Consider the following 135,917-nt stretch of genomic DNA (forward strand, 5'->3'; position numbering starts at 1 on the left):
AGCCCTCATTGTCATCTGTACGTCCTTCCAGACCCTGCTGAAGCTCCCAAACACACTGTATTCGCTAGTTTGGGGGGATTCTTTCCAGGGGGAGTTACACAGGCCTTTCCATCCCCACACACAGCAGGGTGGCGCCCTCAGGGAACTGCCTCCTGAGTTTCCTTCTGCCCTGGAGTTTGGCACCTGCTAGCCTCACTTTACATATCCGCCCACTGGCTCCATCGACTCAACTGCAAACCTCTCTCTCTCTACTTCTACTTCTACTTCTCTTACACCAAAGAGGCTCACCCTGGGTCCCTCCTTTCACTCCGCATCGGTGGCCGCAGCCTCCACCGGTGTCCACCTGCATCCTGTGCCATCAGTTCTCCATTTGCTCTGCAAGAAGACCTTTCCCTCGGTCTTTCCTCAAAGATGAGGCCACCTTCCCTGCACCCCCCCCCCCACCCTGCTGTCCCAGGCTGCCCAAGGCAGCTCCGCCCAGCCCTCCTGGGCGCACAGCAGCCGTGAGATTGCAACACGTGCACCTTTAGACCGCAAGTGCCACCTGGGCGAGGACTCTGCTGTTTGCCTTGGCTCCACCTTTTTATTAATTCCCTGTTGTCCTCATTTACGGCCCCATAAAACGACAGGAATAGAAAGAAAGAAAGAACCAACTGGCCGTTGGTGCTCCCAGAGCCCGGGAGAGGTGGGGAAGGGCTCTCCTTTCCAAGTTCAAGAGTGAAACCTCACCTTTCACCTATTTAAGGAGGAGCACCCAAGATCCCTTGCAAATCTTGAACGCTACCCCTCCAGGCCCCTTGTGCTTCTGAAAGGACTTCCTTGTGGGGGACTCAAATTCAGGACTCTCCACAGGCCCTGCCTCATCCCACCCCCACTGTCCAATTCCAGCCCCTGGGCACCTGCAACTATGCAGAGCTGCCCCAGACCTGCCATGACCTCCGCAGGCCCTGTGCTCCTTCCCTATGACCCCGCCCAGGCATCCAAACCACCTTTGCTGCCCTCCAAGGAAATCCCCCCATGGGGCCTCACCCACCTTGTCTGTAAGTGACGGACAGCCCAAGCTCTTTCCCAGGGCATCCTCCCCAGGGCCCCATACCCCGCCCTCTGCCTGCTCATGCCCTGCCCTCCCTCTGCAACTGCTGGGCACTCTGTGGGGCTGCAGAGGGAGGGGGATGGGGAAGTGGGGAGTAGCAGCGAGAGAATCAGGCTGCTCCGTAGGCCCCAGGCAGCCTCCCACGTTGCTGCCCCCACCAGCAGCCTGGTCCACGCCCTGACTTCCGGAAGGGGCTCTTCCTCAACCACAATGACGAAGGCACTGCCCTGGGCTGTGATGCTGATCTCCCAACAGCTCTGCCCCTTCCTCACTGCTGCCAGGATACCTGGGCAAGGCAACGCTGCAATCCTCCATGGCCTCAGCCACCCTAAAGGGGTCCCTGTTTTCTGTAGGATAAAGCACGTGGAGGCCGGCACTAAGACCTCAGCCTACCTCCTGGGTCTCCGAGTCTCCACCAAGGCTGACGCACCTGCTCTTCCTGCCGGCGTGTCCATGGTCTCCTTCCTTCCCTCGGAGCATATGGAACTAAGTAAGGGAGAATTCTGGTTTTAGAAAAGGGAGATACACTGAGTCTGATGGTGGAGCAAATGACGCAAAAGCAGAGCAGGAATGTATGAGCCAGAGTGGAGGAGGTTGCTGGGAAGATGGGGTCCAGGCCAGCAGGGGAGGAGGAGGTGGCCTCATAGGAGAGCAAGGACAGAGCAGTTGTGTGCAGGCAGGAGGAAGGTCAGACTGGCACAGATGGGTAGAGGCAGGAGTGCGTCACAGGATGGCTTCTAGTTCCTCAGTGAGATAAGAAGCTGAGAGAAGGGAAGAGGGTGTTGGATTTTGAGGAGAGAGGAGGTATTCAATAAAGGATGACCTCAGCTATAGATATATGCATCTCCAGGTGGATGCTTAGACAATGGCTAGGACACTGCTTGGAGTTGGTGTTGTAGCACAGTGGGTTAAGCCACTGTCTACAACACCAGAATCCTATATGAGCACCACTTCTAATCCAGCTCCCTGCTAATGCACCTGGGAAAACAGAGGAAGATGCCCATCTTGCTACCAAGATGGAGTTCTGGGCTCCTGGTTTCAGCCTGACCCAGTCTCTGCTGTTGGGTCATTTGAGAGTGAACCTACAGGTAGAAGATCTTTCTCTCTCTCTAACACTGCAAATAAATCTTTAAAAAAAAAAGACACTGTTTAGGATCTCCACATCGAACTATCTGAGTTCAATATCCAGCTCTGGCTTCCGATTCCAGCTTCCTCTCATGCATTCCCTCAACATAATCAAGGCAATGTATGACAAACCCACAGCTAGCATCAAACTGAATGCGGGGGGGGGGGGGGGGGCTGGTGCTGTGGCCTAGTGGGTAAGACCACCCCCTGCAGTGCAGGCATCCCATACGGGCTCAGGTTCGAGTCCCAGCTGCTCCACTACCTATCCAGCTCTCTGCTATGGCCTAGGAAAGCAGTAGAGGATGGCCCAAGTCCTTGGGCCCCTGCACCCACATGGGAAGACCCAGGGGAGGCTCCTGGCTCTTGGCTTTGGATTGGCTCACCTCTGGCTATAGCAGCCAATTGGGGAGTGAACCAGCAGATGGAAGACCTCTCCCTGTCTCTCTCTGCCTCTCCTTCTCTCTCTGCCTCTCCTTCTCTCTGGGTGTAACTCTGTCTTTCAAATAAATAAATAAATCTTTAAAAAAAAAAAACTGAATGGGAAAAAGCTGGAAACATCTCCACTAAGAACAGGAACCAGAGTTGTCTGCTCTTACCATTGCTATTCAATATAGTTCTAGAAGCTTTACCCAGATCCATTAGGCAAGAAAAAAAAAAATCAAGGGATACAAATTGGAAAGAGGGAAGTCAAATTACCCTTGTTTGCAGTTGACATGATCTCCAAATGTAGGGAAACCAAATCACTCCACTAAGAAACTATTGGAATGCATAAGAGAGTTTGGTAAAGTTGCAGAATATAAAATCAACACACAACAATCATTAGACTTTGTATACACAGAAAATGCCATGACTGAGAAAGAACTTGTAAGATCAGTACTATTAATAATAGCTACATAAAGACTTAAATACCTTGGAATAAATTTAACCAAGAATGTGAAAGATCTCTACAATGAAAATTACAAAACATTAAAGAAAGAAATAGAAGACATAAAAAATGAAAAAAAATCTTCCAAGTTTGTGGATTGAAAGAATTAATATCATCGGCCGGCACCATGGCTTAATAGGCTAATCCTCCGCCTTGCAGCGCCGGCACACCGGGTTCTAGTCCCTGTTGGGGCGCCGGATTCTGTCCCGGTTGCCCCTCTTCCAGGCCAGCTCTCTGCTGTGGCCCAGGAAGGCAGTGGAGGCTGGCCCAAGTCCTTGGGCCCTGCACCCGCGTGGGAGACCAGGAGAAGCACCTGGCTCCTGGCTTCGGATCAGCACGATGCGCTGGCCACAGCAGCCATTGGAGGGTGAACCAACAGCAAAAAGGAAGACCTTCCTCTCTGTCTCTCTCTCTCACTATCCACTCTGCCTGTCAAAAAAAAAAAAAAAAAAGAATTAATATCATCAAAGTGTCCATACTACCCAAGGTAATTTACAGATTCAATATGATCCCAATCAAAATACCAATAACATTCTATTCAAATCTAGAAAAAAAAGATGCTAAAATTCATATGGAAACACAAGAGACACTGAATAACTAAAGCAATTCTGAAGCAACAAAAGCAAAGTCAGAAGCATCACCATACAAGATTTCAAGACATACTATAGGGCAGTTATAATCGAAACAGCCAGGTCCTGACACAAAAATAGACATGCAGACTAACAGAACAGAATAAAAATCCTAGAAATTAATCCACACATCTACAATTAACTAATCTTTGATAAAAGAGCTAAAATAAATCCCTGGAGAAAGGCAAGTGTCTTCAACAAACTGTGTTAGGAAAATTGGATCTTCATGTACAGAAATATGAAATAAAACCCCTCTCTTCCACCTTATACAAAAATCAATTCTAAATGGAACAATGATCTAAATCAATTATCTGGGCTGGCGCCGCGGCTCACTAGGCTAATCCTCCACCTTGCAGCGCTGGCACACCAGGTTCTAGTCCTGGTCAGGGCACTGATCCTGTCCCGGTTGCTTCTCTTCCAGGCCAGCTCTCTGCTGTGGCCCGGGAGTGCAGTGGAGGATGGCCCAAGTGCTTGGGCCCTGCACCCCATGGGAGACCAGGAGAAGCACCTGGCTCCTGGCTTCGGATCAGTGCAGTGCGCCAGCCGCAGCAGCCATTGGGGGGGTGAACCAATGGAAAAGGAAGACCTTCCTCTCTGTCTCTCTCTCTCTCTCACTGTCCATTCTGCCTGTCAAAAGAAAAAAAAAGTATGTCATTGTAAAAGTTAAGAGAAGGCTGGCACCGCAGCTCACTAGGCTAATCCTCCACCTTGCAGCACCGGCATACCGGGTTCTAGTCCTGGTCGGGGCGCCGGATTCTATCCCGGTTGCCCCTCTTCCAGGCCAGCTCTCTGCTGTGGCCCGGAAAGGCAGCGGAGGATGGCCCAAGTGCTTGAGCCCTGCACCCCATGGGAGACCAGAAGAAGCACCTGGCTCCTGCCTTTGGATCAGCGCGGTACGCCAGCCGCAGAGCGCCGGCCGCGGCGGTCATTGGAGGGTGAACCAATGGCAAAGGAAGACCTTTCTCTCTGTCTCTCTCTCACTGTCCACTCTGCCTGTCAAAAAATAAAAAAAATAAATAAATAAAATAAGTTAAGAGAAAAATAAGAAAGGAAGGAGAAGGGAAGGTGTGAGGGAAGTATCATTATGCTCTTAAATCTGCATATATGAAATTTGTTCAGCTTATATAAATAAAAATTAAAATAAAAAATGTATAGAGCTATATCTGTCCACTTATTTTCTGATTTTCCCACTTATTTTCATTCTAACAAATGATCATATTAGAGACAAATCAGAATCAGTCTTGAAGAGAAAAAGCAAATTCTGACCCAAATATTACTCAAAGCGCCAGCCTCCTCCATGGGGGAAAAAAGTAAGTAGCTACAATAGCGCTCTCTCTCTCTCGCTCTCTCACTCTCCCCCACACACACTGTCCCCACACACACCAGAACACAAGACGTGGGTCCCAGGAGAGAGGGCCCAGGGCTGTAACCCTCCGCTCTCCCCACCAGCTGAGGCCTGCCTTCTTGGGAGCGCCCCATCCCTGGGTCTCCTGTCCATCCTTTATATTCTGTCCAGCTGACACCTATGGACGCTGCACCTGTCTAGAAATGTCCCACTCAGGAAGGCAAGAGGCCACACAATCTGGAAAAGCGCGGCCTTGAGTGAAAACATGAGGTTATGCTACTGAAATAAGGCTAGGCTGGCCAAGCAGAATGCAAATAAATGCCACCATGGCTCTCAGAGAGGACACTCGTGGGACATCCAGGTGGTCACTTCTGGTCACGCAGACTCAAGGCAGTCCATCTCTCTCCCCAAGCGAAGTTAATGTTCCAAGCCCTGGTTCCCTTCGATACCAAAAAGAACAGGTTCAAAGCTAAGAAAGATGACCCCAAAAGCACACAAAGGAAAAGAAAGAAAAGTAGATGAAATGTCAAAACCTGAGTGCACCCAAGGACACAATCAATAGAGCGAAAGCGTAGCCTCTGGAAGGGTGGAAGTGTTTGCAAACCATATAAACAGGAAGCCGAAGCCCAGGCTACACAAAGAACTGCTACAATTCAACAACAAGAGCAAACAACCGGAATGAAAAATGCACAAAGGTCTTGAATTGGCAGTTCCAGAAAAGGTGCACGGACGGCCAATGAGCCCTGAACAGAAGCTCAGCATCCCTAAGTGTCAGAGAAACCTGACTCGGAGCTAAGGACGGGAGAGGTGGACAAGCCCTTGTCATTCCCAAGTGGTTCACCTGGGGACACAGAGGCGTCTGTCTCAATGGAGTGTGAAGAACGACATTACACACTCCTGGGGGGGACATGGCTGGAAGTGGCGTGCAGGTTCCCATAGGGTGCTGAATTGGGTGACTAGGAGCCACCCCTGGGGGGTTTCCACTCTCAACAGCTCACTATGTGTACAGAAAAGCTGGGAACACCCAGAAGTAGTTGAAAAGGCAAATTCAAGGCCAATCATGCTCACCTCCAGCAGGAACGGACAGGGAGCGGTGCATTGCTGCCTTCCTGCAGCTCTGGGCATCAGGCACGTGTGGACCCTTCTCCCAAAGGCCAGTGCAGGTGCCCAGAGGGAGAAGGCACGGTTAAGATCTTAGCAGGCAGGGGCCACCACTGTGGGGCAGTGAATGAATTTTCCACCTGCGGTGCCGGCATTCCATATGGACACCAGTCTGAATCCCGGCTGCTCCACTTCCAATCCAGCTCCCTGCTAATGGCCTGGGAAAGCAGCAGAGAATGGTTCAAGTCCTTGGGCCCCTGCACCCGTGTGGGAGACCTAGAAGAAGCTCCTGGCTCCTGTGTTTGGATTGACCCAGCTCTGGCCATTGCAGCTATTTGGGGAGTCAATCAGCGGATGGAAGATTCTCATTCTCCCTCTCTCTCTTCCTCTCCCTATCCCCGCCCTGTTACATCTTTTCAAAAAGATCTCAGCAGGCAGGTGTGGGGCAGAGTCCCACTCGGCTCCGGGGGCTGTCGTCCACCTGGCTGATGAAGCCTCCATCTCAGTCAAGAAGCGGCCCCAACATTTCAGCATCTTCCCCGTGTCTCGTGGAAGCTGCTCTCGCTCCCGTGGCCTTCACCTTCCGGCTCTGCCCGCATCCGGTGGCTGAGCCCAGCACTTCCGGCTCCTGTGCCGCGTGAGCGCCGTCCGTACCGCCGTTCCCGCCGCAGTGCGCAGCCGCGTGCGAGGAGCAGCCACTCCTGTGGCGTGTGAGTCCCTTCGTCACCGCAGCCCTCACGCCTCACACCAGTGGACCCCGGTGCAGAACCCGCAATCCAGGGACTTCTCCTATCGGGCGAGCTCCTACCTATTCTTTTCCCCGGAGGCAGTCTAAACAAGGATCTTAAGAAAAAGACATTTATTGCCAAGACAATTGGAGATAAGAGAAGATCATCTGTCTGCCGAAATGACTTGGGGTGGGCCCCGGTTACCGTGTTGTCAGAGTGATTTTAGCGCAGGCCCTGGTAGACATTAGGCTATTACAAACTCCAGATAAGCCCTCTTTTTATAGGGCATGGAGGAGTAAAGGGGAGCCAGCGAGTTGCAGCCATCGTCGCCACTGGAGATAAGGGGAATATATATTTTGTTTAACCAAACCTGTCCGTTGGCTGGAGACGCCAATGAACTGGCATCCATCAGACCCCTTTCTGATTTACATGAATAGCTGATTCCCCCCGATAAGGAAAAGTGTAAGTCAACACTGCTCTGTTGTAATTGGGTGTTACCTGCCCAGATACCGGACTTTTTATCTGCAGATCCTTTTGCAGGCTCCCTTCAGCTTTATCTGCCTCTTAGGTGTGACCAAATTGTCCTGTGTGTGTGTGTGTGTGTGTGTGTGAAACTCCAAAGGTCCACTCATGAATATGTCCCGAAGAAAGGCCACAATAAAGAATGACTTGGAATCCAAGAGAGAGAGAGAGAGAGAGAAGCAGGAAAGTGATGGATCTATTTCATAATCCCCACACCCTCGCCCCTCCTGTCGTCTGCTCCCCAGGGCTCTCCTCTGCTCTCCATCAGCCAGAACGCCGGGAAGCCCAGCCCACGGCGGCCCTGATAAGACACCAAAACTGTGACAGATCAACCCACACCCCCGACTCAGTTTCCCCATCTAGGAGAGGGGTAATTATATCTACCAGCCCGTATCTATCATGAGGATAAATGGCCTGCATTACGCCAAGTGATCTTAAAACAGGAAGGCTGGTGGATTAAATACAGATTTACAAAGAATTATGTCCAAATGATGGTTATTTATGATGTGCTTCATGAAAATAATAGATGATAACCCCAGGGAGAACCTGCTTTCAATGACTCATTTTCCAGATGGAAAAAAAAAAAAAAAAAGATCCAAAAAAAGGAAAAAAAGGAACTTGCCAAGATAAACGCTCCCCATTCCTACCTCCCCTTTGCTCAAGCAGTTAGGTCAGGGCTCAAGAAAGAAGAATTTGTGCAGCAAATCGCTGGCCACTCCCAGTCGGCCCTTCCCGTCCTACAAAGTTCGACTTGGAGAGAAGACTTCGCAGCCTGGAGGAGCAGCTGCGATGGCGGTGATGGACGGCCAGCAAGGCTGCGGCGCGTGCACGGCCGGTGCTCTGTGACTGTCGCTGGGCCTCACCTGGCCGGACAGAGACTGAATTTCCAAAGGAATGAAAGGAACTGTGCCGGGGAGTGGGTTTTAATCTCGAATTTTGTTTCTGCCAGGACTGCTTTGCTCCTTGTCTATTAACAAACTATGCCGTTGTCTTCATAAAAGACTTTCTGACAGAAACACAGAAGCTTATAAAATGTAAAAGATATAACTACGCACCTGTTCTCGCGCCCCAAACTCCCAATCTCACTCTCCCAGGGCAACTACCTTACAATATAGAGAGTCTGTCCAGGCTGTCACGGGCACAAACCTGGATGTTTGTGTTTGTGTGGGGTTTTAAAAGACTGCTCTATTTATTTACCTGAAAGGCAGAGTGACAGAGACAGAGATTGAGAGAGAACTTCCTTCCACTGGCCCACTCCTCAAATGACCACAACAGCCAGAGTGGGCCAGGCCAAAACCAAGAACCAGGAACCACCTCAGGGTCTCCCATGTGGGTGGGAGGGGCCCGTGCACGTGAGCCATCATTTGCTGCCTTCCCAGGCACATTAACAGAGAGGTGGGTTGGGAGCAGAGTAGCCAAGACTGGAACTGGCACTGAGGCATAGAGAGCCAGGGTTGCAAGCGGCAGCTTAACCACCGCGCCCCAACACCCGTCCCTGTTTGCGTGTGCTTTTAAATTTAAAAAGGGCGGTGGTGGAAATGGTCAGTATCATTTTTCAACAAACAAGAACAAGCCGTGCTGTGACAACAAGCCTTCCAGGGAGGATGCACTGGGCACCATGGCGCTGGGTGAGCTGGGTGAGAACAGAGTTCGCTGGCCTGCCTGGGGGCAGACTTTACTCCCACAGAGACACTGACTCAGCCTGGCTCCTGGGGGCCAGCTCCTCCCCTTCTGCTCCGAGAGTGGCCAAGCACTCAGCCTCCACAGTGAGGTCAGAGGTCAGTTTGATGGAAGGAGGCTCTGAGAAACCATTGAGTCAGGGCGCGAGAGTGACTCGACAAGAGCAACTAATAAAGTGCGAAGTAGGGGCGTAGTAGATGGAGTGGGCTTTATGGCTGCCCAAATGAGGGTGCCGCACACACGCATGGAAAGGTGGAGCTAAAAGATATGTTTGGTGACTGAATGCTTCAAGATGCTGCCTGGGCCACCTGTGGGGTTGAGTCCCAGCTCTGCTCCTGACTCCAGCTTCCTACTAACGTGAACCCTGGGAGGCAGCAGGTGATGGCTCAAGCCCTGGGTTCCTGCCACCCGCACGGGAGATCTTTATTGAATCCCCAGATCTTGGCTTCCTCCTGCTGGCCCAGCCCTGGCTGTTTGGGGCATTTAGGGAGTGAATAAGCCATTAGCAGATCTCTCTCTCTCTCTCTCTGTCTCTCTCTCTCTTTCAAAGAAATTAAATAATAAATTAGTAATTTTTTACTTATTGACAGAATCAACCTTTTTTTAAAAGATAAGCATACCTTGGTACAAAAATGTTGAAATTCATGGATCCAGGGGGGTTTTCAAAAAGTTCATGGAAAATTCACATGAAAAACAAACTGCTATGGATTTCAAAGATTTTTGCACTGAAACAAACATTTTAATTCTGTTTTTCATGTGTTGTTACCTGGGTGGATAACATGCCTGGGAAATTCACTCTCCACAACTCCACAACTCCAAACACCCTATTTGTAAAACATGCATTCATTTTCATAATGGGACAGGAGACTTTCACAATGCAAGCAACCCTATGTAGTAAACTCCTCCCATCCACACGGCATCCTCATTAACACACACCCCACCCCTTGATCCCAAAGCACTCTCCAAAACTGTACTTGTCAGCTTTAGCAAATAAAAACACAAGATATTCAGTTAAATTTAAATTCAGACAAGTAACAAATCATTTTTATTAACCAGTTATTGTTTGTATGAAAGCTTATTTTTAAAGATTTTTTTATTTTTTATTTGACAGGCAGAGTTAGACAGTGAGAGAGAGACAACGAGAAAGTTCTTTCTTCCATTGGTTAACCCCCAAAATGGCCGCTATGGCCAGCGCTGTGCCGATCCGAAGCCAGGAGCCAGGTGCTTCCTCCTGGTCTCCCATGTGGGTGCAGGGCCCAAGCACTTGGGCCATCCTCCACTGCCTTCCTGGGCCACAGCACAGAGCTAGACTGGAAGAGGAGCAACAGGGACTAGAACTGGTGCCCATAAGCGTTGCCGGCGCCCAGGTGGAGGATTAACCAAGTGAGCCAGGGTACCAGCCTGAGATATTTATTTTTTAATGAGCTACCATATTGAACTATCTTACAAATTTGCTTAAAGGTCAGGTACAAAGAGAGAGAGTACATCAGTGAATCTAACTGAGATAATCTAATAAATGGATGATTTAATAACTTTAAAAAATAAATTTAATTTAAATTTAATAAATTTAAAACTGAAAAAGCAAAAGGATAGCTCTAGTATTGGAAAGGTGGAAACTTCCCAGATAGATATAACTCCTAGGTTATGGACAATCAAAAGGAAATGGTTGAAATTATTAACATTTCAACATCAGAAAGAGAGGCCCATGAGCATTGCTTCTGATTTCCTGTGAACTAAGAAGCCAGATTATTTTTTAAGCTTAGAAGAAAAAAAAAAGAGTAGCAAGACTTGCGCTTCTGGGGATTGTACCTTTTCTCCTGCTAAGCACATTTTAAAATCCAGGCATTACAAATAAAACAAGCAAAGGAAACTGAAAGGAGAAGAGAATAGACGAAGTAGGGGACTCAGCAGGGCAGAGCAATCATTCATTGGGTTTCTCTTTGCACTTATAAATCTATACTGGGTGAAAGAGAGGTTGGCAGGGCTGGTGCTGTGGTGTGGTGAGTGAAGCTGCCCCCTGCGGTGCCGGCATCACATGTGGGCACTGGATCAAGTCCGGCTGCTCCTCTACAGTCCAGCTCTCTGCTGTGGCTTGGGAAGGCAGTGGAAGATGGCCCAAGTCCTTGGGCCCCTGCACCCACATGGGAGACCCGGAAGAAACTCCTGGCTCCTGGCTTAGGATCGGCGCAGCTCTGGCCGTCACGTCCAATTGGGGAGTGAACCAGCGGATGGAAGATGTTTCTCTCTCTGCCTCTCTTCTCTGTGTGTAACTCTGGCTTTCAAATAAATAAATAAATCTTTAAAAAAAAAAAAAAACACAAGAGAGAGAAAGAAAGAAAGAGAGGCTGGCAACACAAAAACACAACAGTCAGAGAAAACCACAGTGCCCGCCCTCCCCAGCCAAGGCCAGGGGAAGGATCACCAGGCAAGGGAGTCCTGGGATCAGCATTGCCCTAGCTTAGCCAAACACCCCAGAAAACAACTGCCTGGCGAAGGCCCTGGACGTGCACCCTCGCCGAGCCACGGTGGGGCTCCTCGGCTCCCCCAACAGGTGGCGTCAGACGAGGCAGGTGAGCAGGTGGGACCTCGGCCTCATGATCTCCGGAGGCCCCTCCGCTGCACTGCCAGTGAAGACCACACAGGGAGCCTGGCCTCAGGGCAGTCACACAGGGCAGAGGAAGCTCAGCAGAGCCAGGACTTCCACCACGATGCCTTGGTAATGAGGCCCGCATCTCCCAGTGTCTCTGGGGCACAGGAAAAGCAGGAACAGGAGACCCCTGATGGTCTAAAATAGGATGGCATCATTAGAAGCAACCTGGCCCACCACCCACATCCAGCAGTCATGAGACAAAGCCCTCTCTTCCACGGCTCAAGTGGCAACAGAGAAGATTGAAATACAATCTAGAGTCCCGTAACGTAATATTGAAAATGTTGAGGTTTCAACTGAAAATCACTCATCATAGCAGGAATGAGGGAAAACTGAACTGGATTAGAACGAACAACCAACTGACACCATGGGTGCTACAATTCTCTGACAATGATGTTATAGCAGTCATCACACGAGGGCTTCAGCAGGGCTTATAAACACCTTTGAAACAAATGAAAAAGTAGCAACTTTTAGCAAGAAAAAAAAAAAAAACAAGGGCCAGCACTGTGGTGCAGTAGGTTAATCCGCCTGTGGTGCCGGCAGCCCATATGGGTGCCGGTTCTAGTCCCGGCTGCTCCACTTCCGATCTAACTCTCTGCTATGGCCTGGGAAAGCAGTAGAAGATGGCCCAAGTCCTTGGGCGCCTGCACCCGCATGGGAGACCCGAAGAAGCTCCTGGCTCCTGGCTTCGGATCAGCACAGCTCTGACTGTTGCTGCCAATTGGGGAGTGAACCAACAAAAGGAAGATCTCTCTCTCTGTCTCTCCCTCTCACTGTCTGTAACTCTACCTCTCAAATAAAATAAGTAAATCTTTAAAAGAAAAGGAAAGGAAAGAAAATAAGAGAAAAACCAAATGAAAACTGCAGAACTGAAAAACCCTCTGTCGTTTGAGTGCAAGCAATAGAATAGCAGGGACTGAAAAAGAAACAATGAACCTAAAAATAGAACATGAGGGGCCGGCGCTGTGGCACAGCAGATAAAGCTGCCACCTGCAGCGCCAGCATCCCTTGTGGGTGAGGTTCAAGTCCCTGCTGCTCCACTTCCAATCCAGCTCCCTGCTAATGGCCTGGGAAAAGCAGCAGAAGATGGTACAAATGGGTGGAACCCTGCTGTTCATGTGGGAGACCTGGAGGAGGTTCCTGGCTCCTGGCTTCAGTCTTGCCCAGCCTTGGCCTTTGTGGCTATCTGTGGGGTGAACCAGCAGATGGAAGATCTCTCTCTCTCTCTGTGTCTGTTCCTCTTCCTCTCTGTCTCCCTCTCCCTCTCTCTCTCTTTGTGTAACTCTGACTTTCAAATAAATAAATATTTTTTAAATTAGAAATTACTCAATTGGAACAACAGAGAGAAAATAGATTTAAAAAATGAATAGAAGAGGCCGGCGCCGTGGCTCAACAGGCTAATCCTCCGCCTTGCGGCGCCGGCACACCGGGTTCTAGTCCCAGTTGGGGCGCAGGATTCTGTCCCGGTTGCCCCTCTTCCAGGCCAGCTCTCTGCTCTGACCCGGGAGTGCAGTGGAGAATGGCCCAAGTGCTTGGGCCCTGCACCCCTTGGGAGACCAGGAGAAGCACCTGGCTCCTGCCTTCAGATCAGCGCAGTGCGCCGGCCACAGCGCGCCAGCCGTGGCGGCCATTGGCCATTGGAGGGTGAACCAATGGCAAAGGAAGACCTTTCTCTCTGTCTCTCTCACTGTCCACTCTGCCTGTCAAAAAAAAAAAAGAATAAAAGATACTATCTATGTGTTGCAAACTATAATGTCTAAGTGCTCCCAAAAGATGCACCATTCTTGGGTTCTTCTTCAAAGTTAATTTCCTCAAAAAAATATAAATTAAACCTCAGGAAGTTTAATTTATATTTTTTTGAGGAAAGTTTATTTTTATTGAATTAAAAAGGAAGGTTTACTTTTATTGAATTAAAAAGTACTTTATTTCCTTATTGTAGAAACAATCCTGTTGGTGTTCCTTCTACTCTTGAGTTTTTATAATTATAGTTGAAGCAACAATTACAACATTATCTCATATTCTCAATATATGTACAAGAAATATTTATGATAATTATACCACAAGTGGGATAGAGTAAAGGAATAGGAAGGTAATTAAGGTTTCTACACTTCAGTCAAACTGATAAAAATGTCGATATCAGTAGGCAGTGAACAGATAATGTTATATTGACATATATAAACACCCACTTAAAAATCACAAAGTGATATCATCAACTGCACTATAGAGAAAACAAAATGGAATTCCAAAAAATATTCAAGTAGTGCATAGGAAGGTTGAACAAAAGAGAATTAACAGATAGAAAAAAAATCACAACAAAAAAAAATTAAAGGACCAACTTATACCCTAACATCAAAAATTATATTCATTTTAAATTGTCTCAATGCAGCAATTAAAAATCAAGCTTGGCAGGGTGGATTAAAAGCCATGATTCAACTGTTTTCGGACTAGAAAAAATTCACTGCAAATATAATAATGTAGACAGCTTGAAAGTTAAAAAAATAAAGATATACCATGCAGATATCAATCAGAAGAAAGCAGAAATGACTGTAATAATATGACATAAAGTAAGGTTCAGAGAAAAGAAAATCACCAGGGGTAGAAAGGGACACAGCGTATTGATGAGAGGGACGCTCTGTCGGGATTTAGCAAACCCAAGTACATATGCACCAAACAACAAGACTCCAAAGTATGAACCAAAACTAAGTAGAACTACAGGGGATATAAATCAGCTACAATTATAGTTAGAGACGTCAACCCCCTTTTATCAGGAGTTGCTGGAACAACCAAACAGAAAATCAGCAGGCAAATAAAGGAGCTCAGGAACACCACCAAGCCACGCGGTGTAATCAGCGTTTCTCCAGCACTCCACCCAACAAAGCAGAATACACTTGCCTTTCACATGTCATGGAACCAAGATAGAGCATATCCTGGGCCCTAAGACAAATCTGAGAAATCGCAAGGTATTTAACAGAGTTAAAATCACACCATGTTTGTTCTCTGACCATAACACAATCAAACAAGAAATCAGCAGAAAAATAACTGAAAAATCTTAACAGACTTGGAAACTAAATGATATGCTTGTAAACAACTGCAGTTCAAAGAGGAAGTCTTGCGAAAAATAAAGATAATAAATTGGACCAAATAAAAATGAAAATACATGTAACAAAATTTAAGGGACACAGCTAAAGCAGTGCTGAGAAGGAAATTTATTAAACTAAATGCTTCTATCAGAAAATGGGAAAAGTTTCAAATCAACTATCTAAGTTTCTACCTCAAGAAACTAGAAAAATAAGAGCAAAGTAAGTTCAAAGCAAATGAAGAAATGAAATAATAAAGACAATGGCAAACATCAACGAAATTGAAAATAGAAAAATAATAGAGAAAAATCAATGAAGCAAAAAGCTGGCTCTTGGAAAAGATCAGTAAAATTAATAAAATTCCAGGAAAACTGAAATATAAAAAGAGACAGAAGACATAAATTACAAAAATTAAGGATGAAATGGGATATTACTGCAGAAACTACAGACATCGAAGGATAATAAAAAAGGTGCTGTGACAAACTCGACAACATAAGTTTGACAATTAAGGTGAAACAGAGCAATTTCTTAAAAGTACAAACTACCACAACTCACACGATATGAAAAAGACCAGCAGATAATGGCTCTGTAACCCTTAAGAAAAGTGAACTTGTCATTAAAACTCCCAAAAAAGAAATGTCCAGACCCACATGATTTCAGTGCAGAGTTCCACCAAATCTTTAAAGAAGAAATAATACCAATTCCACACAGTCTGTTCCCGAAAATACCAACAGGGGTAACATTTCCCAGTGCACTTTATGAAGCCAGTATTTCCCCTGATGCCAAACAAGACTGATAACAAAAAAGGACACTGCAGCCCAGCATCCCTCATTCATCCAAAGAAAAACCTTTTCAAAATGGTAGTAAGTAGCAGCGATACACCAAAGGCAGTACATACTATGATTAGCGAGATTTAGTCCAGAGACACAGAACTGGTTTGATCATTGGAAATCCATCAATGTGATGTCCCACAGTAATAGGCTAAAGAAAATAAATAATGTTATCAATTGAAACAGGAAAAAAAAAAAAAAAGCCTTTAACAAAAGTTGGCACCCTTTCATGATAAAAGCCCTCTGAAAACTGCCACAACTTGATGAAGAAATATCTGTGCCTAACATCATACTTAACAGTGAAAGGCTGAGTGCTTTCCCTGAAGATGGAGAATAAGACAAAGATTTCCACTCTCACTGGTCCTTTAAAAAAAAAAAAAAAGATTTATTTTATTTATTTGAAAGAGTTAGAGAGAGGTAGAGACAGAGAGAGAGGTCTTCCATCCACTGATTCACTCCCCGGTTGGCTGCAAAGGCCAGAGCTGCGCCTTTGAAGCCAGCTGCTTCAAAGCTCCAGGCTTCTCCTGAAGCCAGGAGCCAGGGGATTCTTCTGGGTCTCCCAGGTGGGTGCAGTGGCCCAAACACTTGGGCCATCCTCCACTGCTTTCCCAGGCCATAGCAGAGAGCTGGATTGGAAGTGGAGCAGCAGGGACTCCAACCCACTGCACCACAGCGCCAGCCCCCATCTCACTAGTTCTACTCAATATAGAACTAGAAGTGCAAGCTAGAACTTGAATCTAAAAAAAATAAAAATAAAAAGAATGCAAATCATAAAGAAAGAAATAAAACTGTGTTTATTTGGACATAACATGATCATCTACAAAAAACAACACTCCAAGAATTGATAAAGGAGATCAATAAGGTCTCAGGAAATAAGATCAACAAGCAAAAATAGATTTTTTGGGAATTCTATATATTAGCAATGAACATGTGAAAACTGAAATTTAATGTGTAATATTTATAACTGCTCAAAATTATTTCCTTCAATGTAAATCTAGCAAAGGGTGAATGGGACTTATAGAGTATACTTAGTTATCAAACACTAATGAAAGAAATTAGGGAAGATTTAGAGAAATGGAGAGGTATGTCATGTTCATGGATTGGAAGACTCAATATCCAAAGATGTCAGTTCTCCCCAAATTGATACATAGATGTGATCTCAGCAGGATTTTTTTTGCAGGTGCAGATAAGATTTTTTTTTAAGATTTATTTACTTACTTATTTTATTTGAAAGGCAGAGTGACAGGTGGGGAGAGAAACAGAGAAAGAAAGACCTTCCATGTGTTGGGTGACAGCCAGGCTGAATTCATGAGCCAGGAACTCCATCCAGGTCTCCCACACGGCTGGCAGGGACCCGAGTACTGAGACCATCATCTGCTGCTTTTCAAGTGCCTTAGCGGAGAACTATCAGAAGCAGACCTGGTCCCAGATCCTCCCTTATGGGATGCAGGCGTCCCGAGCAGTGCCTTAAGCCACTGTGCCACAATCCATGCTCTGACACAGAAGAGATTATTCTAAAATTTGTGTTGAAAGGCAAAAGAACTGGCCGGCGCCGTGGCTTAACAGGCTAATCCTCCGCCTTGCGGCGCCGGCACACCGGGTTCTAGTCCCGGTTAGGGCGCCGGATTCTATCCCGGTTGCCCCTCTTCCAGGCCAGCTCTCTGCTATGGCCCGGGAAGGCAGTGGAGGCTGGCCCAAGTGCTTGGGCCCTGCACCCGCATGGGAGACCAGGAGAAGCACCTGGCTCCTGGCTTCGGATCAGCGCGATGCGCCGGCCGCAGCGGCCATTGGAGGGTGAACCAACGGCAAAAAGGAAGACCTTCCTCTCTGTCTCTCTCTCTCACTATCCACTCTGCCAGAAAAAAAAAAAAAAAAAAAAAAAAGCAAAAGAACTAAACTAACCACGACAATTTTGAAAAGAAGAATAAAGTAGGGGTCTGGTACTGTGACCTAGTGGGTAAAGTCACTGCCTGCAGTGCAGGCATCCCATATGGGCACTTGTTCGGGTCCCAGCTGCTCCACTTCCAATCCCGCTCTCTGCTATGCAGAAGATGGCCCAAGTCCTTGGTCCCCTGCACCTGCGTGGGAGACCCAGAAGAAGCTCCTGGCTCCTGGCTTTAGATTGGCACAGCTCCGGCTATGGCGGCCAAATGGGGAGTGAACCAGTGGATGGAAGACCTCTCTCTATCTGCCTCTCCTTCTCTCTGTGTCACTCTGACTTTAAAATAAATCTTTTTAAAAAAAAAAGAATAAATTAAGATTGTATGGCTTTGGTGATAAGGCCTGCGCCACACTGATAGACACATTGGTACAGCGTATCCTATACTACACTTATTTGTATGAGTCAATCAGTCAACAGAATTATGGATTATTCTGTGTGGGTGGCCCTGTGTTAGTCAGTACTCTTTCAGTTGAAAATGTCCCAAAAAAGCCCTCAAATTAGCTTAACAAAAGCACAGTTGAATCTAGATGTTTGAACGTTTCAGCAGACTCCCTGAAGACACATACCCCACTGAATGTGAGAGCCCAATAGACAGATGACATTTTCATGATTGTTCTAGGCTGACAAATTGCAGGAAAATTATAATTGGATTTTCAAATTGGTCAAATTTGGGGAATTTGTTGCACCTCAGCCACAGGGAATGGATATCCCACAGAAACGAGGATCCTGCAGTCACAGAAGAGATGGGAGGGGCCGTGTGCTTTCACTGGCCCTCCAAATAAATCCCTTCCACCCTTGAAGAGAAAATTGTCAGCCCATCCCCCACGCCTGCTGAGGATCTGAGGTTCTAAGGGGAGATAGGAGATTGCAGATATGCACCAACTGAACCTTGGGGCTGATCTGAGTAGGATGAGGTAAAGGGTTGCTACTGAGTTCTGGAACTGAGATCCCAAGGCACAGAGGGCTTGGGCTCAGATGAACCTGGTGCAGGGAGACATCCAGAAGCCAATTCAACGCAAGGAAAGTATGAAAACTATTTGTACCATCAAACACACAGAGTTGATGGGCGGATCCAATGAGATAACAGCTGCGAATGCTTTGTAAACTGCAAACTTCACTGCCGCACAGGTAGTTGTTGGTATCACTTAGCAAAGAGTTAAGCAAGGGAGGGCACCGAGGCACAGCTGGTTAAGTCACCAGCATCCCCTATGAGAAAGCCCATTGGCGCCCACCCCTCGGCTTCTGATCCAGCAACCTGCTCATGTGCCTCGGAGAGAACAGGTGATGCGCCAAGCACGTGGGTTCCCGTCACCCATGTGGGAGACCCAGATGGAGTTCTTGGCTCCTGGCTTCACACTGGCCCAGGCTTGACTGTTGCAGGCATTTGTGGAGTAAACCAATAGATGAAAGCTGGCTGTCTCTTTCTTGCTCACTCTCTGACTCTCTCTCTTCTTCTTTGTCTGTCCCTCTGCCTTTCAACTAAGTAAATAAATCTTAGGGGGAAAAAAAAAAAACAGTGCATGCAAACCATCCCAAACTTGAAGAATGCTGTGATAAGGAGGGCAGAGTCAGCCTGCACAGCAAGAATAACGTAAGATCTGAATTCAAGGGCTCTCCTGTAGGTGACAGGATAAGAGAGAACACACACACAGGGCCCTCAGCGCAGGGTCTGGTACCTGGGGGGTCCCACAAATGGCTGCCTTTAACAACGACAGCCCCGTTCACCAATGCTGATGTGAAAAAGCAGGAAGGCATGAGTGTGGCTCAGGGGTGTTATCTGCCCACAACCACCCCAGTGTGGAGTTGGGCTGACAAAACTCTGAGGCCCGCTCCAGGCAGCTTGCCTGGGATTTTACATAAGAAACTTTCAGTACATGGCTACCACGTCCAATCACATCGCAGCTCTGGGATGAAAATAGGCTGGATCGAGACACTGAGGAGAGCTGCAAAGCCCTGTAATATACTAAAAAACACTGAAGTCTACATATCCAAAGGGAGAGTGTTACATCATGTGAGTTATTTACCCGTTTAAAACAGACAAACAATAACAAAAGACAAACCACTGCAGCCCAGCAGAATGGAGCCGAGAGTGGAGGTCAGAACAGGGCAGAAGTGTGTTAAGTGAGTTCAATGTGGCCCTGGGTGCTGATTGTTTTCAAATTACTCACCTCTGCCCAGAGACCTGGGGTAATTCTAGAGTCCGGGTGCAAATAAAGTGTCATCCAGGCAGGAGTTAGTCCTAATCCCGGGAGACAGCCCAGCAACAATGAGAGGAGTTGTCCTAGCCCGTGTGGTCATGGCCACTAGGCCTTGCCAGGAGGCTGTTCCCTTGGGTGCAGGCCGGCACAGGAGGGCCAGAACAGGATCACTGGGCTGAGTGCAGGCGCCACTGATTGCTCGCAGCTGATAAGAGTAATTGCAGTAGTAGAAATAGTTCATTATTTTTTAGCATCAGGCATCACACTAAGAGATTCCCATGGTCATCTCATTTAAACTTGTCAGGAATCCTGTAAGAATTATTACAACCATTTTACAGATTTAAAAACTGAGGCTTAAAGCTGTTCATTAATTTGCTCACACCAGAGGGAGAAATACAATTTCCAGAGACTGTCTCTTAACCACCTGCTCGATGACAAATACCCTAAAGAAAGGGCAGCCCTCGGAAGAGAAGTCAGAATTCAAGAGCTGTTTGCTGAGGCAGAAGGGCAGGTGATAAAGAGACTGTCATCCTCTACTTTCTGCAGTACTTTTAATCTTAGCAATGAATATGTGACCTTTCATAGGAAAAGCTAATATAAAGTGTGTGCCTGGGGCTTGCGCTGTGGCATAGCAGGTAAGGCCACCATCTGCATAGCAGGTGTCCCATATGGGCACTGGTTCAAGTCCCGGCTACTCCACTTCCAATCCAGCTCCCTGCTAATGCACCTGGGAAAGCAGCAGCAGATGGCCCAAGTGCTTGGGCCCCTGACACCCACAAGGGAGACCTGGAAAAGGCTCCTGGCTCTTAGCTTTGGTCTGGCCCAAAGTCTCTGGCACGCTCTCTCTCTCTCTCTCTCTCTAATTCTGCCTTTCAGACAGAGAGGAAAACAGACAGCTGTTCCTTAAACAGTTTCTCTGGGACTCTCCTGTCATGGATTCTGAGTGGTGTTTGGAGTTCAGGATGTTAGTTACATCATCACCATCATTTCCCAGATGAACACAGGAGCACAAGAGAAACACAGGAGTAGCTGGCACCTTCATTCACTCTGAACCCCCCTCATGAACCCACCCTCCACCACTCTGGGCAATGAGGGGCCGCAGACTCCAGTTTTGCCCATGGGGAAGACTCATGCTGGCCAGGGCTGGCTCAACAGAGCTTTGAGATGGTGGAATCTTGGATTCCCCCAAATATATAAAGCTTCTGGAAAGTTTAAAACCACAGGGAACAAAAATAGGTTTTCTTCTACCTCACAAAAAGATTCAGAATTATAGAGAGAAATGAAAATACAGAAGTTTCATCAACATTCCAACGATCACTTTTATTTTGTAAATTTTGAAACACAAGCTGTGTTCTCTATGAGTTGCATTTTTTCCCCCTGGAGGCTGGTGGCCCTGACACCGTGAAGTCCCTGGACTCTGTGGACATATATAGAGGACTAAGGCAAAAATATGCCAGGTGCAAGCAAACACAGGTGCTCTTGTTACTGCACCATGATACAGGAATCTTCCACCCCAGTCTTTTTTTTTTTTTTTTTTTTTTTTGACAGGCAGAGTTAGACAGTGAGAGAGAGACAGAGAGAAAGGTCTTCCTTCCATTGGTTCGCCTCCCAAATGGCCTCTACAGCCAGCTCGCTATGCCGATCCGAAGCCAGGAGCCAGGTGCTTCCTCCTGGTCTCTCATGTGGGTGCAGGGCCCAAGGACCTGGACCATCCTCCACTGCCTTCCTGGGCCACAGCAGTGAGCTGAACTGGAAGAGGAGCAACCGGGACAGAGTCCAGCACCCCAGGCCAGCGCCGTGGCTTAACAGGCTAATCCTCCGCCTTGCGGCGCTGGCACACCGGGTTCTAGTCCCAGTCGGGGCGCCGGATTCTATCCCGGTTGCCCCTCTTCCAGGCCAGCGCCACAGGCAGAGGATTAGCCTATTGAGTGCGGTGCTGGCCTTTTAACACAAGGGTTAACTCTGCTCCCAGGCGGTCCTCAAGGAACTCCACGCTTCACCTTTCTCTTACTGAAAAACAATTTTCTTTTTAAAAAGTTTTGAGCAGACAGGGCAATATGCCCCAATCTTATTACCTATTTTAAAGAGTTGTTTTATTTATTTGACAGGCAGAGTGACAGAGAGAGAAGGAGGAGAGAGGAGAAGGAGGGAGAGATACAGAGATCTTCCATCTGCTGATTTGCTCGCCCAAATGACCATAGTGGCTGGGGCTGCGCCAGGCCAAAGCAGGGAGCCAGGAACTCTATTTGGTTCTCCCACGTGGGTGGCAGGGACTCAAGCACTTGGGCCATCTTCTGCTGCCTTCCCAAGCACACTAGCAGGGAGCTGGATCAGAAGCCAAGCAGCCGGGACTCCAACCAGTGCTTCAGTCTGGATGCCAGAGTCACAGGCAGTGGCTGTGCTGTAACAATGGCTCCAATCTGCCCGATTATAAGTGGATTAGTTGGTGTCACTGCTTTGTTATTTGCTATTTAGACAAGAGGATAAAGACCTCCTACCTAAAATTTAGGCCAAAAATCCAGTAGAAAACACTGGAAGTTACTCAGAAAACTAAACATAAAACAGTCCATATGATCCAACAATTTAACTTCTGGGGGGCTACCCCCTCAAAAATATTGAAAGGAACTAGAACAGATATTTGTACACCAATGTCCATAGCAGGATTCTCAATAGCCAATAGGTAGAAAAAAATCCAGTATCCACCAATAGATGGATGGATACACACAATGAGGTCTATACATACAATGGAATATTATTGAGCTATAAAAAGTGAAAATTCTGACACATACACAGCATGGATAAGCGCTGAGGACATTATGCTGAGTGAAATAAGCCATTCACAAGAGACAAACAGTGTGTGATGCCCCTTAGAGGAGCCCCAGAGGGCTCACATTCGCAGAGACAGAGAGCAGGCTGGAGGGTGCCAGGCGCTGGGGAGCTGGGGAGTGGGGAGTCAGCACCTAACAGGTGCAGAGTTTCTGTTGCGGAATATCAGAAAGTTCTGGCTATGAATGGCGTGGAGGCGGCGTAACAATGTGCGTGTACTCAACGCCACTGAGCGCTGCACTTGCATTTTGTGTTACATGCATTTTACAGCAACCAGCACAATAATAATCACTCCTTCAGAAGAACCTGCTCACAAAAAGGCTCTCCCCTGGTGGAGACAGTGAGGCCCCTCAGGACCAAGGCCTGGCCCCAGCTTCGCCTCTGTGCCGTGTGCTGTTCAGCTCACTCTTAAGGAATTTTAATGATCTGACACGACAGGGAGTTTTACACTAACATCTTCCCGTGGCATAGTTTCTACAAGTCATTTGGCAGGGAAAGAGTGTAAAGATAGATAACCACAATGGACACCTTATACATCACTTACAAAAATGTTCGTAACTAAAAATCCTTGGAAGGGAGAAAGCATGCATGTGTCTCTTGTGTTTCCCCCTTGTCTCCGGGGCCTTCTCTCCAGTTTTTTTCCCACCATCCATTTGCTCTCTGACATCTGGCAGTTCACTTACCTTTTGTGTTTCACATTCTTGCTCTACATTTGGAAAGGGATATATGAACTTGTCTGCTCTCGGCTTACCTTGCAGGAATTGTTGTCAGCATCCCAGGAGACTAGGAACAAGGAGCTCTGTTAAAATGCAGAGACCTAGTGTACATTGCTATTATTAAGAACTGCCTTTGGGGCCTGCACTGTGGCTCAACAGGCTAATCCTCCACCTTGCCGCGCCAGCACACCGGGTTCTAGTCCCGGTTGGGGCGCCGGATTCTGTCCCGGTTGCCCCTCTTCCAGGCCAGCTCTCTGCTATGGCCCGGGAGTGCAGTGGAGGATGGCCCAAGTCCTTGGGCCCTGCACCCCATGGGAGACCAGGAGAAGCACCTGGCTCCTGGCATCGGATCAGCACAATGCGCCGGCTGCAGCACGCCGGCCGTGGCGGCCATTGGAGGGTGAACCAACGGCAAAAGGAAGACCTTTCTATCTCTCTCTCTCACTCACTGTCCACTCTGCCTGTCAAAAGAAAAAAAAAAGAATTGCCTTTGGGAGATACTGACTCTGTAAAGGACACCTACCCTAAATAAAGCCTGGCATGACAGGAGAGAATTCCAGAGTACGTCTCTGTTGCCTGGTTCCCCAAATCACACCACTGCCACCATGCCCGTGCCTTTCTGTGTGCAGCAAGCTGTAGTGGCTGGCAGAGCTGCACATTCCTGGCACACAGAGAATGAGGACCTCATCACCAGAAGCATTCAAAAAGAAAGTAGGAGACTCCTGCTTTGGGCCAGAGATTAAAACTCTGAGGTTTCTCCCACTTCTAAAAATCCATTGGTCTCTTTATTGCTGGATTGAGGACCAATTGATCTGGGGCCTGTGTTGTGGCATAGCAGGTAAAGCTGCCACCTGGTATGCCAGCATCCTTTATGGGCACCAGTTCGAGTCCTGGCTGCACAACTTCTGATCCAGCTCCCTATTAATGGCCTGGGAAAAGCAGTGGAGGACAGCCCAAGTCCTTGGGCCCCTGCCGCCCAAGTGAGAAACCCTGAAGTGGCTCCTGGCTCCTGGCTTCAGCTCGACCTAGCCCCACCCATTGCAGTCATGTCTCTCTCTCTCTCTCTCTCTCTCTCTCTCTCTGTAACTCTGCCTATCAAATTAAATATTTTTTAAAAAATTTTTACAAAAAAAACACCTCTGTTATTTTTTGTTGTATACTAGGGGAGGACTTAACAGGGTTGTTATTATTTGTACCTCACACTCTCAGAGGGTGGTTGCATGACACAGCAAAGGCTGCAAAGTGTCCTCCCCAAGCAATCGGAAGGCAGCCTCAGTGGCTGAGAGAGAGGCTAGGCAGGGAAGAAGCCCACACTGTGACCAGGGCTTCCCCCTCCCCCCAAAGGATCATTCCTCAGGCTTGTTTTTCATGCATCTCGTGTCCTTCCGAGTGACCTTCCAGAAGCATCTCTGGAACCTTGTGAACACTGACTTAAAAAAAAAGTCTCCAGCCAGGGCCTCAGTCCCTAGCAGGGTTTCCTTCTGCTTCTACAAATAACCAAAAAAAAAAAAAAAAAAAAAAAAAAGGCTTGCTGAATTAATGAACCACTTCTCTTATCTATTCTTCCTGTTATCTAATTTCGAGAGGAAAGCTGGGAGCTCCAGGGAGCTGAGAGACGAAGCTCACAGCGTCTCCCTCCCACCCGACTGAGAACAGTCTGGAATCCCTGGGCCGAGGGGCGGAGGCTGGCCCTGAGAGTCTGCCTCCCACCAGGCCTGGAGGAGCCACGGGGACACCGCTCCCACCACTGGTGAGTCCCCTCCTGGTCTTCCTGGCGGCCCCTCTGCCAGGGGAGGCCAGGAGCAGCGGCGGGGCTGGGGGAACGGGAGGCCGAGGGGAGCGCGCTGACTCCCCGCTGGTGGGGAGAGGGAAAGGCCTGGCCAGGGTGCCACTGACCGCTGGCGGCTGGCTGGCGGCTGGCTGACAGAAGCAAGGACACCCTGCAGGCCAGCCACACAGCCAGGGCTTCCTGCCCGCACGGTCTTCCCCTGCTCCATCCTCCCTCTTTTTCCCTCTTACAGTGAGGAGGTGTTTTAATTTCTTAATTTCTGGGCTCAGCCTCCCACTCCAACAGTCAGAAATGGATGATCAGTCTTCAAGAAAAAATGGAAATAAACAGCACACCAGAGACCCAATGGGCCAGGGCAGGTGTCTCCACCCCTCGGCTTTTAGTCCCGGCACTGCCAGTCACCCTGATTTCTCCTGGGTCCCCTTAAGAGACTCCCCTGGAAAGCTCAGGTGAACCCTTCCTGATCCACATCAGCGCTAGCCCTGTGTAATTTCCGGGTCTGGAAGCCTCCATGGTGTTTCTGGTTGGCCTTGTTACTGGACCTCTTAGCCTTCAGGCCAGTTAAATTCTGTTTATTCCGGTGCCAGACTGGTGATGGGAAGAAGGGGGTGGAGGTGGGACTCAGGTGTCCCACAATTGGCGCATTTTTCCTCCCAGAGCCCACTGTGCGTTTTTGCAAGAGTTTGGTTGCAGACAATGGCAAGCCTTTGCGTTTTCATGCAAGGCAAGCATCCCTCTGCCTCCTATGAAGCTGAAGCTCAGGCAAATGGACTGTGGATCCTATTTGTAGCTGAGCAAGGGCTGCCATCAGAAGAGAAGGAAGAAGACAAGCTGAGGTGGGCTGGGTGGGGGGACAGCTTTGAGAAGACATGGTGGAAGATGAGGAGCTGGCTCCCCGTGCAGCGCTGCCTGACGACTGAGGCTCTCCTGCCATTGCAACCTCCCAGTTTCTCCCAGCCCCCCAACTGCCCAAAGGCTGAAAGCTGACAGTGAGCTGAGGAGGGCTGGCCTTGGGTAGGGTCTGGTATACAGGCTCAGTCCCGGGACACCTAGCTATCCACAGTCGCTTTCCCTTCGGGTGTCTCCCTCTCCAGAGGGCCGAATTCAAAAATGTCTCCAGAAGTCCACTCATTTTTTTTCCTTCTATTTCCCCTGCCCAACTTCCTGGCTTTCTTAGCCCTGGTAATTTTTCCTGCAGAGCAGGTAGTCTCCCTACACTTGCATTCTCCAAAATTAAGGGGGGGATTGGAAGATTTTTAGCTGGGAAAGTCAGGGACATGCCGACTGGAATGGAGGGAAAAATCTTACTGCTAACATCCTATGGTGGGCCATCGCAAACTGTTTTATTAAATGTAGCAGTAGTGGCAAATGTTAGGCGTCTGCTTAGCTTTATTTTCACAAATCAGCCTAGAGTCGAGGATATTTGAAGTCCCGCAGTATGAACTTTATTACATGGCCACGAATTTTCTCTGTTTTTTAACAATCTGTCCCTGAAGGCAATTGGCAATTTCGCACTCTCGGGGGTTCACTGGGGGGGGGGGGGGGGGGGGGGGCTTGCAGTCCGTTTTGTGCGGCGAATATTGAGGAAATGGTCCTAAACTGCTCTTTGTCCCTGTTCTGTTTCTCAAGCCCAATAAAATATCCATTTCAAATGGCTTTCTAATGCCTTGTTATATCTGCCAAGTGATTTACAGGACGGAAAATCACAGCGTGCATGTGTGAAGTCCAAGGATGTCTGAGGGCTGGACTCGGGGCCGGGGCGGCGCGGAGAAGGGGGAAATCCGAGCCACCCACCCCCGAGTGTCTAAACACAGCCCAAGGAGAGCTCCGGGAGGGGGCTACTGGGCTACTTCCACCTGCGTGATCCAGAACCGCGGTGGCTCTCCACGGCCGCGCGAACCCAGGGTCTCGGCTCAGAGCCGGGTTCGCGGAAAGGAGGCGGGGGCTGGGGGGAGTCTCCAAGAAAGCTGGAGAGGGGCTCCTGCCGCGCCACTGGGGAGGGCCGCTGCGCCGCGGGACGCCCCAGCCCCGCCTGATAACGCCCGAAGCCAAGCTAAGGTCAATAAACCTGGAGGCGTCAGGCTCCGGCCCAGGGGCGGGCGGCCCCGGGGCCGGCGGGGAGCCGGCCGCGCTGCGGGCTGTCGGCAGAATGAAAGGGCACCGGCGACGGCTGGGTCCGAATACCGACCCAGCCCGGGACCCGAGTGCCGGAGCCCAGGGGCGAGCAGCCCTAACCCGCCCGGAGTTTGGAGACCCGGAGGGAAATGGACGTTTTAAAGGGGCGAGGGTGGGGTTGGAAATGGAGACTCAAAAGCGACTCCTTCCCTTCAAAGAGGCAGATCTCTGGGCCCAGGACGAGGAGCAGGGAGGAGGGGGCTCTGTTTTTGTTTAACCGTCCTTGTCCCCTCTCCTCCGCTGCGCCCCGCGGCTAGCGAACTCCCCTGGCTTCGGGGTGCTGGGTGTTCCTCCCGCTGCCCGCATGAGGAGAAGGAAGAGACAGCGGGACAAGTTCATCCGTCCCTTGTCGCGCCGCCGGGGCCTCCCAGGGGACCTAGAGACCCTTGCTGCACGATCCCCCGAGGGAGCGCAGCCGGCGGGGGAGACCGGCAGCCGGGCCCGGGAACGGCGGCGCCTCCGCGTCGGATGCTCCGCGGCAGCCGCACGGCCGAGCCGTCGGGGCAAAGCCCAAGCGGCAGGCTCCAGGGTCGGCGCTGACCCGGCGACTGCTCGCTCTGGAGCCCGCGGGCAGATCTTGGCCTGTGAATTACGAGGCCCCTCCGAGGCGTTGCCACCTTCCCGCGTTCTTCCTCCCTCCCCGTCTCCTCCTGCCCCAGAGGCCGTGGACCTCCCTCGCCGTCCCCCAGATCCGCTCCCGACGAGGCCGAAGCTTGGCTGGCTTTGAACCGGTCTGGTGCCTGGCGGGCCGGTGTCGCGGCCGCGTTCTGCAGGGTCGCGGTTCTAAGTGGAACTGCGCTCCGGAAGCGCGGGTCTGGGGACTCAGACAACCCAGGCCGTAGGCAGCAGGGAGTGAGCCGCGGTTCCGCGCAGGACCTCCGGCCTGGGCATGGCGCGGGTCGGAACGCGTCTTGGGTCGCCCTTTCTGCGGGAGAGCCCTGTGGGAGCGCAGGGATGGCCGGAAGCCGCGAGAAGGAGGGCAGAGCGGCCGCCCGAGGCCGGAGAGCCCCTCTCCACGTGCCAGGGGACCGCTCGCCCCCACACCTGCCTCCACTCCCTGCGCGGCGGCGAGGCACGGAGCCAATTCCCGGCATAGGTCGAGGCTCACGGGTGTTTCACCGAAACGGTTATTGCATCCCCCGCCTCGGGCCATGGTTCAGCTCAGTGTCCCCCCTCCGCAGCGAGCCCCACACCCCGGCCACAAAGCGGGGGTCCCATCCTTTCTTTTTCCTGCCGGCTTGGGAGCGATGCTGACTGGCGTGAATGGCAACCAGGCTCGCAGGGTCAGCGGCCACGCACACCTGGCCCCAGCAGCCTCCTTCCCTGAGCTTGGTTGGAAGACCCTGCATTTCCGGCGCCGTCTCGCTGCGGGAGGTGCGGGCCCTGGAGGGAGAGGTGGGATGCGGTCTCCCCAGGAGCCCGCGGGTTCCCAGGCTGCGCTCTTCATCCTCATCTCGCGCCTCGAGCCCCGCACTGGACGAATCTCCAGCACGCATCCTCCCGGGTCTTACAAAACCTCCTTGCAGACCCTTCCCGTCCCACTTGTCGCTCAATGCGGGGTGAAAGCTGCAACCCTCGCGTAGAGGCAGGCACTAGGGGCCGGGTACCCGCATCCGGGGTGACCGCGTTCGAGGGGTCCAGGGAGACCCTCCAGGGAATGCTTGTTGTTTTTTCTTTGGATATTGAGCTGTGTTGTTTCTCCCACTTCCACCCCACCCGCCCTTCTCAAGGATTTTCTGGATTCGTTTAATTATCGTCTTGTTAACTTTCCTCCATATCTTTCTATCTCTATCTCTATTCCTTTTCTTTCTTAGCCAGAATCTTCTCCCCGTTCCTTTGTCCTTTCCCCATGTAATTTGCTGTTTGCCACCTGCATGTCTTTCTGCTTTGCCCTGCCTCTGACCAGCTGCAGCCTGGCTGGCAGCCTGGACGCACACACCTGTAACACTTCCTCTGCCCCTGGCTCCTCTTTTCCTACCCTAGCCTGAGGCCCTGGCTCTGACAATAAATTCACTTTTGTTCATTCGGGTGTACTACTTGTGCACAGTAGCGACTTCATAAAGTTGTCTTTTCCAATGAATCAGAAGCCTTCCTGTTGATAAACAAGCTCAATGTCTGCATATTAAAACTCCACAGTAGCTATTTTGTTTGTCTTTAAGGAAAAATGGACATCACACTATAATAACTTCCCAAGGGCTAGGCGAATGTCTAAGAAGATTGATTCGCTCAGAAATGTGATGCAGAATTTTTTAGCCTTATAGAAACGTAAAACTGAGCCAGATAATTTATCCTGCCACAGTATAAGCTTTCCACTAACTCCAAAGATTTAACAGGAAATTGATATGGTATAAACAGATAACTTTGCCTTGTTCACCAGCTAAGATTTTATTTGCTTTCTGTTAGATCAGAGTCATTCTATCACAGTAATGATAGAACAATTAGTCTCTCCTTGTAGATAAATAATGCTTCGGAGTACTTATTATTTGTTCTCTGTAGAACCTACTGTTAGATCTCACATGAAAATTTTATATAACAGTGCTGGTAAATGGTAGATGATTTTTGCTTTCAGAAAATGATTGGAGACAGAAAAAATAGTTGATAAAAATATAAGTTTTGCTCTTTAACAAACTTTAAAAAATATATATCGCCTTGAAAAAACACCAACGAAACTTTTAAGAGCCAAGATCAGGTGAAAACTTGACCATGGGGAATTTGGAAGGGAGGTCAGAAAGCTATGACTCCTTCACGATAACTCGGAAAATGACTAGCCTGCTGGGGGCATACAACAGTCCCTCCACCCCATCCCAGGAAGGGGACAGGCGTGTCTCAGTGTGTTCCTAGCTTCCCAAAAGTTAACAAGGAGAATCTAAGAATCATTGTCTGAGAACTACACTCGAACCCAGCCGTCGTCTCCCCCCACCCCCACCTGCTTCCTTAGATACTCTGGGCTCAGGAAAGGCTCTGGGAAGAGGCTGGAGGTGGAAATCACCTGGGTTCTCCCAGGTTTCTTGTACCGTCTGGGTTCCCCAGCCTACCAGAGGGGGTGCCCTGGGAAGCTCTCGGCTTGGTGACCACTGGGTTTGCTCCAGCTGCGATAACGGAAGGGCTTGCTATCTAATCTGGACAGCAGTATGACCAATCCATTAGAGCTCAGCATTTATCCGGGGTGGGGAGGAGGGAGCCACAGGGGCTGGCATGCCCTGCCGGGCCCTGGGAGGCGCTCAGCTGCCACAGTGCAGAGGAGTGTGTGTGTTTGGGGGGTGGGAGTGGGGGTGGTTAATGAAGCAGAGTTTTGTGTGCACTCAAACCTCACCAATGCCCATTATTCTCACTTCTGCTAGAAATTATAATTCCACCCATTGTCAGTGTAAGCAAGAGTTAGAATCCCTTAGGGCTGGAGGACTCACTCTATTTTTAAGAAGTTCAATGAGCTGTACACGGTCTCCTTCAAGCTCACCAGTCAAAGGGCGGTGTAAAATCCCACTTCCACCCGTATTCCTCCAGACTGGGGAGACTTAAATCCACCCACCCATTCTTTCATTCATTCATTCATTCAGCAAACATTTACAGAGCTTTACACCACGTCAGGCATTGTGCCTCGTGCTGACAGGTTAAATTATTTGCCCAAGATGAGGACTATGCTGGCGGCTGGGGCGGGACCCTAAATCAACTGTTCCAGCCCCAGGACGGCTCACTTCTTTCCCCCCAAGACATACAAATCAGAGACGCTGGGAGTGGGAAGGGCCCCAGAGGTTATCTGGTCCAGCCTTCCATTCAATGCAGGAATCTCCTCCCCAGCATGCCGGCGGCCCGGTCCCTGCCTCTGCTCTCTCCCAACTCTTGGAACCGCCAGCTGCTGTGTGGGCGTCCCATCTGAAAGTGCCCAGTGCAGGGGACGCCTCTCCCTGGGAGAAGCAGTGCCTCCTCCTTCTGCCGCTGGGACCCCTAGGTGTCCAGCTCGGCTCGGCTTGTATTCTCAGAGCGAGGGTCCTCTAATCTAGCTGTGTCACCCTTCCCCTGGGGATAGAGAGCCTAGGTTGCTGGATGCTAAGCCCCTTGGAACGTGGGGGGGGGGGGGGGCATTGGCCTTAGCTGGGCTGTCTGTAGGGAAAACTTGCTGTCCCGTCAGAGAAAACACCTGAGGCAGTAGTCAAAGAACTCTGGATTCCAGTTCCAGCACAAGCAGGGTGGCTTTCCTTCTGTTTGTGAGATGCACAAATGTGCGGGTCAATAGCTGAGGAGGTCGCCTTTTTCAAAGATGAACTTTCTCCTCATAAATAATCGGAGGCCACAGAAAGTGATTTCTGGACAATTAGTGCATGGCAAAGAACATTCTGGAAGCTTTTTACATTTGGTGAACTACTATGTGTGTGACATCCCTGGGTCAGTGTAACAGTTTACATCCAGTGTGAGAATGATGTGATTTGGATCCCATCTTCCTTACTTACTACTTGTGTTATCTTGGGAGAATTACTTAACTTTTCTGTGCTTCGATTTCTTACCCTTTAAAATCCTCATAATCCTTAGAGCAGATGGTTTTCCCAATCCCTAAAAGAATCTCCGCAGTTTAGTATACTCAGCTGGACATTGACGCTCCCCTCGTTTTAGTTTAGCTTTGAGCTCTTTGTTTCTTAGTTATAATTTCAAACTTCCTCAGAAAGGTGGACATTTTATAAACATATTTTAACGCTCTTACCCAAAACTGAGTGCTGGTGGTGGAGATGGAAATTTTGGGTGCAATCTTTCTGGAAGGCAATTGGCAACATTTACTCCAAATCCTAGAAACATTCACACCCTCAGACCCACTCTTCCAGTAACAGAAACTTACCTTAAGGAAATAATCAGATGTTTCTAAGACATCCAAATTTATGATTTGACATCAAGTATTTATTTATTGTACTAAAAACAGAAAACAATCTAAATTCTGAACAATAAGAGTTTACTTAAGTCCATCACATGGTCATTAAATTGTATTTTCTTGAACTATCTGATGACACGTGAAGGTCTCATAGTATATTATTTTTAATAAAAAGTCATTTGCGAAACACTCCAGACAGTGTAAGGTTTGTGTTTCACAGGGAGAGGTGAGAAGCCTAATGCCCTGGGGTCTCTTTCAGGGTGGTGTGGTTAAAGACGTATTTTGTTGTCTTTGTTAGACTTTTCTGGATTTCCAAATGAACCACACTGAGCTCATGTTTATTTAACAAAAGGAAATATTTTGAGAGGGGTGAGGAGGACTGGCAGGCTCCAGGGCAAGTCAGGCTTCCTGAGATCAGAGTGGTCCTTGGGCTTGTCCACTGCGGGGAACTCAGTCTGAGAGTCCCCAGAACTCTTCACCAAAGCCTGCACGGCCCGTTCCTGGTGAGAGAGGGCCACAGGGGTAGGAGTGGTTTTTCCACAAAGGGCTTTCTCTTTCCCTTTGATATTTTCACAGCCACCCAGATTGTCTCAGAATTTCACTGGCAACCTTGAGTGTTTCTGAAATTGAAAACAATAGTCTAAGCTCTTGTAACTTTTTCCCTCTTCTCACAACTCCCTTTGCTGGCAGGGGGATGCGCTGATGCGGTGGAGGGACCAGGCCAGGTGCAGAGGCCAGCTGCAAATGCAAGCTCAGGCAGCTCTAGGGCCAGGGAGAGGAAAGTCAGGCCTCCAGCAGGGCCAGAAGTGGGAGACAGCATCCGGCAGGCCAGCGAGGTAAAGCTCGGAACATGAATGAAGACCAAACGAATTCTGCAGCGATGATTAATGAGTGTCAGTGCCACTTTGGAACCAGAGTGTGTTCTCTTGCAGAGAAGCGAGCAGGAGGTTAGACTGGCTGTCTTCCTCCACTTCACAAGCAGAGCGTGGGGTGGTGTGCATGGGGGGGGGGGGGGGGAGAGGAAGGTAACCAAAAGAAGCAGAAACCCCATAAACTACAAGATCTTTGAAAAGAACGTGCATTGAGATTTTGTCTTAATGTAACACATCTCAGTGAGCAGAAGACAAAGCCAACATAGAGTTAAAGAGGAGTTTTGTTTTTGCTGATTAGCAAGTAAACATTTTAGTAGATTTATTTTGTTCTGCCTATAGTAGGAGATGTGGGCTGAATACACCACTCCATCATCTTTCTCTGAAGTGCACACTTTTTAACTTTGCAGTTGGCCTTGGTTGGTTGGTTGACCAGTTGTTGGTAAGGGAGTATGAATAGAAGTTTTGCAAATGCAGAATTTTAGATGACTGTAGACTGGAGCTGGCTCCACCTCAGCTCATCTCTGCCCTTCTCTGGCTACAAAGCAAGCAGGGCCCAGTTGGGAACCACAAGCATCTGCATAGCACATTTGCCACCAACCCCCCCACACCCCGGCACAACACAGTCATGGTAGCAGTGACTGTTTGAGGGGTCTCACATGGGTAAGTCCAAGACACCTTTGCCGACTAGATTCTCTGTGACCTAAATCCTCAAGAACAGCAGGTTTCTTGGCACCCATCTCTGAAGGAAATTCAAGGCACACATATACACATACATATCGTATCTTATTCTCAGAGCAACCCTCTGGGGTAATCAGTGCACATGTGGCTAGAATACTCTAGATGAAGGAACTGAGACCCAGAGATGCATTGCTGAGGGTCTACTGCTAATAACAGAATTCAACTCAAAATGCCCTGCTCCAACCAAGAAGTGCTGCCTCTCCACATGCCAAGGACATGTGAGATGGCAAACTGATTTGTCATGGCACTAATACATATTACCAGGATCCCTTCATTCACCCCTCTGAAAACTGTAGAATCAAAGGACGAAAGAGCCTCAGTGCACTCAGAGCCCAGGAAGCCCTCCTCCCCACCCTTCGCCGTGCAGGTGTGGCCCAGGGAGGTTAAGTGATTTGCCAAAGGTCACCCCATAAATTAGTTGAAAATGACCAATCTCATTTTTAAAAATTAGTTGAAAGAACTGCCTACCAAGCCCATTTTTATGGCTTATTTTAAGCAGGTTAATAAGTACACCAGCCACAGCTTTAAACCCAACTGAGTAAATGCTGACACTAGTTTATAGATTGGGCAGATAAGTAGCAATAAGGAATTATTCATCTCTCATTTATCATCCAGCCTCTCCAAGGTGCAAGTTATAAAGTGAAGCAAATAGCAGTTCAAGAGCCCCCACACATGTGAGACCAAAATGGAGAAAACAGTGGTTTACAGTCACATGTTTATAAAGTGTCTATGTCCAAGGTCTCCTGAAATGTGAAAAAGGGGAAAGATTTAGACAAATTATTTGTGTTTCACAAACAGGTACATTTCTAATGCAGAATTCTGTACTTGGTTTCAGATTCACTCATTTTGTTGAGTATGTATTAAATACCTATGGTATGTAGAGCACTGTGAGGGACTAGTATTATTCAATACCATTATTGTTAGCATTATTAAATACTATTTAACAACCTAGAATCTTTTAAGCTTAACGAGGTGACAAAATAAAGTGTGTACACACACACACACACATACACAATTGAATCTCAATCCCTTTAGGATGAGGCTTTGCATAATGCCTGGAACCAGCTGGTGCCAGGCACAGGAGGGAGGGGAAGAGTGCCTGTCCCAATGTGGTAGTCACAACAAGGAGAACCCTGAGGAGAGGGGGATGGCCTTGCTGCAACCTTTTCCCAAGATTTCTTTATCTTTAGGAGGGGTTGGGAAATTTCATAGGCAGAGATGGAGACAGTGAATTGATGGCCCCAATTAAGAGCCTAATCCAAAAATCCCCTTAAGCACCAACTGGTGGAGGGCTGTGTGGGGAACCCACAGAGAGCAACCGTAGTTATAACATTTGCAACACGCTGAGAATGGATGACACCAACAGATGACTTGCCTGTTTGGGAAGTAAGCTCTAATGAATGTGTGTGTGTTCTTTAGAAGGGCTGATTTATTTTATTTTATATTTTATCAATCCCAGTTTGCCAATGGTGGACCTGAGGCCCAAAGTTCAGTGTCAACAGAGAAGCAGCCAGAAATCCAATAAGTGACTTTGCTCTCAGCAGCCCAGAGGAGAAGCTGGCTGTAGCCAGCTGGCTCCATCTATCCCCCACCCCAGTGACCGGCCTGCGTCCTCAGACAAGCAACCATTCATCTTTGGGCCCAGCACACGGAACACTGCAGAACCTTTCAGTGCAAAGGGAATTTGGAAGATATTTAGTCAAACCCTTTACTCACTAGATGGGGAAACTGAGGCTCAGGGGGTTCTTGTGACGTCCGCACAGCTGACCACATGATTTGTGTTAAATTACCAGAGAGTGCATGTACTCCTACTAACTACACAAGGCCAGCAGGCCTACGACAGGCGGACTTGGGCAATTCAGGACACTGGGTCACCCTGTTCAACAGTGTGAATCAGAACAAGGACCATGTCCAGACCCCAGCCAATATGCCCCCCCCCCTTGCAGCCTCGTTTTCTTTACTTTGAAGGCTAGAGTGTGTATGAGTCCACAGGAAGTCGGGAAGCTCCTCAGCCTAGAGATGGAAGCCGTGCCTGGAGCCCATTTTGCCTCAGTTTCTCCCGAGTCTAAGGAGAGATGAAGGACTGCAGTTTCCAATGTCTGTGACTTGTGACCCTGCTGTCCCCTCCTTGCAGAGGGCAGACACAGCAGGGCCAGCCAGCCTCCCAGACTTCCAGGCTCTTCCCAGAGCCTCCTGCTGCCTCGTCACTAATCCTCTCACCCCAGCGATTGCAACATACTGTGGAGGTTTGGCCGTAGGATTCAGATTTATAGAGGGGAGATATCGGTTCCTATAGCAGCATGTTGACATGGAAAAGCAGGGCATGACCAGAGTCTCAGGGTACCCAGTCTTGGCTGTGTCACTGAACAGCCCTGTGACTCTGGGTCAGTCCACGGCCCTCTCTGGCTCCTAATTGCCTTCTGTATAAAATGAGTGGATTGGACCAGAATTCTTGAGCTCCCTTGCAACTCCAGGGCTCCACATCAGTGTCAGAGAGAGACTGTTCCATGACTGATAAGTGGGCCAAAGGTAGTGGGGCCAAGTCACCCCCACCAACAGGGGCCTCGGGCCAAGGTGCTGATGAGGCATCACGAGGCCCCTCTGGGTTTGCACACGGTGGAAGGGACCATGGCGCGTGTGTTTAACCTGCATCTCTGATACCGCATCTTCAGTCCCGCAGGATGAGCACTCACACTGTACAAGAACAAGTTGGGGCCAGCGCAGTGGCTTAACAGGCTAATCTTGCGGCGCCGGCACACCGGGTTCTAGTCCCGGTCGGGGCGCCTGATTCTATCCCGGTTGCCCCTTTTCCAGGCCAGCTCTCTGCTATGGCCCAGGAGTGCAGTGGAGGATGGCCCAAGTGCTTGGGCCCTGCACCTGCATGGGAGACCAGGAGAAGCACCTGGCTCCTGGCTTCGGATCAGCACGATGCGCCGGCCGCAGCGGCCATTGGAGGGTGAACCAACAGCAAAAAGGAAGACCTTTCTCTCTGTCTCTCTCTCTCTCACTATCCACTCTGCCTGTCAAAAAAAAAAAAAAAAAAAAAAAAAGAACAAGTTGGAAATGTCAATTTTCTTAGATCAATTCAACAAACTTTTCTCAAACATCTCTAATATGCAAGTTAGAAACCACTGGAAATAAAAAAGATGTCAAACATGGATTTGTGCCCTCAAAGAGAGTAAAATTTGGGGAAAGTACACACACAGTCAGAGTTGCAGAGTGATTAAGCTCAAACACAGTATGTTGAAGGATGATTCTGGAATGGTGATGGGAACTTTGAAAAAAGAAAGATATAAGTAGGATACATGTCTTCATGTCCCTTCTACTTCCCTCAAAATTCCATTCCTGAGTTCTGAAATCAAAGCATGTGAGTTTCAGTCTTGGCTCCACTAAGTCTCCAGCTGGGCAAGCTACTTAATCTTGTGTGCCTTAGTTTCTTCATCTATAAAGTGGGGGGAATAAAGTGACTGTGTAGATAAATGAGGCACCGCATCCAATACAGCATGCTTGGCACCAGGCCTGGCACACAGCAGTGCCCAGGGCTTAGCTGTTAACAAACGTTTGATGAAGGTTTTTCATCTGTAGTCCAATCCTTTTATCACACTTATCATTTTATACTCAACTGAGCCTCCCATTGCGAGTTCTTTACTGAAAACATTCACTATCTACAGCTAAGACTGAGTTCAGACTCAGGGTCCTGGTGTCCCCGCCCTTCCATTGGGCAGGACCCAGGACCCGGAATGAGCCGCGGGCACGCTGGAGCCACAGAAGGGCACAGCCTGGTGATAACCATGTGGGGAGTTGAAAGTCACAGAAGGCTGGGGACCAGGCGGTGAGTTAGTCCAGTCTCTTCATGTTACAGACAAAGAAGGGTGACTTGCCTGCGGTGCTGGCACTTACTGGGTGGCAGTAGCAAGACTGAGCTCCCACCATCCTCACCCTCAGTGCTTAAACAGCAATCCACAAGGAGCTCTGGGGTCACAGCACCTGGGACTCCTCCCTTCTCCCTTCTCTCTGTCTCTCTCCCCTTCTCCCTCTCTCTCCCTCCCTCTCTCTCCTGAGAGAAAAGTTCTTGAGCCTCCTACGTAGTAGCATTAGTGCCCTTACCCGTCCAGGACTAGCAACCGATTCAAAGCGCGTGGGGGCATCTTAGCCCCTAAACGCTCCATGCTGTTTCCGGGAGCGCTTTGCGGGTAGCGTGTGTCACCAACACAGCAGGCAGCCCTTGGGGCTCCCATTGCAAGGGCAGGGAGGGCCTGGCGGCCTCTTTCTGCATCTGCCAGGGTAATGGGAGCAAAGAACGAGGCGGGGCCCAGAGAGGAAGGTGGAGGTGGGGGGATGAAGCAGAGAGGCTGAAAATGAGCTGAACTCCATCCCGGAACGATTCAAGGGTGCTCCCTGTTAGCAAGGATCACGTGCTCAAGGAGAATGTCAGATACGTGCAAAAAGGACAAAACACACCACCAGGAACTTGACCGGCCTCACGTAGGTCTATGCTTTTTACTTCCCCACCCATCTCATTGCCACCGTGTGAAAAGTCCAGCGGCCTCTAACTAGGAACATTCGCGGGCGTCCTGTGCCGGCTGCTCTCGGGCACGGCGTAATTCCCGTAATTCCCGCGAAACTGACTTTTCCTTTGGGATCGCGTCGCGTTTGCTCCCAGACCACGAGTCCCCGCCTCGAAGGGCGCGGCCCCTTCCCGGGGGCAGAGACTCTGCTCCTGGGGGCGCACGGCCGGCGCCGCTCCTCCGCGCCTCCACCGACTCGGCGGCCCGGGTGAGAGCGGAGGCCGGGGCGGGCGCGGGGAGGCTGGGAGAGCTGCGGCGCCGGGATCCCCGCGAAGGGCACGGGCGAGCGGGGGGCGGGAAGGAAGCGGGGCCGGCACACCGGGCGCCAGGCCGGGGAGGCGCTTCCGCGCCCGCCACCCCCTCCGCGGAGCCGAGCGGGGCGCGCCTCGGGGCGGGGGCTGCCGGCCGGGTGCTGACCCCGAGCGCCGCGGAGTCTGCGCCCGCCCGCCGGCCCGCGCTCGCCTCCTGCCGCCTCGGGTTACGCGGCGGCCGTCAGCGCGCACCTCATCAATAAGGCCTGACAGGCCGCCGGCTCCGCGGCCATCCATCACGCCCGGCGGCGCGGGCAGGCGTGGGGCTGGGAACCTGACGGGACGTCCCCGGGTCCGCCCGGGCGAGGCCGCCGGAAGAGTCTGCAGCGGGCGTCCGCGCGCGATGAGCCAGGCTCGTGCACGCCGGGGGCGGGGGGATTCCCCCGACAGCCCCGCGTGCCTGGGAGGCAGCTTTTTACTCACACTGGGCCTTTCACAGACAGGCTCAATTTTGGCTGAAGATTGGTACGGGAGCTTAGCAATGGTCCAACACAATCCGTACACTCCCCAGAGGAGATTGAGGGCCAGAGTGGGGGGGGGGGGGCCAGTGTGCCCCAGGCCGCATGGCTAGGTGATGACCAAACCGTCTCTGGACAGCCGACACCAGCCCGTGCGCTGTCCACGTTGGCACCCGGAGGCACCCGTGTCGGATGTGCGTGTTTGGCACCAAACATGTGACAGCGCAGGATCGTGCGTCTTGTAGATTCTGGCTGTGCCCTGGTGCAGGGCGCGCGCCATGCCTGCCCTTCACCCAGGCCAGCCCGTGTGTGTGTGTGTGTGTGTGTGTGTTCAGTTCGGAAAGAAGACAGACGGGACGGGAGTTAAAAGTATGGAGACCACACCGACACATTAAAAGGATGCACTTAGCATTCCCTGTCCCATCTGCCCTTTTCCCTAAGGAGGTAAGATTAGGGTTTGCCTGTCCCAGCCCATACTTCTGCTTCTCTCTGCTGGCCGCTTCCTCGCTGTTCTGACCAGCTTGAAGGTGGAAATTTGTGTGCCTCCTCCGTGAGTGTTCAGAGTATGGATTGCAACACTTACAAGGGAACTCAAATAACTCAGAGGACTTTGAGGTTGAAAGAATGCAAGGTCGTCCTGGAGTGCAGTTCCTTTCAGGAGAGGGAGACTGGGGCCCACACTGTTGTCCCTCATTTATTCACCGCAGGGCCCCCCCAGGAATCCCTGCCTGGTTATTTTTGAAAACAAAACATTTCTTATTGATTTTCATGTAATTGGAAGGCAGAGAGATGAGGAGAAAGAGATGGTGAGAGCGACTATCTGCACCCCCCATCCCCCAATTTGCCAGGCCATTCCTGCATCCTTTTCACTTTTCTCTTTCCTTTCCCACCTTTTGGCCCTTCTATTGCTTAATTAGCAACCTCTCCAATGGGAGGGCTGAGAGGATCAGGAAAGCGGACCAAGCCAAATTGTTTACTTTGTTGTGAGCAGGAAGCACAGCATATTCTGTGAGTTTTTGTTTTGTTTTATTGTTGTTGGTAGTCTTTCTTAGCGTTTGTGTTGTTGGTTTTTAATTCAAGTGTAAATGATGATGTTAAAACCAGTGACTGATGATGAGTGTCTGTTAACCTTTGTATTATTACTTTTCTTTCCTTAGTTTGACTAGAGTTAGAAACAATGATATTATCAACAACGCTGGAAAAAGTAGAAGCAATCTCTCTCTCTCTCTCTCTCTCTCATTCTCTCTCTCTCTCTGTCACACACACACACACACACACACTCCTTTTTTTAAGAAGCCAAGCTTCTAAAGCCATCCTGTGACCCAGATAGGCAGCCAGTGGCTGTGGGGCTGTTGTGTGCTGTCCGCTACACTGTCATAGTTGTGAATATTGCACAGCTGTGTGGCTTTTTCTGGCACAGAGCACACTTTATCCCTGTTCCCCTTACCCTGCATGGCAGCCCACCCATATGGACATGGTGAACTGCAGCCGAGTGCAATTAAATGACCTAACTGTCCGAGCCAAAGCTGCTTCTTCCACACAGTTATCATCAGGGTTGGTTCTAGTCTGGTACAGGAATGCCAATGTTTCACTAAATGCTGTTGCCTCAGTCCATTCGGAAATACAATTCTAGTTTCAGGAGCAAACGCATTTCTCCTTCAAGGCCAGTCCTTGGCTTTCACACCCTCATGGGACCAGTTAGACAAAACCCAGTGTCTGCTGACTGCCTGGGTCCTCCCACCCTCTAGCACCCTGTGGGGGCAGTCAGCAGGTTGCCGAAGGTGACTTAGCAATTCCTGAGCCATTTGGCCCCAGGACCCTCCTCAGGATGCTAAAGCAGGATGATTCTCCGGTGCCACACCCCTCACCCCCAGTCTACTGGGAATGTGAGTGTGGTTGTGTTTTAGTGTCACATGTGTTCGCTGGAGCTGTGCCCAGGATGGACTGCTGTGGTTATTCACGTGGACCAGGGATGAGCAATGGGGAGGATCAGCCTTGGAAACTGGATCCTTTAAAAAGAAAGGCATTGCTTTCTTCTGCATATAAATCACTCTGCTGAAGTGCTGTAGGTGGGAGTGAAAGATGTACCAGGGATGTGGAGTCTCACTGGAGACTGCGGAGGGGGTGGAGAGATGGGGGCAGGAGCATCTTACCCGGTTTTCTCAGTTTAATAAAGATTTATGGAAGTGTAATTTACACACAGCAAATTCACTCCATGTAGTGTGCAACACTTACACAAATTGTGTAACCACCACCACAATCAAGATATTAGAGTAGTCACAGCACTCCCCAAATTTCCTCCTCTCCCTTTTGTAGTCAACCCTTCCCCAATTCCCTGACCCCACCCCCACCCCCAGCCTCTGGTCTGTCTTCTGCCTCCTCTGGGTTCTTTGGAGCCTTCTTTCACTTAGCTGGATGCGTTTGAGATTCAGTCTTGTCACTGGATGTGTTTGTAATTCGTTCCTTTTTGTAGCTGGGTAGTGTTTCATTGTGCATTGTACCTGAGTTTATCTACTCCCTATTTGGTGGCCTTTTGTGTGGTGTCCAGTTAGGGAGAATTGTGAATAAAGCTGTAGACTCTGACAATTCCAGGCATACTCTTGTTGGTTAAAACACAATTTACATGCAGTACTGCTAATCCCCAGGCATATCACAGTCCTCTGCTGGACCACATTCAGAGAATTAGGTGAGGATGGCACAGTCTTTGGTAAAGTGCTATATGCAAGGGTGGAGGTATAGGGGAGAGAGAAAAACCGTAAAATCAGAACTAGCAAGGTGGAGTAAAAGCAAATACATAGTTATTGAGAAACTGATCAATCTTGACTGACAAGGCAAGTAAGCCTCACTCTAGGCATGCCCCACTGCCCCTTCAAAGAGAGTGTGGCACTGGGCAGGGGTGGGGGAGGGGTGGGAGAAGCGCCAGTCCCAGCCAGAAGTAGTGTGTGAAGGGGAGGGAGGGAGGAGATAAGATCCAGAGACTCCTGGTAAGTCTGCACGTGCAGAAGGAAGAGCCTGCCAGCTCCCCTCTGTCCACGGGCCAGGTTTGAGTTTCACGCAGACTTTGCTTGTGACTTTTCTCCCTTTGGTACCCTGCCCTCTGACAGTTCACTGCTCATTAGCACCTCTGGCCAAGGGCAGAGGGGACTGCCAAAGAAGTCAGACTTCAGCAGTAAAGCGTCCCGGTCGTTCCACACCACACACACGCACACATAACTAAGCTGGGGAAAGCTGAAACCGGCCGCCCGGAAACGGATGGGAGAACCTTCCACTCTGTTTTCTCGCTGGGTTCAGAAAACGGTAAATACCCTTTTGTCAGAAAGAGGACTGTCTCGCTAGTGCAAGCTCCATGCCTCCCCTTCCTTCTGCCCTTGCAAGTCGGTGATTTCCCAACTAGAAGCACTTCGGAGCTGCAGCGGTCGGTAGTACGAGACGTAGCTCTGCGGGCACCTGCTGCCTTGCGGTGGGAGGAGAGGGCATGTACAGCCACCCGACTGCCCACGGCCACGGGACCCGGGAACGACCCGGCTGGCTTCTCAGCGGCGAGGAGGACAGCAGGACCGCTGCCCCCACCCCCGCTCCGCCAGGAACGCCAGCCCCTCCCCGGCTTCGGTGGACCCTTGGCGGCGGGGAGGCTTGGGGGGGCGAGACGCTGTTTTCGCACTCCGGCTTCGCGCTTCCTCGACACTTTCCTGTCTCTCGCCCGGCCGCGCCAGGTCGCGGCGCCTGCCTGGGCGTCTTCCCCAACTCGGGGTCACCCAGGGCTCCGGGGCGAGGGGAAGGGTGCCTGGCGGATGGGGCGTTTCGGCCACCTCGGGGTGGAGGAGGGCGGTGCGGAAATGAGCCTGAGCTGGCGCTGAGAACACCAGGTCTCCGAGGGCCCCACCAGTCCCCAAATCTGTGCACCGGCGACTGGCAGTGCCCTGCCCACCACGACACCGCTGCCCTCGGGGCGGGGGAGCCTTCAGCGGTGGACCCAGCTCTCCCGTGGTGCTCTCCTCCCCTCCCAGGCCGGACCCCTTTCCTGTGGGCCCGGGGGAGGAGTCTCTTCCCCCCTCCCGGCCGCCCAGTCCCTGGAGTCCTAGCTGGCCTTCTTTCCCAGGGTCTGTGCCTGCCCTCTCCACCCGCCGCTATTTTTCCTCGCTGCTTTCATCGTTAACACCCTACAAAGTGGACTTTACATCTTGTCACAGAGTGTAAGGTCCCCAGGTCCCCAGGTAGAGCTCAGGCCTCCAGTGTTGCTGGCACAGGTGCTGGATAAATATAGACAGAATGAGCGAATGATAGTAAACGTCAATTGAATGGATGAGTGGGTGAGCGAATCCCTCATCCTTGAGTTCTCACTGCCCTCTGGGCTCTTTTCTCTCCTGGTCTGCCTGCTTTCTGCTTTTCCCCCTTTTCTCTCTTTCCTTTCATTTTTCTGCCACACACTCCCCCCACCCCATTTTCTTCTCTGCCCCAGCGTCTGCCTTGATCCCTTGGTCCTCCTCTGAGCTACTGGAGGAGGTGCACCTGGTGACACAGAGCCTATCCTGGTTCCCCAGCCAAGTACTACTTCCAGAACCCTGCCTGTGTACCCAGAAATCCTTGGTTTGTAAACTCCAGGCTCCAGGGACCTCGGGATGTCCCCGGGATAAGCCCAGACTGCGGGAGGCTGCAGAGCTGAGTTGGCAGATGAACCTGCACAAGGAATTTGGGCCATCTGGACCCAGATCGGCTCCTCCCTCTGCCTCCAACCCCAGCATCAGCCACCCGGTGTGGGGATGTGGCAGCGCTGTGCACCTGTGTGTGCCTGGCCGCTTAAAGGCAGCGTTTAGGTCTCCAGCTCTCAGCAACCTTGAGGAACGCTGTAAGCAGCCGTGTTTGTTATTTTCGTTCCGTCAATTATTGAGCACCTACTGTGTGCCACCCCTGGACGCAGCCCTCACGGAGCCTGCCCTCCGGGGTAGGACGGGAGCTGAGGTGGCAGCGCACCGCCAACTCCAGGTAAACGGGTTCGTAACTCCGGAGAACCTGGGACGTGTGAATGAAGCCAACGAACAGTCCAAGGACGTTCGCCGCGCTCTTGCTCTGGGGGCAGAGCCAGCAGGTCTGGGACTCCGCAGGTCTGCAGCTAGGAAGGGAGGGAGGACGCACATGGACAGACTTGGGGCCTACATCAGCAAGAGCAGTGCCAGAAGCGGCAGAGAAAGCTCCCCGCAGACAGCTCGCAGAGCCTGCGGGCTGCAGCCGTGTTCGTCCGCCTGGGCACTGGGCGTTGGCAGCGCCCACTCGCTAGCTTTTTCGGAGGTCCTAGGATGAGGAGGAGGAGAAGGAGTCCCGTTTGGGAGCGGGGAGGAGAGGGGCAAACGCGCCGGCGTCAGCGCAGCCTTCACGCGATAGTGCTTGGGGCTCGTCGGCCCGCTGGCGGCAGAGCCAGGACTTGCGGGCTCCGGGAGCGCCGGCCCTGGACCCAAGGAGCGCCCTCCGGGCTCCGCAAAGCTCTGGCATCCTCCCAAGCCTAGCCAAAGTGTTCGCGGACTGCGGTCCCTCTCCCTCCCTTCCCACTGACTTTCAGATGATGCCACACCAAGCGTTTTAGCTGAAATGTAATTGCTAAACGTCAGACATGTTTATTAGAGGAAATTTAATTTCTGAATAATAAAATGATGGTGAAAGAAGTGTTTCATGGTAGAAGGTGGTTGTAAGTAGGAAAACAGCGAGGACTGAGGGACTGGAAGCTGCCGCTGCTACTGCTGCTGGGGCTTTGCCAGCTCCCGGCCGGCGTCTCAGCCTCTCTGTTTTCTAGAAAACAGCCCTGGCTGTTTCCTAGGGTGAGCATGGGAATACTTCTTTCCCTTCCTCTAACGTGGTCAGGTCGCCGTTTCCTAGAGGGAAGCTGTTCTGTGACCTGGACGTCGCTGTAAAACAGGAGTGGTGTGCCACAAACTCGGTCCGCGGGGCAGGGAGCTCCACGAAGCTGTTGCGGCGGTCTGTGAGGAGAGATTACCGCGTCCCTCTGCCGCGCTTAGCTGTATTTTTTACAAGAGAACTCAAAAACGGTGCTGCCTCCTGTCCTCGCGTCTGTTCGCCAGAGGCCGGATGCAACCGGGGTGCTGAGCTCGGCGCCCGGTGCGTCGCGCGGGGATCGCTATATGATCTCCCCACCCCTACTCCGAATTCCAGGTGTGCGAGGCGCGGGGCGCAGGGAGGCAAGAAAGGTTGGTCTACGTGGTCTTCCAGCTTAACTCGTTCTTCATTCTTCCAGCAGCAAAAACAGACTCTGGGGGTGGGGGTTTTTGCGAAGGGCAGGGCAGACCCCTGGGGGGAGGTCCCAGTGTCGCCGAGAAAACGGGGAACCGCGCCGGCGGCGCCCACGGCTGGAGGAAGGGCAGTGCGGGGAGAGGACCCGGCATTCGCTCAGCGCGGGTAGTTTTGCCCGCCTGTCCCCAGAGGCGCGCCCGCACCTCCGAGGATTGCGTTCCACGCCACGGGGGCTGGCATCTGCAGGCCCCTCTTCCTGCTCTGCCTCCCTCTCTGAGTTTCTGGTTTCCGACTACAAGACTCTGGCGACCTTGGGCGCCGTTTTGCTCTGGGTGTCCTGGCTGCAGCGGACTCGCTCCCACCGAGTAGGGAGGGCCTCGAGCCCGCAGTAACTTGAGATTGTGGCCGGGCACGGTGCGCTTGGCTTAAGCAAACCCGAGCGCGTCCCCCCCCCCCCCCCCCGGGAAATCGCGCGAACCCCTTCCTGGGAGACCCTCGCGGGTCTCATTAAATTCCGGCATCTGCTGCTTAATTTTTTTTTCGAAGAAATCCACGTTCCTCTGTATAATATGCTCACAATTTTGTCTCTTCCAGAATATGGACTGACTCAAGTCCGGGGAGCCTTACTGAGACTGAGGAACGGCTTTGTCGCTGTGTCCTGGAGAGTTTTTTTTTTTTTTTTTAAGAGTATAGTATATCTAAATCTTGTCTTTAAAAAAATCTCACGATTTGACGCTGGGTCAGTAGACCCAGGCCTTTAGTAAAAAGAGGTCACGGTGTTAAACGATCCTCTTAGATTATGGGAAAGAAAAGCGGAAAAGGGACAAGAGCCGGGTTAAGCAGCCCTCCCAGGCCAAGCCAGACATCCTCCTTAAAAATAGCCGAGAGTCTGAACCTCAGAGCGCCGGACCCCCGCCCCCAGCCGTCTCCAGAGTGAGCTAAGCCTGGGAACCTGGAAAGGCGGCCGCGAAACCTCTTCCAACCCCCGGGCCAGCGAGGCCTTGAAATGCTCCCCGCTCCTGGCAACGCCGGGCTCCCGCCTTGCCCTGGGGAGGGAGGGGGCGAGCCAAGGAGGGAGTGAGGGGAACAGAACACCCACAAAGATAGGGCGCTCGCCAGCCACTCCTTTTCGGCCCTTGCGCAGAGGCCTTCCGGGAGAAAGCCCGGGGCGCTGGCCCACCGGAAAAGCCGCAGGAAACGGACCCACGTTTCTGTGCCTTTGAGAGGCAGAGAATATTCCCGGGCCCTAGGAATTTTTCCTAGGTTTGGGCCTAGCCAGCAGCCGTCCAGCGGGAGGCGCGGGTGGTCGACCCCTCTTCAGGGCCTGGCCGGGAACCTCGGCCCTGGGACTTGGGCGCCCTTGCAGGGGTCTTAGAACAGCCACACAGCGGAGCCAGCTGCTTTCCCCCACCTGCGCACAGAGGCCGCGCTGGGGGCTCTGCGAGGCCGGCAGGCTGGCCAAGGCGCCCCTTAGAGCACCGCACCTCGCGCTGCGGCCCATCTCAAAGCGCTGGGAGAAGCCCGTAGGGGCAACGGCTTTTGTGCCTCCCAAAGGGAAGGATTCGGATGCAGGCTCCGCCAGCGCTAAGCCCCAAGTTCCTGACTTGTTGCAAAGAAAATCCACTGCTTAGTGTAAGTCCCCAGGCTAGCCCTTTTTGCTCTCTGAATGGCATGCATGGGAGGAGGGAGAGGGAGAGCTTGAGGCCCCCGGCCATCGCGGGACCCCCAGATCCGCAGGGGCAGAGTACAGAGGCAGCTTCCGGTTCCCCCAAGCCCAGACTTTAAGTTCTCCAGAAGGCCCTCGCTGGCCCCTTCCTCAGGCTCAATCCAATGAAGATGAGGGCTCCTTTCAAACAGGGCAGGGGTCGTACCCTTCCCTCTGCTTCGTCTGGGGATGCAGATCGCGGTGTGCTGGAGCTTTTCCCCCCGGCGCCCGCCTCCGGGACCCACTCTCTCGAGTTTCCTGGCCTCTGATCTGCGGGGCCAAATTCTGCGGAGGCGCTGGCTAAGAGCCGGAGAAGGGACCCCTTGCGCAAGCCTCTCGTAGTTTGCGTCTCCGGCGCCGCAGGGCTCCGGGAGCAGCGGCTGGGCTGCGGAGGCCGGGTCGGGGCGTCCAGGCCGCGTACGAGCTCTTAGCTCCGCGCCCTCGCCGGCTCGGTTTTCTCTTCTGCGCTGGGGCCTGCTGGACCTCCGCACCTCTTGTTTAGGGAAGAGAATTCCCCGCGCAGCCGCGCTCACTTCTTCCTCTGGGATTTTCCTGAGAATTCCCAGGAGTTGGCCACCATCCCATCAGGGGGTTTCCTTACAATCAGCCCCGCGTCCTAGCCTGGTCCTCAGCGCCGGGGTTGCCCTGGCGCGCACCGGGAGCCCACAACCGACTTCCGATTGCGGGAGCGGGTGTCGTCCGCAACTTGTTTCGGAGCAGCACAGGTTTGGTGCAGGGTGGTATCCCAGCCCCCTCCCGATACCTCTAATCTCCTGGGAGAAACCTGTGCTCACGGAGCGAAATGCGGCCTTAAAAAAAAAAAAAATGTTTAACCGAAAGCGTGAGAGCCACAGGCCGGCTGTTATCTGGGACTGAAGGCTGCGGTAATCGATGGGTTATTTTTACGCGGTAATAGGGCCTGTGATTGCTCTATTAACCTTTAGACCTGTCTGAGGGACTCTCCGGCTCGAAGCCCCGCTGCGCCGGGGCCTCCAGGCGCTGACGCCGGCTCCAAACTCAGGCTGACACCTTCCCCGCACCCCACTCCGGGGAGGAACCGCCCGCAGCCCCTGGAAAAGCAGCCTCCATTGAGAAGCTCCCCCGGATTGCGAGGTCCCCCCCACCCCGTCCCCGCCGTGTTCTTTCCAGGGGGCAGCAGCCGCTGCAGACTGAGAGGAAACAGGCAAAGATCAGAAGCCAGGAGGCCGCAGAAGGGAAGCGGCTCCAGGAAGGGGCGCACGTTTTGCATAAATACATAAAGCTGCGGGCTGGTGCCGGGATCCTCGGCACCTGGCCCCTCTTCCCAGGCTCCAGGTCGGGATTCGGTCTTCGGCTCTGATTCTAGCGACCAGTCCCGGAGTTAGGGTCTCGCGAACCTTCTCGGAGAGCCGGGCTGGGACGATCCCCGCTGGTCGCGAGCGGAAACCTTCGGCCAGCGGGGCACCGGGGTCCCACGAGCGATCGGGAGTGGAGCCGGTGAGGTCCCCTTCCCCAGCCCCGCCCCTCGCCCACCGCCGCCGGACCAAGGCTGGGCCGGGGGAGTGGATGTGGGAGGGAGAGGCTCATTTAAAAAGCCTCAGGGCCACAAAGCCAACCGAATCGACCTCGCTCTGGGCGGTGGGCGAAGGGCCGCGCGCTGGCCATAGCGCTTTGGTGTTTCCCGAGGAGATTCCTGCGCCTGGACTTTGCCTGCTGGGGGAGCTTTCGGAACAGCCCCGCAGCTCGGCGCGCCGCGGAGGTGCAGCCTCGGCCGCGCACCCCCGCCCCCCGCCCTGGCACGTGACTCGCGCAGGCCACTCAGCGCCCGCCAGCCCGAGCTCAGGGGCCTGGGGACCCGCACCGGCAGCCGCGGGACTCGGAGGCGGCGGGCTCAGTGGCCGCGGAGGCTCCGCCGCCGCCGCTCCAGGGGCGCCCAGGCGAGAGCGCGCAGCTCTCCGGAAGGCTCGAGGCCCGGCAGGTAGGGCTCTTTCCTCCCTCCCCTGGCTCTTCCGAGCTGTCCCCGACCCGCAGTGGTCTGCCTGGGAGGAGGGAGGGAGCCAGTTCGCGGGAAGGAGACATCGGTCACTTCCTCACGCCCCAACTGGCCGAAGCCTGCTCTGCTTTGACTTTGGCTTAGCAACTCCTTAAGTTTAAACGGGATTTGGGGACGCGGCGGAGAGGGCTGGTCCAAGCGCCTTTGGGGTTCTTTCGGTGTGAACTTGAACGCTGCTAATCTCCGCCCTCGTGCGCTGATTCTTCAGCCCGGGCCCGGGTGGTGGTGGTGATGGTGGCCGTGAGAAGTCGCTCTGACCGACCTACCTGGGGCAGGCCGCACGGCGGCTCGCGCTCGGCCGACGCCGCCGCCGCCGACTCCAGGGACCCGGGAGGTGCTCCGAGGTGGGGACGGCTGCCGAGCGGCCTGGCCTCCTAGCTTTCCTGACTGGGCTCCAGGGAAAGAAATGCCCCTCGCCGAGAGAATCCCCCTATCTACACTGCTCCTGGGTGAAACTGGCTGAGGCCTGGAACCCGGGTGAGGGGCTGCGACGTTCCTCCCCGCTCGCTGCGGACCCACGGTCTGAGGTCACCTGGCTTTGGGCCGGGGTAGAGGGTCCACTTGGGGCGAGAAGGATGCCCAGGCGGTGAGCTGCCAGCAGATTGAGCGAAGGAGGGGGAGTTTCACTCAGGAGAAGAGAATAATGGCTTGGTAGAAGAAGGGACCCCGACACGAGCAGCAAGGTCCTGCGCTGCCCGCAAGGCTGGGGGAGCGTTTCCTGTGGCTCTCCTAAAAGGATGGCTCTTACAGGAGAGGTTCGCCGGGGGTGACGGTGTGTGGCTCCCCCGTACTTGGAATCTCCGGATCCCCGGCTGTGGCCAGCCTCCTGCCTGCGGCCGGCGTGCGGGCTGGCGAGTGGCAGCCTTGCGCGCAGCAGGCCGCGAGCCGAGGCCGAAGCCAAGGAAGGACCTGCACAAGGGCGCGGGCTCGGAAATCTCCCACTCTGAAAAACTAGATTGGAAGAGGGTAATGTTGGCTAAATCGTGAAAGGAGAAAGCATGGCCTGTTGGCCTGCGGACTTGGGCTGAAACGGATCAGGAGAGAGAAAGCTGGGGCGCAGGCCAGCCGTGAGCAGTCGCTGGAGCTCACTCGGCTGCCACAGCACGCCGCGGGACCCCGGTTCTAATACAGAAATAAGCAAGCATCATTTTAAGGGATAATTTCATGTCTTTCCAGAAAGGTATGGGAGGGGGGGAATATTTTCTTCTTCTCTGTTCCAGCTTCAAGGTAAATATGTCAGCCATTTGAAAAGGTGGAGAATGTCATAAAGACGTGTTAGATTTTGAATATTTTTAAGCGTTTACATTTTAAAGCTTGCAAGTTAGCACTTGTATGTATACTGGAAATTGGATCACAAAATTCTAAGTCGCCTTCCTTTTTCTTCAGTTATGCGAGAAAAGAAAATTTACAACGTTATCTTTTAGAACTTCAAGAGTTTAGTATTACAGAAAATGGGATGAACTAGATCAGCCACTTGATTTTAAAGTTAAAACTGGGCATTTAATGAAGGGACGGTTGTATCTTCACTTATGGAAGCACAGCGGTTGCTTGGAGGTGTTGAGATTTTTGCCTTAAAAATAAAAAAGGAAAAGTTGGTAGCCTCAGGTAAAATTTTTTGTACCCTTCCTTTAACCAAACTAGCAAGGAAGGAAATGTCTCTCAAACCAATAGTTATTGTATATTTTGAAAGGAAAGAATAAAACATCTTGTTACTAGGTGCCTATATAATGCAATCCTAATAATCCTGTGATTGTTACTAGTGATGTTGCAAAAAATGCATCAGGTAGTGCATACATACTAGAGATTGCATTTCCAGAATTTTCACAATAAAGATGATTGTTTTAGTAATATTACATTTGAGATACTTTCTTAAAGTACATTAGAAATCTGTAGGTGGAACTTTCTTTGTGCTGTTATAACAGTTTAGTAAGGCCCTGTTATAAGTGTTTTAAGTGTATTAATTTGTAATCCTCAATAACAATCTCAATGACTACAAATGAGGAATCCATTTTTTTTTTTTTTGCATATGAAGAAACTGAGGCATAGAAAGTTAAGTGATTTGCCTAAGATCATTCATTCAGTAAGTGGCAGAGCCTGGATTTAGTATATGGTTCAGTGAGTATCCTTGTAAGTCCACTATGCCAGTAAAAAAAGAAACCACTGTTTGGAGTAGCTGCTGCTTCTTAAGGAGAAAAATGTGGTTGTAGCGGATAGCTTTAAATCCTTGCAGCCTGCAGATCCCATCCCCCACGCCCTCTAATTGTACTTTGATCTTAACAAGTTTCAAAACTTTCCAATGTTTCAGTTCCGTCTTTTGCAAAAATAGACACTTTTCCTTGGTACAGGGATCCAGAAAAGGATCTGGAAATGCAGCAGGTGCTTCAGAAAAGGGGAGCTCTTGTTTTCTCCGTTAAAAAAATCCATCATCCCATCAAAACCTAGTGTGCCCGGAAGCGTACGGTCAAGCCCCACAGACCTTTCCCTATGCAGTCTCAACTCTGATTCCGCAAATGGATGGCCCTGCTGATTCTAAATGAAAAAACTGCTCATTGCATGCGAGTAGTCCAGTGAGCGGTCCTATAAAGTGACCTTGTCCATTCCTGTCACTTCTCTGGTCCTGATACACAATCTGCAAAATGTCTAAAATGTAAGTATCTGCAAGGAACATGGAACTCATTTGATTTGACATCTGCACAGAACATGTATGGATAAGGGGTTTCACCATACTTTTTGGGAGATTGAGCAGACACTTGCTCATTTATAAACATTTAGACTCAACCTCTAGGTTTTTCAAAAAAGATTACAAACAGACAACCTTCATAGCTTACTGGTTTTTATAAAGTTTGTGATTGTCTACCTACAGGCAATCTTAAGTTGTTTCCCGGACAGGAATTCCTGGGGGAGAGGTGGCAGGACTCCCCGGACACCCGGAACCCTAGGGCTTACACTATGGCAAAAATATACTTGAAGAAAAAGGTAAAAGTAAAGCGCCCCCCCCCCCAAGCAATACAGAAATCATTGACCAAGCTCACAACCGGTAACTGCACGCCCAGGAGCGAGCGCAGGGCGCCCTCCCGCAAGGCTTGCCTGCGCCGCTGACGGGACCCCAGACAAAGGCCGCCGCTTCCCGCGTCCTACGGGCCCCAAGCAGGGCCGCGGGGTGGGGCAATTTCCTTTGCAGTGCGGGAGAAAACAACCCAGCAACCCAGGAAAGCGGGCTCGAAAGCTCTGGAATGAACGTCTCTCTCCCTCCCTGTCGTTCCTGCTTTAGGACCGCGGCTGCAGCGAGGAGGCTAGGAGCTGCGGGGACCTCGGCTTGGAGGCCGATCTGCGAACTCCGCGGGACCGAGGCCTCCCCGAGAGCCGCGTGCGTGACCCGCAGGCACCGCCCTGGGTCTCCGGCCACCCACAGGCTCTCTGCACCGCGGGCCCCGGGGTGGATTCGGCCCGTCCTGTACCACGTTCTGGAACAACCAAAAACTCCGTTTGGGATTTTTCCCGAATAAACAAGAACCTAGAGGCTTTTGCTCAATGCTGGATGGATTTAAGACATAGACACTTTTGAGCGTCTTGGGTTTTCCCCTTTGAGTTTTGATTTTTATTTCCGTGACAGTCCCTCACACGCACATTTTTATTGTTATTCTCCCTCTCCGCGTTGCTCGGAGATCTGCCAGGGCAGAGGGAGGACTCCGAAGCCAAGGACGATGTACCAGAGCCTGGCCATGGCCGCCAACCACGGCCCCCCGCCCGGAGCCTACGAGACTGGGGGCCCCGGCGCCTTCATGCACGGCGCGGGCGCCGCGTCCTCGCCGGTCTATGTGCCCACGCCGCGGGTGCCCTCCTCGGTGCTGGGCCTGTCCTACCTCCAGGGCGGGGGCGGCGGCGCCGCGTCCGGAGCGGCGTCGGGCAGCAGCTCCGGCGCGGCCCCGTCGGCGGCGGGGCCCGGGACGCAGCAGGGCAGCCCCGTCTGGAGCCAGGCGGGAGCCGAGGGGGCAGCCTACACACCGCCGCCGGTGTCGCCGCGCTTCTCCTTCCCGGGAACCACCGGGTCCCTGGCGGCCGCCGCCGCCGCGGCTGCGGCCCGGGAAGCCGCGGCCTACAGCTCCAGCGGCGGGGCGGCGGGAGCGGGCCTGGCGGGCCGCGAGCAGTACGGGCGCGCAGGCTTCGCGGGCTCCTACTCCAGCCCCTATCCCGCCTACATGGCCGACGTGGGCGCGTCGTGGGCCGCAGCCGCCGCCGCCTCTGCGGGCCCTTTCGAAAGCCCGGTCCTCCACAGCCTGCCCGGCCGGGCCAACCCCACCGCCCGACACCCCAATCTTGGTGAGTACCGAGCGCGGGCCGGAAACACCGGCCGCCCAGAGCCCTGCTCGGGGCATTCGCCGTCCCTGGAGTGTGTGCCAGGGGTGGGAGAGGGGACGTGCTGGAGGCCACCAAGTCTCCCAAGATGGCACACGAAGGAGGCGCAAGCTGGCGGCGGTGAAGTGAGGGTCGCCGTCGTCCAGCGGGGCGGGCCTCCCCGCCAGATCCTCTTCCCCGCGAAGGTGGCGGGGTCCGGGTGAAGCCCCCGGCCGCGCCGCGCTGTAGCTGACTCGCGCGAGGGCGCCTGGCACCCTGGAGGGGCAGCGGCTGGCGACCGCTGGCCCCGGGTTCCCGTTCTCCTCAGAGGCCTCTGACGGCGCTGGCATGGCTCTGAGATCTTTTGGGCCATTTGGCGGCGCCGTTGCAGGATCCCTGGGAGCGGCAGATGATTTTCCTGTGGGGGGCTTCACACCGGGAACAAAGGAGGCCGCCCGCGAGGTGAGGTGGACTGGGGCCGCACCGGGTCGCCGGGCGCTGCTGGCCGTCGAGGGCCAGCCCGGGGGCTTCTTCGTAATGCCCTTGTGAAAGGGAGACGGGGAGGCCAGGGGCCGGGGTCGCGCCTCCCGCAGCTGCAGGGTCAGGGTTAGAAACGACAGCTGTGGTGGGCGCCGTGCGGGGCTGCCACCCGCACTCCGCGCCGGGACGGCCACCGCCGCTGCACTCCGGGGGGCCGGGGTCGGATCGCGCCGGCTCTGACGCAGGGAGGTGGCGAGGCCCGGGCCTGACAGACTGAGTTAACATTTACTGACTGCCTACTAAGTGCTAAATCCTTCTGCTTTTGTTCTCACTTTGAAGAGGAAAGCCTGTCCCTCCCAGGCTTCCAGGCTCGGGCCGCCTCCGAGAAGGGTCCTGGCTTTGAAGACCTTTTAAATTATTCTCTGGCCCTGGGTGGCCAGGGGAGGTCCCCCCTCCCGGGGTGGGGGAAGCTCCAGCCAAATCCACATCCCAGGTAAACTGATTAACCGTGGTAGTGGCGCCGGGGCCGGGAAGCAGACGGCCCCCTCTGGCGAGGAGGGGCGGCCAGCGCCCGGGCCCTGCGGGCGGGCCTCGCAGTGGTAACGCGTGGCGCATCTCCACGCACGGCGGCTGGGCGGCTCGCAGTGGGCGTGCGGGCCGTGGGGCGCCGTGGCCTTCGTTCGTGGGACCTCTACATTCTCTCCAGAACCGTCTCTCGTGCCTCCTCGGATGGCGCCTAAGGGGAAATGATCCCCAGAATTCCACTTTCTTCTGGTTTGGAGGTGGGAGTGAGAATTTGGCGTTTGGTTAAGGAAAAAGAGAGAAAGGTCCAGATTTACAACGCAGCAGCGTGGAAACAAAAAGCATTCTTTGTGAGTGTGCACAGCGAACGTGTAGATTTTTTTAAAAATATTTATTTATTTATTTATTTGAAAGGCAGGGTTACAGAGAGGCAAAGGCAGAGAGAGAGAGGTCTCCCATCCGCTGATTCGCTCCCCAGGTAGCCCTAATGGTTGAAACTGTGCCAATCCTAAGCCAGGAGCCTGGAGCTTCTTCAGGACCTCTCATACACCTGCAGGGGCCCAAGGACTTGGGCTATCTTCCACTGCTTTCCTTGGCCATAGCAGAGAGCTGGATCAGAAGTGGAGCAGCCGGGGATGCCAGCACCCGGTGCCCATATGGGATGCCAGCACCACAGGCGGTGGCCTTACCAGATACCCCACAGCGCCTTCCCCCCTCTCCCTCCGCAGTGTGTAGATTTTCAAAATGTAAGCTGTACCGTGCAGAAAGTGTTCCCCCAGTTCCACTGTGGTCAAGGGCAAGCTGACCTCCAAAAAGGGTCTGCTGTCCAAGCACTGCCTCTCTGCTGCTCTGGCCTCTAGGCTGTGCTGGCCCATGCCTGAAGTCCCACCAGAAGGCCTAGTTACTGGCTTCTCCATTCCCCACGTGGCCAGGTGTTTCTAACCTCAAGCCCTATGAGGTGCCCGAGTATCTCTGTCAGGGGTTTGGGAATCAGGTTGAATTTGTTGCCATCCAGGTCTTCAGCGTGTTTTGAGTTTTGCACTTACTTAGCTTGAAAAGCAGGCACTTGAATGTGCCCTCTCTGTTTTTCCCATCATGCTGGCCCTCCTGTGAATACCTGGCAGCTTGGGAGCGAGTCAGCATGCATTCTGGCCTACCCAAGTGCTGGGAGCGTGTGAGAACTGATTTCGTGGCATCGGTTCAGAGCTGACGATTACATGGCAATAGTGTGGTGGTACGAACACAAGCTTTTCTTTCTTTTTAAGATTTATATTTATTGAAATAAATATAATTGATTTATATTTATTGAAAGGCAGAGTTACACAGAGAGAGAGAGATACAGAGAGACAGATCTTCCATCCGCTGGTTCACTCCCCAAATGCCTACAACTGTCAGGAGTAGGCCAGGCCAAAACCAGAAGCCAGGAGCTTCTTCCCTGTCTCCCAGGTGAATGCAGGGGCCCGAGGATTTGGGCCGTCTTCTTCTTCTTCTTCTTCTTCTTCTTCTTCTTTTTTTTTTTTTTTGACAGGCAGAGTTAGTGAGAGAGAAAAACAGAGAGAAAGGTCTTCCTTCCATTGGTTCACCCCCCAAATGGCCGTTGGTTCACCCCTCAAATGGCTGCTGCGGATGGCGTGCTGCGCTGATCTGAAGCCAGGAGCCAGGTGCTTCCTCCTGGTCTCCTATGCGGGTGCAGGGCCCAAGCACTTGGGCCATCCTCCACTGCCTTCCTGGGCCACAGCAGAGAGCTGGACAGGAAGAGGAGCAACCGGGACTAGAACCTGGGGTGCCAGTGCTGCAGGCAGAGGATTAGCCAAATGAACCGCAGCGCTAGCCATGGGCTGTCTTCTACTGCTTACCCAGGGTATTAGCAGAAAGCTGGATTGGAAGTGGAGCAGCTAGGACCTGAACCGGCGCCCCTACGGATGCTGACATTGCAGGCGGTGGCTTTATCTGTTATGCCACAAAATCGGCTCTGAATACAAGCTTTTGAACTTTGGCAAACCCAGATTCAATTCCTGGTGTCCCTGCTGATCTTGGGCAAATTATTTATAAGCTCACTTCAGTAAAATGGGTTCATCATCACTTCTTTAGTGTTGTCTTAAATTTGAAAGATAAGGTAGCATTTGTGAACTATCTGACTTTGGTCCCTCATAAGTGACAATAATTTTATTAAACAGTCATTCACTGTTATGCAGAGAGGCCAGATTTTCTGGTTTGCCCAGGACAGAGGGGTTTCCTAGGACTTGGGAGTTTTAGTGCTAGATCTTGTGCCATCCCCAGCCAGCAGGGATATGACATGAGCATGGCACGGTTATGAACTTGAGAGGTAAGTAGGGAAAGCAGAAACACTTCTCTCGCTCTGTCTGAGGCACTGAAAGTCACCTTAGTGGTGCCATATGCATTTTGGTTTTGAATGGGAGGTTGCCAGGAAGAGGAAATGCAAAGAAGGAGAAAAGAAAAACAAAAAGAAAAACTGGGTCCTCACTGACATAGGTGTAGTACCATGAAATAATCCAGAAAGCCCCAGCTTTTGTTTAAATAATGTGTTTGACGCCATAGGCAACTCCGCACAGACTCACCCTTAAGTCAGAAATTGTTTATTTTCTTTTTTTTGACGGGCAGAGTGGATAGTGAGAGAGAGACAGACAGAGAGAAAGGTCTTCCTTTGACGTTGGTTCACCCTCCAATGGCCGCCACGGCCGGCGCACTGCGCTGATCCAAAGGCAGGAGCCAGGTGCTTCTCCTGGTCTCCCATGGGGTGCAGGGCCCAAGCACTTGGGCCATCCTCCACTGCCTTCCCGGGCCATAGCAGAGAGCTGGCCTGGAAGAGGGGCAACTGGGACAGAATCCGGCACCCCAACCAGGACTAGAACCTAGTGTGCCTGCGCCGCTAGGCAGAGGATTAGCCTATTGAGCCACGGCGCCGGCCCAGAAATTGTTTATTTTCAATGAGGAGAAATAATATATTTATTTTTCTTTGAAATATTAGTGTAACAATAGTTAATATCTTGCTAGAATTCTTACGTTGGTTATTGGAGTAAGGGAAAAATCAAAATAACAGAAGTGAGTGTGGCCATCTATAAAACCCTGCACTTCGGTTGGAAGGAAATTATTCTGCTCCACTGCAATGGACATGGACTTTAATTCACTCCAAGTTCAGTGTGAACCAAGGCCCTGAAACAACTATTGAAATAGTTAGGCTGCATTAATGGAATTCTGTGACCTTCCTGAAGGCAGGTACAGAGTCTTACTCATTTTTAAGTGCCTGGCACATGCTGGGCACTTAGCAAATATTTGAGTAGAGATCAAGAAAGTGGTTGTCCCAGGACTCTGCCCTGCCTGGTCAAACCACATAGAATGACTGGAGTGCTTTAGGGAGAGAGGGCAGGATGGAAGAGGGTTCTGGAAGTCCTGAGGAACCAGACATTGTAAGTTGCAGAAGTCACTCAGTGGACAGAGGTGACAGTGCACCAATATCTAAAAGGCAAAAGGAAGAATAGCCTATGACCTTTTAACTTCACATCGCCCTCAGTGAGCAGATACAAGATTTGAGAACTCTACACGAAGGTAGCTATTAGGAAATACAGTATGGACTATGGCTTGTCTTCATAATAAACTGCTGGGCACTAGAAGTGCTCAAAGAGACAGACACTGCATCACATCGGAAGCTTCTGCCAGCAAAGCTGTGTACCCACTTCTTAGTTTTGAGGGCTTCGGGTCTGTGTGGGCATGCACACACGTGTGGCTGTGTGTGTAATCATGGTTCCAGGACAATACGAGTACAACTGTCTCCTTTTCAAGAACCCAATTACAGTGGTTCATGAGCATATGTATTTGGCAAAACTAATGGAAATGTACTCTCAAAATGTGAGTCTTTGGTTGTATGTATAACACATCACAATGAAGATGGTTTTGTACCAATTAATGATAAAAAGGAGGCTGAAATGGGAATTATATGTAAATATGCCTTGAAGGATACAGTGTGAAGGTGATAGTATGTCTTGAAGGATTTAGCCTTCCCTAGAAAGGGTAGGGAAATGTATTTTACTGTGGAATAACAATTCTCTTGTGGAATGGAGAAACCGGCAATTATAATATTCTCAAAGGATCAAAAAACTTTGAAGAGTCAGTTAAAAGCAGCAACACAGTGAAATGTGTGCAGATCATTCAGTGTTACCCAAATGGTTTCTTTACAAGAAGTTTTGTCCTGTTTGGTGCAAGGTGGGAGCACTCAAGGTGTTTTGAGAGTTGGTTTGTGGTAGAGGTCAGTGGAAACCACCCCAGTGTTTTCTGGATCTTTCTGGGACTGCTTATCAACTTGGCCAATTGCTTTCAGTGCCAGTTCATTTATCCAGGGAACTTTGTGAGACCAACTCTGAAGTAGCTTGTTTGGCTAGAGAAAGATTTGTCAGTCTTCGAGAAAGCCAAAGTTGTTTAACTTTCCGGTTACCACCCTGCACAGGTCACTTAGTGTCGGGGCTGGTCTGTGGTGCGAAGGGGACAGCCAGTTAAATAAGGAAGGTGTGTTGGGGTGACCAGGGGTGTGTCACGCCTTCAAGTGAGACCTGCCACTTGCCAGTTGTGTCCCATCGAAAGGTCAAGCCACATTGGCCAGGCCCCCTCTCAGCACTCCAGTGGAGGATGCACAGGAGACAGGTTTAGATAACCCTTGCTTCCATATCCCTCTCCATTTTTTTCTTACTGAAATGCACGAAGAAAACAAACATACTCTGAGGTGCAGAGAAACAGGAACTCTGATACCTGTGAGTGGGAGTGTAAATTGGTATAAGCATGGAGTCCTTGGTAACGTCCATCAAGATACAAGCTGGATAGTCTTGACTTAGAAATGCTGGCTTCTAGGAGTGTAGTCTACAAATAGACAAGTGCATATATGTCGCAGCACTATTTGTAATAACAAAATCATCATTAGGAGACTGTGTAAGATAAGCATAGAAAGTATATGAAGTTCATTGTGCAATGGTAAGGAAATCTCCAGACATATCTAAGTGTGGGAGGTATTCGTAGCACTATTCTCCTGGTATTAGCAAAAAAGAAGAAGATATTGTATTCCCCTGAAAATACATAAATTATCTCTGGAAATATTTGTATTTGTAAATACAGTTCTCATAGGGAATTTGTAACTGATTATAGGGGGAATGACAGGTAGGTGTGAAGTAAGGGTGGGAAAGGGACTTTTACCACCGGTGCCTTGGAACCTTTTGAATGTTTTGAAACCATTCTAGCCTCTTTTGTTTTTCCTTTCCTTTTTTTTTTTTTTTTTTTTTTTTTTGAGGAAGACAGACACATAGTAGAGAGCACTCTTATCCACTGGTTTACTCCCTCAAATATCCAGAATGATCTGGAAAGGATGAGAAGGGAACTGGCCGCCAGAAACCCAATCCAGGTGTCCCACCAGGGTGGCAGGAACACCATTACTAAAGGCAGCACCACTGCTGCCTCCCACTGTCTGCATTTGCAGCAAGCCAGAGTCAGGACTGGAGCGGGGCATCAAACCCAGGCACTCAGATGTGGGATGTGCGTGTCTTAACTACTGGACCAAACACCTGTCCCTCAACCAATTTTTTATGCTTATGTCTGTACTGTTATTAATCCATTAAATCACAAGAAAACATATTTGCTATACAGGGAAGTTAAAATTTAATTTAAACAACTTTAAATCCCCCTACCCTTTTTTGTGACAGTTCCATTTGTTCAGTACCTCCATGCTGTGTCTCCTTTGGAAGACCCCAAACACAGTGATGACACAGGTCTGTCTGCACATTTGACAAAGCTCATGGAAGTGTACTTCATAACTTTTGCATCTTGCAAAACTGGAACTCTGTACCCAATAAAAACCTCTCCATTCTTTCCTCCCCATGACCCCTGGCAACCCTTGTACTTTCTGTCTGTATGAACTTGACCCCTTCAGGGACCTCATGTGAGTGGAAGCACACAGTATTGTCCTTTTGCATCTGGCTTATTTCACTTAGCTTACTGTCTTTTAAGTTTCATCCATGCTATAGCATGTGTCAGAATTTCTTTTCTTTTTAAGTCTGAATAATATTCTGTAGTACATATAGACCTCACTTTGTTTACATTCATCCCACCTCTCGGCATAAACCTGGATGTGCAAATGGAACCTTTTGAATCTCAAATGATGCAAATGTATCACCTATTTTTAAAAACTTATTAAGCCATCATGCGGCAGATCAATAGGCTAATCCTCCGCCTGCGGCGCCGGCACACCGGGTTCTAGTTCCGGTTGGGGCGCTGGATTCTGTCCCGGTTGCCCCTCTTCCAGGCCAGCTCTCTGCTATGGCCCAGGAGTGCAGTGGAGGATGGCCCAAGTGCTTGGGCCCTGCACCCCATGGGAGACCAGGAGAAGCACCTGGCTCCTGCCTTTGGATCAGCGCAGTGCGCCGGCCGTGGCGGCCATTGGAGGGTGAACCAACGTCAAAGGAAGACCTTTCTCTCTGTCTGTCTCTCTCTCACTGTCCACTCTGCCTGTCAAAAAAAAAAAAAAAAAGATTTGTTTGTTTTATTTGAAAGGCAGGGTTACAGAGAGAGAGGGCAACACACGGTGGGGGGGGGGGGGGATCTGCAATCCACTGGGTCACTCCCCAAAAGGCTGCAAGAGCCAGGTCTGGGCCAGACCAGAGCCAGAAGTCAGGAGCTTTTTCCAGGTCACCCACATGGGTGCAGGGGCCCAAGCACTTAGGCCGTCCTCCACTGCTTTCCCAGGCACATTAGCAGAGAACTGGACCTGAAGGGGATCAGCTGAAACTCAAAGTTGCAGACAGAGGCTTAACCCACTGTGCCATAATACTAGCCCCACCAATTAAGTTTTTAAAAATAAACATACAATATTCATACTTCAACTTCCTGAAAGTCTCTCAGCTGCTTTTTAAAAATATTCTGTATTTCTCATTCTAAATATAAAGATATGATAAATCATTGTTGATTTAATTTGGTTTTTACTTATTTTTTTAAAAAACTCCTTAGAATGGAGAGGTTTTTATTGGGTACAGAGTTCCAGTTTTGCAAGATGCAAAAGTTATGAAGTACACTTCCATGAGCTTTGTCAAATATGCAGACAGACCTGTGTCATCACTGTGTTTGGGGTCTTCCAAAGGAGACACAGCATGGAGGTACTGAACAAATGGAACTGTCACAAAAAAGGGTAGGGGGATTTAAAGTTGTTTAAATTAAATTTTAACTTCCCTGTATAGCAAATATGTTTTCTTGTGATTTAATGGATTAATAACAGGGCTTTCCTTGGTGCTCAAGCTTCTTCAAGATTATGCCAGGTGGATCAACACCATCTTTGGCTGCAATCCTGTTGCTTCACTGAGGAGGGAATTCCCTGATGCTGGTTTCATTCCTGGTAGCCGGTAGCCGACGTAAGTCAGCAACTGTCAAACGTCTCCCACCACAACACACACTGCTGTGGCTTTCTAAGGTCCCCTCGTGGGCACACACACTCACGCACCTGACCGTGGGTTGCCTTCCGTGGTGCACAGTTCTTCTTCAGGGGTACACAGACCAGTACAGGCTGGGAAACACCAACCTAAGCAATGGTGGAATTGTGCTTGAATGCAAGTTGCCTTCCTCCAGGCTGCAAGGTGATTTTTAGAGACTATTCCATTTGCAAATATTTGCAAATATTGCCGCTTCTCTTTGCATAAGAAAGAGGAAGGCTTCCCCAGCTCTGGAAGAGGCTGCCCTTAAGACTTGGGCTTAAGACTTGGGCTTCTGCCGTAAGAATTTAAAGGGACTATTTTGACAAGGAAAGGTTTGTCTTTGGGGGACTTCTTTGGCCTATCCATCCTGCAGAGCCAGGGGATAAACTCCTTTCTTGGGGACGAGTATCGCTGTGCTAGATTGACATGGCCTGTTGTAACACAGTCCATGAGTGGGTTACTCAGACAGTTTTATTGGATATTACAGAGCTTCTCCTTTGTCACCTTCTAAAGAAGAGCAGGGAAAATAATAGGAGTGGGGTAATAACCTCTATCTATTTTAATTTATACAAAATTTATACTTTTTGGTACATCAGTGTTTGGATAGTAGTTAATAACATTTTAGGAAGAGTAGCCTGTGCTTTGCCTAACAGCCCATTGTGAATAGAGTTGGATCATTGGGGAAATCGCCAGATGCCAGTGACTTTGAAGTGTAGGTATGTCCTATCATCTCCATTTGGCTGGAAAGGAAACACGTCTAAATAGATGAAGTAATCTGCCCAAGTCCCCACAGGTAGCAGACAACAGCTCCAGCTTAGAACCCAGGCAAGGCCAGCCCCTGCTGTGGGACTTTTTCCCCTTTTCCCCACACTTCGCATTTGCCAAATTTGAGGCAGTGGCATTGACCCTTTTAGAATCAAAAGGCACATTGTGGTTGAAGGACTCTGTTAAACCTTGCGATTTTCCTTCCTTGTTTTCCAGCTGTTCTCTCTCCCCAGGGCAACTTCTGTCTGTGTGTCCCTGCTTCCCAAGAGTTTGTGTCTTCCCAGGCTAAGGGTCTGGAGTAAACTCCCGTCTCGTTCTGGTCCTGCAGGATGTGCAGCTGGGGACTGCGTTGTCAGGGTCCCTGGCCTTGCGTGAGCTGCTTTTTCAGCCTCTTGACTTTAGTGTGCAAAGGATTAAGGAGGGAGTCCCAGAATTTAGTTCCTCCAAACTAGGATTCATCTAGGCTGCTGGCTGCTACCAAAGAGCCAGGACCTCAGAAACTCCTTTGCTAAAGGAAATCTACAACCATTTTCTCCATTTTCCCTTTTCTCTGAAGATTTCAAGAGTGTTTGTGGCAGGAGCAGAGGAACACAGTAATTTTGATTGTGATGAAGATGAGAACAGGGGCGTGGATCAGGATGGTGACCAAAGCCTCAGGCAGGAATAGCCTCATGGAAGTGATCTGAGATGAACACAGCATCTGAACTGGGCAGCTTACTTGTTGCTGGCAGGTAGCCTATAGTTTTATCTACGACTGCTCTGCAATCAGAATTGAGCTGGGATAGTCAAGCTTGTTATCAGAATGAAGGGAATTTGGTTTTCTGGCCTTTAGCATTTTGCAGGAGCCCAAGAATCGACTTGTTGTTTGTAAATATATTTTGTCTCTTAAAAGAAGATTCTAATCCAGATAGGTAAGTCCTTGGAAAGTCCCTGCAAATGGAATCTGAGGTGGTCTTTCATTTTTATTGAATAGTCGCTGTTATGTTTTATTCTGCAGGATGAGAAACCAAGATGTTATTATTCAACTTTTGAGAATTAGTAAGCCATGAACTTTAGGACCTCCCAATTGCACATTTAGTTTTACTTCTTAAAATTGGATTCCGTCTTTGAATTATTTTCTTGATCTTTTTTTTTTAACCCTCTCAGTTTAAATCTGCGTTTTGACAAATTCTAGAAATCCAGTCAAACTTTATCACCTCCATTTAGAACTGATCGATAGCAACTGGTGAGCAGGTTAATTATAATCGCAGAATAAACGCTGAAGTCTCAAAGTTCACCACTTTTGCAATGTTTCCAAACCCCTCGGGGACCATGCCAAGAGACACTCATTGACCCATTCCAAGCAGGTGTGGGAGTTTGAAGGAGGGGGCAGACAATCAGATCTGATTCAAGACAACTCAATTTGGTTTCTTATCTGTAGCTTTTCCTATCTTATGATGTCTGTCATTTCAGATAAAAAAAGTTCATCAATTGAGCTGGGAAATGGCAAATTACATTTTTGTCTGATAAAAGTGTTCTAGTTGTTGTTTTATCAGATTGGGTTGAAATTGCATGTGTCTCTGTCAAGGTCTGCAATGAGCTTTTCAGATATTTTATCAGGTATTAGGAGGGGGAGACCTTTTTTTCTTTCTTTCTTCATGGTAGGAAAGAATGACCTGACTTCCAAGATCATAAATCAAACCAGGTAAAGAGAGGCAATAATACAAGTTACCCCTCAAAATTGAGTAGGCGGGGAAGAACAAACAACAAATAAAACCTTTCTCCAGCATATAGGGAGAACTTAACTTGACCCTAAATAAAGAATGTGCTTCCCACGAGTACATAGTTAGTAGGAAAATACTGCTTATTTGCAAAACGAAAATATTTTCTAGGCTAAAATGGTTTCAGAAAAATGATTCCCCCAAACGGAATCAATAAAACTTTAATTATTCTTCTTTTATTAAACTTGATGTATATTTAATGTGGAAAAATGAAACACCCAGACAGATGAATGTGCAAATTAATTGGTAATCTTACCACCCAAAGATAACCACTGTTAGGCATTAATCCTGACTTTTTAGTTACTATGCATATACAAGAATGCGTATATCTATATTTTTAAATAGTCATAAAAGTTACTGTTTAAAACCACTTCAGCACTAAAGAGTTTCTGTAAGATTAGTGGCCCAGACTGGCTCCCTCAGGACTGATCCCTTAAAGAGAGCAAAAGTGGAAAACAGACCAAAAGAACTATCAGTAAGGGATAGCCCATCAAATGGGAGAGCTGTAGGTAAAAACACGTGTGTTGTGCAGAAGGGACAGCAGGTTTGAAGTGGGAATGTATCTGTGACTTTTAAGTGGGTGCCTATGGCCCATCGCAGGCTGCTGACTGGTGAGGCTCAGCTCGCTGCTCCTAGGAAGGGGGACCCAGGAACCCAGCAGCCACAGGGAAATGAAAACACATCAGTCTGACGCTGAGGAACCCGGGGTCTTGTCCCATGCCCTCCTTTTCCTGCTGGATGACTTTGGGAGACTCACTGTATCTGCTTTGTAAGGTAAAGAGATCAGATCAAGTGCATGCATAGTGAGTAGGGCTATTCCGGTGTCCTAAGGGGATTTTAAAATCCAGGGATTTCGGGCCTCCCCTGTGAGAATTATTCGAGTTTAACACTGGTAGGGCTGCACATTAACATTTAGCCTACATGGGCTTGCCTGCACAGCATACTCGCTGTGTGAAGTGGACACAGGAGGCAGGTGGCCAGGGAAACCTATGGTCACTTGCCTCAGTTTAAGCAACAATACCTGTGAATCTTGGTTTGGGTGGACTTTGCTTTTTCTTATACATAACAGAATACCTAACCACTAACATGCAAAACAAACTTTGAGAAACCATGGGCCAGTGACCTCAGAGTGGTCTCAGCTTATTGTGCCTTTGGTTTATTAATAAACTCATTGAGTGTCTGAGGTTCTAGGAAGCAGAGGAGACTCACAGAGGATAGAGTGTGACAGATGCACATAGCAGACACATTTCTTTGCTTCATCGGTCATCCAGTTGAGTTGTTTCTCTCCTGCTCCTTGTGAGCTGGGTGCTTGGTTTTGGAGATATGAAATATCCAAGATGGTCTCTGAATGCCAGTAGCTTACAGTCTGATAGTAAGAAATAAAAAGTGCACATGCCATGTCAGGGCAGGGAATGAAGAGCTATGGTGGGGTATACCTGTCTTCCCTGAGAGCCCTGAGGATGTCAAAACTGGCCTTGGTGCAGAAAGTCGAGCAGGCTTGCTGGAGAAGGGACAACTCTGCTGAGTCCCGAGGGATGACGAAGAGTTTGCTGTGTGCAGAAGGGACAGCTCTTTTGCAGCCTAGGGTAGGGTACACACGGCTGGAAAGCAAGAGAATGCACGAGAAGAGTTCACACTTAGCCTGGGGGTAGAAAACTTGAGCAGGATTTGAGTAGACTTAGGATCCATGTCTTTGGTTATAGGAATTGTATAGAAAGGCTTACAATGATGGCTCGTGGTTTTGTTTTTGCCTCCCTCACGCAGGGCAGTGATTGACTTCCTGTCCCATACCGCATCCATTCAGAGGAGGACTCTGCTTCACGTGCAGCTGCACACTGCCAGCATATTTTGGGAGCGTTCCTTGTGTGTACTCTAGCAGTAGGGCAGACAGCTGTGTGGTTTGTGTACAGACTGAGGCGGGGGAGGGGAAATGCAGGTCACTCCTAGTCCCCAAACCTGGATCCCTGCTACCAGGAGGGAGAGGAATGAGGTGTGTCTGACCCAGGACCAACAGCCTTTTATAACTCCACCCTCTTTCCCCGTTCTTTGTTTGTAGGGGTGGTGGGTGGCAGGAGTGGCCTTGAAACAGGAACAGAGATGATCACGGGAGAGAATACTTGAATGTGAGTGTGCATTACTAGGCCCTGCAGGATGGGCTTATCAGCATACTTACCTCCGGGAGGCTTGGAAGTCAGGATGAAGGGCTCTGAGTAACCCCTCTTATTTTGACCTCTCTCTCTCCCTCTCCTCTCTGATCCATCGCTTTTCAAGTTCAATTCTTGCCTTTTAAACCAGTTTTTAAATATGGAAATCTAAGCGTATGCAAAATTAGAGAATAGAATACCTAGCTTCCTAGCTCAACAATACCAACCCATGGCCAGCTGTTTCGTTCTTACCTCTACTCTCTTTCCCCTGAACCTGCCATTTTTAAGCCAGTTCCAGATAGCATGTCCTATCATCTGGAAGCACTTGTGTATGTCTCTGTAAGACATATAAGGTATCTTTTTAAAAATAGAGCTCCAGTTCCAAATTGTCACCTCGAAGAAAACTCACTGTCACTGTTAGTGTCCTGATGTGTCCACTGAGTGTCCACATTTCCCTGTTTCTCTCATTTTCCATCACCATTTGTTCTAATCAGAATCTAAATAAATAAGGTGCATATGTTGCCTCTGTTGACATCTCAAGTTTCTTCTGTGGGTTCTCCCTTCCCCCTCTTTCTTGTGCTTGCAATGTGTTTGCTCAGGAAAGGAGGCTTTTCTTGTAGAAATTCTGCAGGCTGCACTCTGCTGACTGCCGTTCTGCAGGACACTTAGCAGGTTCCTCCCACCACTGCTTTTCAGATGCATCTGAGACTGGAAAGATAGACTCGATCCACTCAGGTGGGAGCTGGGAGCTTTAGGGGTTGCACATGATAATGTTCTGACACTGTCATTCCTCCTTTATTAGCTGGAACTCTTCTACAATACTAAATACATTTTTAGCTTATCAAATATTTGATTACCCTGAGGAAAAGTTTGTATAAGAAAGGCAGGGTAAATGCAGGCTGCTTTCACTTCACTTTTCAGTGTTCTAAATAACAAATGAGTTCTCCAACATCCTTCAAAGATGACCAGTGAAATACATTTTTTTAGTGTCATTAAAAACTCCTGGGTTTAAACAGATGAGTTATAGGATGTGTTTTTGTCCCTGTATTCCAACTGATGCTCATGTGGGAACATGTTCAAATCGTTTGACAAAATGTTAGCTTAATAGTTTCCTGCTTTTTGTACTACAAAATGTTCCAAGCCCTTCTTATGCATTTTCTTCTCTCAGACCTGAATTTGGCCATTTCCCCCAAGAAACTCTGGCTCCTTTTCATGAGGAATGGTATTTGGAGCTCGCTCTTGGCGCTTGCTGTCCTAGTTGTGCTTATTACCATCGGGTTAGTCATTCAGCAGAGCTAGGAAATACTTCACCCGCCCGCCCACCCCAAAGATAAGATAAAATATATCATGTGCTCATACCAGTGCTTCCAATTCAAATTTAGGACTAAAGAGATTTTCATTTCACTTTGTGCTTATTTTTTAAATTGTAGTAAAATATACAGAACATAAAAACTGCCATCTTAAATATTTTTAAGTGTAAAGTTCAGTGGCATTAAGCACATCCACATTGTTGTGAAAGCATCGCCAGCGTTTATCTCCAGAACTTTTTCATCTTTTCCAGCTGAAAGTCTGCATCCATTAAACAATAAATCTCTGTCCCCAGCCCCAGGCAACCACTATTCCACATTCTGACTCTAAGTCGACTGCTCTAGGTACCTCATATGAATGAGATCATACGGCATTTGTCCTTTTGTGTCTGGCTTCTCTCACTTAGCATAATGTCCTCAGGATTCATCCATGTTATGGTGTGTGTCAGCGTTTCCTTCCCTTTTAAGAGTGAGTCATATTCTGCTGTATGCATAGACCACTTTTTAATCCATCCACCCATCATCTTTCTGTGGACTCTTGGGTTGCTTCTGCCCTTTGACTATTACAAGTGATGCTCCATTTTCACATGGGTATATAAGTACCTATTTGTGTTCCTGTTTTTAATTTTTTAAATATATACCTAGAAGTAGCATTACTAAATCATATGATAATTCTATGTGGTTTTCAGGAACCACTAAACTGGTTTCCATAATGACTGTATCATTTTACATCCTTCATGACACCTTTACATCTTTTTTTTTTTTTTAAGATTTATTTATTTATTTCAAAGTCAGAGCTGCAGAGAGAAAGGAAGAGAAATCTTCCTTTTGCTGGTTCATTCCCCAAACGGCCACATGGCCAGAGCTGGATCAGGCCAAAGCCAGGAGCCAGAAGTTTCACTCAGGTTTCCCACATGGCCATCTTCATGTGAACCACCTGAACCATCCTCAGCTGCTTTCCTAGGTGCATTAGCAGGGAGCTGGATTGGAAACAGAGCAGCCGGGACATGAACCAGCACCCATATGGGATGCCGGCACTGCAGGCAGCAGCTTAACCCACTGTGCCACAGCGCTGGCCCTGCCAGCCTTATATCTATAAGTCTTTTCATCCACACCCCAAATCCCATTTTTTTTTTTTATTTGACAGGTAGAGTTACAGTGAGAGAGAGAGAGAGAGACAGAGAGAAAGGTCTCCCTTCTGTTGGTTCACTCCCCAAATGGCTGCCACGGCCGGCGCTGCACTGATAGGAAGCCAGGAGCCAGGTGCTTCCTCCTGGTCTTCCACACGGGTACAAGGGCCCAAGCACCTGGGCCATCCTCCACTGCTCTCCAGGGCCACAGCAGAGAGCTGGACTGGAAGAGGAGCAGCCGGGACTAGAACCCAGCGGCCATATGGGATGCCAGCACTGCTGGCGGAGGATTAACCAAGTAAGCCAGGGCACCGGCCCCCTCTCCAAATCCCATTTTTAACTCCAACCCCATTTCTCATTTCCTCTATGCCATGGTGTTCATAGAGTCTCAGAGCAATAAAACCAACACTTTCACCAATAATACGGTTACTGAAACCTGTTTTGTGCACCTGTTTTCTAGTTCCTGGCTTTGGGCTCCTGTTCAGCTACATGAGCTGGGGTGCACCTGCCTGGATTCCACTGGGCATCTTGGACATCACCACCTGCAACTTGTAGCTGTCCCCACCTCCCCACCAGTCTGGTTTCCCCTTTGGCTTAGCAAGGTTGGCAGAGCTGGAGCTAAAGTTGGATGGAGGGCCTTGGAAGTCATGTAGAGAGCTTCGGGACTTTGTGAATTGAGGGCAAGTGTGATTGAGGCAGTAAATTGGGAATATGTATACACAGAAGGATGTGTGTATATGCTTGTATCAGATGGATTACTGGCATGGAGGCTGAAGGCAGGGAGGTCAGAGAGGAGGTGGTCAGAGGCTTAATCTAGTCCTGAGAATGAGTGAATGATGGCAGAAGATACGGAAGGAAAGGCAAGGGGAAAGCATCAGGTCAAATTGGGAAAGGGAAGCCACGGGGAAAGTCAGTGATTATTATTTTCTCAAGCCTCTGGGACTCCATTGTGAAGAGAGCTGTAGGAGAGTGAATGTAAGATATCGTTCCTGTACCTCTTACCCCCAGTGCACATAGGCAGTGGATCATCCTCATGTCACTGCCCTGCCCAGACATGGTGTCTAACAAATAAATTCTGGGCTGCCCTTCCATGCTGTCCTGGAAAGAGTCATTGCTTGTATTGTCAGCCTTCCTGCTTACCTGATGCACTCCCTGTGTGGTGAGGGTGGAGGTGAGGAAGGGGGCAGCATTGTAAGGAACTAGCCAAGAATTCTGCATCTGAGGTTCCTCATCATTGACCTAGCATGTGGCCCAGGCCAGTGTCACCTCTTACTGCCCCATCAGGGGTTCAGACCTACTTTTCTTATCAGTAGTTTAATTTGCTATGTTGAAAAAATCTGAAGGAACTTTTGTATAGGGAGTTGAATAGATTTTGGGTGGGTTGTGGAAGTTACAGAAGAATTTCTCATCCATCTGTTGCCCAAGGCCTGGGGAATGGATTCTTCACTTGTCCCTTCAGGCCTGGCAGCTTCCTGGACTGATGGGATAGGCTGGGAAGTCAGTGGCACTTGTAGGAAGGGCAAAGTGCAAGAACTGGTAACTGCCTTCGATTGGTTGGCTGTTGGGAGGAAGGCAGATTCGGTCACATTTCTGGAGAGTCCCTTGGATTTTACTACTTGGGCTCCCATGAGTCTTGGGCTTTGTGGGGAAGGCCAAGATAAGTGGAACTTCTGAGCCTGGCTCCTGTCTCGGAGGTCAGCCTTGCTGCTGTCTGTCACGGTGGCCAGGCACATAGAAATAGAGTCCTGGCTCACAGGACGTGCTGGATGATGGGAGCACCACGACAAAGCATCTGGTACCTGGTGCTTTCCTAGTAATCCCACAGTGCCTTTTTATGCAGGCACTTTTTATCTCTTGTTCTCTCTCACATGACTAAGGAAGAACTGGAAGCAAAAAGAAAGAATCAGAGAATACAAGTTCCCATTGCCTCTCAGTAGCCAAGAGGCAGGGTGAAGGTGGACCTTGTGAGTGCGTGAAACTGGAGATTGGGTCTCTCATCTAAACCTCAGGGCGGCCTCATCTCTGTGGCCAGCTTCTGCCATGTTTCCAGGCAGAATTCCTGAGAATCAGACCTTATGGTGCTATCCTTTTATATGGATTATCGATCCACCAGACTAGAAGTGTTTCTAGGGCAAGAATTACACCCTGTTTTATTTTAGGGTCTGTAATATGGTCACCTGGTAAATACCAGATCCATGGTCATTAACAGAAAAGGATGTAGTCTGGAATTCATCCTCATGTCAGTGATCCCTTTGGCTCCCATATTCACACCTGCATGAATAGCCCTACTGAGACATCCTCTCCTCCAGGGAGGAGAGGAGCCGTCCTTGAAAAAGGGACCCAGGAGGCAGAAGTCCAAGGATGAGCCTGTCCTGATCCAGGATCAGCTGGACAGGCAGAGGGACCCTGAGAGAGCTGGGGGGAGACAGAGGAGCTCCAAGAATTGACCGATGCATAGAGGGTCGATGCATAGAGGGTCAGGAGGCAAGAGACGGACCTAGAGAGCTCCCATGGTATGTTCTCCAAGGTTGCAGTGGGGAGAAGGGCACCTGGAAGTTGGATCTACCCTCAGCATGTGGTGGTCTGAGGCATGGGGGAGGGATGTGCAGGTGGAAACATCCAGGAGGCAGATGCGGTCACGGCAGGAGTCTGAGGGTCCCCACTGCCTCTGTGTGAAGCCTTGAGAACAAGGCAGAGCCCCCAGGACGGCGAGGAGGTGCCAAGAGGGCCAAGGAGGAGCTCAGCTCAGCAGAGCTGGCCTCTACAGCAGTCCAGGCGTTTGGGGCAGCACAGGCAGCAGCCCTGCGAAAGCAAGCTGGGGGGGACATGGCTGAGTACATGGCTTCCTGACAGCCACTGAGCACATTGCTTGGTTCCCTGGTGCCCCCTTGCTCTTCCCATGGTGCTCTGGGCCCACTGTCTCCCTGCAGACTCTGGAGCCTTCTCTCATCATGTTTGTCCTTTGCCGTGGGTGGGGACCTCCACCCACTGTTTTCCCTCCTCCTGACTGGAGAAGATGTCCGGGATCCTTCACAGAGAGCTTTGGGGGGCCTCAGGGAGAGCTTTGTGTATACCCCTGAAACTGCCTCTCAACCTCATCATAACAAACCAGCTCAGGAACTCCAGGATTCCCTGCAGGAACAAACTCTCCCATCAGACTCTGTTTAAAGCGTGTAAGTGCCTGTTGACTTTGGAGGAGAGTCTCTCCCTGCCCGAAGTGCTTCGCAGAAGTGACGAGACACTTTCCTGCGGGGAATGTTGATATTAGGTTTCCTGCCCTGTGTAAACACATCTCTAGGAATGGCATTAATAATGGGGACCCGTTCCCCAGGACAGAGCAGAGGGGCAGTGGGGAGAGATGGAAGAAGAGGGCGAGATCTGCCGGGAAGGGGAGAGCGGGCCACACGGACCACATAACCAGCTGTTCATGGGGAACAGAGTCCATTAGCCAGACTTGTTTTCTTTGCTTTTGAGAACTTTTGCTTATATTTCTTATTAGGAACTCCAACTTTTTACTCATTGGCTGATGATAAAGGAGTGGCAGTAGAATCTTGTGGCTAAGGAAGCTGAACTGGAGTCAGACGTGGTTTAAAATTCTAGCCTTACCCCTTATAATGTCCCCAATTTTCACGAGTATAAAGTTGAATAGAAGTTACTTCATGGAAATAATGTTCATAAAGCATAATACTTAGCATACAGTCTATCTGTAAGCATTACCTATTAAAAATGCTAGCTATTATCATTAAATGAGATATTACTTAAAACAGGAGGTTTTTTGCTTCTACTAACAAAGGTGCACAGAAGGATGCCAAATTGAATCGAGGGATTTGGATTACTTGAAATTTGCCTTTTTTTCTGTTTCAATCTATAGTTGAGGGTATGGGCCCCTATTCAATTTATTGCCTATAGTTCTTTCTACATGAGCGCACACGTTTATGCAGGCAGAAGTTAGTTGGAATTATAGTTGCCTGAAGAGTGATTTTTTTTTTTAATAAAGGTTCTAGAATATTATAAAGCTCCTTCTAAGGGAGTTGGGACCATTTGCTTCCAATGAGATTTGAACCAAAAGAAAAAAGGCAGAAGCTACTTGGGTTGAACTCAAGAGGAAAAAGGACTGTGTGGTTGGGCCGTGGAGGGATTGTGTGTTCTGAGCAAGCCCTCGCTGTGCTGGTCCCGGGAATCTCTGAGATTAAGTGGGATCGCTGTCCACTTCGAGTTCTTTCAGTAGACTCTTCCCTAGGGTAGGAACCCAGCAGCCCTGGTGAACATTTTGACCATACTAAATGGTGTTTCCTGAAGCAGGGGGCTAGCCTGCCAGCTTGTGAATTTCTGCCCAGAAATGCATCAGACCCACACTGGCTGGTGCATTCCGAGTGGCTCTGGAGAAGATATCAGGGTGAGGAGGAGCTACTTATTTTTAAGGATTTAATCCAATCCAGTTTTTATTCTATACTCCAGATGGTTCTGTCATAAGAACATTGTATCCAGTAATTTGCTGTTAGTCTTAAATAATACATTGCAGCATTACTTTTAATCTCTGTTCTAGAGTAAATTTAAAAACTCAAACGGCAATTTTCATAATTAATATAAAAACTTAAAAAGGACACTGTAACAAGCTGTTTCATAACTTAAGTATTTTCCACTTTTTAAAATACTTTGGAAACTGAAGCTTGAATCTGCTTCTCTATTCCTTTATCGACCCTCTAGTTAGTATTGGGCAGCTGCAAGAATGCTCAGCTTTAGACATTCATTTGTTTTCTTCAATGGGTTCCTTAAAAACCTGAGAAAGAATTCAACGGAAAAAGATGACATGTCATGTATTTTTTCAAATAAAAAAGGAAAACTAAGTGAGTAAATTTTTGGCATACTAACAGTGTTCCTTTGATGTAGGATGTTGAATTAGATTGTGATCACAATCTAATTTAAACTTCTGCATCAGAAACTAACTTCTCATAACTTCTGTAAAATAATTGTAGAGAATATTAAATGTAACACATTGGGAAGAGCCTTCTAAGATAATATACAGTGGACAAGAATGTAAATCCTACAACTCCTGTTTTCATGTACATTGAAAGCACATAATTCTCTCATAACAGACAAAGTCTGTAACATTCTGTTATGAAAAACACAACCATGCTAGCTACACTACACAAACCATAATCCCACACCTGTGAAACAAAAATAGAATTAGTGGTACATTATTACCTTATACAAATTTAACCAATGTGGCAACCGTGTCAACAGAATGAAAACATTTTCAGGACCTAAGTGCAAACTGTACATCTTAAAAGCAAGCAAAAATGCAAGACCAATCCATGCATCATGTATTCAGCTGAACAGTTGGGTGAGAACATCAATGCAATAAATGAGGTGACAAAGGCACATCCCTAGACAAGAGAGGGAATGGAAATGCGCCTACGGGGAGCTGGAAGAGCACAGAAGTACTGCATGATCCCAGCCCGTGAGGAGGGAGCAGTTTCAGACACATGGTGTACAGGATTTCGTGTGATCCACTTTTCCAAAAGCGTCTTCACAGTTTCATCTTTGTCTCTGTTTTCCTGGCTCTCGTTCTACACTTTGGCTCCTTCCACGATCGTGTTTGTCCAGCTGGTCCTAGTGTCACTGTGATCTCGTGTGTGGAGCCGTTCTTTGCTTCTGCTGTGCTTTCTAGATTTTTCTTTGTTGGGGCTGTGCTCTCGTTTCTTTGATTTTTTTTTTCTTCAACTCTGCCAGTTCTCCCTTGACTTCCACTTCTACTTCATTTATTTGATTTTTCTCTACTTTCATTTTTGTGTTTACTTGATTTTTCTTTGCCCCTGCTTCTACTCCATCTCCCTGCATTTCTACTCCTACTCCTGTTTCCTTTCCATGCTTCTCCTTCTATTATGTTTCCTTCTCTTTCTTGGAATCTTCTTTTTCATCTGATGCTGCCTATCTTCTTTGTCTTTGTTTTTCTTCTCTTCTACTGCACCCACAGCTAGTTCATTCCTGGGACAATTCTCTCCTGTTAAAAAATATTTTATTTATTATTTGTCTGAGAGCTAGAGTTATAGACAGGGAGAGAGAGACAGAGAGAGAGGTCTTCATCTGCTGGTTCACTCCCCAAATGGCTGCAACAGCTGGAGCTGGGCCGATCTGGAGCCAGGAGCCAGGAGCTTCTTCCTGGTCTCCCATGCAGGTGCAGAGAATCAAGCACTTGGGCCATCTTCCACTGCTTTTCTGAGCCATAGCAGAGAGCTGGATTGGAAGAGGAGCAGCTAGGAAGCAAGCCAGCACCCATGTTTGTTGCTGGCGCTTCAGGCCAGGGCATTAACCTGCTGCGCCACAGCGCTGGCCCTGGACCGTTCCCTCTCCTTTTCTTGATTAGTCCCCGTTTGCTTATCATAGTCTCAGCCTCATTTTCTGCCTTTCTCATTTTCTTCCTCTCTTTCCCAATTCCCGTCCCTTCTATCTTCTTTACAATCACAACTTCCACTGCAGCGTCTACCTCCTGCAATGCCTGTGTTCTAATCTCCGGGCAACAGGTCGTCTTTATCGTTCTCCCTTTCTTCAGCTTCATGCTCCAGTCGTTGCTGTTACTTCTTTCTCACCTGTATCAAAACTAGAAGACCCAAGGCCCTCCCAGTGATGACTTCTACTTCTTGGTCTTGGGAGCCTCCTGGATCTCATTGATCTCCCTGGAGACCCTGAAAGCCTTGCATTCGACGTGTCTAACTCCTCAGCCCCTTCCTTCCCATCTTTCTTGATTTTTCTAGGTCAAGTTTTAAACTGTTGATCAATATTCTTCTGAGCTGGAACTGAAATTCTTGGAAGCAAGATAGAAAGCCAATCCAGTTTAGTAGAAAGATCACAGCATTTCACCAGTGGTCAATTCACAGCCTCCACCTGCCTTCGCACGTAGGTTTTCATCACCAGCCAGGAAGGATTCAACCAATGCCATGGATCTGTCGGTGGCTGTGGCTGTGAATACCTCACATACATAAATCCAAGGGCTCTGATATATGGAGAGCCTGTGTGTGTTACAAGACCTGTCACTTGCTCGTGAATTGAGTTCAGAGTAAGTTGTATAGCAGACAAAACGCTGTACAGACAATTCCTCCTGTCCCAACATCTCAGACCCCTCCACACAGCCCTGTCTGGCCCACTGTTTTCCTGCTTCCTCTGTCCCATGCTTCACCATGGGTGTCCTCCACCTGTGCCCTTGGGCTGCTCCAAGCCTCGCTGGAACACTGAGTCAGTCCTACAAAATCCGCCCCCCCCCCCCCCTCATGGTAGCTCTTGAGCTCGTGGAGCTGAGCTTCAGAGTAAGGGGACGACAGGATGCTGGTCAGGACCATGGGGTTGAGGCTCATCATCTCCTCATTGCCCGACAGTGGCAGCACATGGCCCCGCTTGCCTGAGACTGAGGATTGATGGCGCCTCCGCTGCTGCTGCCGCTGCCGCTGGGCTGCGGCCATGGCCGCCTGGTGCTGCGACTCTGAAACATATTTTCTAATAACTCAGGATATACTTCCTGGGTGTTTCTGCCACTGACTGGCTCTATGGGCTGGGAACAAGATCCAAGCTTCTTTGTGCCTCCGTCTTCACAAAGGAGTGATGTGGCCTTGGTGTCCATCCTGGAGGAGCCCTATGGAGCCTTCAATTCCTTTGTAAGAATGAGTGAAGTGGACCCATACCTCCTAGGTCTGCGGGCCCCTCTAGCTTTGATGAGCTCTCTGAGGGCTTGTAGGGGGATAGTGTAAGGATTCTACCAAAAATGGGAATCGAATGTGAAAAACAGGAAGACGTGAAGGATGCTTGCTTGTGCTGTGACTGTCAGGGGTTGGGGGCTTGGTCTGGCCCCCTATAAGGGAAAGGTGTCAAGAGTGGTAGTGGTATCAAGCCTGGCAGTGCTTATTCTGTGCCCTACTCGCCTCTAGCACTGTGCCTATTCCCAGTGAGTGTCCTGCAGACAGGGTGGCAGTGTGCATCGTCGGACAGAGAAACCAAGGTTGCAGGGATGTGCTGAAGGCCGCAGGGCCGCGGCTGGTGGGACCCAGGTCAGCAGACCCCCTGGGCACGTGTCGCTCTGTTCCTGCCTGTGTCAGCTGCACTGGGTGAACGGCCTCCCGTTTCTGGGAGATGTGGCCAGTGGTGTTCCCGAACAGCTTGCTCCAGGCTGCACCCGTTTCTGGGAGATGTGGCCAGTGGTGTTCCCGAACAGCTTGCTCCAGGCTGCTCGGCTTGAGTGATCCTCCTTCCCTCTAGATCCTGAAACCACAGGATTTTTGTGGGTTATTTTGGGGGGGGGGGTGTCCTGTCTTGTCTTTTCTTGTCCTTTTCTCTCCTTTCCATTTCTTTCTTCTCCGCCCCTCCCCCCCTTCTTACTTTTCTTTCTCTTTGCTTTCCTTATCTCCAATCTTCTCTCTCTTGGTCACTAAGAAAGTTGTACTACAGCCACCACTCCCTCTGAGTTTTTTCTAGAAGAGTGCGTCTACAAAAATGTTGCCTCAAGACATCTCCCTGGGGCCAGCGCTGTGGTACAGTAGGTTAATCCTCCTCCTGCAGTGCCAGCATTCCATATGGGCGCCGGTTCTAGTCCCGGCTGCTCTTCTTCTGATCCAGCTCTCTGCTATGGCCTGGGAAAGCAGTGGAAGATGGTCCAAGTGCTTGGGCCCCTGCACCCACATGGAAGAAGTGGAAGAAGCTCCTGGCTCCTGGCTTTGGATCGGCCCAGCTCTGGCCATTGTGGCCATTTGAGGATTGAACCAGCAAGATGGAAGGCCTTTCTCTCTGTCTCCCTCTGTGACTCTGCCTCTCAAATAAATAAATATATCTTACAAAAAACAGAAACAAAAACAAAACAAACCCAAAAATAAAGCACCAATTACATCTCTGGTGAAGTTAGGAGATAGCTCATACCCCAGCTGTAGATATACGACAAATATAGTAGAAATTCTGACATCATTGAGCAAAAGACTGAAAGCTGGTCCATACCTCTTAATCTCCAGCTGGGCATAAATATCTTGGTTAATAAAATAAATGAGATGGGAAAAGAGGGGGTAATTTTTTTGTTATTTGCAGATCAAAGAATGATCAACATCACTAAGTAAATGTGAGAATACTTCAAAAGCTCATGGAAAATGGAATTAAAGGATAAATTTATTCCTGCATGATGGCCCAGTGGACTGGGCTGCTACCTGTGATGCCAGCATCCCATGTTAGAGTGCTTGTTTGAGTCCTGGCGATTCAGCTCCCTGCTGATGTGCCTAGGAAAACAGCAGAGGATGGGACTTGGGCCACTGTCACCCATATAGGAGACCCTGATGGAGCTCCAGGCTCCTGGCTTTGGCCTGGTCTATCCCTGGCTATTGCAGCCATTTGGGTGGTAAACAAGTGGATGGAAGATCTCTAACTCTGTCTCTATGTCATTCTGCCTTTTAAATAAATCTCTAAAAAGTCAGGGGTAATTTTTCTTAAAGATAAATTTACTTGGTACAAATATGTTTTGAAATGTGTGCGTATGAAGGGTTCCTAGGGAATCTATGTTATGGGAAAACTACGCAAGCTCTCTGTGGACACTGCTGTACTCTCCTGATAGGCATTAGGAAAACATGGCCAAGTGGGGGAAGGCACTGTACTCTCGGCCTGGAAAGCGCAGCAGAATTCTGTATTCAAAACTCCCTCAAACAAATCTGCAATTTTAATGCAATCCCAGGAATCGTCCCAAAAAAGTGCTGTAAATTCAACTTGTCAAACTGATTATAGAATTTATATGGAAGAGTTATTGTATGAGACTGACCAGGATAATTTTTTAAAAGAAGCCTTAAGAAAGCAGGACTCACCCTTTCAGAAATCAAAACAAACCAAAATAAAGAGGCACTGGCACAGAAACTAATGTAGTGATGTGCATTATGGCCTCGGTGTGTGTAGCAGTGAAAAATTACTTGCTGAAATACAGCCAAGGCATTAAGGGTGTGGAAACCACGGTATTAAAAAGACTGGCATTAACATTGGATCCTTTCAAGTATCAAGTACAGCTAAACAACTGTGGGAATTATGGAATAGAATGTAAATGTTGTGTACCTTTACAACGTAAAACTTATAAATCCTCCTATAGCTGAAATAGGAGCAATATAGAAAAATTTCTCAATAGATGGCTGCCCATGTGTTGTGTGGTCCCACTTAGCATCAGGGCCCACTCTCTGTTCTCCCCCACTCTGATGGCATGGGCATGGCTACGAGACTTGCTTTGGTCAAAGACCAGTGACTTGTGACTTGAAGATGCTGTAGAGGCATCAAGAGCCATCCCTACAGCAGAGCTTCAGCCAATTTACATGTGATGTCAACAGCAAAATAAATATATTTGCAGCTGTAAGTCACTGAGATTTAAGGGTTGTTTGGTATATCATAACCTGGAAACAGCTGACCAATATGTTGTTAAACAGCACCAAAACCAAGCATAAGTATTATATGCATATACCTCTGAACATAGCTATGACATGTCCAACACATCCTTGAGAAAATTTTCTCCTCTGTGTGAACAGATATGGGCAAGGGTGCCTGTTGAAGCATTACAATGACAGCAAAGATTGAAAACAACCTAAATATATACCAGTAGATGTCTTGGACACTTTGGCTGCTATAGCAGAATACCATACATAGACTGGGTGGCTTAGACAGTAAATATGATTTCTCACAGTTCTGGAACCCAGGAAGTCCAAGATCAAGGTATTGGCAATCCAGCGTCTGGTGAGGGCCTGCCTCCTGACTTGCTTTGGCATCTTTTTGCTCTGTCCTCACATGGTGGGTTGGGGAGAAAGTTGTTTTGTCTCTTAGAATGGCAGTAGTCCTCTTCATGATCACTCCATCCTCAAGACCTAATTACCTCTCAAAGGCTCCTGCACCTGCTTCACACTAGGGGTAGAGTTTCAACCTGTGAATTTTGGGAGGCACAAACATTCAGTCTATAACAATAAGGAAATGAATAAATAAAATGGGATGTGTTAATATAACAAAAAACTGTAAACCAGCATAAATAAAGTAGATCCACAGGTATCTAATAATTAAGTACGTAATTAAAAGTTAGACACATTAGTAGGTTTAAAAAAAAAGCAGCCTAGAATAATATATATAGGGGAGTGGATAGTATCTGTATTATATCTTTCGACGTAACTGAGCAAATAGGGTAAAATGTTAACATTAGACAAAACTGGGTTGAGTGTTTATGTCTGTTGTATTCTTTTTTTTTCAGTGATGAGATATCTTTTCTTAGTTTAAGTTTCTAAATGCCATGTATAATATGAAGGCATTCATGTACATCTGTATGTAAAAGTGTAAGAATAGGTTTGGAAGGATATACACAAAATTCAAAATAGTGGTTGGATAGGAGACTTTGAGGAGGGATAAAAAAGATTGTGACATCATTCCTTGAATGTTTTATAATTAAAATATTTTTAAAGATTTATTTACTTGAGAGGCAAAGTTAAAGACAGAGAGAGGGAGAGACAGAGAGAGGTCTTCCATCTGCTGGTTCACAGAACTGGGATGATCCAAAGCCAGGATCCAGGAGCTTTTTCCGGGTCTCCTACGTGGGTGCAGGGACCCAAGCTCTTGGGCCATCGTGTACTGCTTTCCCAGGCACATTAGCAGGGAACTGGATTGGAAATGGAGCAGCCAGGACTCAAACTGACACCCATATAGGATGCCAGTGCCACAGGTGGAGGCTTAACCTATTACTCCACAGTGCCAGACTAAAAAAATGTTTAAATTATAATTATCGATGTAGAAGATTCTGGAAAAATAGAGAAATGTTAGTCACTGTTGCCTCTGGGGATACCTAGTGTTGATGGAGATTCTGTTTTCTTCTGTACTATTTGAACTTTTATAGAAATTATGAATTTTATCTTACCAAATATGTACCAAAATATATAAATGAGAATTATAATGCAGTGCCAGGTATACAGTGCCGGGGGACCAGAAGAGGTAAAATTACTGCTGGAGAATATTTCCACCTCTGGTTGACCTGGCTTTTGTCCTCATTGCCCTGAACGGCAAGTCTGAGAAGTGTAGCTCCTGATGTTGACTCAATGAATGGGCCCCATTCCCCTTTCTGGTAGAGTCCTGGACAACTTGCAGCTCATGGCGCCCTCCAGAGCTCCGAGGACCTTCCTCAAGGGTGTGTGGCTATGGATGCCGGGGGTGGGGGGGGGCCCGCACCTGCTCATCTTTTTAACCCAATCAGCTGCATTCCTCTCTCTTTGTGTCAGACCTCCTCAAACGCGATTTTCTTCTGAGGAAAGTTTCTGCAGCAGATGACAGGAAAATCCGCGATGCAGAGTAATTCACAGACTTAGCATTTGATCTGCAGTCACTCTGGATCGTTTTCACCTGGGTCATGCAGTCCCACAGCCTCACTCTACAAAGGTCTGAGGGCTACACAGGCAGCGCGTGTACTGCCGGCTCCACGGCCAGAGGGAGCCGGGCCTTGCTGTTGGTTTGGTTTTGTAGTAACTGCACTCAGAGCTGAACAGAGCCCTCCCGACTCACCTTAGGCACCACATTTCACGCAGAAAGCTTGCAGGGTAGCAGGGTAACTGGGTGGATTAGCAGGAGGAGAAGATGTGAAGCGCTGGCGATTGGAGCTTAACCTTGGTTTGATTAAGTAATCCCCGAGAAACCCTTGAGAGGGGAAAACAGTCCCCCTGTATAAATTTCTACACCCTCGCTTCACCGCCCCTTCGGAAAGGCGTAAATCTCGCCTGAAACGCCTCCCGAGCACTCAGGGCAATAAAGAGGTCACATTATATCTCCATAAATCTCCCCGGCTGGCTGGCTGGCTGCTGCCATTCCCCTCGGTGAAGGGGAAGTTGTTTTCTCTGGACAGCCGGCTGCAGGCCTGGAAGGAAAGGCCTTTCCCTGCAGGCCATTGTCTCGGGCCCTGAGGGAGCTGCCCTGGCAATTTGTTGCATGTTTCCTTTCCAGCCTGCCAGTTTGTGACAAGCTGGACAGGGCTTGCAGAGGCCGGCGGCCCACACTGCCTGCTTTAAGTCACCCTTGGCCAAAGCTCCCACTCAGTCTTCCTCAGAAATAAGAGGCGCAAGGGCCATGTGCCTGTGTGTCACAGAGCGTGAGAAGCCAAGCCAAGGCTCCCAGGGCTGGGGCCCTAGCCTACCAAGGAGCTGGGGGCGGGGGCTCCTTGGGACAGGGACTAGAGTGCTGTGAGACGTGCGTGACACAGGTTGCAGTTTTAGGACCACAGCAAAACTGAGAACCCCCATGAAAAGTGGATTCTACTTTCCCATTTGGAAATAACGTGCTTTTATGGAAAGATCAGAAAGTGGAACCTGCCTGATGCTGGTCTGCTTTATTGAACATATAAAATAACTGTTTATCACAAATTGGAAATCAATTCCTGTGGTATAAAAAGACCCAAATGCATATGGTGACAGTGTCTCTGAGCTACTACAATAGAAGCAGCCAGTACTGTCATACCGTGTCTGTCCTCCCAAATGTATTTGCTGTATATATAAACAGACAATAAATCATACGTGGGTTCTTCTCCCCTCCTCTCTGTAAGGGAGTCTCATGTGTACTGCTCTTAATTTTGCTTCTGCTATTTCACAGCTTATATTGGAAAGCTTTCCATATTGGTACATAAAGATCTTCATTCGGTATGGCTACATAGTGCATCCTAACTGAATCAACCGGTCTCATACTGTGAACAGAGAAGTTGTTTTTTCTGTCCTCTGCTATTGCAAAAAATATCCTCGTGACTCTCCTTGCACATAAGCCATTTCACACAAGTGTCACGACCTCTGTAGGATTAATTCCTGGAAGTGGGATTTCTGGATCAAATGGCATGGGCACTTACACTTTTAACAAGACATTGCCGGGGCCAGTGCTGTGGCCTAGTGGGAAAAGCCACTGCCTGCAGTGCCGGCATCCCATATGGGCGCCTGTTTGAGTCCCAGCTGCTCCACTTCTGATCCAGCTCTCTGGTATGGCCTGGGAAAGCAGTAGAAGATGGCCCAAGTCCTTGGGCCCTTTTTACCCACGTGGGAGACCTGGAAGCTCTTGGCTCCTGGCTCCTGGCTTCAGATCAGTGCAGCTCCAACCATTGCGGCCAACTGGGAGTGAAATCAGTGGATGGAAGACCTCTCTCTCTGTCTCTCCTTCTCTCTGTAACTCTAACTTTCAAATAAATAAATAAATAAATCTTTAAAAAAAAACAGACCTTGCTAGACTGCCTTCCCCATGGGCTGTACCATTTCACCCTCCCCATCAGTGCTCATCCCCTCCTCCCTCATTTCCAGGGCACAGAAAGAGGATGCAGGCAGGCTGGGGAGAGGCCTGGGAGGAGCCAGGACCAGTGTCTGACTTTGTCCACAGCATGATTGGCAGGCAGCTTTTGGGAAGCGCTGTGTCCCATCCCACACTTGCTGAGGCAGTGCCCACAGGGAGAGCTTTCCCCCTCCTGAGGGCTGGGGAGAAGTCAGCTGTAACAGGCACCTGAGCTGCCTGTCTGGAGGAGATGCCTGGGCCCATGTAGGAGAAGGTACTTTGAGGAAGAGAGGACCCAGAAAATGGGAAATAAGGTAGATATCTCTAATCTTCCAACTCCTACTCAGAGATGCTTGCTAACTCCTTATTTAACCAATTTAAACCATGTTACAGGAAGAGAAAAGCTTGAGAACATGACCCATAGAATTGTCATTTAAAAAATCAAGTCAGGTTTTCATATTTCTTTTTTATTAAAGATTTATTTAATTATTTGAACGTCAGAGTTACAGAGAGAGAGAGAGAGAGAGAGAGAGAGAGAGAGAGAGGGAGGGAGATCTTCCTTCTGCTTGTTCACTTCCCAAATGGTCCCAATGGTCAGAGCTGGGCCAGGCCGTAGCTAGGAGCCAGGAGGTAGCTTCTTCTGGGTCTCCTGTGTGGGTGCAGGGGCCATCGTCTGCTGCTTTTCCCAGGCCATTAGCAGGGAGCTGGACCGGACGTGGAGCAACCAGGACTCGAACCAGCGCCCATATATATGGGAAATGGGCATCATAGGGGACACCTTAACCTGCTGTGCCCCAGCACCAGACCGCCGTGAGCATCTTAAGGATAAATGTTTCCCCTTTTAAAAAACGCTTTGCAGTGAGTCACACGAGCAGTTTTATCTCTGAGAAGAACGGGCTGGGTTTTGGTGCATACAGCATACACACATATGCAGCCTGTGTGTTCAGCCCCCCGGCCCTGCATAGATGACGGTCACGGCTGAATTATGAGGTGTGTCCAGGAACACGGCAGCTCAGTGGCCAGACAGCCACGCAGGCCAGGAGCCAGCACTCGGATTCTCACTGTGCTGTGGCCTCTCTGCTGCCTCTCCAGGCACCGTGGGTCTTGTGGAGGTCACACTGTCGGTGTGCACTGGGTTTCCCTGGTGTGCAGAGCACTGCGGGTGGCATGGCCCAGCTGAGAGCAGTGTGGAGTGGAGAGGCTGAGATGGGGTCTGTCACCATTGTAGGTGACTGATTCACCTTCGTGGGACCTTGGTTTCCTCTTCTGAACGTTCATTAAGTTGTCCAGATGGTATTTGCAGGGTTTAAGACCATGTGTGCTGTGCCGATTGCCCTCCAGGAGCCTTGCAGCCTACCTGAGCAAGCCCCTCCACAGGAAGAATTAGTGTGTACGGCTAACCTGTGGCTAGAGTCACGAACCAAGGTGGAGCCCAGAGAAGTGGAGGGCGTCTTTGGGCTTGGCCCCCAGGGCTCCTGAAACAGCAAACTTCATCACTTGCTCATCCCCAGTCAGGGCTATTATGGCTACAGCTGATTTTCAGCCCGAAGCCCAGAAAGCTGTGAGATGTCAGCGCCAGTCGGGGAGCCTGGCGGTGAGCGCAGTGTTAGGTAACCCTGCCCCACCACTCTGCGGGCACCTTGTCGGGGAGGTGGTAAAGTCAGCCAGTGCCACTGGGGAGAAATGCCAGAGAGTTGGTTTATCAGGGATGTTGACGTCACACGGGGGCTGATGGAGGGCTGTCGCGTGTCTGATTCAAAGCTGGAATCATTAGTAATGTGCCCCCTTTGTCTCAGAAGTGCCCCAGCTTGGATGATGAGTTATACAGCATCCTGGTCAGACCTGGGAGCTGGCCGAAAAAGGAGAGCCAGCTGTCCTGGCTGCCTGTGGTCTGGGGTGCCGGGACACAGGACAGGGTATCTGTTGGACACAACAGCTGCAGAGGCCCAGGCTCCTCAGTACATGGAGGATCCACTGCACACCTCTTGATAGGTCATTCTTGGGAGAGTAGCACCTAGGAGACTCGTGGGGAGACAAAGCAACCAAACGGTATTTGTAAAAAATCTACTGGTATAAGGACAAAATACTGACATTAGGCAATGTTTTTAAAATAGCCTGTGGCATAACTGTTAAGCCGATGCTTACAGCGCTGGCATCTCACATGAGCAACGGTTCAAGCCCCAGTCGCTCCACTTCTGATCCAGCTCCCTGCTAATGTGCCAGGGAAAGCAGTAGATGATGACCCAAGTGCTTGGGCTCCTGCCAATCCTTGGCAAACCCAGATGAAGGAACTAGCTCCTGGCTTAAGCCTGGACCAGCTCTATGTAGCCATTTGTGGAGTAAACCAGTGGATGGAAGATCTCTCTCTGACTCTGCCTTTTCGAATAAAGAAGGTAAATCTTTTTAAAAAATAGCAACTTAAAACACAGTACAGTCATTCCCATATTTCTTTCCTCTTCTCCTTTGCCTACATTTGGAACAGTGTCTCAATTTGCAGGTGGGAAGGACCTGGACAGCCATCTCCTGGGAATTTAGGGGCCTTAAGTGTTCAGACAGACACCACACTTAGTATATTCAATAGCAGTGCATGGACTTAGCACTGCACAACCCAGGCTTCCATGACAGAATCATGGCTCAGGCTCAAGTGTGAATTCTAAAACCTGGAGGTACTTCTCCTGGAGCTTGTGATTGACTCTATGTTTTGCTGGGAAATCTGTTATGCTGTCATTGTGTTCCCATAGTTCCCATATGTGGGGACTCTTGAAGTTCTCACCATCTAATCTTGACAATGATGAAGGCTAGGGAGCATTCCCTTGGATAGGTCGGCTGCAGAGTGTTGAAGCAGATGTGCACTGAGAGTTTTGGAGATCAGTTTTGAACCCCTGCCTGCTTCTGGGGAGAGTTGGGCCTCAGTAGGATGGTCCAGGCAGGTGCAGGCAGGAGCTGAAGGGATTGGCTCTGTGGTTATGAGATTGGTGGGCCAGCCTAGGTTCAGTCCCAGCGCTGCTGTTTACTGGCTCTTAGTCCTGGGTAAGACTTGTTTTCTTTTTCTTTTTTCTTTTCTTTTCTTTTTTTTTTTTTTGACAGGCAGAGTGGATAGTGAGAGAGAGAGAGACAGAGAGAAAGGTCTTCCTTTTTGCCGTTGGTTCACCCTCCAATGGCCGCTGCGGCCGGCGCATCTCGCTGATCCGAAGCCAGGAGCCAGGTGCTTCTCCTGGTCTCCCATGCAGGTGCAGGGCCCAAGGACTTGGGCCATCCTCCACTGCCTTCCTGGGCCACAGCAGAGAGCTGGCCTGGAAGAGGGGCAACCGGGATAGAATCCGGCGCCCCGACCGGGACTAGAACCTGGTGTGCCGGCGCCGCAAGGCGGAGGATTAGCCTGTTAAGCCACGGAGCCAGCCAAGACTTGTTTTCTAAACCACGGAAAGGCAGTGGGCATTGTGGCTCAGCATCTTGGGATGCGCACACCCCATCCTGGAATGCCACTTCCAGTCCTGGCCATTCCACTTCCTATGCAGCTTCCTGCTAATGCAGGGGGATGACTCAAGTACTCAGGTCCTTGTCACCCATGTGGGAGACCCAGACTGAGTTCCAAGCTTCTGGCTTCAGCCTGGGCCAGCTCTGGCTGTTGTGGGCATTTGGAGAGTGGACCAGATGATGGAAGATCGATCTCTCTCTTTCTCACTCAGTGTCTCTCTGCCTTTTGAATAGATAAAAATATGTAAATAAACATTTCATTTTATTTACCAGAAGAAGGACTGACCAGTGGACTCTGCACAGTTCCTTCCCCCCAGGGCTCCAGATGTCCTCTTTGTAATTTGTAAGCCCTGTTCGCGGTTAGGCTGATCAGGGTGTTAGGTCCTGGAAGATTTTCTTGTCTTTGCTCTTCAGCCTCTTGCTCCTCTGCCTCTGGCTCCTTCCTCCCTTTTTTCCTTCCTTCCTCCGTGTTTCTAACTTCCTTTCAGAACGTCCTTGTCTGTGATGTTTTAAACCCGAGTCCCATTCTGGAGCTGTGCAGGGAGGCCCCCCGCCAGCGCCTGGGTGCTGCCCCCTCTGCCTGGTCTTCCGCAGTCAGCGGCAGAGGCCCCGCGCCACAGGGCCGCTCCAAGCCAGGCCTGGCGTGCGCAGCTTCTGTTCAGCCGCTGCTGGAGCTTCCAAAATAGGTGCTGTAATCCCAGCCGGCCTCACGCTGCCCAAGCCTGGGCCCTCCCCTCGCAGCCTCCTGTCACAGGCATCTGCCTGGGCCTGACAAAGCCCAGAAGACCCAAGGCTCAAGGGCTGGCAGAAAGACCTCAGGATTTGTTTGCTCCTTGTGCCCCAGGCCTAGGCGCCAGCCACAGTCGTGGATCCAGGCCCAGCCTCTGGCGACCTTTGCATGGGACATTCCAGTGGGATCAGGGACTTTGCTCCTGAGGCCCCTTTGGTTCCCAGAGGAAGGTCTCTGGACAGATGGTCACCCCACTTGTGGCCACGTTTGGGGCCTTCCCCAGGAAACTCCTGACTGTCCTCTGGCCTCTCTGTCGAAGCATGGGGTGCCCACACCAGGCTTGGGTCATGTTCACTGTGCTTGTGTATCTGCTCTCCCAGGATAGGTTACAGCGTGACCTAGAACAGTGGGAGATGTGCACGCGGGTGGGGCTACAGCCCAGGCCCACTGCGCCTTGTCACATGTAGTCAACTGTTGGCTTTATTTTATGTGTCTGCAGCTAGACCCCAACCCCTCTGGGCAGAGACTTCACCCACAGTTTTCTAGTGTGACTGTATGTCCAGCACTCACCACAGGGGCAAGAATAGCAGACACAGCAAATGCTTGAGCTACACTAACCCCATCAGCTGAACTTTCTCTCCAGCTTGTGGGCAGTGGGCAGGAGCTTGCCCACCACGTCCCTGGCCTCTGATTGCCCCTGCTGTCTCTCCCTCTCTTTCTCGCCCTCCTTATCCCCCCCTGACTTGCTAACAGCTGCCTGTGTCCCCGAGAGGGTGGGGTGGGCAGATCCCGGGAGAGGGCGGAGTGTTTGGTCAGTTTCTCTGCAGGGGTTTCAGGGCTGGGAGCCTTCAACCTCCTGGCCTACATTTTTCTTTCAGGCACCTGGGTGGGACTAGTTTGCCTTAATTCCTAGGAATGGCCGTCCTGCACCTAGGAAGCCAGACTGAGCTTGTTTACTCCTTACAAAACTTTTTTTTTTTTTTTAAAGGCAGGTCATGGGTGAAGGTGAGGAGTTAGATCTGCATCCTTGGGGTTAGGACACATTCATTTTGTGCTTTTGAATGCCGAAACAATCATCAGCCGGCATGACCCGTGAGCAGCAACTTTGAGACCTCACACGTGGTACACAGAATGTTAGTCTTTTTTTCTTTTTTTAGATTTATTTATTTATTTGAAAGGCAGAGTTATAGAGAGGCAGAGGCAGAGAGAGCGAAAGATAGAGAGAGAGAAGTCTTCCATCCACGGGTTCACTCCCCAGTTGGCTGCAACTGCCAGAACTGAGCCAATCTGAAGTCAGGAGCCAGGAGCTTCTTCTGGGTCTCCCATGTGGGTGCAAGGGCCAAGGACTTGGGCCATCCTCCACTGCTTTCCCAGGCCATAGCAGAGAGCTGGATCAGAAGTGGAGCAGCTGGGACTCAGACAGACACCCATATGGGATGCCAGCACTGCAGGCGGTGGCTTTACCCGCTATGCCACATCGCCGGCCCCCACACTGTCAATCTTGCGCTCTGTCAGTGACCGCCTGTGTGTCACACTTGGTCAAGTCTGGGGCAGTATGCGACTCAGAATGGCCCCAGTGGTTTGGGAAAAGGACAGATTCCCAAATCTCCTAGGCTCTTTTATCTGTCCTCCCCTCTCCCCACTAACCCAGCACCACAATTTGTCCCAAGGCCTCCCCCTTCCCTCCGCCAGGCTCCCAACAATAATCCATCATTGTTATCTCATTGGGTGTTTGCAGAGCACTTTACAGCCATTGTTGTAAGTTTTTCCTCTTATTTGCAAAGGACTTTACAACTATTATTACAAGTCTTTCCTCCCAATGTGGGGTGATCCTTCCCAGGGCTGGATTCCCACTGATTCCCAAGTGGTTGGACCAATTCCCATGTTGCCCAGCACTGGGCAGGTATGGCTGCCTTCAGGTGGAGGCCATAGCTTTGTCCTCCCACCTTGGAAGTCGCAGTTGCTCCCTAGGAAGGTCCATCCAGCACCTTCCCTATGAAGGGACAAGAAGGCTCACCCCAGACGTTAGTGCTGGCTCGGGGCTCACAGCCTGTCACTCCTACTTCCCCCAGGGTGTGTGCTCAGGCAGCAGGGTATGAAATCTGTTCCCACAATTCTTCAGTCCAGGAGGGAAAAAAATAATGTAAGTCAGAAGTCAGAGATCAAACAGCCCCTTCCTCAGTGTGGGTTAGGAGCTGCTGCCATATTTGAGTTCTTTTTTTTTTTTTTCAAGTTTCTTTTCTTTTTTTTTTATTTGAAAGGGAGAGAGATCTTCATCCACTGGTTTACTCTCCAAATACCCACAGTAGCCAGGGCTAGGCCAGACTGAAACCAGGGACCTAGAATTCAATCTAGGTCTCCCCATGTGGGCAGCAGGGACTACATTGCATGAGCCATCATCTGCTGCCTTCCTGCACTAGCAGGGAGCTGGATCAGAGCAGAGTAGCCTGGACTTGAACCAGGCACCCCGATACCGGAAATAGAAATCATTGCCAAGGGGCATCTTAACTGCCACACCTAATGCCTGCTTCTCTTTCATCAAATTTTCAAATATAGGCAATTATAAGAATTCAGGATGGTGTTTTACGAAAGAAAAGTCCATACAATTTAACTGATCTAATAAAAGTGTCTTTCTGGTAGTCTCTGATGTCACAAAGTCTTTGGTGTTCTGTGTGCTGCATTTTTAAATTTAACATTATGGAACATTTAACTCCATGGGTGCCTTGTCTGTGTAATAGCATTTAGAAAATGTATGGCATATGTCCCTGAGCAAGTAGGTAGGAGGGCAAGATTTTGTGGTGGGAAATGTGGGAACTCCTCAGATTTGGGGTGTCTGACTGGGAGCCCCAGGGAAACACGGCCTGTCCCTCCCATCCAGGTCTTTCCTTTGCTGTTCCTGGAACACCTGACCCTTCTGTCTGGGTCAGACTTCTTTCTGGGTTGGGCTTCCATACTTCCTATCCTGTCTGGGTAGTGCCTACCACCAATCCCTGCCCTCTGTTGAGGGTATGCCCTGAAAATGCATTGAGTAATAGTGTTACTCATTACTGATACTCACGTCCAGTTTGCCCCACTAGATCATTGGCATTCTGAGAACAAAGCTCTCTGTTAGCTCCTGTGACAGCTATGGGAGTGCTTAAATACAGATGCTTAGTAAATATTTGTCAGTGACAAATACATATTTGCCAACCTCCGATGACTTCAGCTGGCCAGTGAGATCGCTGCTTGAATGTGTAACCCTCTCTCCGGGGCAAGCCTCAAGGAGTTTTGCAGCAGCAGATGAGCAGTCAGCAAAGAGGAGACCTCCCAAGATTCCTGGGTCTTTCTCTAAGATTCTGTCATTGCGTATAGAACAGTCTGTGAGACGAGAAAGGGCGATCTTTCTTCTAAATCAGAGAACAGACCATGAGATTTTTTTTTTTTTATTGTGGTGCTCAAATGCACCAGGATGTAGGAAAGAAGCTGGTTTGCTTATCTTTAATAGGGGAAGAGTGTGAATCTTTATCTGCTAGGGAGGCATACTGAGCTATTTATGAATAAATGATAAGTGTGCCTGGGATTTCTTTCAATAATATAGGATGGGAGGAAGTAGGCAGAGGTAGAGATGGGACAAGACTGACCACAAATTGTTGGAGATTGGACATTGGTTAGATAACAGTTCATTTTTATATTCTGTCTACTTTTTAAAAGATTTATTTATTTATTTGAAAGGCAGAGTTACAGAGAGGCAGAGAGTGAGAGAGAAAGAGATCTTTCATCTGCTGGTTCACTCCCTAGATGGCCACAATGGCTGGAGCTGCACCAATCTGAAGCCAGGAGCCAGGAGCTTCTTCCAGGTCTCCCATGTGGGTGCAGGGGCCCTGGGCCATCTTCTACTGCTTTCCCAGACCATAGCAGAGAGCTGGATTGGAAGTGGAGCAGCCAGGACTCAAACGGGCGACCATATAGGATGTTGGCACTGCAGGTGATGGCTTTACCCACTACGCCACAGCACCGGTCCCGGTCCAGTTCTGAATGTTATTTTTTTTCATAATAAATAAAAATACAATAAGAGGCTTGCACTGGGTTTGGACTAGAAGGATGATCTGCAGAATCCTGCTTCCCCAAGCACAACTGAGACAAGAGTGAGTCTTGTTTCACTTTTGAGACTATAGTGCCATCTAGTGTTTATTGCAAAGCCTGACAAAATGACATTGCTGGTGTCTCCCTCCTGGGGGTGGGGGTGGGGGTGGGGGTGGGGTTAGGTCCTTACAGGAGGTCTTGTGTTTAAGGAGCCAGTCTGGCAGCTACAGGCAAGGGCTGCAGAGGTGGTGAGGATGGTGTTGGTGACAGAGTCTAGGTGGGAACAAGCTGCGGACAGCAGTCACCTCTGAATGCAGGTGACCTTGTGGCAGGCCCTCTGAGTGACCCAGGTGTAAAAATAGCTTCTCTTGTGCCGGCTGTGCTCAGCTCCCTGGCCTGAGCAAACAGCCCCTCACACCTGCACATTGTTTACTTGGTGTGGACACACAGCTACCTGTTTGCAGGTGCAAATGACTGTTTGTATACCCAGAGTTGAGGGGGAGGCCTCCCCACACCATCCTCCTCCTGCCCACATTCCCTTACAGCAAGTAGTTGGTCTGTAGGAGGAGCGAAATGTCCAGCTTTAAGCCCCAAGGCTGGGTCCTGGTGGATGGGCCCTCCACTCACCTGCCCCCCAAAATGTGCCCCCTCTGCACTGGAGCAGCAGGACAAGAATAATCCAGAGATCAAGGTAGCTATATTTAGGGACACAAAATTAGGATAGCATGGAGTCAGAGAGACTGCTTGAAGCTCTGAGCCAGGAATTACACAGAAGACAGGGAGTAAGAAAACCAGCCTAGCCTCTCTTCACCAGGATCGCAAGAACAGATGCACAGATGCACATGGAATCTGTCCATTGTAAGATTCAATGCACAAGGCAGATACGGGTGATGGGGAGGGTGGGGGAGTGAGTGGAGGCACAGGACGGCAGCCTCGGTGCAAGGGTGGACTCCCGTGGGTGGTCATACTTGCACCTTGACTTTGTGCCAGTGAGCAGGCAAACAGCTGTGGTAGCAGAGCGCACAGAAACATTACCCTGAGAAAAGTGAACTCGTGAAACCTATGCAGGGCAGTCTGAGAATTTCAAGAACTTAAGAAAAAAATCTAGTCCCTTTGACTTTGACTTCTAATCCTAGAAGAATACCCTAAGGAATAAACACAAACCCAGGAATCTGTGTACAAAACAGACAGTGTTTACAAAACAAAAAATGAGAAAATGGATAAGGACAAAGTATGCCACATTCCCATGGGGGAATATTATGCTGTGCTAAAATAAGTTAATAATTTTTAATAAAGAAACTTGAATGTAATTAATAAGAATTTTAATAATGTAATTTTTAATTAATACTATAATGCTTTGGTATTATGCAAAGGAAGGACTTAAATTATTTTTTAAAAGACTTATTTTATTTATTTGAAAGAGTTTTGGAGAGGCAGAGTTACAGAGAGGCAGATGGAGAGAGAGGTCTTCCATCTGCTGGTTCACTCCCCAGATGGCCACAATGGCTGGAGATGTGTCGATTCAAAGCCAGGAGCCAGAAGCTTCCTCCTGGTCTCCCATGTGGGTGCAGGGGCCCAAACACTTGGGCCATCTGCTGCTGCTTTCCCAGGCCATAGCAGAGAGGTGGATTGGAACTGGGGCAGCTGGGGCTCGAACCGGCAGGAAGGGCTTAAGTTATATAGCTTGACCTCAATTAGGCAGAGATATCTGTCAACATATAAAGTTTTGCAGTAGAACAAAAATACTTGTAACTGGTGAAGATGTCTATTTTCTTTACCCTTGTTGGCCCTTTCTCATTTTCCTGGAGTAAATATTTGTTGTACTTTTATTCCCAGCGGGAAATAACCTTAATTTTGAATTGGCGGTGGGGAGGGGGAGGATCTCAGCAGATCTCCATGTTAGGGGAGAGCTGTGGAGGCTGTGGGCCCCAAAGGCCGGAGTGGGTGAAGTGTGGATGCCCAGGTTGCAGCCCAGGCTGCTGGTGACAGCCCTTACTTACACCTCGCAGTCTGGGCCTGCGACAAAGTCCACTTCCCGCTGCAGTCCGTGCAGCTGCTGCCCTGGGGTTGAGGTGAGCGGAGGAAGCGACAGGCACCCCAAGGTGACCCCTCTCTCCTCCCGCATTATGCCTGCGGCCTCCACATTCTCAACACGCAAGGTTGCTGGGCATGAGCTAAGAGTCAATCCTGTGTGTCTCTCACCCAATAGACATGTTTGATGACTTCTCAGAAGGCAGAGAATGTGTCAACTGCGGGGCCATGTCCACCCCGCTGTGGCGGCGGGACGGGACGGGACACTACCTGTGCAATGCCTGCGGCCTCTACCACAAGATGAACGGCATCAACCGGCCCCTCATCAAGCCTCAGCGCCGACTGGTAAGCAGGTGCCCCCAGCCCAGTCTAGCAGCTGGGGCTCCCCGGGCCCCCTACTCCTGTTGGCACCTGCTGTCGGCTCTCCCCTTAGCTGGAAAGTCTCTGGTTTGGAATTTTGGAATTCTGGAATTTGAGGGTGTGGCTTGAGGGATTGGGCAGGTGGCTGGGAGCAGTGCATAACTTCTCACACCCTTAGGGTTGGTGTGAGCCCCCAGCATGTGCCAGACCTTCTGGTCCAACCCCTTTGATGTACAGAAGCGAAGTGAGGCTCAGAAAGCCAGTGGCGTCACCCACAGTCACATTGACAGTGCATCTCCCATGTGCAGCAGGAACCCAGCCACGCTGGCTCCCATGCCAGTGCTGTCTGGAAGGTGTCCTACGTGCACAGCAGCCCCAGGAGGAAGGCTGCTAAAACCCCAAGCCCAAAGGTTAAGCAGTTTGCACTGGGCCCAATGACTGGGACTGATTTGTGGCTCTTGGTACCATGCTGTTTTTGAAGGTAATTTGATTCTGCTCAGCAACCATTGGCTTGCATGGTATTAGACAGGGAGGGACAGAGGGGACACAGGATGCTTCCCTTTCCTGAGGTCCCAAGGCCCATTCCATCTTCGACGCCATTAGGGTCCAGGGCTTCTTCACCCGCACCCGCAGCCCAGGTTAGTTCTATCTGTGGTGGAAGCATTTCTGCGGCCAGAGCCAGGGTTGCTGAGCCATTCACGTGCTGCGGAAGCCAGGCTGAGAGTGCCCTTGCAGCGTTAGTCTTGGTTTCGTTCACTTCTCCGAGTGGCATGGGTAAGGGAGCGTCAGGATGGGGCTGCTGACAGTGGCCCAGCCCTGCTACCCCTCCAGGGAGGCCCAGCTTTGCAGAAGTAGATGGGAAAGCTTTCCTCCCTGTGTCGCAGTCCGCCTCCCGTCGAGTAGGCCTCTCCTGTGCCAACTGCCAGACGACCACCACCACGCTGTGGCGCCGCAACGCCGAGGGTGAGCCGGTGTGCAACGCCTGCGGCCTCTACATGAAGCTCCACGGGGTGAGTGACGCCCCGCCCCGCCGCGCCCCATGGCCCCAGCCCCCACCCCGCCCCACTGCGCAGCCCACCACGGCCCCAGTGCCCGCTGGGCAGGCTGCCGGCTCTTTCCCTCTAGACTGGTCCCAAGTGCTTCAGCCACCTTCCCCTGCTTTCACAGGTGCATTAGCAGCAAGCTGAGTGAGAAGTGGAGCACCTGGGACTGGAACCAGCACCTGTATGGGACACTGGTGTCCCAGGTGGCAGCTTTACCCACTGCACCACAATGCTGGTCCCATAGCATTTTCATTTTGAAAAAGGAACATAACTCACATGTAGTTGCTGATGCACACACAGCACACCTCTGGAAGGACACAGGAGTTGGAAGCGTGGAGCTTGTCTAGGAAAGGACATGGGGCTGGGGGAACAAGGATTAGAGAGCGTTGTCTTCACTGTGCACTCCCTGGGCACACTGTAGATGGTCCATATGCAAGCCTTGCTCAAATGTAGGTTAAACAAAGTTAACAAAACAAAACCAAAAGCAGATCCTATAACCCCCATAAGAAAACAATTGATTTTTCTTCCCAGCTCCCCAGATGGGCAAAATTTATGAGCAGACAGCCCAGAGAAGCCCCCTAGATAGCCATTCAGTGTAGGCAGACATGCTAGGCCTTCCTGAAAATCGGGAGTATAAGTGGAAAAACCCTGAGATTCCTCATTTTGCACATGTATTTGTCGATCATTACAATGTGTGTAAAATATAGTGCTAGTAAGGATTTGGGGAAATAAGTATTCATTATTTAAATGAGAATTACTGTATTTTTTAAAGAAATTAGGCTAGCTGTGTTTATTAAGGTTAACAATACACACCCTGGGGTGGACATTTAGCCTAGCAGTTAAGACACTGATGAAGTTGCCATGGTGGATGGTGGTAATGATGGCAGAACAGTATGGATCTGCTTAGCACTACTGAATGGTATGCTTAAAAATGTCTTAAGATGGTAAATTTTAGGTTACATGTATTCCACTACTTTTTAAAAACTATGCTTAAGTGAATAGGAGTAAACATGAGGGCAAGATTCTTGTGAGGTCAACGCGGGCTTTAAAGGGGCAGAGGTGTGAGGAGCAGCAGGAGACCCTCCTCCAATGGTGGGCAGGGGTGGGGAGGATGCTGTGGAGCCCCTGGGAGGTGAGGGGCAGGGTCCTCTGACTAGGAGGCAAGTTCAAGGTCACCAGTGTGGTGCATTTCTCTCTGACCCTGAAGCAGCAATGTCTGTGAACCTGGCACTGAAGCCGCAGCTGGTTGTTTCTGGCACACGTGGCCTTCCTCTGTCCCACATGACAGACAAGCGTGAGATAGGCCAGGGGCGACAATATTTGTCCGGCTTAATAGAAACCAGATGAGGGGAAGGCGTAGTAGTAGAAACTCCGGGAAGATGACCTGCGGTCCTGCGCCCACCCTTGGTTAGCCGTCTGAGGGCTCAAGGGCCTGGCTCGGAGCGGCCACTGCTCGTTCAGGAGCAGCAGGTGCGGTCAAAGTCTTGTCCACAGACAGCTTATCTCGGGGCCGGGGCACAGGACAGCCTCTCTGCTGTGTCCCACCTTACACACAGACCCCGCCACGGGCTCCAGCCAGGCTCCGTGCAGGGCAGAGCTACTGCAAGCAGTGGGCCTCTGTGTGTCCCTCGCCAGGACCGTCCTGTGTATGCCTGCTTTCTCAGCGTCACTGCTAACAGTGCCCCTTTTGTGTTTTCACATTGCCCTGGCCTGGATGATAAAGCCCTTTGCAATACTGTTGTTCCTGCTGCCTGAAATGTATGCACATTGTCTGCTCAGGTGTCACCTCCTCAGTGAAGCCTTCCTTGATTTCCTCGGGTTCCCTCCTCCCCACCAGGACAGAGTTTATTGTTTCCTCCCTTCCTTCCCATGTCATTTAATAGAGCCTGTTGTTTCTAGCTGTCTGTCTCTACCACTCCACTGTGAACTTCCGGAAGGAAGGAACTATGTCTAATTCTACTTACCCAGGGTCTAATAAAATGCCCATCACATAACCTAGGTGCTCAATACATTGAGCTCTTTCTCCAAAGGGGTTCCGGGGGCCTTTGCACCTGGTCTCAGCCCCAAGGTCCGAGGGGTCGCTTAGGCATTGCCTGCTCCTACTGCGCGCCTGCCTGTTTCAGTCGCATGCAGTTGAGGGGCAGATGGCAAACCACACACACTGACTTGTAATCCTGCAGGTCCCCAGGCCTCTTGCGATGCGGAAAGAGGGGATTCAAACGAGAAAACGGAAGCCCAAGAATCTTAACAAATCCAAGACGCCAGCAGGTGAGAAGACCTATGTGTGATTCCAGGAACAAGTCAGTAGTCCTGGGAATGTGTGCGAGTCCTAGCACAGCTGCTGACGGGTGATGATAACACCATCTAGCCTGGCCTTGCAGGACGGAGCCGGTAGCCCAGTAGAGTGGCATCTCCGTAGCAGATGTGGGGAGCTTCTGAGGCAGGCTCGCTCACCTTGTAGCCTGGTTATTGCCGATTGCAAAGACTGTAGTGCGTGGGCTGGACCAGCCTGGAAAGAGGAACGTTACTTGCTGCCTCTTCAGCGCTGCGGTCACCCAGGAACTCAACTCCTCTCCATCGTCCTGGGCTCCAGGGCACAGGGCCCATTGCTCGTGGCCTAGGACTGAGGTGGAGGTCAGTGTGTAACTGTTCCCAGGCAGCACCCCGTGCTTAGGAGGCCCCACATGAACACTGTCCTGCTGAGCCTTTCAGGATCCCCGTGAGAACCCGTTCATCATCCCCATCTGAATCATGAGCAAACTGAGGCCTAGAGAGAGCAATGGAGACCAGACTCACGCAGCTGCTCCGAGGCAGATCTGGAATCAACCCAGCGTTTAACATTAATAGTCAATTCAGCCTGTTACCACATTGCCCTCTTAATTTCGAGACTGAAGAATGAGGGCTGTGGCAGGTGTTTGGTGCAGGTGTTCAGCTGCCACTGCGATGCCCGCATCCCAGATGGAGTGGCTGAGGCTGAGTCCAGCGCCTCTGCATCCCAGCTCCCTGCTAACGGGCACCCTGGGAGGCAGAGGTGATGGCCCACACACTTGGGTCCCTGCCACCCACAGGAGGGAGCCGGAGTGATTTATGGGCTCCTGGCTTCAACCTAGCCCAGTCCTAGCTATTGCAGGCATTTGGGGAGTAAACCACTGGATGGAAGATCTTTCTCCCTTTCAAATAAATAAAAATAAAACAAAAATTAAGAGAAAAAACTTAAATAAAGTGAATGAATCCATTTGTGGTTACATTTTAAAAAAATATTTTATTAATTTTAAAGACAGAGTTACAGAGAGAGGTGGAGCCAGAGAGAGAGAGAGAGGTCTTCCATCCGCTGGTTCCCTCCCCCAAATAACCGCAACAGCTGGAGCTGAGCTGATCTGAAGCCAGGAGCCAGGAGCTTCCTCAAGTCTCCCATGCGGGTACAAGGGCCCAAGAACTCAGACCATCTTCCACTGCCTTCTCAGGCCATAGCAGACAGCTGGATCAGAAGTGGAGCAGCCGCACAAGGGCAGGGTGCTGTGGCACAGTGAGTTAATCCTCAGTCTACAGCACCCGCATCCCATATGGGCACAGGTTTAAGTCCTGGCTGCTCCACCTCCAATCCAGCTCCCTGATAATGCACCTGGGAAAGCAGCAGAGCATGGTCCAAGTCCTTGGGCCCCTGCACCCATGTGGGAGACACAGAAGAAACTCCTGGCTCCTGGCTTCGGTCTGGCCCAGCTCTGACTTTGGCGACCATTTTGGCAGGGGGGAGGGAAGGGGCGAGGGCAGGAGTGAATAGAAGATCTCTCTCTGTCTCTCCTGTAACTCTGACTTTCAAGTAAGTAAATAAATATTTAAAAAAAAAAAAAAAAAAAAACAAGGGCTAACAACCATGCCCAAAGCATTCCCTACTCAGTACTGCTGCCAAATTGGAAGTATTAAATGGTTGGCAGCATGTTCGCAGAAAAACTGGCCGACCTGACCCAAAGCTTCTAATCGAAGGCACGACAAAGTCAGACACAGGGCCCCCTCCTGCATCCTCCAACACAGTCAGACACCTGCTCTTCCAGGTTCACCTGGGGCCTACGCCTTCCGGCAGGCATACTTCTTGTGAGACTTCTCCGTGCCTCCTGCCTGTGGGCTTCCACCTTTCTTGATGCTTCCCCGCTGCTTCCCCATAGCAATGCCAGGCAGAGCAGCATCTGGTGGCTGTGTGTGATCCCCTGTCCCAGGTCCAGGAAGCTAGATTTGATTGCAAACCTATTTTGAACAGTGTCTATCCCAATTACTGTAAATATTTACATCATATGTACTTAAGTATGGGGTGTTGTCCCAGACCTGCTAGAGGTAGCCTATAATATATAGTATTTGCTTTTGTTTGTTGTTGTCTGTTTTTTACTTATTATTTGAGAGAGACAGAGATCTCCTATCTGCTGGTTTGCTTCCCAAATGCCCACAGCCATCTCAGCTGTTGCTAAAGTTGGGAGCCAGGAACTCAGTCAAGGTCTCCCCATGAATGACAGGGGCCCAATTACTTGACCCCTCACACTGATTCCCGGGTCTGCATTAGCAAGAAGCTGAGCTGGAGCTGGAGCTGAAGCCAGGTGTTGAACCCAGACATTCTGATATGGGGTGCAGGTGTCTCAACTGCTAGGCTAAACCCTCACACCTATTTGCACTCCTTAAAATGCAAAAAGCTTTGACTCCTAAAACACATGGGGCTGCGAGTTTTGGAATCTGGGTAGGAAGCCACCCAGCTTTTGAAAAGGTCTCCTTGGAATTCTGACACCTTTGCCTCATTTTGAGAACTGTTGCCCCACTGAGATGGGCCCCTGCTTCTCTCCCCAGCAAATGGAAATAAATCCCAGCCATCTCAAAGGGCCACCCTCCATTTTCCGCCCTGGCTAGCATCCTCACTCTGCCTTGTTCCAGGTCCTGCGGGCAGTGAGAGCCTTCCTCCTACGAGCAGCGCTTCCAGCAACTCCAGCAATGCTACCAGCAGCAGCAGCAGCGAAGAGATGCGCCCCATCAAGACAGAGCCCGGGCTGTCATCTCACTATGGCCACAGCAGCTCCATGTCCCAGGTACGCCCATGGGCGGGACAGAGCTGTGTGTGGGGAAGTGGACTCCAGAGTCCCAGGCGGCCGCTGGTGCTAGAGCGTGAGCTGCAGGAGGCCAATGGTGAGCCCCCTGACTGGGCTGCACATGCCAGACCTGAGCCCTCAGAGCCCTCCCTGGCTGTGGCATCTGTCTGCTTAAGACTAGGTCTCAGCACAGGTTACCAAGCTTCAGGGACTGGGGCACAGAGCTGTGACACACAGATGTTTGGTAGCTCCTGTGTGCATGGCCCTTGGAGACAAGGAGAAGGGAGTCCTTGGGCTGACACCCATTGTGGAGGGGCAGGAAGGCCACACCCACCTGCAGCCTGCACGTGTTGGGTGAGAGGGTTGGGGCCCAGCTGTTGGAAGCAGAGCCCTCTCAGGATGATGCCGTTTCCAGAGTGCAGGGTGGTTAGACCTCGGCCCTGAAGGATTTTAACAGGAGGAGGTGGGGCAGGAGGACCCTGCTGGCAGGGGCACAGGCGTGGCAACTGCAGAGGGTGACTGGGTGGTGGCGGTGGGGAAGGCGAGAGCAGGAAGGGTGCTGTTTCCACAAGGCCCTGCTTCACGTCTGTGGATGGCCAGGCGGTGCCTCCTGCCTCTCACAGGTGATGCCAATGGCATCCCTGCTTCCTGGCCTCTTGGGAGCAGGATGCTCCACGCCTGGTTTGCCCCCTCTTTCCTGGTCCTAGTCTGCTGCCTTCTCTGCACTTAATGAAAAAGGCCATGTCCCAGGGAGCTTCTGCCTTTCCGAATGAGCCCCTCCGGGTGGCGAGGTTGCCCCTGTCGGAAAGTGGAGACTTGAGGGTGCTAAGATTTAGGGTGCGTCTCCTGAAACCCCCAGAGCCTCCTGAGCAGCTCAGCCCTGGCTGTGTTGTGTCAGAAGCAGCTGAGGAGCTCCCAGATGGCAGGGATTAGGGATAACCGGGAGGCTGGGTCCCTGGCCCTGCCCTCCTGGGGTTGAGCCCCGCTGGGGCCATCTGCGCAGCGGCGCTCCCCTCCCGAGCCCGCAGGCGCCATTCTGTCTGCCTCACTGCGTGCTTTGTGCTTTTCAGACGTTCTCGGTCAGCGCCATGTCTGGCCACGGGCCCTCCATCCACCCAGTCCTCTCTGCCCTGAAGTTGTCCCCACAAGGCTATGCATCTCCGGTCAGCCAGTCACCGCAGGCCAGCTCCAAGCAGGACTCTTGGAACAGCCTGGTCTTGGCTGACAGTCACGGGGACATAATCACTGCGTAATCTTCCCTCCTTCCCCCTCAACTTCCTGCGTGGACCCGGGCCCGGAGGCCGGCAGAGATCAAGGCTCTGGGCTCCCGGGCCGGCCCCTGTCTGGGAGTGACTCTGGAAGAAAACTGGGAAGAAACTTGAAGTCGACGACTTGGTTAGGGCACATAGGTGCTGGACTTGCTGATGCCTTTTCTCAAGGTGGGGGGGCTGGCAGGAGCCCAGACTCTGCATGGAGGAGCCCGCCCTCCACCATGAGCACGCGAACTCTCTTCCCATGGAGCTGGAGACGTGTTTCTCATTCTCCACCCCGTCCCACCCCTGGTGAGACAAGGTGTCCTTCTCTCCTGTCCACTGCGGTGACCTAAGCTGGTGTCTTCTCCACTGTGTTCTCAGCACCAGGGCCCCGAGGGCGGCCGGAGGAGGCAGGGCCCCAGGGCCCCTCCGGGCAGCCCCTGTCCTTGCCCAACACTCCCCGGAGGCATGGCACGTCTCTGCACCCCCCAGTACAAATCTGACTCCAAAAGCACCAGGTGCAACGCAGATGTTACTGAGCGCTTCCTGGGGAGCCGGTGGAGAGGGCCACGTCGCCCAGCACCCGCCGGCGCTTCATCAGACCGCAGCATGGCGACGTCACCTTCCCGTGCCGAGGCCCCATCCTTTGCTCCTTGTCTTCCCTGCCAGGGCCTCCTAAATGAGAACCCCTTCTGTTCTGAGTGATTCAGCTCTGCCTTCAGCCTGTGCATGTCTCTCCCTTTGCAAAACACGAGCTCGGTAGCGTAGCCGAGCGGCAGCGCCCCCCAAGTCTACCCCCGACGTCCTCCAGTCACCCTGTCGCTCACACAGCTGTTCGGAGCAAGGACAGGAGGTTCTGCTGCCGCAGCAAGCTTGGCAAACGCTCACCTGGATCTCTAGACCCTTCCCGAGACAGTGTCTGGTGGACAGCGTCCTGCCTAGGAGCAGGGGATTCGCCGAGGACTCTGGCTCCGTCAGACTGTGGCCCTGCTCCACGAGCCCCTGGGCCTGCATCCTTTCCCCAGCAGAATTCGTTTATCCAGGAGATGAAGAGCAAAGATCTTGCAACCTAGACTCAAAGCAAACGAACAGCAAAATCAAACCCACGGAAAGAAAGCAGCGGAGGGATGAGAGCAGCGGGGGCCTTGTGGGACTGCAGCTCTGCGCTGTCCCGGAGCTGGCCTTCTGCTCCGCGCGCTGGGGCTCACAGACTTCGGCGTCCTCACGCTCGCTCTCTCAGCAGCACGGAAGCTGACTGTGGTGTTACTGCCCTGCCCCCACACACCCAGCCCCCACCCCAATCCTACTGGCTGTAGCAGAGAAGATCTTTAAGGCAAGAATCTGTTTTAATCATCATTTACATTGTTTTCTTCCCGAAGGCCACCCTCCTCTACCCTCCCAAGCCCACGAACCTGTTAACATTGTCTTAAGGTGAAATGGCTGTAAAATCAGTATTTAACTAATAAATTTATCTGTATTCCTCTTTCCCTGCTGTTCCCTCGGCGGTCACTGCTGCTGTCCTTTGCAGGGGACACAGAGGCCTGCCCACTGATGCACTCGTGGGCTGCTCAGAAGTCCGTTTGCTCCCTGTGTTCTTATTTGGCCGCTGGCCAGGGCTTCCTCTGTAGGCAGTGGCAGGTGCTGGCAAGTGGCAGAAAGCACGCTTGTCCCAGCCCTGCCAGTGACTCCCGTGAGACCTTGGACAGGTCACCCTGGGCTTCAGATTCCTAGGAGAGGGTTGGGCCGACCACTGACTAAGGGTCCTCAAGGTCCAACAGATGTCACTGCCCTAGTGGGGTCACTCTTAGAGCTCCCGTGCAGATGCGAGAGGCTGGAGCGGGGGCTGCATTCAGCAGAGAACAGATGACCCCCCAGCCCCACGGAGGTGACATGTGTCTTAGAGGGGAGCCCTGAGCAGCCCTTGCTCTCTTCCACCATCCCTGATAGCTGGATTCCAGTAGGCCCTGCAGGAGCAAATGATGCTCCACTCCAGGGAGAGAGGAGACTGGGACTTTCTCTCCCTTGTCCGTTTTTTTCTCTTCACTTTCCTAGGTGACAGGATTGCTCAATTGCTTCAATTTAAAAGTATGGGGAGAGTGGGGCTGGCACTGTGGCGGAGCAGGTAAAGCCACCACCTGCCATGCCAGCAGCCCACAATGGGCACCTGCTTGAGTCCCGGTTGTTCCACTTCTGATCCAGCTCTCTGCTATGGCCTGGGAAAGCAGCAGAAGATGGCCCAAGTGCTTGGGCCCCTGCACTGACGTGGGAGACCTGGAAGAAGCTCCTGACTTCTGACTTCAGATCTGCCCAGCTCCTGACTTCTGTAGTAGGCTAAGTCTCTGCCTGTGGTGCTGGCATCCCCTATGAGCACCAGTTTGTGTCCTGGCTGCTGATATTCCAATGCAGTTCTCTGTTTCTGGCTGGGAAAGCACTGGAAGATGGCCCACATGCTTGGGCTCCTGCAGCCCTGTGTGAGACCTGGAAGAAGCTCCTGGCTCCTGGCTTCAGATCAGCCCAGCTCTGGCCATTTGCAGCCATTTGGGGAGTAAACCAAATGATGGAAGAGTGCTCTCTCTCTCTCTCTCTCTCTGCCTTTCAAATAAATAAATAAATATATATATCTTAAAATAAGTATGTGGAGAGGGTGAGCAGGAGTCCAAAGGCCACTTCCACTTGTCACTGGTGAAATCAGTCTTGCCACTTCCCTTTAGTAATGACTTTCACAACACAATTACAGACAATGCCGGAAGACCCCTCATTCCTCTTAGAACGTGTCCCTCCCCCCAGACTGCTCACCAGACTTGGCTGCTTCCTCAACCCCAGTGTATCCAGAGCAGGCCAAGTTGCCACCAAACAGGACAGAGTAGAAGATGCAGTTTCCATATGGCTGGGGGGTGGTGGGGGGAGGGTAGTAGATCATGGTCCTAAGAATAAAGGATGATCCAGTAGGCGAGTGAAGCTGCCTAGGGTGCAAGGCTGCAGTGAAATCCCTCCTGTTCCCTTGCAGCCATGCGCCTGGCTTTGACAAAGCCACTGATGCTCAGGTCCAGCCCTGTGACAATTGGAGAGAATCACTCTTCAGTATTTGACTGCCTTTGAGGGCAGTAATCTACAGAAGCAGATTTAGTTGTGATTATGCTTGGCGTGGGTTCAGAGTAGATGGAAGGAAGTGGATACTCACTGACTGTACACTGAAGCGAGCCAGGATTGGGGTATCTGGAAGAACTCCCACTGCAGAGCCCCCAGAACCCGCCATCCTGACTTGTGTACTGAGCATGTGGGACACAGCCATTTGGAAAGGGGCTTTTGGAGTAGGTGAGGGTGTTATGCTTTGGGTTAGCTGGATTCTCATTTTGTGATCCGGGAAGCTGCTCTTCAGATTGCATCCTCGCCGTGCTTGAAGCTGGAACACAAATACGCGTCACCTATAGCCATGGACCAGCCTTGGAGCTTCCAGCTGTGGTACGGAGGTAGTGTCTCTGGGAAGCCAGCAGTCTGGTCTCACAGCCAACACTGCTGCTGAGGGCTCTGTGTCCCATGCTCCAGGGCTGAGGGGCTGCCTTGGAAGCCCTGGCTCCCGTGTGACTCATATATTTCTCCCCCATATAGCTGCCAAACAAAGGCCGTTTGATAACAAGTGAGAATAAAATAATCAAAGCCAAGATGACATTAAAGTAGACCTGGTTTTTCAATGACCAGGTTTTTTTCTTGTCTTTTCATTGCTAGCTCACTCTCTGGCCGACACCTAGGAGACTGTGGGTTTGCTTTTACACAGGGCAGAGACTGCACAGTTGCCCTCTGGGCTAATAACAGGAGAGAGAAAAGGCCAGTGAGGCGCCCAGTGCTCATGGCTGCCGGCCCTCTGCGGGGAGGTCTGCAGATGGACACACAGGGAGCGTCTCCCTCCCAAGTGAAGAGTGATGAATGAAACCCTCTCATACCCCCTCACAGTCCACCCCTTCTCCCCTCTCCAGTGGCTGTGGCTACCAAGAAACCCCCCCCCCCATTGGATTTACAGCAGGTTTTTAACGGTACACCCACAGCTCTAATCACTTCAAATCAACAGGACAAGTGAAGTTTCCTAACCCGTGATTCCTTATAAGGAGTTCATCCCAAAGCAGCCCAATACTCGTAGACAGTACCAGCAGACTGCTCTTACAGGAAAGATACTGCAGTTTCTTGTGTGTGTGTGTGTGTGTGTTTTTAAAGATTTATTTTATTGATTTCAAAGACAGAGTTACAGAGAGAGGTAGAGACAGAGAGAGAGGTCTTCCATCCACTGGTTCACTCCCCAGATGGCTGCAATGGCCAGAGCTGTGCCGATCTGGAGCCAGGAGTTCCTTCCAGGTCTCCCACGCAGGTTCAGGAGCCCAAGGACTTGGACCACCTTATACTGCTTTCCCAGGCCAGAGAGCTGGATCGGAAGTGGAGCAGCCGGGACTAGAACCGGCATCCATATGGGATGCCGGCACTTTAGGCCAGGGCTTTAACCCGTTGCGCCACAGCGCCGGCCTGTTTTTGTTTTTAATTTATTTATTTCAAAGTCAGAGTTACAAAGAGAGAGGGAGAGACAGAGATCTTCTATCTGCTAGTTCATTCCCCAAATGACCACAATGACCAGGGCTGGGCTCAGCCAGGCTGAAGCCAGGAGTCAGGAGATTCTTCTGGGTCTCCCACATGGGAGCAGAGGCCCAGGTACTTGGGCCATCCTCCACTGCTTTTCCAGGTGCACTAGCAGGGAGCTGGAGCAGAAGTAGAACAGCCAGGATTCGAACAGTGACCATATAGGATGCCAGTGCTACAGGTGGCGGTTTTACCCGCTACACCACAGTGCTGGCCCTATTGTAGTCTCTTGTGCTGCTGCTTCTTTAAGATTTAATAATCTGCTCAAATGAAATGAATAGTAATTAGATATGTTAAAAATTTTGATTGATTCTTCCTCTTTTGTGCTTTTCCTTTAGAACTCAATTAAAGGTAAAAATAAAATATCTATTATTGCTAGGATTCTTGATTATCTGAAATGGTTGAGCTGGGATGAAGATATATTTGGCAAGAAAAGACTGAAATAACAATCCTAAATAGGCCTTGGACCAGAGCTGCTGAGCAAAGCAAAAGGTGGTGCCAAGTCACATGCCGTCCAATGGGAGGAGGTGCTGTCAGTCAACTACCAGTCCTGCCGCACTAGGATGGGTTGGACACCCATGAAGTCAACCTCCGTTCCCACCTCTTCCTGCCATTCTCCACTGTGGTTTCCCAGGCACCTTTCTCTGGATATTTCCAACCTTATCAGAGTCCCCTTTGTCTACACCCACCTGTGCCACACTTCCAATCTGCAATCATTCTATCTACACAATCATTTGGGCTTCCCTTCATATTTCATGGATCAAAACTATAACCTCATATAACTTGTACTTTTATTTTAAAGAGGACAAAAACCCTAACTTCATCTCCACCAACCAGAACCAGCTGAGTTCCTGCCTAAAGCACAGGCATCTGATTTCATTCACGGCCTTGTTACTGACACTAAGCAGTTGGCCACTTGGGGGATTTTTGAGTATTTTTTAATGGCTGTGGGTTCCTAATGGGTGATGCTTTGGGCCCTGGGGATCCAGGAAAGGACCGTGCCATGCACACACCCTTAGGATGGCTTCTGCATCTATGTCCAGTTGGGCCAAGAAAGTGCCCCAAACTGGGAATTCTTTTTTTTGTTTGTTTTTTTTAATTAAACTTTTATTTAATGAATATAAATTTCCAAAGTACAGCTTATGGGTTACAATGGCTTCCCCCTCCCAAACTTCCCTCCCACCCACAACCCTCCCCTTTCCCGCTCCCTCTCCCCTTCCAATCACATCATGATTCATTTTCAATTCTCTTTATATACAAATGATCAGTTTAGTATATATTAGGTAACGATTTCAACAGTTTGCCCCCATATAGCAACACAAAGTGAAGAAAAAAAAATACTGTTGGAGTACTAGTTATAGCATTAAATAAGAGTGTACAGCACATTAAAGACAGAGATCCTACATAATATTTTTTTTAAAAATTAATTAATTTTCTATGCCATTTCCAATTTAACACCAGGTTTTTTTTTTTCATTTCCAATTATCTTTATATACAGAAGATCGATTCAGTATGTAATTAGTAAAGATCTTATCAGTTTGTACCCACGCAGAGACACAAAGTGTAAAAATACTGTTTCAGTACTAGTTATAGCATCACTGCACATTAGACAACACGTTAAGGACAGTTCCCACATGGGATGTAAGTACACAGTGAATTCTGTTGCTGACTTAACAATTTGACACTCCTGTTCATGGCGTCAGTAATCTCCCTAGGCTCTAGTCATGAGTTGCCAGGGCTATGGAAGCCTTTAGAGTTCGCTGACTTTGATCTTATTCCGATAGGGTCATAGTCAAAGTGGAAGTTCTCTCCTCCCTTCAGAGAAAGGTACCTCCTTCTTTGATGGCCCCGTTCTTTCCACTGGCATCTCACTCACAGAGATCTTTCATTTAGGTCTTCTTCTTTTTTTCTTTTCCATGGTATCTTGGCTTTCCATGCCTACAATACTCTCATGGGCTCTTCAGCCAGATCCAAATGCCTTAAGGGCTGATTCTGAGGCCAGAGTGTTGTTTAGGACATCTGCCATTCTATGAGTCTGCTGTGTATCCCACTTCCCATGTTGGATCTTTCTCTCCCTTTTTGATTCTATCAGTTAGTATTAGCAGACACTTGTCTTGTTTGTGTGATCCCTTTGATTCTTAGACCTATCAGAGCCATCGAATGTGAACTGAAATTGATCCCTTGGACTAGTGAGATGGCATTGGTACATGCCACCTTGATGGGATTGTATTGGAATCCCCTGGTACATTTCTAACTCCATCATTTGCGGCAAGTCTGATTGTGCATGTCCCAAATTGTACATCTCCTCCCTCTCTTTTTCCACTCTTAAATTTAACAGGGATCACTTTTCAGTTAAAATTTAAACACCTAAGAATAATTGTGTGTTAATTACAGAGTTCAACCACTAGTACTAGAACAACAACAACAACAACAAATACTAAAAAGGATAAAGTATTACATTGTACATCTAAAGTCAGGACAAGAGCTGATCAGGTCACTGTTTCTTAAAGTGTCCATTTCACTTCCACAGGTTTCCCCTTTGGTGCTCAGTTGTCGCCGATCAGGGAAAACAAATGATATTTGTCTCTTTGGGACTGGCTTAATTCACTCAGCATGATCCAAACTGGGAATTCTGAGACCCGTGCACCACACTGCTCTCACCTCAGCACCCTCAAGCATAAAGTGTATCAGACTGGGGATCTTTAAGCTCCAAGGAGTCTGTGATAGCTAAAATAATCTGAAACTATCCCTGCTGTACCTGTCACCAGACAAGGAGCACAGGTCACCTTTCCTTTGTGACACTCTACCAGGCTGCAAGAGTGGTCAGGGAGAGACAGAAAGAATCCCCCGTCCCCTGCCCCCGTCACACTGCATTGCACCGAGCACCTCTGGGCCGGCAGCCAAGGCTATCAGGAGTTGTAAGACGGGGCCTCACCTCTCCCTCTCCTCACACACTATTGGTGGTAAAGAAGAAAGCCCAGGGCTCCAAGATGCAAAGGTGGGTCCTTCTGAGACTCAAGATGGAGCTCTCCAAATGCAGAACAGGACCTTGACAGGGCCCAGTGTTGTGTGGCCATGGGATGCAGCAGAAAGCACACATCCAGTGAGCACTGCCCCTCAAAGTAGCTGCCCTGGGAAGTGAACTCATCTCAAAGTTCCAGCAAAAACAAACGTTGTATCTCCCTCCAGACACCGTCCAGAACCTGCTCATGAGCAGCCTCAGAGAGCCAGCCCTGTGGCTTCTTAGCCACAATTCCTTAGGGGGCCCCAAACACAATCATGCCACCTGACCATTTCTGGTGCAGTCTTGGTTCTGCGGTGAGGGCCTACTGAAGCCGGGCTCGTAAGCTCTGCAAAGGGATTCCAGCCAAGGCAGCCTCAGCTGCTCCCCCGAAGGGGACAGCACAGCGCGCTTTTGTCCTAGGTGTGTCTTCCCAAGCCCATCAAATGGCCTTGGCATTGTCCCTCATCGCCTAGCTGTGCTGGGCAGATGTGAGAGGGGCTGCAGGTTATGAGCGGGGGCAACTCGGAGGTTTCATGCATAGAGAGTGTTTGAAGTCAGTCATTGCAGCAATTTGGGACAATGTGTGTGTGTGTGTGTGTGTTAACTTTTGGAAGTTACAGACCTCTCCGAAAATATACAAAAGCTGTGCCCACTGTCCCCAGAGAAGTACAAAAATTTTGAGGTTTTGGGCACCACTTATCACTTTAGGGGTTTTATGAACTCTAGGAGCTTCTTCAGATATCCCAGGTTAAGAACTCCTGCTCTGAAGATCTGGTTTAGTACAGAACTACAAAGACCAGTTAACTTCATCTAGGGTGTCTGGGGCGTGGCCCAGAGTGAACCTTCCTGTTCAGCTATGAAGTCAAGCGAGCAAACAGTCCCAGGACTGCTGTCCAGGCCCCTGGGGCTGCTCTCAGCTGCGGGTAGGGACTGCAGCCTAAAACCTAGCTGTTTGCACAAAGGCCAGGCTGGGAGATTTCTGTGGAAGTCCTTCCTCCCAGCAGGGTACGGGTCGGCTTTGTAGGAGTGCTGTGGGGTTTCAGGAGACAAACTGCTAAGGATTTGAGAAGTTAGAACCAGTAAGGTTTCCAACAGCTGGCCTGGGGGAGCTGAACGGAACAAAAGGAAACTGAACCCTGCTAGGAACAAAGCAGGCAAGATTGAGACACCAGGCCTGACTCATTTCTATCAATCTTGAGAGGTCTCGGAGATCATCTGGTCCAAATCCTTTTTTTGTGCTGTAGAAGGAACTTGCCCAGACCACAGAACTGGTATGGGGAAGAGCAACTTTGACTCAGCATCTGCCCTTGACTGAAAAGGCCATGGACACAGGCACCGTGCTTGCAGTGAATGCAATAGCCATGTGGGGGCGCCCAGGCTCTCTCTCATCTTGCCTTCAGTCTAGCCCATGTTTCCAAACTATCCGTGGCTGAGATCATCCCAGTCTCCTAACAAAAAGCACCTATTGCTTGTTGAGCAATACTGCATGCCAGACACCACTAGGAGCTTTAAATAGCCACAGAAAAAACCCACAATCACATTTTGCACACAGAGAAGACAGGATCCACACTTTTTTTTTTTTTTTAAGATTTATTTATTTATTTGAAAGGCAGAGTTACAGACAGACAGAAAGGGAGAAACAGGGAGAGCTCTTCCATCCGCTGGTTCACTCCCCACATGGCTGGGAAGCACTGAGGCTGGTGCTCGGCTAGGCCAAAGCCAGGAGCCAGAAGTTGCATTTGGGTCTCCAATGTGGGTGCAGAGGTCCAAGGACTTGGGCCATCTTCTGCTGCATTCCCAGGCCATTGACAGGGAGCTGGATCAGAAGTAAAACAGCCAGGAATTGAACTGACACCCTTATGGGACGACAACGTCGCAGGCAGCAGCTTAACCTGCTACACCAAGACCCTGGCCCCAGGGTCCATGCATTTTGAGTCATTCCTTGAAGGTTATAGAGCCAGTGAGTGCAGAATCAGGATTCAAAAAGCCCTTCTATCTGTCTCTAGAGTCTGGGCTTTCACACCCCATCACTGCCTTTCCTAAGAGTAGACACTCCCAGGCCGGGGATAGTTGCACATCCTGGGTGAGCACTTGCTACTTTATGCGAAGTCTTTACACGTGTTTCCTAACCACTTCATTACCCATTCAACATAGATTGATTCAATGCCCTCCAACTGCCAAGTACCATTGCTCTATGCCCTTGCTGCTCAGAGTGCTCACTGGGTCAGCAGCAGCAGCATCGCTTGGGAGCTTTTTAGAAACATAAAATCTTTTTTTTTTTTTTTTAAACTACTTATTTGAGAGATGGAGAGTGAGCGAGAGAGAGAGAACTTTCCCTTCCATTGGTTCACTCCCCAAATGCAGAACTCAATCTGGGTGGCAGGGACTCAATATTTGGGTCACCACTTGCTGCCTCCTAGGGTGCACATTAGCAGGAAGCTGGAATGAGAAGCGGAAATGGCAATGGAACCCAGGCATTCTGACATGGGATGCAGGCATCCTGAGTAGTGTCTCTTTTTTATTTTTATTTTTAAAGATTTATTTATTTATTTGAAAGTCAGAGTTACACAGAGAGAGAAGGAGAGGCAGAGAGAGAGAGAGAGAGAGAGAGAGGTCAGTCTTCCATCAACTGGTTCACTCTCCAACTGGCTGAAACCAGGAGCCAGGAACTTCTTCAGGGTTCCCCCATGTGGGTTCAGGAGCCCAAGGACTTGGGCCATCTTGTACTGATTTCCCAGGCCATGGCAGAGAGCTTGATGGGAAGTGGAGCAACCTGGACTCGAGCCAGCGCCCATATGGGAAGCCAGCACTGCAGGTGGCGGCTTTACCCACTAGGCCACAGCACTGGCCCCTCAAGTAGTATCTTAACCGTTGCACCAAACACCCACCCTGAGAGGAAAAGTCTTGAGCCCTGCTATAGACCTGAGTCAGAACTGGCATTTAAACAAGGCTCCCAGGTGACTGACACTCACGTTAAAGTTTGAGAAGTGTGTCTTTATAGTAGTTCTGTAAGACCGTGCGATGAACAAGCCACTGAATGAATAGATTCGGAGATGCTGTCAGAGGTACAGGGACTTGCTTGTATTCTCACAGCCAAGGCATTACAGGCAGGTAACTGGTGCAGAGTTAAGATGTCACTTGGGACACCTGCATCCCATACCAGAGCGCTCGAGTTCATTCAGTTCTCATTATGCTTCTGATCCAGCTTCCTGCTAACGCCTAGCCTGGGAGGCAGCAGGTGGTGGTTCAAATATATGCATTCCAGGGTTGGTTGCTGTGGAGCAGCGGGTTAACGCCCTAGCCTGCAGTGCTGGCATCCCATATGAGCGCTGGTTTGAGACCTGGCTGCTCCACTTCCAATCCAGTTCTCTGCTATGGCCTGGGGAAGCAGTAGAGGATGGCCCAAGTCCTTGGGCCCCTGTACCCATGTGGGAGACCCAGAAGGAGCTCCTGGCTCCTGGCTTTGGGAGAGTGCAACTCCGGCTGTTGCAGCCATCTGGGGAGTGAACCATCAGATGGAAGACCTCTCTCTTTGTCTCTCTCTGTGTGTAATTCTGACTTGCAAATAAATAAATCTAAAAAAAAAAATATGAATTCCAGCCACTCACATAGGCAACCTAGATTGAGTTCCAGGATTCGAGCTTTGGCCTGCCCAGTCCTGGGGTAAACCAGGGGGTGGAAGATCTCTCTGTGTCTGTGTCTTTCTCTCCCTTTCAGATGGTTTAATTAATAATGAGGCACTCCATCTAAAAAACTTAAACAACAGTGTCTTGTACATAGCACGAGCTCAATGGACAACAGCTATAATTAACATGACAGACAACATGACAGACCCAAGCTGTGTACTGTCTGGTTTCTCACCTGCCCAGCTCCTTGGCCTCAGCAGAGTCCTCTTAGAGACCAGGCATCGGCATGGCCAGGTGACGCAAGGACTGTGGCCATGGTTTCCCTCCCAGCACAGCCACAAGCTACAGAAAGGACAACCAGTGTTCTAGAAACCACCCTGGGGTGAGCCTGATCCCATCGCAGGAGGCATCAGGTGGAGAGGATGCTACTCTTCAGAAGATAGAAAGTGGGGGACCCCTCTCCCGGAACCTCATCCCCTCTGCTCTTGGGGTTTCCTCTCTGGCTGGGGACCTAGCTATCTGGAGCCTCAGTCCTTTCAGCAAGCAGCACTGTACTGCTCCCTGTTGGCAGCCGACACGGTGGCACCTCTGAGGACCACTGGCTGGGCTTGGCCAGGGTCGCTCGGCTGGCTGTTTGCTGAACACCTGCTCGGGCACTTCCCCAAACTTCCTCGCTGCCTTCCTGGAAAGCGCTGGCCGGCCATCCCCCCTGGAGAACCAACGGCAACAGAGGTATTTTACCTTTGAATAATCTATTATTTTATCTTTCATTTTTTGAAATAAAAAACACAAAACTTTAAAGCAAAATTTGCTGTGAGTGAAAATTCAAATATAAAATAAAAAATCCCCCCCTTTAAAAACTTCAGGAGGGCCCAGCATCGTGGTGTAGCAGGTAAAGCCGCTGCCTGTGACATGGGCATCCTATGTGAGGGGGATGGATGGGGGGATGGGGGTAGGGTGCGGGTTCAAGACCCGGCTGCTCCACTTCTGATTCAGCTCCCTGCTAACGTGCCTCGGAAAGCAGCAGAAGATGGCCCAAGTACCTAGGCTCCTGTCACCCACCTGGGAGACTTGGAAGAAGCTCCTGGTTTGGGCCTGGCCCAGCACTGGCCATTGCAGCCATCTGGGGGGTGAACCAGCAGATAGAAGATCTCTGTCTCTCCTCTCTGTGTAACTCTGACTTAAATAAATGACTTCACGGGAATTTCTTGACAACCTCGATCCTTACCGTCATTCCTAGGATCAAAGGACGAGCAGAACCAACAGAGAAGTTTGTCTTGTGCCTGCACCCCACAAAGTGCTCCCATTCAGCAACGCACCCGCCTTCTTCCATCACTGTCTTGCGTTCTGATCCTCAGTCTCCAGTTCCAGTCCCAGAACCCGCCAACCTCGCACCCTGGTACTCTCCACCCTTGGCGGCTGCCCCGCCTCCCGCAGCCCAGCCCCCAACACCTACCCCAGAGCGGCGCCCTCTCCCGGGAATAGGGCCGGCGCCGCCAGGACGGAGCCCCGCCCCCAAGGGGGCGGAGCGCCGCAACCCCGCCTCCATCCCGGCTTCGCCCCGCCTCCTGCGCGCACGCTCCGGGCCGGCGTCGGAAGCGAGCGTGCGAAGTGCGCAGCGGAGCCGCGGCGAGTCCCGGGCGGCCGCCCCGAGCCGGTGAGTTCGGCAGCCCGCCGCTCGCTGCGCGCCCGCCTGCTCGGCCCGACCGGGGCCTGCGGAGGGGTGCAGGCGGGGAGGGCCGTGCGGCTCCCGAGCCGAGGCTCTGCGGGGTGTGCGCGGCGCGGCCTCGCGCGCGCCCAGAGCAAACGGGTGCGCCGCGCTGTTTTTCGGAGTGAAAACTAAATGACAGGAACATTAGGAAGGGTCCCTAGACGCGCGCCCCCCGTTCAGTTTCTTTGTTGTGCGCGGCCAGTGGCCCTCGGTCCCGTCTCCGCGCGCTCCTCTCCCCCTACCCCAAGACTTGCGGAAAGCAGTCGTTTTTAGACTCCTTGGGTGGTAACGACCCCCTCCATGGCTCTGCAACGTCAGCGGCGACCCCCGTGCGGGTTTGGGGCACGCGGGGGGGGGGCGGTTCTCCTCGTGCTGCCGCTCGCCCCTCTCCGCAGAAACACCTCAGAGAAGCAGCGAGGGAAGAGGGAGGCTTTTCTAGAACCTTCGTCCAGGCTCACCCTCACTGCCGGCAGGACCCCTGCAGGGCTTCCCGGTGTTAGGATTTAGGAGAAAAGTGGCAGCGGCGAACAGATATGGGTTATCCACAGCTAACCAAGCTGTGAGCAGTCATGGACTGTAAGCCGGCAGCTTGCTAATCTTGTAAATGTCTTTTAGAGTCACTGAAATGCGATAGATTCCCCCCCCACACACACACACACCCCGGCAGCACCTGTGCACCGTTACTACCGCGAGTCTTGTGCTACTGAGGAACCTGGGGGCTCCCTTATGCGAGCAGCCACGCAGACCTCCTGTGGGTGGCTTTGGGGCAGAGGGAGACGGGGCCACAGACGACCCTGCATCGGTGTTGAAGGGACGCACAGCTGTGCGGCGGTTACTAGGGATGCCTCTCTAGCTAAACCGGGTGCGACCCCTCCCGGCTCCGAACTGGGCTGGCTGGGTGTCTGCGTTTGTCAGGATTCCGGGCTCTGCCCTGCACCTGCGTGTCCCCATTACTGGAGTGGAGATTCTGGGAGGTCCGAATCCACGGCTGTGTCTCCGTGCCCCTGGCAGCCTTCACCACTGGGTCCCCTATAGGTGGTGGTTGGCGGGGGGGGGGGGGGGGGGGGGGATGAATCAGCATGGAGAGGGTTGCAGAGAGGCAGAGAGAGCCTGGAGACGAGATAGGGGCCCACAATCCGGGCAAAAAGTAACAGGGGCCAGCTCCTGCTGTGGAAATGGCAGGTGGTCCCGACGGGCTGCTTTGCCCACTGTGGATGGTTGAGGCGGGAGAGGCAAGGAGGGGGCCGTTCCTTGTGAATTTCTTGTGAAATTGACCCACTTGGGGCTGCGGCTCATCCCCACCGGTGAGGTAACCCCATCCCCAGCCACATTGGCTTTTGCTCGCTCTCTGCTTTTAAAGTTGGTGGCATAAGAGGGCTCTTTGCAGCCTGAGGTGAGTCAGAGCGCTAGAGAGAAGTGAGCTAAGTCCACGGCCTCTGACGCAGGTTTCTGCCCGCAGGGATGCCGGAAGGGCCGTCTGTGAGGAAATTTCACCACCTGGTGTCCCCCTTTGTGGGCCAGCAGGTGGTCAAGACAGGGGGCAGCAGCAAGAAGCTGCACCCACCCGACCTTCAGTCTCTGTGGCTCCAGGACACCCAGGTGAGTTGAGCATCCTCAGGTGCGTGGATTCCCTCGGCCCCTCCCACGCTTCCTCCTGGAGTCTGTCCCAGGACATCCCGGCTGTCGTTGCCATGGGCCCCAGACAGCACACACAGCTCCCGTGGGCGTCACAGTGGGCTGTGGAGGCCCTGAATCAGCGAGTCTGGAGCGACTCTGGTCCCTCCCGCTGCACCTGCCAGGCACCTCTGGCTGGGAACCCATGCTAGATCCCACCGGGAAGTAAGGGGAGCTGTGCATCAGTTCTGGAGCAGAAGTCCGGGTCCTCCCCCGCTCGCACAGCGCCCTCTGGTCTGACCCCTACGCTGCCCTCCAGCCTTCTCCCCCTGCCCACCTGCGGCTCTCCCGACAGTCTGTGTTGCCCATGCTTTTGACCTGCTGCTCCCGTCATCCCGAGCAGGGCTTCCTTTTCTCCCAGCCCCGCCTGTCTCCTCAGCTGACCACAGCAGGTCTGTCTCCTGGTTGCCGCTTGGCCGTCACCTCCGTGAAACCTGCCCTGCTTGCTTTGGACTCCTCTGTGCTTCCTGGGCACCCTGTAGCCCCTCCTCTTGCATCCCTCCTGCTGACTGTGTCCGGCCTGTTGAGTGGAGGAGACTGACACACAGGACAGGGCTGTGTCCTCAGCAGTCTTGTATCCCGGCAGCGTGGCACCCAGGGCCAGGTGTTTGCAGAGTAGACTTGGGGCTGTGCTGCCGTTTGCTTGGCTGTGTTCTCCTGCAAGCTCCTGAACCTCGCAGCTCTAGTTTCTTCTTAGGTGAAACAGGGATAGGCTGCCCATGTGTTACCATGATCCTGGGACTGGACGTTATGCCTGGCACGTTGTAGGCATTTGAGAAATACTAGTTCTGCTTCTACCCTGCTGTTTGCCACCACCACCCACCACGACAGAATGGGTAGCTGGTGAGGGACAGCCTGGAGCGCAGGTCGTCTGACCTCCAGGTGCGTGGCCTCTTAGTGCACACAGCCCTGGGAGGCTTACAGGGGCAGATGACGCCCCTGTCTCTGGGATGTCAGAGTGATCACATGCTGTCCGCAGAGCTGGTGCTCAGACTATTTACCCAGCGGACGTGCGGGCCAATGACTGTGTGGCGAAGGAGCCTAGAAGTGGAACTGGGAGCTGGTTTCTCCGTAGACACAGGCAGAAGTCTGTGTTGTGGGAAACTTAGGCCCAAAAGGAGTGGCCTTGGGGAACTTGTTGGCAGTGCTCCGGGGTGGGAGCCCCTCCCTGCCCCACTCTGTCCCCAGTCCCTCCCCTTAAGGAACCCTGAGCTATAGTAGGAAGGCGCGAGCTGTGTCCACACAGGGGAAGCTGTGAAGGAACACCAACAGGCACGAGCGGAGCACGTGATTAAGGCCCAGGTGACAGCCTTGACATAAAGGAAGAGGTCCTTGTGGCCTGGGGGAGGTGGGGCTTGAGGAGTTAGAGGGACTAAAGGGAAAGGCCATTTCAGGTTGGAGAAGCAGGTGGGGACAGGAAGTGGAGGTGGAGTGTACAGATCCATCCACTTTGTAGCATGTGGCAGCTCTTTTTCCCCTTTTGTTGCTGAATTGTATTCCATGATGCAGATACACATTTCAAAAAATATTATTTATTTGAAAAGCAGAGTTACAGAGAGAGGGAGAGAGAGGTCATCCATTGGCTAGTTCGCTCTACAAATGATTGCAACGGATGGAGCTGAGCCCATCTGAAGCCAGGAGCTTCCTCCAGGTCTCCCACATGGGAGCAGGGGCCCAAGCATTCGGGCCATCTTTTATTGCTTTCCCAGGTGCATTAGCAGGGAGCCAGATTGGAGTGAAGCACCCAGGACTTGAACCTGCACCCATATGGGATGCCAGCATCGCAGGCAGCAGTTTTACCTGCTATGCCACAGTGCTGGCCCCTGTTACTACTTTTTGATGTGAAGAATGATGCTGCCGCAGGGGCAGGTGTTGGGCATAGTGGTTAACTTACTGCTTTGAATGCCCGGACCCATACCAGAGTTCCTGGCTTCAGGTCCTCTCTGATTCTGATGACAGCATCCTGCTAACATGCTCCCTGGGAGGCAGCAGTATGGCTCCAGTGTGGCTCCCTGCCACACATGGGTGAGTTCTTGGCTCCTGCCTTCAGCCTGGTCCAACTTTAGCCATTAACAGCTATTTGGAGAGCCAACCAGTGGCTGGAATCTCAATCTCTCTATGTTTTTTTTCTTTCTCTCTTTCGCTCCTCTCCGCCCCAGTCTTTCTCTGCCCCCCCCCCCCATTACCTATACTTTGCAAATAAATAAGTAAATCTTTTTTTAAAAAAAAAATCTATTTCCAATGTTAATGGCAGATGTTTTGCTGTGTCGCAGTGGGTTAACGCCCTGGCCTGAGGCGCCGGCATCCCATATGGGAGCCGGTTCTAGTCCCGGCTGTTCCTCCTGATCCAGCTCTCTGCTATGGCCTGGCCTGGGAAAGCAGTGAAGGATGGACCAGGTCCTTGGGCCCCTGTACCCACGTGGGAGACCAGGAAGAAGCTTCTGGCTCCTGGCTTCGGATTGGCGCAGCTCCGGCCATTGCAGCCATCTGGGGAGTGAACCATCAGATGGAAGACCTCTCTCTCTCTCTCTGCCTCTCCTCTCTCTGTATAACTCTGACTTTCAAATAAATAAATAAACCTAAAAAAAAAAAAAAAAGAACAGAATAGACATCCTGCAGCCTGCGCATGCAGAGATTACATAGTAGGAGCTGGCATTGTGAAAATAGAGCACAAAGCAGCTGGAGCATTCTTTTACTGAAATCATTTTCTTTGTGATGAGGTGAGTCCTTTGCCTTGCTTTTTCTTTTTTTTATTTGACAGAGTTATAGACAGTGAGAGAGAGACAGACAGAGAGAAAGGTCTTCCTTCCGTTGGTTCACTCCCCAAATGGCTGCCACGGCTGGCACTGCGCCAATCAGAAGCCAGGAACCAGGCTTCTGGTCTCCCATGTGGGTGCAGGGCCCAAGCACCTGGGCCATCCTCCACTGCCCTCCCGGGCCACAGCAGAGAGCTGGACTGGAAGAGGAGCAACCGGGACTAGAACCCGGCGCCCATATGGGATGCCGGTGCTGCAGGCAGAGGATTACCAAGTGAGCCATGGCGCTGGCCCGCCTTGCTTATTTTATAGTAGTGGTTTGATTCATTTATTTTTGGTGTCAAGATTCAGGTTTTTTTTTTTTTTTTTAAGATTTTTTATTTATTTATTTGAGAGGTAGAGTTACAGACAGTGAAAGGGAGAGACAGAGAGAAAGGTCTTCTGTCCACTGGTCCAGTCCCCAAATGGCCTCAATGGCTGGAGCTGCCAGGACTACAACCGGTGCCCATATGCAATGCCGGCACTGCAGCCGGAGGATTAACCTACTGCGCCACAGCGCCGGCTCCAAGATTCAAGTTTTTAAAAAATATTTATTTATTTGAGAGGTAGAGTTACAGACAGAGGGGGAGACAGAGAGAAAGGTCTTCCATACACTGGTTCACTACCCAAATGGCCATAACAGCTGGAGCTGGGCCGATCCAAAGCCAGGAGCTAGTAGCTTCTTCTGGGTGTCCCATGCCGGTGCAGGGGCCCAAGCACTTGGGCCATCTTCTACTGGCTTCCCCAGGCCACAAGCAGAAAGCTGGATGGGAAGAGGAGCAGCTGGGACACGAACCAGCGCCCATATGGGATGCTGCACCACAGGCAGAGGCTTAGCCTGCTACACCACAGCACTGGTCCCCAGTTTTTCTTATAAAATTTTTTTTTCTTAGGCCGGCACCATGGATTAACAGGCTAATCCTCCGCCTTGCGGTGCCGGCACACCAGGTTCTAGTCCCGGTCAGGGCACCGGATTCTGTCCCGGTTGCCCCTCTTCCAGTCCAGGTCTCTGCTGTGGCCAGGGAGTGCAGTGGAGGATGGCCCAAGTGCTTGGGCCCTGCACCTGCATGGGAGACCAGGAGAAGCACCTGGCTCCTGGCTTCGGATCAGCGAGATGTGCTGGCCGCAGCGGCCATTGGAGGGTGAACCAACAGCAAAAAGGAAGACCTTTCTCTCTGTCTCTCTCTCTCACTATCCACTCTGCCTGTCAAAAAAAAGAATTTTTTTTTTCTTTTAATTGTGAGTTCTCTTGCGACTTTTATCAAGTCCAGTGTGCTGGGCTGGGTGGTAAGTAGTAAGGGGCACTGCCTTATACAGTGTGTTGTCGTTAGCTGATGTCTGCGTGTGTGTGCTGATCATTTCCAGCATGACAAAATGAGAGTTTGTATTTATTTTTTAGCTAATTCATGAAAACATTGGGAGCAATTATTGGGCATCCTTGCGTGGCCTGCTACCTAGCGGAAGTCATTTTATTGGTAATCTGATTCTTCCAGTTGGTACCAGTCGCTTTGAAAGCCATGTGCTAACTGCCCACACCACTGAGATGAAAAGCAAAAGGCAGGGCCCAAGCCCTGGATCTGGGAGAGCTTCTGGGGAGGAGCCAGGGAAGCAATTTGCAGTAAGGCAGAAATCTGTGTACCCCTCTTGTGTCCCTTTCTGAATCTCAGATCCATGTTATTATATTTCTAGGTCCATGGAAAAAAATTATTCCTTAGATTTGATCCAGATGAAGAGCTGGGGCTCCGTGGCAATGACCCACTTCCAGAACCTCTCCGAAAAGGAGCCCAGGAGGTGGAGGCCACAGACCAAGAGCAGGCCGTGGGGCCCAGCAGGCAGACAACTTCTGACGAGTCCTCTCAGGCTGCGGCACTTGCCGTCCCCCCTGGAGACGAAGGGCCCAAGTGTCTGGGGGCGGATTGCCCCGTGCCAGGTGCTGAGAGGTGGCTGCAAGTCAGCTTCGGCCTGTTTGGCAGCATTTGGGTGAACGAGTTCTCCAGAGCGAAGAAAGCCAACAAGAGGGGTGACTGGAGGGATCCCGCGCCCAGGTGAGGGAATGACTAGCCAGGTCTTTGCGGGGTCTGCAGTGTTCACGGGCCCTCGGCAGTGGGGGGCTCTAGCCTGCTACCCGGCACCCTGCTGTCCAGGGCCCAGAAGAGGCTGCTGGGCAAGGGTGCTTGGGAAAGCCTGTGGGAAAATGGAATACAAGATAAAGCTTCCTTTGGTGCAGAACATTCTGAAATCCACACATAGGGTTTTTTGTAGCATGCATTTTCCATGAGCTTTTTGAAGACTCCTCATATTTACTCAAAACAAAGTAGACTATGGAGGCCAGTGTTGTGGGGTAGCGGGTAAAGCTGCTGCCCACGACACCAGTACCCCATACAGGTGCTGGTTTATGTCCCGGCTGTACCACTTGCAATCCAGCTCCCTCCTAATGGCCTGGGAAAACAGCAGGAGACAGCCCAAATGGTTGGGCCCCTGCCATCCATGTGGGAGACCAGGAAGAAGTTCCTGGCTTCTGCTTGGTCCAGCCCTGGCTGTTGTGACCACCTGGGGAGTGAACCAGCAGATAGAAGATTGTTGAAGTTGATTTCTTTCTGAGAGGAGGAGCATGGTGGGGGCAAGAGGCATGGAGTCACCACACATACCGAGCAGCCCGTAGACTTGTTTATTTCAGTTGGTATAACAGCTTATATAGCCAAGATAGCCAATCCGGTCAAGGGGCAGTTTATGCCCTAACCAATCACAGCCTGTTGCCAGGCAGGCTCCTTTGCCAGGTGGGTTTCAAAGCCATTCCTGAGTAACTGACACTCGCTTGCCAGTGGCCACCTTGGCATGGCCTTCTCATTCCACCACATTTCCCCCTTTTCATTTATTTTTAAGTAATGGGAGGCATGATTCTTGGCCAAACCATTGTTGACCCCATTTCCATGTGGTCTCCGTACGCGGCTATGTCTGTCTTAGGTTGTCCCCTGGGGGATTTTACCCATCATTGACTAACCAGTGCTTAAATCGAGAGACCACAGGATTGCTTGCTCAGATAGGGGTGGGAATGAGGAATAATGGTTATCAGGAATGGCATGACCGCACACAGGCTGTGGGCCATTTGAGTGGCTGACCAGAGCTAGTGGGGTACACAACAGTAACAGATGTGGCTATGGGCAGTTTCTTAGGGTAGGATGATAGGGCAGGTGCGTCTGCTAACAAGGCGGAGTCTCGGTCTTGTTCAGCTGGTTCTTGTTGGCTGTCAGTTGCAGGCTTGATGTTTCTGGCTGGTACCCAAATGGGCTGTTCCGCATTCTCTGGAAAGACACAAGCATATCCTCAACCCTTGGTTAGCAGAGGGTGTGGTCCCTTCCATTCTCCTGTCAGGGGGTCTTTCCACCTAACCATAGGGGCTGGCGTCTGGGATGAAAAGGATCCCCAGTGTTTTTAAGCTGAGCTGGCCCCTTGGGAATCAAAAGTAAGAAAATTGATAGTGAAAAGGACCTCAGTCAAAGCAAGTTGTGGGTCTGAGGGCATATGATTGTTTTTCTGTCTTTGTAAGAGATCTTTAATCGTCCTATGAGTTCTCTCAATGATTGCCTGTCCCTGTGGGTTGTATGGGATACCTGTGGCAGACTGTATGTTCCAAGATTTCAGGAAGGAATTAAATTACTGTGATGTATACGCTGGCCCGTTATCAGTCTTTATGGTCCAGGGGACACCAAGGACCAGCATGGCTGATTTAACTGCCTTTATCGCATTACTAGCCTTTTCTCTGGATTGGGCTGTTGCAAATACAGCCTTTGAATAAGTATCTACCACCACAGAAGATCTCTCTGTCTCTGTCTCTGTCTCTCTCTCACTTTCTCTCCCTCTCTCTCCCTCTCCTCCCTCCCTCACTCCCTCCCTCCCCCTCTGTCTCTGCAGCTCTGACTTTCAGATAAATAAATTATTAAAAAACAAAAAGAAATTGGACTGTGTTCGGCACCCAGGAGAGGACTCCTAGCACACTGGGGAGGCTTAGGAAAGGAGGGCACTTTTCCAGCAGACGTGGGACTGCGGGTAGAAGGGCTCAAGAACATTCTATGGCTTGACTCGTGCTCTCTGTATTTCAGGGCAGGATTTCCCCAGTTTTTCATTTGAATGTGAGAACAAGCTCTTTGTGCATAAAAGTCTGTTTGGGTTTACTTCCTTAACAATCTGTTCCCAGAGAAGTAATTGCTGGTTGACGAGAAGGAGCTTTCTTATGGCCACACGTTTTCATGGCCTTAGAAAAGTGATAGCTCAGCTGAATTGTCACCAGCATTAGGTCGTTTGTGTATTTCCCTCTGTTTCTTGAAGCTTAACAGATGTGAAGTCCATTCACGTGTGTGATACGTGTTGCCTGTGTTGTTCCGAGGCCGTACTGTGTCCTTTGACGTTTGTGATGCCTTTTAGCTTCAGGATTTTTAATTTTTAAATAGTTGATGGTCAGTATAGGTTTTGGATGCATTTAACTTTTTCCTCTCACCAAACAAGTTGCCTTCTACCCCAAAGTCTTTTTTTTTTGGTGGGGGGGTAGAGTGACAGGGATGAAGAGAGAGATCTTACATACACTGGTTCCCTCCCCAAATGGTTGTAATGGACAGGGCTGTGCCAGGCTGACGCTAGCAGGCTTGAACTCCATCTGGGTCTCCCATGTGGCTAGCAGGAGCCCGATTCCACTGCTTTCCCAGGCACATTAACAGGGAGCTGGACTGAAAGTGGAGTAGCCAGGACTTGAACCAGCGCTCTAATAGGAGATGCTGGTGTCACGGGCAGTGGTTTAACCCAGTGCACCACAATGCCAGCCCATACACATGGACTTGCTGTGTTTTGAAGTTTGTGTGTGTGTGTGGTTTTTTTTTTTTTTTTTTTTTATGTTTAGAACTGTGGTCTTTAAAAAAATATTTTTTTTCTTTTAAATTTATTTGAAAGAGAGAGATCTTCCATCAGCTGGTTTCTTCCCCAAATGCCTGCAACAGCTGGAGCTTGGCCACGCTGAAGGCAGCCTGGAATTTAATACAGGTCTCCCATGTGGGCGGAAGGGACCCAGTTACGTGAGCCAACACCTACTGCCTCACAGGGTGCACATTAGGAAGCTGGAATCAGAAATAGAAGCTGGACTCAAACCCAGGCACTGCATCACAGGATATAGGCCCCCCACATCTCAGTCACCTGGCCAATTGCACACCCCTGGGACTGTCGTCTTTATGTATGATGTGATTAGGCGCCATGGGATGCTTTATGTTGTAGAAACAGCTCCAAGTGGCTTACGTGGTAAGGAACTGTTTCGGTTCATGTACTTGCAAGTTCAGAGGGAAAGGAGGCGTTGCCTTCGACTTGGCTCCAGGGTTCTGGCCCCATGTTTTGGTCCTCCTGGCTTCGCCTTTGTTCACGTTGCTCTTGTTCTTGGAGCCGCAGAGCAGGACGCTGCTGCAGGTCCTGGCTTCGTTTCCACCCAAGACCACGTCCAGGAGAAGAGAGAGCTGAGAGCATCACTTCTGGAAGCGGGGATGGCCAGGAGCACTTCCTCAGAACCCCCAGCAAACCTCTTGCTGCCTGAGCTGGCCCTGCCGATTCTTGGCTTGGTCTCCAGCTCAGGGATCAGGAACGCCCTCCCAGGGAGCAGCCTGGCCCCGGGGCTCACGTGTACTGTCAGAGAATAAACACGTGTCACGCCTCACGTCCTTGGTTTTTTCTCTCTTCTTATTGAGTTGTATCTCTTTTCTCATTTTTCACATTTTATATTTTTCTCTATCCTTTCTCTTGCCTGAGTTTTATCTACCTCGTTGGCCTTTCAAATTAATATTAGCTTTATAGACTCTTTCTGTGTGGAAGAATATTTCCTGATTTACATAGTGCTTAGGATGATTTTCTAAATAATTTATTAATTTGAGAGAGCTGCCATCCACTGGTTCACTCTCTAGTTATCCAGAACGACTGAGCCAGGAACGCAGTTCAGGCCCTTCACCTGGGTAGCAGGAACCCAACTACTTGAACCAGTACCTGCTGCCTCCCAGGGTCTGCATCAGCAGAAAGCTGGACCCTGCACTGAACCCAGGCACTCTGATGGAAGCTGCCTAACATCTTTTTTTTGTTTTTTTGTTTTTTTTAAAGATTTATTTTATTTACTTGAAAGACACAGTTACAGAGAGAGAGAGAGAGAGAGGTCTTCTATCCAATGGTTCACTCCCCAGATGGCCACACGGCAGGAGCTGCACTGATCCAAAGCCAGGAGCCAGGAACTTCTTCTGAGTCTCCCATGTGGGTGCAGGGGCCCAAGGACCTGGTCCATCCTTCACTGCTTTCCCAGGCCATAGCGGAGAGCTGGATCAGAAGAGGAACAGCCGGGACTAGAACCAGCTCCCATATGGGATGCCGGCGCCTCAGGCCAGGGCTTTAGCCCGCTGCGCCACGGCACCGGCCCCCACTGCCTGACATCTTAACTGCCAGGCTAAACATCAGCCCTGGCCAAGGTGATCTTTTTTGTTGTTTTAAAACTTGTCATTGGGGCCAGCGCTGTGGCATAGAAGGATAAGCCTCCACTTGCAGTGCCGGCACCCCTGTGGGCACCAGTTTGAGTCCCGGCTGCTTCACTGCCGATCCAGCTCCCTACAACACCTGGGAGAAGCAGCGGAAGATGTCAGCCCACACCCATGTGGGAGACCTGGAAGAAGCTCCTGGCTTTGGCCCTGGCTAGTCCCAGCCATTTTGGCCATTTGGGGAGTGAACCAAAGAATGAAAGATTTCTCTCTCTGTGTGTCTCTCTCTCTCAAATAAATAAATGTTTAAAAAAGAAAAACAAACAAAAAAACCATGTATCATTGGATTATGGTCAGACCACAGCCTGTAACTTCTACTTTTGGCATCCATTAAATTTGATCTTTGCTTACGTTTCGTGTGCATAAATGAAGATTTACTTTCTTTAGGAACATACAATGAAGAGTAAACATTGCTGGCACTGAGGTGTAGCAGGGAAAGCTGCCGCCTGCAGTGCCAGCATCCCATATTGGCGCCGGTTTGAGTCCTGGCTGCTCTGTTTCCAATCCAGCTCTCTGCTGTGGCCTGGAAAAGCAGTAGAGGATGGCCCAAGTCCTTGGGCCCCTGCACCTGTGTGGGAGACCCGGCGGAAACTCCTGGCTCCTGGCTTCAGATCAGCATGGCTCTGGCTGTTGCAGCCATCTAGGTAGTGAACCAGTGTATAGAGAACCTCTCTCTCTCTCTCTGCCTCTCCTTCCCTCTGTGAAACTCTGACTTTCAAATAAATAAATAAACCTTTAAAAAAAAAAAGAAAAAAGTGTAAACATTAACTGTTATTAAAACATTGAACAAACGAAAAGAACAGGTTATTGTTTTGGTAACTCAGAACTTGGCAAGAGCGTTTGAGCCCCCTGGCTTTCGTTGTGTAACTGAGCATTGGGGTTTGTTGATGTTGCTGAGTCACTGTCCCAGGCCTCAGCATCCCTGACTGTCCAGGGCTTTCTGGTGGGGCAGCGTCCCTGCCACGCTGTGCCTTCTCTTCAGTGATGCTGTTCATGGCTTACCTGGTCCCGCCCTTTCACGTAATTCAGTGTGTTTACACCTGGTTTTCACCTGGTGTAGCTATGCTTCTTAGTGGAAGTTGCTGTGTCTCATTAAACTCCAGCTGAAACTCTGGAAATGTGAGAACTGTGCAGTTTGGATTTTGTTTCATTGCCTGTTTATTGGACTTTGTTTTCTTCTCTACTGTTGGATGTACCATTTCTTTTTATACTCATGACACTGAGTTTCTTTGGACAGGTTGCTGTTCATCTTCATTCTGTTGGTAATTATCTTTAAATGAAATGTGGATTTTTCTGTTAATAACTGCAGTTTTTAATTACATCAACATTAATTATTCTTCTCATTATTAGAACTAATTTTTTGCTTGTTCTCCTCACCTCTACGAAAAATCCTTTAACATATTTTTTGCCTGCTACTTTTCTTTTGAAAGATGTTTTCTTTTCTTTTTTTTTTTTTTTTGAAAGGCAGAGTTACAGAGAGAGAGAGGGAGAGACAGAGAGAGCACGCACTTTGAGTAGCTAGTACACTCTCCAAATGGCTGGAATGGCCAGGGCTGGGCCAGGCCAAAACCAGCAGCCTGGAGCTTCATTTGGGTCTCCCATGTGGTTGGCAGAAGCCCAAATACTTGGGACCATGTTCCGCTGCTTCCCAGGGCACATTAACTGATTGCTATTTCTTTTTATTTTTTAAAAAAGATTTATTTATTTTATTTGAAAGGCAGAGTTACAGAGAGGCAGAAGCAGAGCCAGAGAGAAATCTTCCATCCACTGGTTCACTCTATAAATGGCTGCAGCAGCCAGAGCTGGGCCAATCTGAACCCAGGAACCTGGATTTTCTTCTGGGTCTCCCACATGGGTGCATGGGTCCTAGGACTTGGGCCATCTTCTACTGCTTTCCTAGGCTATGGCAGAGAGCTGGATTGGAAGTAGAGCAGCCAGGACTCGAACTGGTGCCCTTATGGGCTGCTGGCACTGCAGGTGGTGGTTTTACCTCTATGCCACAGTGCAGTCCCCTACCTACTATTTCTTTTCTCTGACATATTCACCCAACTCTTGAGTTTGCCCAGCTACTTCAATGTTTGTTTTGGATTATTAAATGAATGAATACTGTTAATTTACAGTTTAATTAGATATCAATTAAATTGATACTAAATTCATAAATATGTATTGAAGTAGCTATGTTTTTTTTTTTTTAATTTATTTATTTACTTGAAAGGTAGAGTTACAGAGAGGTAGAGGCAGAGAGAGAGAGAGAAGTCTTCCATCTGTTGGTTCACTACCCAGATGGCTGCAACGGCCAGAGCTGTGCCAATCAGAAGCCAGGAGCCAGGAACTTCTTCCGGGCCTCCTACACGGGTTCAGGGGCCCCAGGATTTGGGCCATCATCTACTGCTTTCCCAGACCATAGAAGTTCTGGCTCAGAAGTGGAACAGCCGGAACTCAAACTGGTGCTCATATGGGATGCTGGCACTACAGGTGATGGCTTCACCCTCTAGCCACAGTGCCGGCCCCATGCTATGTTTTAAGAGTTCTTTTGTAACAGTTGAATTACAGCCTCTGCTACACATCAGAATAATAGTCTATTTTTTTTTTTAAGATTTATTTATTTGAGAGGCAGCCTTACAGAGAGAGGTAGAGACAGAGAGAGGTCTTCCATCTGCTGGTTCACTCTCAGATGGCCACAATGACCAGAGCTGGGCCCATCCGAAGCCAGGAGCCAGGAGCTTCTTCCTGTTCTTCCACATAGGGGTAGGGGTCCAAGGACTTGGGCCATCTTCTGCTGCTTTCCCAGGTGCATCAGCAGGGAGCTGGATTGGAAGAGGAGCAGCCAGGACTTGAACCAGTGCCCATATGGGATGCTGGCGCCCCAGGCAAAGGCTTAACCTACTACACCACTGCACCAGCCCCAGTCACAGTCCATCTGGAGCTCACATGTTACGAAATTCAGAGCTGTCTGGTGTTTCTCGTCTGTGTGTCTCCTCTGTCCTGATGCCCTTGCTGCTTTCCTTTCTGTTAGCTGTGTGTTTTACCTGGTGTGTTGTGTTTGAGTCCCTGCTCGTCTAGAATTCCCTGTTACTTTTACAGAAGTGTCTGCAGGTTTCTGCTCCAGTGTAGAGTCCAGTTCCAGCCGGATTGTCTTCCCTGACAAAGGAACCCATTGTTTCTTCTCAGGTGATAAGATCAGGCTGCTCTGTCCTTGGCATTCAGGAAGCTCAGCTGAGTATGTGGGAGTATGTCTTACTTTGTTTTGTTCTGGGAGAGCCAGAGAGAGGAGAGGGAGACAGGGACAGAGATAGATGGATCTCCTGTTTGCTGGTTCATGCCCCAAATGCTCACAACAAATAGGGGTGGGCCAGGCTGAAGTCAGGAGCTGGAAATTTAATCCAGGTCTCCCCTGTGAGCGGCAGGGACTCCGCTACTTGAGCCATCACCTGTTGTCCTCCAGGCTGCACATCAGCAGGACCTGCTGGAGAGTGGAGCTGGGTCTGGAACCCCGGTGCTCCCACAGGGCATGCGAGCGCGCAGTGTCTGCCCCTGGCTGTGTCTGTCTGGGAAATGAGCCTGACACTGGTTCCTCTTCTGTGTCCATTGCCCTGTCTCCGTCCTAGTGAGCCAGTTGTGTCTAGGTAGCCATACTTCCTTAACTTCACTTTATTCTTTCCAAATGATCTGTGAACATGAGTTGCTATAATCAGAAAAATGTGTATGTAGTTTTTTCCTTTTGTTTTGAATTCAGGAGGCAAAGTGACAGAGCTCCCTTCTTCTTCTTCTTCTTCTTTTTTTAATTTGACAGATAGAGTTAGACAGTAAGAGAGAGAGAGAGAAAGGTCTTCCTTCCGTTGGTTTACCCCCCAAATGGTGACCACAGCCGGTGCGCTGTGCCGATCCGAAGCCAGAAGCCAGGTGCTTCTCCTGGTCTCCCATGCGAGTGCATGGCCCAGACACTTGGGCCATCCTCCACTGCACTCCCGGGCCACAGCAGAGAGCTGGGCTGGAAGAGGAGCAACCAGGACAGAACCGGCGCCCCAACCGGGACTAGAACCCGGGGTGCCGGCACCAGAGGCGGAGGATTAGCCTAGTGAGCCGCAGTGCTGGCCAGAGCTCCCTTCTGCTGACTCATTCTCCAACTGTCCACAACAGACCAAAGCTGCGTGGCAGAGCAGCTGGATTTGGGAGCTGGAGCCAGAAATCAAACCCAGGCATTCCAGTATGGGAGTGGGCATCTTAGCCAATGGCCAAACACGCTGTGTGCTCTTTTAATTATTCCATTCAGGGCCGGCACCATGGCTTAACAGGCTAATCCTCTGCCTTGCGGCGCCGGCATACTGGGTTCTAGTCCCGGTTGGGGTGCCGGATTCTATCCCAGTTGCCCCTCTTCCAGGCCAGCTCTCTGCTATGGCCCGGGAGTGCAGTGGAGGATGGCCCAAGTCCTTGGGTCCTGCACCCGCATGGGAGACCAGGAGAAGCACCTGGCTCTTGGCTTTGGATCAGCACAATGAGCCAGCCGCAGCGGCCATTGGAGGGTGAACCAACGGCAAAAAGGAAGACCTTTCTCTCTGTCTCTCTCTCTCACTATCCACTCTGCCTGTCAAAAAAAAAAAAAAATTATTCCATTCAGGCCTGAGATGTTTGTACTTCTTGCAGAGCTTCTCTCTCTCTCTCTCTCTCTCCCCCCCCCTCCCCCCCGTCTCCCCTCCCCCTCCCCTTTTTAAAGATTTTATTTTATTATTTGAAAGAGTTACAGAGAGAGGTAGAGACATGGAGAGAGAAAGAGGTCGTTCATCTACTGGTTCACTCCCTAAATGGCTGCAATGGCCAGGGCTAAGCCAGTCTGAAGCCAGGAGCTCCCTCTGGGTCTCGCACACGGGTGCAGAGGCCCCAGGGCTTGGGCCATCTTCTGCTGCTTTCCTAGGCACATTAGCAGGGAGCTGGATCGGAAGGGGAGCAGCCAGGACTCAAACTGGTGCCCACATGGGATGCCGGTGCTGCAGGCTAGGACTTTGACCACGGCGCCACAGCATCAGCCCTGCGCCTTTCTCTTTCAGGGCCTTAATTTCCGCAGGCCGACCAAGACCGCAGACAGGAAGCTGTGTGTGTGCGCATGCGGAGTGACGGTCTGGACCTGTGGCCTGTGTTGTGCTAACTGCGCGTGTGATCTGTGCTTGCTTCCCAGGCTGGTCCTTTACTTCGGCGGTGGCGGCTTTCTGGTGTTTTATAATTGTCAGATGTCTTGGAGCTCTTCCCCAGTGGTCAGACCCGCCTCTGACATCCTATCTGAAAAGTTCCATCGAGGACAGGCCCTGGAAGCTTTGGGCCAGGCCCAGCCTGTCTGCTATACGCTGTTGGACCAGAGATACTTCTCAGGCTTAGGTATGAGCCATGGGGATGGGATGGAGTTGCTAAATGCTACAAAGTCAGTCATCTAGGGGTCATAAGACTCACCCCAGTTGGTCTGGCAGCAAACTCTTACTCTCTTTACCCTCATTTCCCATTTTTAAACTGAAGGAATTAGATTATGCATTTCTTTTTTTTTTTTTAATTAAAGATATATCATTTATTTGACAGAGTTGGGGCCGGTGTTGTGGCATAGCAAGTTTAGCCTCTGCCTGCTACACTAGCATCCCATATGGGCACTGGTTCGAGTCCTAGTTGCTCCACGTCTGATTCAGCTCCCTGCTAATGCACCTGGGAAGGTAGGAGAAGGAGGTCCAAGTGCTTGAACTCCTGCACCCACATAAGAGACTCAGCCTTGGCCTGGCCCAGCCCTGGCTGTTGCAGCCATTTTAGGAGTGAACCAGTGGATGGAAGATTGCTTTCTCTCTCTCTTCTGCTGCTTTCCTAGGCACATTCGTGGGGAGCTGGATTAGAAGTGGAGCAGGCTGGACTTGAACTGGCTCCCTGTGGGATTCCAGTGTTGCAGGTGGCAGCTAACGTGCTATGCCACAAAGCTGGCCCCAGTTGTTAGCTTCTGAACAGGCGCGTTAGAGCACGCGCTACTAAAGGGCAGGGGTCGTGCTTGTACACCCTGTGCTTTCTGCTGCCCACACACTGCTTGGCCCTTGGGAGGTGCCTGATCAGGATCTGCGAGGAGCAGGAAGTCTTGCAGCTTGCTAATGGACACTGCTCTTGGGTAGATCTGCTGGAAGGCACAGGTGACTCGCGCCTGCATCATATTCTGGTTCCCTCTTTGTTCAGGAGGCCTGAGCAGTGGACCGTGAGTATTTGGGGGTGGGGAGAACTGAGCAATCTGATAAAAGAGATCACGGCTACTTAGCTGGACTAGGAGAGCGTACCGTTCTCATTACCCACAGCCGGGGAGTCTGTGTGACCCAGGACATCAGGCAGGCTGGTGATGACAAAGTCACCTCCATGTCCACGGCGTGACTGCTGCTGCAGGCAAAGGTCCTGCATTCTCCAGGCACTGGCCTTGCCTCGTCCCGGAGGGCCTTGGGGGCTTCCCTGGCCAGTGACCGAGTAGCAGCTGTAATAACCGGCGGCGTTTCTCATGGGACTGCACTGTGCCGGTGCATGGCTTCATCCTCGCTGCTTTGTGCTGGGAGAAGGTACTTGTTTGCCCTTTATTCAGAAGGTGAAACCAAAGCAGAGGGCCCATTGCAAGTTAAGTCACACAGCTGAAATACCAGTGCAGTAGCCTGCCCGTGGCCTTTGGAGAGAGATGCTGTGTGTAGCCAGCATTGTGACTGCGAAGCTCTTGGGAGGAGCAGTAATTCCGTTCAGCCCCTCCCTGCAGGCACTTGGGCAGGCTCACCTTCCCTCCTCCTTGAAGGAAATCTTTGTTTAATGGCCCGGGAAGCACAGATTGTGATAACACCTAGTAGAGGCACTGTGGGAACATTTTGAAGAATTACTTGATTCTGTAAGGAGGAATCAAAGCTGGCTTCGTAAAGAATGAGGCAGGAGTAGAAAAACACGAAAATAACACCTCTTAAAGCTTTCTATAGAATAGGCCTTGTGCTTGACATTTCACATAATAGTAACCATTCATGGGGCTGGTGCTGTGGTGTAGTGGGTAAAGCGCTGCCTGCAGTGCCGGCATCCCATATGGGTGTTGGTTGGAGTCCCGGCTGTTCCATTTCCAATCCAGCTTTCTGCTCTGGCCTGGAAGTCGGTGGAAGATGGCCAAAGTCCTTGGGCTCTGCACCCACGTGGGAGACCCTGAGGAATCTCCTAGCTTCAGATCAGCCCAGTTCTGCTGCAACCATTTGGGGAGTGAACCAGTGGATGGAAAATCTTTCTCTCTTTCTCTCTCTCTCTCTGCCCCTTCCTCTCTGTAATTCTGCCTTTCTTCTTTTTTTGTAAATTTATTTTTTTAAAGATTTATTTACTTGAAAGGCAGAGCTACAGAGAGGCAGAGAGAGAGATCCTCAACTGCTGGTTCACTCCCCAAATGGCCATGGCAACCAGAGCTGCGCCGATCCAACACCAGGAGCCAGAAGCTTCCTCTGGGTCTCCCACACGGGTACAGAGCCCAAGGACTTGGGCCATCTTCCACTGCTTTCCCAGGCCACAGAAGAGAGCTGGATCAGAAGTGGAGCAGCCCATAGGAGATGCTGGCACTATAGGCAGTGGCTTTACCTGCTACACTGCAACATTGGCCCTGTAACTCTGCCTTTCAAATAAATAAATTAATTTTAAAAAACCAGTTCATATGTATCAAGTATGTGCCAGGCCCTGTGCTCAGCCTTTTTTGAATTCTCACTTCTCACAAAAACCAGGTAAGCTATCCCTGTCTTACAGATGAGGAACTGGAAGCAGAGAGGCTAAAGCACTCGCCAAGGCTACGTGGGTAGGAGGCAGTCCTACCAGGCAGTCAGACCTCAGAGCCCTTTTAGATCATCTTTGCAATGACATGGGCTACACATGAGTTTTACTTCATTTCGTCTTCATAACAACCTTTGAGGCAAGAGTAATCTAACCCATTTTACAGACAGAGAATTTGACAAAGAGATTGCAGACTTGCCCGGGACCCCCCAGGACATGCCACGGTTAGCTTGCCCGGCTGGCTTTGGGGGTGGTTTCCTGTGCTGTGTGTGTTTTGTCCTGGCCTTACCCTCTGCCTGCTTTGTTGCAGGGAACATCATCAAGAACGAAGTCCTGTACAGAGCCAGGGTCCATCCGCTCTCCCTCGGCTCACTCCTGAGTCCTTCGTGTCTGGAGGCCCTCGTGGACCACGTGGTGGAGTTCAGTACACACTGGCTGCAGGACAAGCTGCAGGGCCAACAGCAGCACCCCCAGATCTACCAGAAGGAGCAGTGCCCTGCCGGGCACCAGGTCATGAAGCAGGAGCTTGGGCCCCCGGGTGGGTTTCAGAGGCTGACCTGGTGGTGCCCGCAGTGCCAGCCCCGGCTCCCAGCTGAGGGGCCAGAGAAGCACCAGCGCTCCTAGTCACCTGGGCCCTTCCTCTGGGGGCCCTGTGTGAGTGCCCAGAGAGGAGAGTGATGTCAGTTTTCTTGATGGTCATCTCACTAGAGGTGTGTCTAAGGAAGCGCTTTCCCAGGGTTAGAGTTTTTTCCTTTTCTAGTTCATTCTTCTGAGGGAAGTTCTAGTTCTGCTATTGGGAGAGATGAGAAACATCACGGTGGTGGGCGAGGAGGCCTCCGAGCGCAGTGGGACGTGGAGGGTGAAAGCTCCCAGCATTGCCTCCCAGGTTCTGAGCTTTGTTTGTGTTTGAACTTCGGTTGACGTTAAGACCCTCCATTTGGAGAAACAGAATTTTTTTTCTTTGTTCCCTTGGAGGGACTGGGGTGAGGAGTTAGCGGCTGTGGTCAGCCTTCTGCCTGGGAGCCTTCCACGGCAGACCCCGAGGGGCCTGTGTGTAGGGAGCAGGGAGCTGGCCGTCTTCCTGGCACGCCCTGGGCCTGTAGAGAAAAGCTATGCATGTCCTCCTGAAGCTGATAGAGCTGTGACCGTGGATATGTTGAACACTCCAGGAATCAGGGGTTATAGAGAAGCCGCTGTCAGATGGTTGGCAACAAGTAGATGAAACAAGACAGTGGCTTGAAAATAAAGTGATTTTCTCTTCTCTTCTCATCTTTATTTGGCAGTAAAGGGTGTTAAGTTGTCAATACCTGAACTCTTTGTGAAGGTGGCTATGGCCTTGTAGGACTTGCTGTATCAGCCTGATGCTTCCACACACACCTGCTCTTCTGCCCCAGGTGAGCAGAGATGGACTTTTACTTCTGTCCCCACAGCCCCTGGCACAGTCCTTGCGGGCCTAGTCCCCTCCCTGAGACCCCATCTCCAAATACCTCATGCGTTCTGGAGGGACATATTGAGTCCATAGCAGCCATGTACCACAGTGCCCTCTGTCAGGAGCAGCAGCTGCACCACAGGAGCTCCCCAGCCCAGGCCAGCAGCACCTGCAACCTCGGGAAAACATCCCTCAGGGTAGCCAAGTTTCCTTTGATCCATCGGCTCTGACAGTGTGGCACCGGGAAGAATGATCACTCAGAAATCCCACAGGAGAAGGGTGAAGTACATTTGAGAACTACTACGTGCTGCCCCCCTCCCCACCACTTGGAGCTGTATGTTGCACATGAAGTCTCTAAGAAATCCCACAGCGGAGAAAACTGTTTCACTTTGCTCTGGATGTTTCTGGATCTCTTACCACTCCTTGGCACACAGTGTAGGCAATGCTGTCAGAACTCGGCTGCTCCCAGACTTGCGCAGGCGGCGTTTGAATTTGGATGCTGCAGCGACTGCTTCAAATGTGCCTCTCCACTCTCTTAGGCCAGCACCTGCGGCTGTGGTTAGCAATGTCCATGCTGTGGTCCTGTGGCTGTAGCCAACAGCGCCTGTGGCTGTGGACAGCAGCACCTGTGGCTGTGGTCCTGTGGCTATGGTCAGCAGCACCTGTGGCTGTGGTCCCCTGGCTGTGGGCAGTAGCGCCTGTGGCTGTGCTCACAGTTTACAGCCTCTGTCCAGTCTAAATCCTCTTCACAGAAGAATGGAATTAAAAGAGAAATTTATTTTGGTACACAATATTTTGAAATCTTATAAAGGAGGGGTCTTCAGAAAGTTAGTGGAAAATATCTATTACTAAAAAAAATTGGCCGGCGCCGTGGCTTAACAGGCTAATCCTCCGCCTTGCGGCGCCGGCACACCGGGTTCTAGTCGCGGTTGGGGCGCCGGATTCTATCCTGGTTGCCCCTCTTCCAGGCCAACTCTCTGCTATGGCCCGGGAAGGCAGTGGAGGATGGCCCAAGTGCTTGGGCCCTGCACCCGCATGGGAGACCAGGAGAAGCGCCTGGCTCCTGGCTTCGGATCAGCGCGATGCGCCGGCCGCAGCGGCCATTGGAGGGTGAACCAACAGCAAAAAGGAAGACCTTTCTGTCTCTCTCTCTCTCTCTCTCTCACTATCCACTTTGCCTGTCAAAAAAAAAAAAAAAATATATATATATATATATATAAAAATTGTGGTGTCAAATTTTTTGACCCCCAAAGTAAATTTAACTCTCATTTCCATGTCCCACAGGCCTTCTGTGGTACTCTCATTATTGGCTACTGCTGCCGAAATACAGAATGTACTACCAGAGGCCGGGCAGCTTAAACAACAGTGACTTGCTCCTCCTCCTGGAGGCTCAAAGTCCAAGGCCAAG

At 50.5% G+C, this 135,917-nt stretch overlaps 2 protein-coding genes and 1 pseudogene across 3 annotated transcripts; 2 read left to right on the forward strand and 1 right to left on the reverse strand.

The window, feature by feature from the left end:
• The first annotated feature begins 25,050 nt into the window (after nucleotides 1-25,050).
• Nucleotides 25,051-102,802, forward strand: GATA4 (GATA binding protein 4). 2 transcript variants are annotated; one of them, XM_062212852.1, is made up of 7 exons: nucleotides 25,051-25,134; nucleotides 52,402-53,450; nucleotides 93,774-93,940; nucleotides 94,840-94,965; nucleotides 97,179-97,266; nucleotides 99,913-100,064; nucleotides 101,135-102,802. In XM_062212852.1, exons 2-7 carry the CDS (start codon nucleotides 52,835-52,837, stop codon nucleotides 101,315-101,317), a joined length of 1,332 nt encoding a protein of 443 aa, XP_062068836.1. In that variant the 5' UTR covers nucleotides 25,051-25,134; nucleotides 52,402-52,834; the 3' UTR covers nucleotides 101,318-102,802. The 2 variants fall into 2 exon arrangements, with proteins under 2 accessions (XP_062068836.1, XP_062068835.1); XM_062212851.1 differs by lacking the exon at nucleotides 25,051-25,134 and adding an exon at nucleotides 48,944-49,055.
• On the reverse strand, nucleotides 74,572-77,003 carry LOC133775448 (pre-mRNA-splicing factor 38B-like; annotated as a pseudogene).
• An 11,360-nt stretch (nucleotides 102,803-114,162) lies between the features above and the next one.
• NEIL2 (nei like DNA glycosylase 2) lies at nucleotides 114,163-135,317 on the forward strand. Its single transcript, XM_062213545.1, has 5 exons — nucleotides 114,163-114,227; nucleotides 115,741-115,880; nucleotides 120,440-120,795; nucleotides 130,472-130,668; nucleotides 133,391-135,317. The coding sequence occupies exons 2-5, from the start codon at nucleotides 115,743-115,745 to the stop codon at nucleotides 133,702-133,704; spliced, it is 1,005 nt and encodes a 334-aa protein (XP_062069529.1). The 5' UTR covers nucleotides 114,163-114,227; nucleotides 115,741-115,742; the 3' UTR covers nucleotides 133,705-135,317.
• The last annotated feature ends 600 nt before the right edge of the window (nucleotides 135,318-135,917 follow it).

This window comes from Lepus europaeus, chromosome 16, assembly GCF_033115175.1.
Source record: "Lepus europaeus isolate LE1 chromosome 16, mLepTim1.pri, whole genome shotgun sequence".
In the NCBI taxonomy this organism is placed as follows: Eukaryota; Metazoa; Chordata; class Mammalia; order Lagomorpha; family Leporidae; genus Lepus; species Lepus europaeus.

Coding starts and splice junctions, on each gene's coding strand:
- GATA4 (XM_062212852.1), top strand. CDS start 52,835: ATGTACCAGAGCCTGGCCATGGCCGCCAACCACGGCCCCCCGCCCGGA. Junction 53,451..93,773: donor CGCCCGACACCCCAATCTTG/GTGAGTACCGAG, acceptor CTCACCCAATAG/ACATGTTTGATGACTTCTCA. Junction 93,941..94,839: donor TCAAGCCTCAGCGCCGACTG/GTAAGCAGGTGC, acceptor CCTGTGTCGCAG/TCCGCCTCCCGTCGAGTAGG.
- NEIL2 (XM_062213545.1), top strand. CDS start 115,743: ATGCCGGAAGGGCCGTCTGTGAGGAAATTTCACCACCTGGTGTCCCCC. Junction 115,881..120,439: donor TGTGGCTCCAGGACACCCAG/GTGAGTTGAGCA, acceptor TTATATTTCTAG/GTCCATGGAAAAAAATTATT. Junction 130,669..133,390: donor GAGATACTTCTCAGGCTTAG/GTATGAGCCATG, acceptor GCTTTGTTGCAG/GGAACATCATCAAGAACGAA.